Genomic DNA, 144,179 nt, shown 5'->3' with positions numbered 1-144,179 from the left:
GAGGAATTGCTCTTCTCGGTTCTTGAGTAGGCAGAGAGAGGATGGGGAGCCCGAGTGGAGGAACTGGCTTTCTACCATAGCAGGACAGTTCTCCCTACTAACAGGTGGGAAAGCAGAGTGTATGGTTACATTTATCCGCGGGTGGATACCTGGGGTGGTGGGAGACTGTGGGAGTATTGCACTTATTAAAAATGACAAGATCGGGGCCGGCCGGCCCCGTGGCTTAGCGGTTGGGTGCGTGCGCTCCGCTGCCGGCGGCCCGGGTTCGGATCCCGGGTGCGCGCCGAGGCACCACTCCTCCAGCCATGCTGAGGCCGCGTCCCACATACAGCAACTAGAAGGATGTGCAGCTATGACAGACAACTATGTACTGGGGCTTTGGGGGAAAAATAAATAAATAAAAAAAAAAAAAAAAAAAAAAAAGGGGCCGGCCCCATGGCTTAGCGGTTAAGTGCATGCGCTCCGCTGCTGGCGGCCCGGGTTCGGATCCCGGGCACACACCGACGCACCGCTTCTCCAGCCATGCTGAGGCCGTGTCCCACATACAGCAACTAGAAGGCTGTGCAACTACGACATACAACTATCTACTGGTGCTTTGGGGGAAAATAAATAAAAATTAAAAAAAAAAAAAAAAATGACAAGGTCTAGTCTATGATCCTGGAAGTTAACGCCTGAGAAGGGTAAAGCACGAGATCATTGCAGGAGGAGAGTTCAAACAACTGAATTTGCTGACTGGATGAAATAAGGTGCTGTCACCTTCAGTATGCATTGCTGATGCTCTCTTTGCTCTCATTGCACTCTCCCTCAGATGAAATCTGTTTTTGTTGCCTATAATTAGGAGAGAGAAAAGAAATGATCATTAAACTAGAATAGTCATCACTCTTGCTACTCCTACTCTACAATATATCTAAATTCAGAACAAAGTGGGCAAAAATGCTCCATTTCTGACACCATGCACAGAAATATGTATAAGAAAGGGAAATATATAAAGTCCCATTGTGGATTTATGGTGCCTTGCTTACATGAGGCTTCACTGACAGCGAAATTTTGAGCTTTTCCTATATTTGGCACTCTCAGAGATTTTTACACCCTGGCGCAATGTACATAGTAAAATTCGGGATGGCTAAACTGTTCACCTCACTTTTACACAGTAAAAGGGAAGGTGGGAGAGGAAAATTGACATAACTTCTTGAGGCAGATCAGCTTTAAGGAAAAGTACCTATGAAAGTTGAGAATGAGGAAATTGATTCCCTTAAAACTTTTCATGTTTACGTCCCCTGTGAAAAGTCTTTGTGTACTCTAGTTTGCAGACTACTGATATAGATAGTTGAAAATGTAAACCAATCTGATTCATTAACGTTTTGTCTGGAAAAAAACCTATCACTGCTCAACATATTCAAGATGAATGTTTAGTTCAATTAAAGCAGAGGGCAAATGAAACAAAACAATTTGGAACATCCCAGAGTGGAAGGGGCATTCCTTTTCTACAGGAAGAACTGTATTATCCTTTAGAGAGTATTTCCATGTGGTGTCCATTCTTGAACTTTTGTGACACTGTATGGCACTTGACTGGCTGGGACAGTAGATCTATGGATGGCAATAAACCCATCCACTAGAGCAGGGCAGACCCAAGGAAACCCACCCCAACTGTAGTTGTTGACAACACAAATTTAGTCTTGCAGGAAAGCCTGTATCCAGGGGTTTCAACAGTCTTCAAATACAGTTCATGCAAACACCAACAAAGGCATTAGTACAAACTGAAGCACCTGGATGTCCCAACAGGTTGATGGAGCCTATGACAGAGATTGAAGCAAGACTATGTATAATCTGAGTCATACAGATAACTCCCATCAGGGAAGCTTATCCATGGATAGCTGAGCCTCCAGTCAACAGAACTAACCAACTGTAACTTGACTGAGAACTTACCTCTGCAGCTATTACCAAGATACGTTGTTCTGTAGAAGGAAAGGATGACAACTCTAACTGATAAATGGGGAACATCCAGTGAAGACTGTTTGGTTCAATTAAATTAGAGATTTCTGGATCTCCCAGGACATCTCTGCTCTCAGCCAGGCCCTTTCTTTTCTGGTCGTGATCTGGTAATGGGCTTAATGCACATTTCTCTTGAAAGGTCCTGGCGGGGAACAGATAGTGGCAAGAGCCACCATGAGTTCAGCAACACTTTGACATTTTGCTACTTTTAACATCATCTACATAAATCTGAGAATTATTAATCCATATATTTGCAAGACATTTTATTTATTCTGAATACAGTCAGTGTTTATTTTTTTATTCTATTTTATTTTTTTTTGTGAGGAAGATCAGCCCTGAGCTAACACCGATGCCAATCCTCCTCTTTTTTTGCTGAGGAAGACAGGCTCTGAGCTAACATCTATTGCCAATCCTCCTCCTTTTTTTTCCCCAAAGCCCCAGTAGATAGTTGTAAGTCATAGTTGCACATCCTTCTAGTTGCTGTATGTGGGACGCGGCCTCAGCATGGCCGGAGAAGCGGTGTGTCGGTGCGCGCCCGGATCCGAACCGGGCCGCCAGCAGCTGAGCGCGCGCCCTTAACCGCTAAGCCACGGGGCCCGCCCAACAGTCAGTGTTTAATGTGCATATAGACTCCTTACTTAGTTTCAAAATCTCCTATGATCATGTGGGCTAGAGATGAAAAGTCATTGTTCTAATTCAATTCCTTTCCATCTTCTTGAATTATCTTGCTTCAAACAAGCCCCATTCCCCAATGGTCAATCTTGAAGTATGTCATCTATATTCATGATTGCAAAACTGGGGTTCCTAGGAGAACAAATTACAAGGAAATCATCTCTACCTATCCTGAAGTGTGGTAGTGAGCACACGAGCACCTTATAAACTGGATCAGAAGTTTTCATTGCAGAAACAGATGATATGAAATTTATGAAAACATAATTCTATGAAATGTTTAAGGATCTGTGTATTAAAGTGTTTTGTCAAGAGTTCCAAAGAAGATTATAAAGATTACTCTGATACTGAGAGCACTTTAAAAAATCAGAACATAAATTGGTTTAAATGGTGTGATATATAAAAATAGGTATTTCTTCAGTTAAAGCTGTAGTCTCATAAAAATGTTTTCCTTAATAGAAAAGAGTAAAAATTATAAGTAAAGTGCTGAGGAGAAAAATGGTTACCAGCATTTCTCATCTTAAATCAAAGCACCACCAGAGAGCTATAAAAGTTTCTTTTGAGATTGCCCAAGCATTGGTAAGAACGTTTGTGACTGGAAAAATTCATTTCCAAATACTTTTATGTGTTTGTTTTGCCACATGTTTGAAACTAGGCTTCTAACTCTCTCCCTGGATACACCAATGTGCTTACAACAGTGCTTATTTCCAAAGGAATCTTGGAGAAATGTAAGGAAAATAACAGCAAACGAAACAAATACACGTGTGGTTTTCAAACATAGATTTAACATAAATTGAAGTGCTTGGTTTATTCTCCCTTTCTTAAAACATTCAGAATAATTTTAATTGTAAAAATTAAATAAAGAACCTCTAATCATGTGTATTAGCATTAAGACATGTATGGCAGTCCACAAAGTACTTAAGCTTAATTTATAAATAGTGCTTACACAGGAAAACCTGCCACAGAGTGCTGAGGACAGAGCTTCTCATTTCCTTCCAGCTGCTGATCTTGAGACCTCTCTTCCTCCTCTCCCTCCATCCCCCCTCGTGCCTTTCCACTTGCCCACATTCTTTATATCTATCCTCTCAGAACTACTTTAGTGAAGGGTCTATGGCAAGAGATGGAGGAGGGCAAAACAAGATGGGAAGCCACCCTCCTACAGCTTCCTCTGTCCTCCTCCCTACTCTACTGCCGGGCCCATCTTCTCTGCAGGGTCTCCAGTACTAGTCCAAGATCTCCTGCCTCGCCCAGAGTCTCCTTCCCTACTGCATAACTTCCACTCCAGCTCCAATGGTGAAATGCTTAGGATGGCTTTCCTTTCTGGAAAAGGAAATGCTTGATGAAAACTTTTGAATTTTCTTTTGAAATATAGATGATCTTGCTTCAACCCATTATGAACAGTTCATGAAAGGCCAACATTATCATTAAAGTGGCCTTATGTTCCCTTACAGAGTATAAGTATGTAAAAGAAAATAAATAAAAGGCAAATAAGAGAGTCTTATTTACCAAATAAAATAGGGAGGGGTGGACATAACTTAAAATTAAGAGTTGTAGATGGGTTAGAATAATCGCTTCAGGTAAAATAAGAAATGGCTAAGTTAATTTGTAGATTATTTCCTTCCTCCCTTCCTTCCTTCCTTCCTCCCTTCCTTCCATCCTTCCTTTTATCCCTCCTTCCTTCACTGTCTTAACAAATGCACAGATCTACTACATACCAGGCACTGTGCTCTGTTCTAGGTTTACAAAGTTAAAAAGGAAAGAATCACGCTATATCAGTCAAGACAAAATTTTCAATAGCTTAACACAGTAATGATTTATTTCTTGCTATGTCTAAGTCTGACTAGGTGTTTTGCATGTGCTGATTCAGAGGTCCTGGTCTCCTTGGAATCCACCCCTGGATACTCTGTATTTAGCAGGCTCATAAGCAAAAAGCAAGAGAAAAGAAGACAGCACGGGATGTGTTGTGCCCACGCCTGGAGGTGGTCTACTCTTCCACTAGCCAGAATCCAGTTGTGCAGCCTACTGCAATCGCAAGGGAGGCTGAGAAAGATCATCCTCATATGAACTGGAAGAGGAAATGAGATCGCCAGAGACTAGCCAGTCTTTGCCACATATGCCCTCAGGGACTCTGTAATCATAAGACAATGCGAAGAATACTTCATGGCACCTAGTATTGCTTTCTGTAATTATTTGTTGTATGAAAACGTGAATTCAGAGGGGAAATAGAGGATAGGGTGTGATGAGGTGAGTGGAGAAAATAGTGGGGATAGTGTAAGCAGAAGTTGGATAGGTTTTCATTGTTCTTCAATGAGGGACTTTCTTAGAAATTTGGGTGACCAATTCTTCATTGTCTTAACTCCCTTTGCATTATAGAACATTGGCTCCAGACATTGGCTATATAATGACACTTCCATTGCACTTCCTATGTGCCAAGCATGATGTGAATGCTTTCCGTGTAGTTAACCCATGGAATCTTCACAAAATTCTTATGAGATAAATATTACCATTCCCATAACAACAAGAAAACTGAGGCACAGAAAAGTACGTAATTTGTCAGTCACACTTCAGTCATTGTTGCAATGAAAATACTCCCCTACATTTCAAATGCTGCACAAGGATAGAGAACTAACTTGGTTGAGAATAGCTAAACATAATTCCATTATCATCTGGCTTCCATTATTGCAGTTGAGCACTCAGTTGATCTGTATTTTAAGGTGATCTGGCTACTTAAGATCTTGCCTTTGGTATTTTGAAATTTCATTACAGTGTGATAAAGGAGTGCCTTTTTTTATATATATTCTTCATTGGATCCATTGGTCTTCTGAATCCTGAGGATTGATATCTTTTATCATTTCTGGAAAATTTTCAGCTGTTATCTCCTTAAATTTCCTCTCCTATTCTCTATGTTTTCTCTATGTGGGACTTCCATTAAATATGTATAGGAATTTCTCCCTCTATCCTCAATGTTCCTGATCTTTTTCTTTCATATCTTTATGTCTCTAATTTACATTTTTGTAATTTCTTTAGCTCTATTATCTTCCAGTTTACTAATTAGCTTTTCATCCATTTGCAATCTGCTATGCAGCCAAAGCATTGAGTTTCTAATGTCAATATTGTATTTCTCATTTTTTGAAATTCATTTCTGTACTTTTTATATATTTGCTTAATCAATTTTGATAATCATTTGTTCTTTCATCATACTTTCAATGAATTATTTTCTATCTTTAAACATACTTATTTCAAATTCTCCTTTGTTATCAATTCTAATATCTGTAGTTTTAAAGATGTGAATACAGTAGTTTGTCGTTTCTGGTGATTCTCACTCATGGTATCTTGTTTTCATGTATATTTACTAATTTTTTATTGTGAGCTGATTTTCCTTGGAATTTTATCTGTGAGATTTCTTTGACAACTAAGTTTAATTTACTTTCCTCCAGAGAGCACAATAACCTGGAATTGCTTTAAATTAAATTTTTGATCTGTTTTTTTGAGGGAAGGGGGTACAAGATAGTGTGAGTACAGGCTTGAGAGTAGGAATTATTAAAACTTTTATTTTTTTTCAATCTTCACAGAATGTGGTAGGTATCTCTCTCTATAAGGATGGTTAATTTTTTCCTATTTCACCTAATAAGGATATTGTCCTTTAAGTGTCCAGACTTTATGCCAAGGTCTCTAAACTTCCACCCTAGTCAAGGCCCAGCTTTGTCTCTTTACCACATGGGCAGTCCACTAAACCTGGTGATCACCTTCCACTTTCTTGTTTTTGGCCTCTGAAGATTCCTTAATTCCTCTGCCAGCATTAATCAGTAATTCTTTTCTTTCTTGACTTTCCTTCTTTTATTTTTTTATTGAAGTATAATTGACACGCAATATTATATTAGTTTCAGCTGTACAACATAGTGATTAAATATTTTTATACATTATGAAGTGATCACCATGATATGTCTAATAACCATCTGTCCCCATAGAAAGCCATTGCAATATTATTGACTATATTTCCTATGCTGTACGTTACATCCTTGTGACTTATTTATTTTATGACTGGAAATTTGTACCTCTTAATCTTCTTCATCTATTTCACCCATCCCCCTACCTTCTTCCCTCTGGCAACTACCAGTTTGTTCTCTGTATCTATGAGCCTATTTCTGTTCTGTTTGTTTTGTTTTTCAGATTCCACGATTAAGTGAAATCATACGGTATTTGTCTTTTTCCATCTGACATCTCACTTAGCATAGTAGCCTCTAGGTCCGTCCATGTTGTTGCAAATGGCAAAATTTCATTCTTTTTTATGACTAACACTCCCATATATACATATACATATACATGTGTGTATGTACACACGTGTACATACACACATACACATATGTGTACATACACACATACACATATGTGTATATACACACACATATATGTGTATATATATATACACACACACACATATATACCACTTCTTCTTTATCCATTCATCTCTTGATGGGCACTTAGGTTGCTTCCATATCTTGGCTATTGTAAATAATGCTGCAATGAATATAGGGGTCCATATATCTTTTCAAATTAGTGTTTTCTTTGCTTTGCATATATACCTATAAGTAGAATTACGGGATCATACGGTAGTTCTATTTTTAATTTTTTGAGGAACTGCCATACTATTTTCCATAGTGGCTGCACCAATTTACATTCCCACCAGCAGTGCACAAGGGTTCCCTTTTCTCCACGTCCTCACTGACACTTATTTGTTGTCTTTTGGATAATAGCCATTCTGACAGGTGTGAAATAATCCTTTTTGAAAAATATTTTATACAATATTGTTAGGTGTGTCCTACTAGGAAGGGTTTCTCTGAATGTCAGGCTTCCATATTTCCAGAAGTGAAAGTAGAGATTAGATATCGTATCAGGGACCAGACCTTAAAGTCTTTGCATGCTCTACATTGTATGCCTGCTTATGTGAATTGATGGATTATGTAATACATTTTAGACAATTATAGATGGAAAATCCATGAAAAGATCCCTGCAAAGAAACTGTAAATAGAAAATATTAAAATGCAGGCACAGGCAAACTAAAGGAAATTACAAAGCTGACTTTCTCTTGCCCCTCTTTGATGACTATGTTAGGAGATAAAAAGCAAATGATAATCTAATCAGATATGAGAGGAGGAAGTAGTCTAACAAAATTGGTCAAATGATCAAGAAGGCCATTTGAGACACAAATTTAAACTGCAATGGTTAGCAATAAGCTGCGTGCCAAGATATAATTATACTTTAAGATATTAGATAATTATAGTAATACACTTATATAATTTTATATGGAGGAAATACACATTTTTATGTTAATTTTTTTTTTTACTATTTATGCATAGCTAATTGTATAAAAAGCTTAGAGACCACTGCTGTAATCAACTGCCCTACCTTTTTATAGACAATAACAAGCTACTGAAGGTTTTGAGCCAAAGAGTAACATGATTATATTGCTATTTAGAAAGGTTAATCTAATTGTAAAATTCAGGATGAATCTGAAGGAGAAAGACCGGAGGCAGGAAGACTGGTTTCTAATGGTCCAACTTAATGTTCAGGACAGCTTCCTCATTCTGTGTCCTCAAATATAGCTTGACGGTAATTTCTATCAAACCTGAGAAGCCTAACCAGCAGTTATATTGAAATTATCATCTCTTATGGTATGCCAGTGAGGTGGCTTCCTTAACTGTGCTTTTTAAATCATGACCCAAAATAATTTATATTAAAAAAATGCTTCATAATCATGACCAAAAACAATTGATCAAACATTTTAAAGTTCAAACATAACTTAAAAAAAACATATTATCAGCAGGCCTGGAACACAGTATAGTTTAATTAACTGAATATTAATTTCACTTTAAGATTATAGTTGCTGTAGTCAGTTGCTTAGTCCAGACTAAGAGAATGAAACTTCTAGCAGAAAATTTAATAATTTTTTGTTTGTTTGTTTGTTCCTGTGTGGTGTGTTTCACGTTCGTTCAAAAAAATTTTTTTCTCCTTTCCCTTTCTTTTGAGGAGATTGAAGTCAGGAGATTAAGGACAGGTTTACCGTATTTGTCTTCACAACAGTGCAGTGAACACATGCTCAACATCCCACTGCTGGTCCTTCTACCACATCCTGATGCTCTTTTCCTCAGAGCAGCCAGGAGAGACGCAAGGTTACATTGTTTTTATCGCCACAGTGTTTAGAGACTGAGTACGGCGCTAAGGATCTCTGTCTTTTCTCTGGAACAAAAGCTATGATTAATAGAAGAGTTAGAGTTGGAAAGATAAGAGAAAATAAAGACACTGAAAGGAAATGCCTCTAGAATTGATCTTTTTTAAAAGAAAAGATAAATGCGCCAGTGAAAGAGGCCTCGGCTTGACAAAGTTTGTTTAATGTGGTAACAACAGGGGTGGTCACATTCTTGGTTAGTCATTAAGTATTTTGGAAGGCTAAAAATGAACAAAAGCAAACACGACCAAGGAAATCAAGAGGATAATTTACTTCCCTGCACACACAAAAATGTCAATGATTCTCAATCAATTAAAGACACCCAAACATGTAGATCCAGGGCATAAAGGCTAAGTGTTTGTTCTACAAAAGAGTGAAGCTATAAAGTAAAACTTTCGGGACCACCCTGAAAATCAATGATGAAAGTACAAGAAAACTTCCAAGGGTCTAATAATGGCCCTCACTTTGGAAACCAAACTAAGTGATTATTGTATCTTAATGTATTAGCTAAGTGCAGTAGAGTCATGCATTGATTAACAACAGGGATACATTCTGAGAAATGTGTTGTTAGGTGATTTCGTCGTTGTGCGAACATCATAGAGTGTACTTACACAAACCTAGATGGCACGGCCTACTACACACCTAGGCTATATGGTACTAATCTCATGGCACTACTGTCATATATATGGTCTGTTGTTGATGCAAACATCGTTATGCAGTGCATGACTGTAATGCAAGTATATGATTTTTTTTCAATTTCACCCACTAAGAGTTATGCCCTCTGTATGTTCTGTGGGTGGGTTCTCTCCACTGGGAACCAGAAATGAATGCTTTAATCATTACTTCTTTCTAACATGTTGGCAGAAACCGTGTCTTATTTATGTTTTTATCTCTAGAGCCTAACACAGTGTCTGACACACAGGAGTAAGTGTTCAGTGATTTTCCTTGAATGAATTTTAACTTTCTGCATTACAATATTTATTTCAGCCAAAATAATTATTCAATAAATGAATATTACTAACCAATTCTTTATAAAAAGTTAAGTATCTTTGTAAAGAGTCTTTCTTGTTAGAGAGATCCTTTAAGGTCTCCATGCAGACCTGAGGAGAATAAGGATCTTAGCAAATGCTGGCAGTTCACATGTGTGCGAGGAGGAGGTCTGAGGTGCTTATTCAGCCAAAACAGTAACAATCTTCTGAAAAAAATTAACTACATGATAATTTTTAAAAAGAGGAAAATAACAGAAGTCAACATTAATACACAACTGATGATGGAAAAGCATTTTATTATATTTTCTATTGCCATTTATTCTGGTCTTTTCTATAAGGAGATACAGGATCTGGAGTTAATCTGCATGCCTAAATTCTAGATCAGCTATTTTCTAACTGGTGACTTTGGGTAAGTTACTTATTCTTTCTGTGCTTTGATTCTCTCATGTGTAAAATAGAGATTATTATAGTACCAACTTCCTGGGGTGGTTGACATATTAAGAAGATTGTCTGACATGTAGTAGACAGTCAATAAATGTTAGCTACTATTGTTATTCTCGAAACAATGGTTTAGATAAACTCACCAATGAGCACGTTATTCATTAGGATCAAATGCTGAAGGAAACTTCTAAGTTAGCACTTTACCATTTATGCAAATTATTTTTCAAGGACACTGAAAATATATCTTCGGGGCACTGCATCAAATTAACTTTTCCTGGAGAGAACCAACTACCCCACTATGCTCTGGACACAAATGCATAGCAGAACCTATGATTCTTTCCCTCCCTCAACTTTTCACATGTCCCTTGCCTCCTGGGAGAAAAGGGCGGGCTCTGATTTGATTCGTCTCTGAATTCCAGAGTTTATCACAATACCTGGCACTCTGTAAATGCTTGCTAGATGTTTGTTGAATGGGTGATTGCCCATCACCACATTTCTCTCTCTCTTTGACTCTTCTCCTGAGCACCAGAGGCACAGAACCATATACCAACTGGATGTCTCCACTTGGGTGTCCTGCAGCCGCCTCAGGGTGAACGCCTTCGTGTGCTCTTTGTCTGCATTTTTGACTTGGTGTTGTGCAACAGACACCCACAGCAAGTGTTTTCGTAATACTGTTTCCTTACTGTCTCTGGAATTTGCTTTTTTCTCTCCATTGCATTCAGGGTTCCTCTTGTCTCTCTGTGCCCTGCCTTTAGTCTTTACTGACCTCTCTCCCAGCTCTCGAGTCTAATACATTCTCCGGCAGAGCACTCTTTCAAAATGCAAATCTAATCGCAACACTTCTGTGTGTAAAATCCTCCAATGTCATCTCAAAAAGTTTGTTAAAATTTTAATTCTTTAGGATGGCATAGTAGGCACTTATTTTTGTCTCCTATCTATATCCAGCCTCCTCTTTCCCACACTCCAGCTCACTCAGACATCTGGGTGAGTTGCAGTGTCTGAACAGGTCCTGGTCTCTCACAGATCTGGGATTTTTAAATATGCTGCTCTCACTGCTTGGAGCAGTCTTCTCTTCCCTTTACCTTGTCAATTCTAAAGTTTTGGATCATTTCCTTTGGGAAACTCTTTCTAGTCTCTCCATTTGAGTTCCATTTTCCATTCTGTGCTCACCTCTAACACATTCCCAGTTTTATAACTATCTTTTTACTTCCCTGTACCCACTATTGGATTATGAATTCTTGAGGGCAGAGTGGAAAGGGCACTAAATGAGGAGTCAGGACAGGGAACCTCTACTCTCAACCTTGCTGCTAACTCTCAGTCTCACCACAGACAAATTATGAATGATGCTGGACCTCAGATTTTATTGTCTTTATTACAGTGCTCACCTAGACTATCTTCACATGGAATCTTAATAATTCCATAGGGAATACTTTAAAAATATATTTGTGATATCTTTTATTCTATTGCATTTCTGCAAAAGCTGATTTCCTTATGACAAAGTCAATTTAACAATCTTCATTGACTGCTAGTCCCAACTGACAAGGAGACCAAGACCCAGCAACTCAGAGCAAAGTCACCGAATCAGGAACATTCTTCTGCCCTCTGTCATATAATTTTTACTAACTAAAATAAGTATTGTAAAGGCCAAAAGCAAAACAAAACAAAACAACCAAGAGTCTTCTAATATATGAGCACAGGCTACAAGGAGGCAAAGCCACGAGAGAAAGCTAGATACAGACAGGAAACTTATCAGGGTGCGCATGTACCATAGGTCAGGGATTAAGAGCAACGCTTTTAAATACAGACTGCCTGCGTTGAAATCCTGACTCTTTCAATTATTAGCTGCATGAATGTGGGCAAGTTCTGAGCCTCACTTTCCTTACTTATCAAATAGGGATAATAATAATAATACATACCCCATAGTGGTGTTATGAGGATTAAATAAGTTAGTTAATTTGAAGTGCTTATAAAATGCCTGGTGCTAATAGGTTATGTAAGCTATGAGTATTATTAAGAGGAAATAAAGGACAATAACTTAATCAAACCATGAAATACAGCCACTGTATTTCAAAACAAAAAACCAAACATGATGTTCTAAAGAATTAATCTATTTGACCAGAGATCATTAGTTAGTAACTGATTGAAATATTTTTTTGATTGAAATATTAACTAGAATCGTCATCAGTGGTGGTATTCTGCATAGCATGCCACTAATTATATATATGCCATAAAATACACTGGAGAAGAATATGGAATTTTTCTTTGGGAAAAAGAAATCCTTAATATAAGCATTACTGACCAGGAATTGAAACATTACTTTTCCAACAAGCCTTTTATATTTCTTTGGATAGTAATCACTTTATGAAGGATCAGAATTAAGCACACATTTAAACTAATAAAAATACCTATAACCAGCTGGAATTATATTAAATTGTTCATAACGAAAATAGTTCAAATAAAAACAAAATAAAACGGAAAATTTCAATAATGTATACCTAGACTTACTGCAGAATATCTTATCTCCTAGTATGAAAAAATCTTGGAAAACAACATCCAGAGTCTATGACAGACAGTTTTACATTAAAAACACACAACCACTTGGCTTAAGAAACCTATCTGAGATAGTTGACAGTAATCTCCTGGATCATAGGATCATCAGCTCTGTATTGTGCATTGATCCCAATGGACTAGAATTGAACATCATTTGAGCTGTCTACATACCTTGGCCTGAAGATGGACGTTGAATCATTAACCAGTTTTCCATACAAGCATTTTTCACAAGGTTTGGACTTAAGATAAAGCAGTCCAACGTGTTTCAATTAAAAACAGTCATATGGCATCTCTGGAGGAAGGATTGGCAAATACAAATACAAGTATTGAAGACATATGCTAGAAAGGCAAAAGGCATTTTCTTGGAGCTCGAGATATGACTTTTAATTAGAAATTGACCTCAATTTGGACAGTATATTTATTTATTTATTTTAATGAATCAGTAAGGACATGAGTTATAATTTTTGTATCCAATAAATGTTATCCTTCAAAACCAAGCCAAATACACTCAGACAGATTTTGGCAGGAACTTAAGAACCACTGGTCATGGTAGTCACTCAAGGCTCAAACCAAATAACATATGATGAAAAGTTCAAGTTTAATTTGGAGAATATTTTCAAATTTGGTTTTATTAAGGACGAACTATTTTTTTAAAAATATTTTTATTGTGGTACAATATATGTAAAATTTACCATTTTTGCCATTTTTAAGTGTACAGTTCAGTGGCATAAGTTCGTTCACATTGACGAACTTAGCATAGCAACCATCGCTACCACCCATCTCCAGAAAATTTTCATCATTCCAATGGATGATTAGTTTTAGCATATAAACAGGTTTGGCTTTTTTCAAATTGATTCCCTAAAAATGTCTTTTTGAAAAAGCTTTTGATTACTTCACAGTTCCTCAAAAGAATGTGTATCTGAGTTCACCATATGAGTTCAATTCATTCAAATGCATGCTTTTGCTATTTCTGTTTTTTAATTCTCTGCTTGGGAGCACTAGAAAACAGTTTTATTGGGAATAAGACACAAACAGTTCTGACGAGCAGAAAGTTACCTTGGATTATATTTTCATCCAATGTAAAACAGTGTAAGAATTCACAAATAGTGATAGCACTCGTGCACATGAACTATGAGTATTCCACTTTATCAAATAATTTTTGGATCCGCTATCATAATGATCCTGTTTTTTTTTTTTTTTTTTTTTTTTTTTTTTTTTTTTGTGAGGAGATCAGCCCTGTGTTAACATCTGCCAATCCTCCTCTTTTTTTTTGCAGAGGAAGACTGGCCCTGGGCTAACATCCATGCCCATCTTCCTCCACTTTATATGGGATGCTGCCACAGCATGGCTTGCCAAGCAGTGTGTCAGTGCGCACTGGGACCCGAACGGGCGAACCCCGGGCCGCGGCAGTGGAGCGCACGCACTTAACTGCTTGTGCCACCAGGCCGGCCCCAATGATCCTGGTTTTTTTTGTTGTTTTCTTGGTTTTTTTTTGTGAGGAAGACCGGCCCTGAGCTAACATCTGCCAATCCTTCTCTTTTTGCTGAGGAAGACTGGCCCTGGGCTAACATCCATGCCCATCTTCCTCCACTTTATATGGGACACCGCCACAGCATGGCTTGACAAGCAGTACGTCGGTGCGTGCCCGGGATCCGATCCTGCAAACCCCGGGCTGCCGCAGCAGAGTGCGCGTACTTAACCGCTTGCGCCACCAGGCTGGCCCCCAATGATCTTTTTTAAAGGTACATCTGAAAAAACTGAGAAAAAGAAAAACACTAATGGTCTGGTATCAAGAATTCAGTCTCCATCTCTCTAACCAAGCTAGATAACCACCTCTTTCATTTCAAGATGACAGCTGGCCTCCAAATATTATGTATAGAATAGAATTAATAGGGCCGGCCCCGTGGTTTAGCGGTTAAGTGTGTGCCCTCCGCTGCTGGCGGCCCGGGGTTCGGATCCCGGGTGCGCACCTACGCACTGCTTCTCTGGCCATGCTGAGGCCGCGTCCCACATACAGCAACTAGAAGGGTGTGCAGCTGTGACATACAACTATCTACTGGGGTTTTGGGGGAAAAATAAATAAATAAAATTATAAAAAAAAGAATAGAATTAATAGAGCTAATGTACAACTTCTTGACTTTGGAGGAACGCTTTGTGCTTTGAGTTTAACTTGGGAGATGGCATTACAATCTTACTGAATTGGCTGTAGACGTGGCACGATAACCCTGATTTAGGATCTCATTCATAAAGACTGAGGATTCTTAGATGACGTGAACTGTAATACCTACAGAGCTCAAGAATGTCAAGAAAATGAAGTTCTAGGTCATTGCTACTTCATAGGGACTCCTTAGGGGTGTAACCCTTGAGGGAAGGGATCTTGTCAATCTTGTTCACCTCTATATTGCTGGAATAGTGTCAGGCATATGGAAGGCACTGAAGAAATATTTCTAAAGATTTTATTTACTTATTTTTCCCCCCAAAGCCCCAGTAGATAGTTGTATGTCATAGTTGCACATCCTTCCAGTTGCTGTATGTGGGACATGGCCTCAGCATGGCCGGAGAAGCGGTTCGTCGGTGCGCGCCCGGGATCCGAACCCGGGCTGCCAGCAGCAGAGCGCTTGCACTTAACCGCCAAGCCACGGGGCCAGCCCAAGAAATATTTCTAGAATGAAAGAATAAACCCCTATCCACCCACACACATACACACACGTCCCTTGTTTCCACCAGCATGAGGGTATAAATGAGATCACATTAACGTTAATTACCCAAATTGAACAGGCTCAATGCCTCACCTGCCCGACTAATGGTTATTAGCCTTCCTCTCCCCAAATCTGCAGTTTTCGTAGAGGTCCCCCAAATGTGTCTCACTTGTGTAAGAACAAGTGTGTTCTGGTTCTCCTGATCTGGCTTCCTTGTTGCTCCTGCCTGTGGTCCACAAACGCCTTGAGAGAGTGTCCCCTCATTCTCATTGCTGTGGCTAGACACTGGGAGAATGTGAGCTTGGGGCTGCCCCTGACCACAGTGCTCGTTCTGATGCTCCTGGGGCTGAAAAATCTTGGGTGTGGCAAACGGCGTAGTGTGTAGTTCAGTTTTCTGGGCACTGGAGCCATGCTGTGTCCCACTAAGAAATAGGGGGAATCCTTCCTTTACCCCAGCTCACTTTGACACCAGGCATCCAGAGCAGTACTCGCAAAGCCCTCTAAGAAAAGAACTCCATTTTCTGCTCCTGCGGTCCTGGAGATCTAGTCCCGGGGCTAGGCAAGGAGAATAAGAAAACAAGTTGTAATTTCTATCTTTCTATCCTTCCACTGTCATTCACTGATGGACTGAAGCAAAAACATTCTCCTCCTGTGCTTATGAAATTATTCAAATCAGTATCTCAGATGAAGGCCTGCCTCAATGACCCAATGACCCTGAATCCTAACTTGGGTTCAGCTGAGATCTCCCATCACAGTTGTAGAGCCATTTGTTTTCGTTAAAGGAATAAGAATAATCATTTACAGAAAAGTTACAATTCAGATTGACTTTGTACAAGTCATATATCCACCTCTGCGTTGGGGAAGGTGGAACGATGTGACGGAAAGCCCCATTAGAATCCTATGGAATGGGAAAATGGGTGCTAGACAGATGAAAAATAACAAGGCACATTATCTTCTTTAATGAGAATTATTTTTATGATAAACTAAAAAGGCATTTCTTTCATATCTAACAGGCTTGAAATCAGATAATCACTGAAACTGTGCCAGGGAAATTTCTTTTCTCAAAGGCCTGACACTAAAAACTTGGATTTGCCAAGAGAACTAGGAAATAATCAATGCTTATAATGGGAATTGTCTCAGACGTTGCTTGGGGCTTTCAGAGTCAGTAGCAAAGAATTATACAAATTGTTGTGTCGTCAAAAAGCAAAATCCATTACCCCGCTGGTAGGCATCTGTTACTTGCTGCCCAACACCATCCTCCCCTTTCTGGAAACATTACCCTGAAACCATACCCAAGTATGGTTTTCCAGCCAAGTGGTTGAAGTAGAATAGATCTATAGCTCTAGAGGGAGCCTTTATTGGTTTTCCCTGATCATCATATCCCACCATTCTGGCCTCACAGTCAGCCAGGACCGCATTATGACTTTTTGGGGCACTTTTGCCTTTGTGGACTCCTTCCTCCATAAAAAATATTAAAAACTGTATGTTATGTCTGCATTGGTACAAAAGTGAATGTATTAATGTTATCTAAAAAACATTTTCTTTGAACTAGAAGTTTACTTTATTTTCATCTGATTCTAAGAGAAATTAAAACATTTTCGTGGGTGCCTAAAAGTGTTGTGGGCCGTAGGCACTGGGCCTTCTGTGCCTAATGGATGAGTTGGCCCTGCAGTCAGTCCGTGAGATTCTAGGCAGTGTCTGCTAGGCTTCTGGAAAACAGAGGCCCTCCATTCTGCTGGATTTGGTGGCAAAAGACTTTTGGTTTGCACCTGCTCAGATATTTTAAACCCAGAGGGGAAATCTGGGAGCAGCTGGGAGCCTGAGAGTGGAGCTAACCTAGAGGAAGCAGAGCGGGGGGGTGGATCGGATATCAGCACTGAATCAAGCAGTCCAGCTGCTCATGGACCCATACAATTCCTTTTTTCTCTAAGCCTGTGTAATTCGGGGTTTCTGTTAAAGAGGGTACTCCCTGAAACCAAACTGCCTAATTAAAAACTTAAAAAACAAATAAACAAATACTTTGCTTATGCTGTTAGTGTAGGCCGGGTAGATTCATATGGAGACGTGGTATTACAGAGGAGGCTCCATAATTCTGTTTAGCCTTTGCAATTTCACTGGTTTCGTCGAAATAGTTCTCTTATTTCTCCAACACATACTGGCCGGACTGACTGTTCACAAACAAAAATGTCCTCCTGTCACTTCCTTGTTTAGAATCCGTCAATGATTCCTCGCTGCCTTGGGGCATAAACTCCCTAACATTTCAGTCCTGTGGGTTAGGCCCTTTCAGACAGGTGGCCGCCTGCCGCTACTCCCCCCAGCCCACCAGGATCCTGCGTTCTGCATATCGAACGTCTTCTTCATCCTTCCTTCTGTGTCTTTACTCAAACTTTCCCTCTGCCTGGAATGCTTTTCCTCTTCACTGTATCGTCTCATCATGAAGTTTGGCTAGTTGTGCTCAGTAAAGTGTTGTCAACTGGGATTATGTCTAAACTAAAAGAGAGAATCTAAAGGAGTCTCTTAGCTGCTCCTGACGACCACTAATGCACTCAAGATGTGAATGTTCTTGTCCACACAGTGTGTTTAGATACAAAACCAAGGTTTAATTCTATATACATACACGGGAAACAGTGGTTGAGCATGGGATTAGCACCTGACAGAGTTCTCAAGGAGAAAGGGATACAAGCAGTGTTTACAGGCCTTTTAATTTTTTTCCCATGAAGCCATGTGAGACCTTTTATGGTCTGGACTCTGCCTCCTTGAAGCTTATCTACTGATGATCATCTCTAGGACTCTGACCCTGGTCAAGACTAACTTAATGCAAAGGTATCTTTCTTAGGGAGGACTTCCTTCCATCCTCAGCAGCCACTCACCTTTCTCTTTGTTATCCTTTAATTTTTAAGTAACTGCTACTCTTACAGACTCTACACCAGACTAGAGAAAAAACTAGCTAATTTGAGCCAGGGCAGGCCATATGATTCTCAAATCCAAAAAGTAGCTCAAAGACTCTAACCGAATTGCTTTCATGTCCATAGTACAAAGGTGTCCTACTTGTACAAAAAGTTCCCAGTTGCGGCTATTACTTCCTCTTCCTTGCCACAGCATGTGCAAGTATTGCATTTTAGTGAGACCAGTTTCTCTCCTGCTATTTTGTTTAGATTTTTTTTTCTCTTAGTTACATTCTTTATTTTCATTTTCCCCATCTTACTATTCTGAAAGAGAGATTTACTATCAATCTGTATTTTAAATATTAATAAAGTTTCCTTCCTTCCTTCTTCCTTCCTTCCTTCCTTCCTTCCTTTCATTTTTTAGATAAAAAATATAAATAGATTTCTTTCCATTTCCTAGCAGATGGTCTTGTGCACCCTCTGGGTACCTCACTTTGGAGATCATGGCTATAAGGGACTCTGTGCCTGTTATTAAGCTAACATCTCCCAGCTGCAAACCCAACCTTCTCTTCTCAGCTGGGACTGGGCTGGTGCTCTGTGAACCATCTTTCTCTCTGGCCAGCTAGCGGCCTATTAGGTTCTGTCAAGAGATGGCGCTAGAGGGAGACTTCATGCTGGAGGAGGAAGGAGGGATTTGCTCTTTCCTGTTTCTTCCTGTTTGTTGCTGTACCTGTGACTGTCACCTCGCAGCACTTCCTCACTCTGGAATGGGCAGTTCATTCCAGCAGTAGTCCTTGATTCCAGTGCTCAGTTTTTCCAACACTCACAGGACCAGCCTCACCACGCCCTATCAGGGACACTAACAACAGCTGACTGGAGTCCCCTTCAGAGGTCTGCATCCTGGCCCTATGGCCTCAGAGTCTGAGTTTCAGCTACGTGGGCATCTGTTTCAAGCTTCTAAGTTGTAATCACTTCAATCCCTTTCCCAGAGGTGGGAACTGCTTCCTGCATGAGCTAACCCCATGGGATTTTAAGGTAATCTTTTTGCCTTTTCAGCCCTTCAATACTGAATGAGTATTCCTTTTTCTTACGTTCTCTCTGTTAAAATAACTGGTGTGGGTGTAGTCTCCTGTTTGGACTCTGATTGACCCAGTCTCCCTCATGTTAATGACGTCAAGGCCCTTCTATCAGGCTTGTCTTGCTACACACACTGGTTACACTGGATTCATGTTGACCTCAAATACCAAGACTAGCCTTATCGTCAATATTAATCTCAAAATGACTGTGATGGTTAATTTTATGCGTCAACCTGACTGGGCCAAAGGGTGCCCAGATATTTGGTGACATATTATTCTGAGTGTTTCTGTGTGAGTGTTTTTGGATGAGACTAACATTTAAATCAGTGAACACTGAGTAAAGCAGATTGCCCTCCATAATGTGGTTGCATTCATCCAGTCAGTTGAAGGTTTGGATAGAACAAAAACCTAACTTTCTTGAATAAGAAAGAATTCTCTAGCAGATGGCCTTGGACTTCCTCTGCAACCTAGGCTCTTCCTGGTTCTCCAGCAGGTGGCCTTTGAACTGGAACTGCAACACTGGCTCTCCTGGGTCTCAGGCCTGCTAGCCCACCCTGAAGACTTTGGACTTGCCAGCCTCCCTAATCACATGAGCCAATTACTTCCGATAAACTAGACACACACACACACACACACACACGAGAACTTTGACTAATGTAATGCCTATTAGATAGTTCTTGAGGAAATATTGATTGTTCTGACTTAGCCTCTTAGTACACTCCGCCACATTAGCTGATTTGCTAGAAGTTACTACTTCTCTAGCCAACCTCAGAAACTATTTATGGGCAACGTGTTCTTAGGATACCTCTTTTCTTGAAAAAGAGCAGTATATTTTCTACATGTTATTTTAATTTAAAGTTTCCCTCCTTCTTTTAATGACCTGACAGGACCACACTGATATTTAGAGAAAGACCTCACAGCACTGTATTAGTCAGTGATTGCTGCCGTAATGCTGCATAACAAATTCTCAGTGGCTTATAAGAACAAACATTTAGTGTCCTCATTCACAAGTCCACAGAGCAGCTGGGGTTGCTCTGCTTCTGGCTTCCTGTGTTTTCATTCTGGGACCAGTGGTTCCCCAGGGCATGTTCTTCCTAATGCAGATCTCAGGGGTCCAGAAGGGAAATCCCAACTGTGCAAGCACATTTAAAGCCTCTGGTGGTATCACATCTCTAGTATTACATTGGGCACAGGAAGTCACACAACCAAGTCCTAAGTCAAATGGTGGGGAATTACACTCTGTCTACTGTGAATCCCCAACAAGGATGGGGAAGGATAATTCTAAGGCATATCTATAACACATATAAGATTCTTGAAATCAATAAGAAAAAAAGATGAAAACCTCAATAGAAAAAAAATGGAGGAAATTCATAAGGGAATAAATATAAATGACAGAGAGACATAGGATATTCAACATTATCTACAATCAAACACATGCTGATTTAAAACACTATGAGATATTTTTTACCCATGAGATTGGAAAACAATAAAATAATTAACATGAACTCATATTAGCTAGAGAACAAATTTGTGCCACCTTTCTGGATGTCAGTCTGGCAATGGGTATTAGCATTTAAAATGCACATAACCAATTACTCAACAATTTCCCTTCTAGAAATTTACTCTATAAAAAAAAAAAAGAGATTGAGCGAAGATTTATGTACAATATGTTTGTGATGGGGGAAAAGAAAAAGATGGCCAAATGGATTGAAGAAAGTTCTTTGTTCTCTTGCTTTTGCCTGAACACTATCACTGTATACATGGCACAGGTAAATTGGTCATTTAGTTTGTGGCATATAATCACAAATTTTGCACAGTGACATAGCAGATTAAATTTAACAATAAAGTAACAATTTACCACCATCAACATAATGAATTTCTTTTCTGCACTGAAAATGTGTTTTACTGTGAAACGTTAAAAAGTATCTCTACAGGAAGGAGAAACTAAGACAGAAAAAGAAAGAGCAGAAAAAAATCAAAAGAGAAATGTTATCAGGCAATTCATTTTAACATGCTTTCTGGGTTTCATCGTGGGCCTTTAAAAAGGTTGACTTTTACAGCACTTTACACATAGATTGTAATCCTTAGCACCTACCACACTTTGTCAGGAATTTGTTTAGCAGATATTATGAAACTGGAGTGGAAGGAAAAGATGTGCAGCATAACTGACGCAGAGCATTTCAAGCAGTTTCTGGTGAAGAGTGACCTGGGGTGGTCAGCCCAGGCTCCTCATTTTGAGAGTCTTCCCTAGGGGGCAAGCATGTGGTGGGGGTGGAGGAACAGCTTCCCAGTGGCTGCTAGCAGGCTGTGGAGGCTGGAAAATGTTCAAGGACTCTGCCCCTCTCCTTAGACATCAAGGGAGTTATACTGGGTGACACTGCCCCTCCCCCATTTGCATACTATCTTCACAAAACATTTTGCTATTGTTAAAAAACAAAATTCAACTGAGTAAATTTTAAAGATCTTATTGGTTTTATTTAACGATTCATGAATTGGGCAGCATCCAATGTAGTACAGAGAAACGAGCTCTGAGGAGCTATACAAAATGAAAGACTTTTATAGGCAGAAGGGAGCAGGAACAAGAAAGTTATACTGGCAAAAAAGCAGGTTGGTTATTGCAAAGTTACCTTCCTTTAGGAGATGGCAAAGTCCTATCAGGCAGATTACCTAACTACTGATGATCAGGCAATTCCTGATTGACTGATTTAAGATCCCATTTCTGGGAGAGCTGAAACTTAATTAAGTTTCAGTTTGGTGATGTGAGGCTAAGCAGAAGCGACTCCATTTGGGGGTCTGTTGTCTTGTTTTTAACACTGTGCAAAATTTTTTTTCCTTTTTAATATTGTTCTTGACATACTTTTCATTTTATTTAACTTGCCTAAAAATGCTGAGTGTGGTTGACAAGACATGATGTAAGCTTTTTCCTTCTGGATCTTCCCACAAATTTATGCCCCTACCCATCCTACCCAATTCTCCACCCCCGCCTCAGCCCAGCTCTCCTGAGGGATGGCTCTGCCCAACTGTTCATACAGAGAAAACAGGAACTTAGAATCAATATGTGAACATGCAAACTGCTACCTGACAAAGGTTGGTAAAGAATACAAAAAATATTAAGCTAATATTTAAATAAGTAGATATCGCATTAAGGACTTTGGTCCCAACTATCAGCCAGAGCAAAACTTTTTTTGTGTGTGTGTGTGAGGAAGATCAGCCCTGAGCTAACATCTGCCAATCTTCCTCTTTTTGCTGAGGAGGACTGGCCCTGGGCTAACATCCATGCCCATCTTCCTCCACTTTACATGGGACGCCGCTACAGCATGGCTTGACAAGCGGTGCGTCGGTGCGCTCCTGGGATCCCAGCCGGCGAACCCCGGGCCGCCGCGCTGCGTGCACTTAACCGCTTGCGCCACCAGGCTGGCCCCCAGAGCAAAACTTTTATCAGAGGACAGTGAGTCCAGAACACATTAGGCACAGAGAAAAACAGTCTCAGGAAATAACTAATGGAAAAAAGATAAGAAACACTTGGTAAGATTGACCTACATTGTTCAGTTTAATTTGTACTTCTAAATTTAATTTTGTGTATTTACAGCTTTGGGAAAAAAATAACATTTGAAAGTATTTATACCAGCCTTTAAATTTCAAGCTCATCAATCTAATTAAGCAATGAAGTAATTAGAAGTTTTAAACTTGTTCCACAACACTTCTTTCTTTATCCCGAAGAATCTTCCCTTAGTGAGGAGTGGTTGTAAACCGGTAGTTGTAAGAGCACAGCCTTGTAATCAACAGAACTGAGTGTGAGCACCAGAACCACTATCTAATAGCTGTATGACCTTGGGTAAGTTGCTTAATCACTCTAAGCCGTAATTTTCTCATCTGTATAATGAGTCTAATATCTGCATTCCAGATTTGCTATGTGCCTTAAACAGCTCCACAACTATCATTATTATGAAATAAGCATACCAAATATTTGAATTGACTGCAATTTTCTCATTTTACTTAAATTTTTATGGAAATTATTTTCCAAAACTACACATCTTTAAGAAAATTATTCAATAATTAGAATACATACTCTATTTTATATCCTATACCCTGCATGGTCTCTGCTTCCCCAAGATTCCCACCCCTCTCTTTTTCTTTTAAGACTGAGCAGCTGGTCGGTGGGCAGTGGGGGTTGAGAAAGGGCAGGGCAGCCAGGGGTCCAACGCATTCTCTGCTGACTTTTAACCAATCCCCTTGTGTTTGGTCCTGAATCTCAAGTCCATTTTTGTGGGTCTTGGGCCCTGGCGGCATGACCTCAGTATGCGTCCCCTTCCCCACATTTAGGTAGGCTTGGGTCATAGCTTTGACCACCCGGTTTGATCAAGGGCCACTCCTCCACCTGCTTCCTTTCTGCCCAAATGCTTTTTGAAGTGTTTCCTATGCTCTTGACTCCTCCCCTTTCTCCTGTCCTGCTGACTACCCCTTTTGTATACTTTTACCGTCTTTCTAGTGGGCTTGTGGATATTAACATGTGTTGTTAATATGTCATACTTAACCAGCTGCTTTAGGAAGAACAAGTTTGGAAATTTAAGCAATAGGATTTAAACTAGATACGAATAATAAAAAAGAGAAAGCAATTTTAAAAACTCCAAGTAAAGGATATATAAGAGTTGTGATTTTGGGGCCGGCCAGTGGCGCAAGCGGTTAAGTGCGCGTGCTCTGCTGCGGCAGCCTGGGGTTCGCCGGTTCAGACCCAGGCACGCACCGATGCACCGCTTGTCAAGCCATGCTGTGGCGGCATGCCATGTAAAGTGGAGGAAGATGGGCATGGATGTTAGCCCAGGGCAGGTCTTCCTCAGCAAAAAAGAGGAGGATTGGCAGATGTTAGCTCAGGGCCAATTTTCCTCACACACACAAAAAAAGAATTGTGATTTTTCAGTTTCTGGAGAGCAGTCCATACAGTCAGTTTGAGCACTTCCATCATAAAATTCTTAAGCTAATGCAGGAAAAAGCAGGAACACTTATTTTTTTAAAAAGCACGTTCTTCAGGAATTTTGCTATCTTTATTCTTTGAATTTATAAACAGGGCTTAATAAATAGGATCCAAAGAATAAGAACTAAAACTAAACGCTCCACTGATTTAAAATCAAACTCCACTTTTTGAAACTCAAAGGGTGTTAAAAGATGCCTTTGACTTTGATAAAGGATGCCTTTGATTTTTTTTAAAGAATGTAATACCTTGCATTTGCTAAAATTAAAAAAATGAACCATAAACAGCCACTTAATCTTGGTAGCTAATATGCATCAGAGCACCATTTTGCTTGAGCTGTGTAACTAAAGAGACTTTGCTGTGGTCCAGAACATACTTATCTTTAATCTGCTGTTTTAAAATAGGAAACAAGTAGAAATTTAAAATTGATGTAGGATTACCACTACATCCTAAGAAATAAAATAAAAGACAAAGATTTGATTCTGAACATTTACAAAACATCATAGCATATTAACATGAAGTTTAAGTAAATATAACATACTGTTTCATATGAACTTCTATTTATTTGCAGAAAAGAAAGCCTGTCTTTTCAAATTGGGCCTAATGAAATGTCTGCAATAAGCAAGTCTCCATTAATCTAAGATCTGCTCCTTAGTGTGGCCTTTTTGGAAATTGAATTAGGTCACTCAATATTTCACGAACCACTAAAACACCAAGATATAAATTTATTAGAATATACTGAGAAATACATTTGCCAAATAAATCACAAGTTCTCATCAGTTGTTCAGCAAATCCTCTTTCCAAGTGTTGCATCGAATTATGGAGAACTGGGTCATTTTAACAAAGAGCTTAATCAATAGAGGGATAAATCTGCAGGGAAAGGGAACACTTGCACCTGTCTATGAAAGCATATTTTATCTTAGATGGTGATGGAAAACTGAATGTTGTCTTACAAAGTTTTTTCTGTTCAAATATTCTTACCAGACACCAAAAAGCACGGGTCATAAGAACAAGTCTTTATAGGAGACATCCTACAGTGCTGGTACCAGTGTTCAATACATGTTAGTTGCATACATGTTAATTGAGTGATAGTCTCATGTTAGTTACTCATTTCTGTGTATGCTTTTCATTCCTTGATTAAACAGAAGTATTTGATGGAGGCAGGTTGTTCTTTTTGAAAGAATATAGAACTTTGAAAGGAAATCAAATGGATTTTGAGGAAGGAAGGGATAGCCAAATGGTCAAAACCACCCTAGCAAGCAATTAAACAAAGATGCTGTGACCATAGCCCTGCATGTCTGGCATCTGTTACATGGGCCGTGGGGACTGTATTAACATTTAGGAAGCATTCAATTCTTTTCAGAATCACATTTACATATCTTCTTTCAGTTGGTATCCACAGATGACAAATTTTAATCATTTATATAAATTTCTCCAAACCCCAGGCCTAGTGACAATGCTGGATCTTTTCCCCAGACTATGGAGGTTTATCCTACTCAAGGCCTGTGGCTTCCCAGGAGCTATTGAAACGGTTCCATCAACAAAGTGTACATATTGCCAGAAAACATAGCATTTCCAGCCTTCATGGATTAGGTCCCAGCGTTTTGGAAACAGCTGCTATTTTCTCTCCATATGGCTCAGGCTCATGAAGAACCAAAGCACTCGCAGAATTGTATCTTGGAGGCCAGAAAAATATTTTTTAGCATAACTTTGTTCATTGTTTTCTGATCTCTCTTTTTTTTTTTTACTTTGCTATAAATGAAAACTGTTTCTCCTTTCTTATACAAACTGTATATTTTTTTATATTCTTATCTAAGTCTGTGCTCTAGGTGTTGAAGCTTCATCTAATTTCTGTAGTCATCTCTTAGAATTCACTTTTCACTAGAGCTCTGTTTCCCTTATAGACACAGGGCAGCAGATGTTATTTGTGTCAGCAGAACCAAGATTTCCTGATTTCCTTTGTCGTAAACAATTTCCTCTCTCTGCATTACAGGCCAGTCTGAAACAACTCTGCCAGAAATCCTACGTGTTTGATATGAAGGCATGCAAAATCAATTTCTAGAATGAAACAGTGAAAAAACCTGATTAGGAGAAAGAATTTACATCAGAAATTTGCTTGACATGTATAGTCAGGCTAAGGAAGGTAGAATAATCCTGAGAAATAGTGTCAGCAGCTGATAGAAGCCTTATGGAGTGAGAATTATATGTATAAATATGTATCACTTGAGTGATACATTTATGGGGCAATCGAATGCAGTGATTAATAGCAAAGACTCTGAAGGCCCACTAGCTGGCTCAGATGTTGGATCTGCTGCTTGCTGGCTTTGAGACCTTGGCAAATTAAACCATTGAGTGTGTACCAAGTACATGATAAGCACAAACACCAGTGTTTGCTAGTATGAGTCCCCTGTAGTCCTGGACAGTTTCTGACACATTCTTATTCTCCAAAATCTCCTCTTTCTAGATTTCATGAGGAAAACACACCTTTTCAGATTAATATATTTTTAAAATATATAAAAAATCCAAATACACAAATTGTTTTAGTACATACATTTTTGTTGCTTGCTTCTTGATAACTTTCAGGAAAGTGCTTTAATCTCAAAAAAAAATTCTCTCTATACGTTTGTCTGCATTATTTTTTAGTACCTGTAAATAGTAAGTCCATCCTGTGACCTGGGATTATCAGAGAGGGTGAACTTCCTGTGACATATTTTGTCTTTGTTGCCAGATTTGGGACAAAGATAATTGTGTGCCCCTGTAACCCTTAGACTAGGAACTCTGTGTCCCTTTGGACTTAGTTTTCATTCAAGTTATCGTGTAAGACAGAGAAACGTCTTTGTGGGACAATTACATCATTGAATAATAGAGCAGAAAGTGACTTCAGAGGTCACTAGGCCGACTCTTTTATTTTCCAAGAACTGAGGTTCCGAGAGGAGATGAGAGTCTTGGGTAGCAGGACAGGGTAAAGGCAGAGGCGAGATTTAATGCATGGTCCTTTCAATGCATGTTGTAATGATACAGAGGGAACAGTAATTGATTCTGGAAAAATCTTGAAAAACAAGTTAACTTACTCTATTTCAGTGCTTATTTTCCCCATTCTTGACAGAAGAATAAACATGAAATCTCATGAATAAGATTCAAATGTTTGAGGAATTTTACATCTAGAGACACTTTTGTGACATTCCCTAGTCAGTTACATAACCATACTCAAGGCTAGCACAGCACATGTGAGGTTATTTTGTGGGCATTAAATGAGATCATATATGGCAAGCGCTTTGTTCAATGCCTGGCCCACAGAAAGCACTTAGCGGATATTATGTATTTATATTACTATTATTTGCTTACATCTGGGAATCCTCTTTCAGGCAAGAGGCTAGGCAGAAAACCATCTACTCACAACCTTGGAGATAATTACTGTATCAATCTTCACAGCATCTGAAGAGTCAGGTAAGAAAAATCACGTTATCACTGCTGAAACCTGGGGAAACACAGATACCAAGGATTTGCAAGCACATTTCAATTACCCAGATAGGTTAGAAGCAGAAAGAGAAACATATTCTTAATTTCCTGCCTTCTTCATCCGGGTTTAAATACTCTAGCTTTAGATGTTTTTAGTTTCTCAAGTGACTGTGCAAAGGAAATCGTGAAGCTGAGTAAGGGGAGCTCTGCGGGGTCTTCTGGAGACTTCCTCCTTCTCCACCAATGGAACAGATAGAAAAGCAGACACGGGTTTGTCTGAACACTTCCCCTTTACCAACATAAATACAGAAAGAAGAACTAATATATGGGCTATTTTTAAAATATCATATTTATTTTTCTGTTATTAAAGAAATATGTAATAACCACTAGTACTTGTCAAGCGGTAACTACTTGCCAAGCAATGCGTTGAGTAATTTAAATACATTAACTTGTTTAATCCTCTCAGCTCTGAGAAATCAGATGATTTTTGTTATTACCATTTGACAGATGAGGACACTGATGCTGACTGAGAGAGAGGGTAGGGATCTGCCTCACATTCCAGAGCTCCACAGCAGTGACGTCGAGATTCCACATCCAGGTGAGTGGTCAGGTGTCCAGGCTAGAAGTCTTCATCAGGACCTTGTACGACCACATTACTGCACAGGTCGGAAAATAAAGAAAACAAAAACAAAATTGGACTCGGAGTCAGTGTTGGATTTCGAACAGCAGTCAGGAACTTGCTAATTAAATACCACAGAAGTGAGAGTTTTGCAATCTGGGAGTCGCTGGAGGAAAGGAAGATATATTCAATTAAATTGTAATTGTCCTTCAAATGATTGTGTAGACATTATCATACAAATTGTCACATTTATTCAGTTATTTCTCAGACAGTCCAATCTGGTGCACAGGGTGTTCATGAAGGGTGTTGGCATGAAGAAATAGCTGCTCTGGCCAGGAGAGAGCTGTGAGAGAATCTGTAACCGAGCAAAAGGGGGCCCATTCTGCCCTCCACAATCCAGTGCCAATCAATTGCAAACCAGTCGGTGGTTGAGAAAGGAAAATTTATACGATTAGCTAGCACAATTGGAAGATGGTGGACTAGTGTCCTAAAGAACCATGTTAAAGTCATACAGAATCCTGAGGCAGTGATATAGGGGAAATGGACGGGGAAGGAGGGGGTTTTGGGATGTCCATCATCTGGTGTGACGAACTTCAAGGCACCTCATTATCTCTTTCTTCTGTCATTTGTGACAGGCACCAACACAGAGTTTTTCTCTCTGGAGGTCATCATGTTCCTGGGGAACTCGGAGAACAAAGTTATCCTTATCACAGCTGGGAGATATACGTAAGCAAGAGTCATAGAACTACCAGATCATGTGTTTTGAAGAGTGAGAGGTGCTTAATCATCTAGGCTACGTGCAGGCCAGAGTGCATTCTCAGAGACTAGTGAGTCAGGATCACAGTTGCAATATTGCCTCCTTTCCCTGAGATGGCTTCCCCCACGCTAACCTAAGATCTAGCTGTTACAAATCCACGAGGGGTTTTCACCTGCTTTTCCTTCTCCACATTCAGATCGTTGGCTCTGTGTTCATTTCCTTAGGAGAGGATGAAGCAGGGTGAAAAATGCAAGTGCCAGGCAACTGCTTCTCTTCCTAACTTTTAGTTGCAAAGCCTAACTGCAGAGAGGGCCCAAATTCATCAGCATGGTCTCTCGGAGGGAACGATCCTCCCTCCAGAATTGCTAACAATGTTAATAGTCGCTAACACTCAGGTCTCTAGCGATGCATTAGGCACATTTTTGTATTCATTTAATGCTCTCAAAACCCTATGAGGGAGTTATTAGTAATATCATTAGAATGCTCCATAAGGGTGAGGATTTTTGTCTGTTTTTGTTTACTGCTTTAGGTAAACAGAGAGGCACAGAGAGGTTAATGATGTGCCCAAAGTCCCACAGCTGGTAGTAGACTAAGGGATTTTGCAGTGTCCCCACTTGGGCTGGGGAGAGAAGAGAGAGGAAGGGGAATCTGTGGTTCTGGGGCACAGAGGGACACTAGGACCCTATTGTGCTGCCAGGGAGGTGGCAAGACCACATCTAAGAAATGGTGGTGTTGGGTGTGGGCAGATGGAACCCCAGGCGGCATTGTCAGTGACTGAACTGCCACGTCTGGGCAGGAGAGTGGAGAACGAGGGCGCTGCAGAAGCCGCAGAGAGCTGCCGCTACGAAGCCATGCACACAGGCAGGGGCAGCCTCCAGGACAGCCTGAGGAGATGGATGCCTGAGATCACACGGCCACTCCTCTGCTCATCAGTGATTTGTTGTTCTGTCTTCCTCCAACCAAGCAGAATGGGCTGTAAAGCAGAAAATTGTCAGAGAAAATAAGGCAAGTGCTCTTTCTTGCATATCTGACTTTTTTTTTTCTGAAGCATTATGTAGGGAAAGAATATTACATGTGTCACCAGAAGGCCTAGGCTTTAATCCTACCTTGTCCCATCCCAAATTCCTTGCTAATTTCCCTGTATCTCAGTTTCTCATCTATAAAATGGGGATTAAAAACGATTGAGCAGAGGAAAAAAGATTTTTTTAAAATGTATGTTAGAACTCAGTGAAAGATAATAAATACAATGTGTTAATTTTGTATGTCTCCCATTCCATTTGCACTTGATTTTGACTCACATATATCTTTTTGGTGGGTAAGGGGCTGTACGTGTGTCTTCTTAATTAATCTTTTTACAGACTAATATTTATATTTATCTTCCTTTCTTATGTTTACAGTAAGTGGAAGGAAACATATTTTTCAAAGTTTACAGCACTTAGAAATAGGAAATATCACATGATTGATAGGTTGCTGTTGCTGCCTATGAGTGTAATTTTCTGGAAGTTGAAGCCAGCTTGTCATTACCATGTTTCATGGATAGTCTGCAGGCCCAATAATGCACAGGCAGGTATTTTACTGGATCTTTTCACCGAGCCATCCTAATATTATAGCTGGAATTAATTCCTGCTCTAAGGAGTGAAAAAATAAATTTCTAAAACATTTAGGCATTTGTTACTAATCTGTATAAAGATTATCAACAAGATGTATCAGAACCTTCCACTCTGGTATACTTTAAACAATATGGCCCTTCTGAGAAAACAGTGTAGGTGAAGTACACAAGCAGGAATGAGTATTTAGAGAGTCCTTGTAAAAATGTGAATTGTGGAGAAATATAAATTGGGATCATCATTCATCAAATATATATTGGTGCCTATGACGTGCCCAGCACTCCTCTTGATACTGAGGACACAATAGTAAACTCAGCAATGAAGTACCTGCCCTTATGGAGCGTACATTTCACCGGGGGAGGCTGAGAACAAACAAGTAACATACACTCTGTTGTAGGACATTGTGGAGGAGAAACACACAGCAGGTAAGGGATGAGACTGTTGGAACAGGGTTCCGGCGGGAAGATGGTCAGCCAGGGACTCTCCAAGGAGGCCTAAAGGAGTGAGGAGGCAGGCCACGTGCACGTCTGTAAGGAGGGTTCCCTTGTGCTCACGTTTTCTCAGTCTCCAGGAGCCTGTGGTGTAAGACTTTTAAAAGTAAACGAACATGTAGCAGTAGGCTCACGTCAGCGCCTATAACTTTGACTTTACCAACTGTATGCAAATATCTTAGGTTATTAATACACAGAGATCCTATACCATGCCAAGAACAACCAGAAGTCTTTGTAGGCTTCACTGTTTGGCAGACATATTTCATTTAAGAAATGAAGGAACAGTCTTAGGTGGAAGTAAGTCCACTCTTCTCTCTCATTGGCTTGCGCCTGTCACTTATTCATCATATAAACCCAAGATGCAATCACACATGAGGGCATAGAAGATACCAGAGACTCCACAGAGACACAGCACAAGTAAGTGATGTGATTGAACTCTACAAAGATTAGAAATGAGAGAGTCTTCACTCTTCATTTTAGGGCTTAATTTTATTACCGTCATAGTCTGTGTGTGACTGAATGACTGTCTTGTGACCTATTTTCGCCATTTCACCCATCTGACTTTGTCTCATTTGGAGCCTCTCTATGGAAATAGAGAGAAATCCAATGTAATTTCTAAGAGAAATATAGGTACAGGAGATTTTATAAGATTTTAAGAGAATTTGAAAGATCCTTCAAGTAGATTTTAACATAGAAAATGCAGTCAATACCAGAGGAAAAATTCTGTCCTAATCAAGGCTTGTGACTACTTCCAGAATTTTCACAAGTGATGTTTTCAATGTGTGAAGCAGTAGAGAATTTCATTTCAAGGTTCTTCACTTTCCTTTTTTTTTTTTTAAATTCAGAAATGTTATTTGTAATATTTTGTATCACTTTAAGGCTCATTTTGTTGATGTTTTTACATGTTTTGCCAAGAACTGCATTCTATTATAATTTAGTTTCAAAGATAGTTTAAGGGATTTACCCCAGTGAAGGAATTTGAACTCACAGCTCCCAAAGGATATTTCAATTCTTATTCTCTCTTTAGCTTTAATGTGAGGCAAATGATATTTAGTTGGCCTTTGATAGGAAAATGGAGATCCTGGCTTGCCAATTCAAAATTAAACATCCAGTGTTTGATTGAAATCAATAACTTACCGAGTTAACAAACATTCTTATATTTCTCCCTTGTCCTACAATTTAACTCCAGATTTGAACTAGAAATGCTCAGGAACACTGTGAATGAGGGAAATCAGCATTCTTTACCACCAACTGTTAGCAGGTAACACAGTGCTGTTATTTAACGTCAATATGTACAAGAAGTTCCTGTGTAGATAATAGTATCTCACGTGATTGCTATCTGAATCCACTTTTTGCATTTCAAAACACTACAGTCTATACAAGGGGAGTACAAACATGATGCTCTGTGCCACTATGTGAATAGGTTTATTACTGGTCAAGTTAAGATGGAGCAAAGAACTGCTGGCAAATTCACAAGTAATCTTTATTCTTCTACTTCAAACTTATAGGTTATTGCACCATTACTGGGCATATAAAAAACTGTATCTGGAATTCCCAAGTATGTTTGAAGTTCCTTTCATTTCACAGTAAGAGCTCATGTAGACCAACACTTTCATGAATAAAATATATTAAGATAAATAGCATTTAGGTTTGGGATTGAATTGTAAAATGGTTAATACTTAATTCCTTATTTGTAAGTTTTCTATCCATCAAAATTACTCCCAATATTCTATCCCTTTTTTAAGTTATCTGCTGAAATCTTTAAGGTGCGTAACATAGTCATTGAATATTAGCCTCCTTTGCCAGAGAGTTGAATTTGGATTGTTGTCACCTTTCTGGTACAGACTAGAATTTTTGAGACTATGTTTTTCTGTGCTCTTACAGCAATATACAGAATAGAATGCTGGCTTAGTTTAAATTAAATGTGTATTTTATGAATGTTTGTATTTTATCAATGACTGCATGAAAATTGCCTCTGGGATTGAATTCTCCTGTATGTTGTTGTTGTTAATCGGCTGAAATGTATCAGTGTTATATAAAGTAAAAAGAGCTACAAACTTAGAAGAAAGAAAGGAAGTACCCAAGACAGAAATTTTCAAAAACACTATTATTTTCCATGGAAAAGATTTAATTTCTAAACAAGTTTAGCATACATTAAAAGCTAAATCTCCTTTTGCATTTAATGGCTACATTCATATGAGTTCGTATATGGAAGTTTCTATCCAGGGTATTTTTAGTCATCATTCATATATTCTTTGAGAAACTGTGTATCTTATTTTTCAAACAGGATTCTAAGTGAGCTTTATATTTATCTGCTGAATCAGGGACTTGACATGGAGTGGAAGGAAGCCAGTGGTTAGTTTTAGGTGTGAAGGAGAGCTTTAAGCATAATCAACCTTTTTACTTCTTGTTTCTGTTTCATTTCAGGAAATATATGCAGCTTTCCCTATTTGGGATTCTTAACACAGAGTAGCAGTGGAAAGGCTGAGAAATGAAGCTAACAGAAAATAAGAGATCAGCTTGACATTGGAATTTTCCTAGGCCAGCCAAATCACATTTAGGTCTATAATCCACCTGGGTGTTACTTCTATGCATTATGTGAAGTTGGGGTCTAATTATGTATACTTTTCCCCTTTTGTCTCAGAACTGTTTTTGTCTAGTCCCTTTATGTCCCCGCTGTAAGGTCATGTCTGTCTTACATCTGAGGGTCTGTTTCAAGACTCTATGCACCTCTGTATGTCTAGCCCTGAACAAATATCACATTACCTTAATTACAAGGTTTTTTATACAAGTCTTGCTATCTGGTAGGTCAAGTCCTCTCCTTCTGCCCTCTTAATTTGTCTTGGCGATTTTGGTCATTTCCATTTGAAATTTAGGATCAGATTTATCCATAGACTCTTGGATTTTAAACACAGACAATCATTTTGATTGCAAATAAGGACAGTTTTGTCTCTTCCTTTCCACCCCTCACGTGTGTTATTTACTGTTGTCTTACATTACTGAATTAGCTAGGCCTTCTAGGACTATGTTGAATAGTAGAGGTAATGGTGGGGTTCCTCTTATTCCTGATACGAAAGAAAATGCTTCCATTGGCTCCTGATTATGTATGATGTTTGCTCTAAATTTTTTGTAGGGATTTATCAGGTTAAGGAAATTTTCTTCTATTCTCAGTTTGGTAAAAGTTTTTTTTAAAAGAGTTTTGATCACATGTAAGTGATTAATTTCATAAATGCTTTTTTTAAAGCATTTATTTAGCATCTATTGAGAAGATAGTATGGTTTGTGATTTTTCCCTTTTAAATCTATTATTGTAGCATATTATACAGATGGATGTTTTGATGTTGAAACAGCTTGCATTGCTGGGACAAACACTATCTTGTCATTCCATTTATTTCCTTTTTATACACTATATGAATAGCTAATAAGTTATTTAGGATGTTTATATCTATGTTTATAGTGAGATTAGCCTATAATCTTCATCATTTAACATCTCTGACCTTTTTCCATTTTTCTATTGCCTGAAACTATTTGTAAAAGATAAGGATTACCTTTCCCTTGAAGGTTAAGTAAAATTTACCTGTAAATCACCTGGGCTTGGTGTCTTTTTGGGTATAACTAATTACCAATTCAGTTTCTTTACTGGTTATTGTTAAATGCAGGCTCTCAGTTTCTTTTTGATTTGATGGTGTCAGTTTATATATTTCTCAAAATTTTTCCATTTTAGTGTTTAGTGACATAAAGTTTAGTGACATAGATTTAGTGACATAAAGTCATTTGTAGTGTTAGCTTATGATTTTTAAATATCTATTTTATCTGCTATTTGGAGCCCTTTTTATCTGTAATATTAATGCTTTGTGACATCATAGTTTTTCCTCTTCATCAGTTCTACTAGAGGTTTGTAATTTGACCTCTTCTAAATTTTATAGGAAAACCTGCCGGGCCCTCGCTTCCAACAGTATATCGCTCCAGACTCCCATCCCGCGTGGAGGATTTTCTCCTCCTTCATTCTGAAGGCGCTCAGCTCCTGGCTGGCGGTGGGCTCCCTCAGAACCCGGGGTCCTGCTCCCTGCAGTGTGTGTCTGCTCGTTTTGGTCCAGGCAAAGTTTATCTTCCTTTGAATCCTAACTATATATTTTGTTTTCACATTTAATTTGCCTTCTTTATGTGACTGCAGCAGGAGGGTTTATCAAAGAACATGACCTTGAGGATTTGAGTCCCGGCAAATCACACAAAGCTGGACTCTCCCCCCACCCTCTCTGCCTTTTTATTCTCTCTCTCTTTTCTTTCTGAACATATACTATGTGCCAAGCACGGTGTTGGTTCTTTGCACATAATATTTTCAATATCCTTTTACAGGTGAGGAAACTAAAGCTAGGAACAGGTGACTTGCCCAAGGCCCTTCAGATTATGAGCGGCAGGGACACTCCAAAACTGCACGTGCCCTTCCGCTGTGGGCCTGCTCCAGCCTTGAGCGTGTTCCTCACTGCGACCCTTTGTGGGGTGGAGTATGTTTACCTTCATCCTTTGAGTCTATTACCCTTATGAAATAAAGGCTTTAACAAAGTGAGATTATTGTAGCAGAGATATACAGCTGAATGCAAAAGAGGAAAAAAAGTTCTAGACAGTATCCTCTTATAATTTATTTATTTATTTATTTTGTTTATTGCAGTAACATTGGTTTATAACGTATAAATTTCAGGTGTACATCATTATACTTCTATTTATGCATGGATTACATCATGTTCTCATGTTCACCACCCAAATACTGATTACAATCCATCACCACACACATGTGCCTAATCACCCCTTCACCCTCCTGCCTCCCCCCTTCCCCTCTGGTAACCACCAATCTAATCTCTAGACAGTATCCTCTTTACTTATATTTAGCATTTATAGTAAATTTCCTTATGTTGTTGGCCATAGAAGCATTTACGTGGAATTCCTTCTGTTAGTTTTTATGCAAAAGCTTTATAAAATATAGAGAGGATTTTCAATCGTTAAATGTTTCCAATTGCATTTACCTTTACTTACTTTTCGTGACATAAAAACGTTCATGTATATCCTAAAAATAAAAGTCTTCAAGTTTGGGATTTTGTAGCTGTAGAAATCAAGAAACTAGACTTTTTGTGGGGCTGCCCTGGTGGCGCAAGCGGTTAAGTGCGTGCGCTCCGCTGCGGCGCCCCGGGGTCCGCTGGTTCGGATCCCAGCCGCGCACCCACACACTGCTTGGCAAGCCATGCTGTGGTGGTGTCCCATATAAAGTGGAGGAAGATGGGCATGGAGGTTAGCCCAGGGCCAGTCTTCCTCAGCAAAAAAAGAGGAGGATTGGCAGATGTTAGCACAGGGATGATCTTCCTCACACACACAAAAAAGAAACTAGACTTTTGCTCAGTGGAAAATGTAATATGTAAGTAACTCCAGGAATGTGATGTGCAAGTATAGCTTTGTTAATGAGTTATGAGAGTTGAAAGGATGTTCTAGAAGGAATGATAAGCATTTGTCAGATGTTCATGGAGTGGTGCCAAATCTTAGATTTAAAGATCTATTTGCAGAGAAACATAGATAGCTACCAACCTATGCTAAGAATTTTCAAATATCTTCTTTACTTGAGTGAAATACAATATAAAATAGCATGATTTTGCACATTAACAACAACAGCAAACAACCCGTTTGTTTTCATGCAGAATTCAGGAGGTGCGACACTGATATTTACGTGATATTTGACCAAGTGGGAAAAGATTATGTTTTATTTTTAAAGTTGATCATTTGGACATATATGAATCTATATACACATATAATGTTTATAAGGAAAAGATATATAATTTCTTTGTTGCCATGGAAGCATTGACCTACAATGGCAAAAATCAATACAAGAAATTGTATAAAATACTTTTTAAATAAAAGAGGCAACTAAGAATGACACTTCCCACTCTGAAGGCTTTTTTGTTCTTTTGAGATTTAAAACGAATAGATTAAGGAATTGTAACAATATGTTTTTTATTTTCTAGGTAAGAATGTTCCCTTTATTATGGTTACATAAAACGTTTTCCTTTTTCAGAAGGAAACTTATTACTTTACATTTTTTATTTACTATTTCTGTGACCTCATGCCTTTCCTACTATTTATTTTTAAGCTCAACATTTCTTTTCCGCCGCCCCCCCCCAAGTCCCAGTAGATAGTTGTATGTCATAGTTGCACAGCCTTCTAGTTGCTGTATGTGGGACGTGGCCTCAGCATGGCTGGAGAAGCGGTGCATCGGTGCGCGCCCTGGATCCAAACCCGGGCCACCAGCAGCATAGCGTGCACGCTTAACCGCTAAGCCACAGGGCCAGCCCTTGCTCAACATTTCTAAGAAACTTGGAAAACAGCCTCATTGTTCTCATGGGCACTGCATTTAGTCACCCAAATTTTAACCCCCTATATGTATATTTCTCTTCTAAAGGAATTTGGGGCTGTAAATCTTGGAATTTTCATTAGTTTACTCTAGTGAATTTTTTTCTCTACAGAGAACATTCCCTCTTATATTGATATGTGTGGCATGTGCCACATTTCACTTGGGTAGGGACTGGACTGGATAGTGGGAGTGGGACAGGATGGGAAACGATTAGGGTGACTCTGTTTCTAACAAAGGAGCACCACCGCCGCTCCACAACATCTGGACATGGAAAACCTGGGCCCAGAGAAATGGATTTGCTAGGAATCGCCGTCCCCATCATTTCCCAGATCCTGAGAGGGTCTATAAAGGCATGCAGACGGTTATTTCCTGTCATCCTTTCCGCAGACACTGTGAGCACATAAACTTGAGATATGAACTTGGCAATCTAGATTTTTGTGTTTGACCGTTTATGTGATGTGATTTCAAACGGAACTTTATTTTGAGGTTTGAGCCCAACTTTTCTTTTTATCTCATATTTCGTTAATATCTTTGAAAGACTTCCTCAGTAGAGAATAAGCTATTTAACCTTGCCACTTTAAATATATAATTATTTATGATTTTTATTTATTTAATTACTCTAATTATTTTGGTGCGCTGTATTCACAGTGTTTATTCTTAACTATAGAACGAGTTCAAAGCTATTATTATTAATAGCTAATAATTATTAAGTGTTTAGCATTGTGCTAAATGGTTTATATGTATTACCTCATTAAATCCCCAAATCCATATTAGTGTCTCTATTTATAAAAAGAGAGATTTTGTTGACTAGCCCAACGATACACAGCAACTAAGTGGAAGAACTGAATTTCAAGGGAAAATGTTTCTTTCTCAGTTGCCTGATTATTATAAAATTACAATACATTCTAATATTAATGCCTAAAAGCATTAACTGTTTATAAATGATGGAATTGAAATGATACAAATCAAGGAAAACTCACAAAATTAGAATGACCTCCATCTAACCAATATAGCTAGTATTAACAAACTTTCTGAAATGTAAGAAAAGTTTGCTTTCTTTTTTCCTTGCTGCTCTATAGAGGGAATGGAGAAATATGCTCACCATTGTCCCATCCCAACAGAAGTCCTCAAGATGGGGTATGCTTGTATGGTGCAAGCAACCCAATAAAACCCAGCAGCAGTAAGAGAGAAAAGAGAGCAATGTTTCCCTAAGCCTTTGATTCTTAGAGGGAAATGCCACGAGTGAGGGAAGAGAGGGGATGACAGGTTGGCACGGCTGGCTTGCATTCCTCTTGCATGTACCCTGCCCTTGCAATCCTTACTCAGCTGTCCTCACAACCTCAGCTGTGTCACCAAAGCAAACAAACCAAATGTCAAACACCACCCACTGCACGTGACTAAGGCAGGACGAAAACATCTTAAAATGGAAAGTTTTTGACCTTATCCTCTGAACACTGGTGTGTAGATAGCCTTCCACTCTGAAGTCTTTTTATAAATAAAATTTGAATTTGGTTGTTGAAATAACCAAATGTTCCAGCTAGTTCTTACAGGCAGAGTCATGATTTTATTTCTATTAAGTCTTTCACATATGTTATTAGGATAGTGATTTATAATTCTGGTTTTGAAACATCCTCTAATATCTCCAGTTATCTCAAAAGATGACATAAAGTTTTCAAAAAGTCCCCAAAGAAAAATGTCGAAACATCTCTAGAAATCTGTTAAAATAATCCCTCCATTTTTCTCTTTGCAGAATCACACCATGCCAAACTACAAACTCATATATTTTAATATGAGGGGGAGAGCAGAAATTATTCGTTACATATTTGCATATTTAGACATAAACTATGAAGACCACAGAATAGAACAAGCTGATTGGCCTGAAATCAAGTCAAGTAAGTAGCACAAATAATAGTTCATGGAAATGTGGGGAAAATATGTTTCTAGAACCTTTTGTCTTTCCTCAGGGAAATGAAAAAATAAGTTTTTAAATCTCATGTAGCTTTACATTGAGAAGCAGCAGTTCAGGCAGTTAAAGAAATGCTATGTGACCCGGGAAATTTCCTATTCGAGGTGAAAACAAAAACCTCACAGAGAGAGAATATAAAGATAAACTAATATGAAGCTTTGTCAGAGGAGCTAAAATGAAGGAATACTGAAGTCAATATTCTTGGCAATTGGAATTGGTGGGCTTGCCAGAGATATCTGAAGCGTTTTCACAATGGATCAGATATGCTGCTGTAACAGAAAACAAAACTCAAAATGACTTAAATAATAAGGAAATGAATCACATCACCTAATTGAAAATTTTGAAGTAGGACAGCTTTCAAAGGATGGCTTTATCTATTTTCCTCCTCCGTGTTTGCTGCATTGTGAGGCCAGTAGCAATATGTTTGCTGCAATTCCAGCCTCACAGCCTTGAACAGCAACATCAAGAGGATAGAAAGAGAAAGAGAGAGTGCACTGCTTCCTTAAGTGTTCCCAGGAGAATGAAGGAAAACGTTCCCAGAAGACCTCAACAAACTTCTTGTGTCTCTTTGGCTCACATTGGGTCACATGGCCATTTCTGAACCAGTCATTGGCAAAGGGGATGAGAAGAGCCTTAGAACTATCTAATCCACCTCTGAAGTTGGGGATGCAATCAGTTTTCATGAGGCACGTGGCTTCATGAGAGAGGAGGGGATATGTGAACAAAACTGGGATCTGTTTGATCAGAGGAAAGAACAAATTGACAAATTGGGCAGATAATGCAATGAAAACGTGCTACTTACCACTCAGGACAATGGGGAAGAATCAGAAATATCATCACATTAAATAAACAACAGTATGTGGTTCTCAGTAAGTTGTAAGTCATCCTCGAGATGCTTGCCATGTTACCTAGAAATACGAACTAAATATTAATTATATGTCTAAAATTTCACATGTTTATGCCTGGATTATTACAAATTCACATGACACTGAAGTTGAAGAAAACAACTATCAAGTACTTGAAGACTATCTGGCCCCTAGTAGATACTCTACAGACTCTATTTCGTTTCATTCCTCTAGCATGCCTACATGGGACATGTTGTGGTTTCTATTCTATAGTTGGGATAACCTTGCACACAGAGTTTAGGTAATTTTTCCGGGTTCACAGCCCTAGAAAGGTAGAGCTGATTTTCAAACATAGGTCAATTTAATGATATGGCCCAAGTTATTTGCAAGTTATTATCTAGATAATGCCAACAACTGTAATACCACGATAATTGGTATATTGACAATAAATATTGCCACACGCCTTTTGGAAGCATGAGTTTCTTAAAAGTCATTGTCCCCATAACCACTCTTTTTCTTATCAGACAATCCTTCTCTGGTGGGATAGAATATCTTATTTCCTGTTCTCATAAAACTTTACTGTTAATATCCAAACGTTTCTTCTAATATCAAAATTTGTACATGGGATTTTTAATTCTGTGGACATAAAACAGGTAAAAATTAATTTTATCCACTAATTAAGTCAAGATGGATAGCAAGTTGTGGCGATGTTACATATTACAAATTCTGCCTTTCAATTTTTAGATACAAGTTCTTTGAGTGCCTCATACCCTATTCTACCTTGACTTTTCATTATGTTTTTGAAAATGGAATTGCTGCATTTTCTTAATATTTTCATGAATTCTTAGAGTTGAAAGGAATCTTAAAGTTCATGTTGGTTAGGATATAGTTTCAAATACTTTAATAGACAGCCAACACAAAAATAACTTCAAGAGGATAGAAATTTACTTCTTTTGCATAAAAGCCCACGCTGCTGTAATGGTTCTGCTCCATGAAGGTGTCAAAAATTAGGCTCCTTTTCTGTTGATCTGCCACCCCTGGTGGGTTGTCTTACTCACCCAGTCTAAGATAATTCATTCTCCTTCCACATTCCAGCTCACAGGAAGTGTGAAAGGGAAAGGGGCACACCCCTTCCTTTCAACAGCATGACCGAAGAGTTTCACACATGGCTTCTGCTTCCAACCCTTTGGTGAGAACTTAGTCACATTACTGCAAGGGAAGTAGGAAAATGCTGACTTTATTGTGGATAATCATTTGCCCAGCTAAAAATCCAGGATTTTATTACTTTGAGAAAAAAAGGAAAGAATAGATGTTGAAAAACAGTTTCTATTACAAATTTTATGTGGTCTCATCTCCTATTCAATTTAGGAATGCTCTCTAGTGTTTGAAACCCCCTATGACATCACCTCTGCTGTAGCCTAGAATATCATTGGATATTTCTACTAAAAAGTTCTTCTTGGCCAAACTTGGTAGATTGTGCACGGGTGTTTACATTTTTTTCTCTCCTTTAATAACATTAAAAGACCTTTTTTAAAAAAAGACAAGGCCCCACAAGGACAAAGAAATCAAGCTTGAATATGATAGCACAAAATTATTGAAGCTAGAGAGTGGGTCAAAGAATGGTAAGGTGACTTAGTAGGCTAGTGATGCTCAAATATAAGCCTGGGGGAGGAGGAAACAAGCTGAATGACTCCAGAGATCTCCCCAAAGGCCCAGGAATTGGTAGCAACAGATAACTCGAAAAGCTGAGCTGATATAGGATGGACCAAAAGAATGTGAAGAAGCGATGTGACTACAAGATCCCTTCCCCTCCCTGGAAGAAGCATGGAGATTACTATCAAGAGAGGATGAACCAGAGGATTCTAGAACCCCAGGCATGTCTGAGGACACAGGCTATAGTAAAGATGGGATCCAATGGAAGCCTAGAAACTAAAGAGTGAGACCCACAGCCCCTTTCCCCTGCTCTACAATTGGAATGCTGCAACCAGGCTAATATCCTTCAGGCAGGAAATGGAAAGATCTCTCTCTGGGGAAGCTGACCAGTTCAAGAGAAATGTCTAGCAGATACTGGACAGATGGGGGTCCCTCAATGCAATGGCCCAGCCTAATCAGTTTGCAAGACACTCCCATGCACACTGAGATTCCAGTTAGCTTTTATTTCTTTGCCCTTTAAAACAGGAATGGCAAGTCAAAAATTAATAAATATTTGCAAAAAGTTTTTAATATGAAAGGAACCTAAACAAAGAAGCCGGGGGGAAAAAAACCTTTGAGGAAGTCAAGATGATGTAGCAAGAAAAAAACTTCAAAAATACAAAATCCTCAGAGAGAAAAGAGAAGATGATCTGTACATTCTAAACAAGAACAAGATGCTCTAAAGAGGAATGTTCAGAGACAAAAAATTCTTGAAAATTAAAATTTGATACAAACAAAACAAGTCAATAAAATGATGAAAAACAGGGAAATCCCCCAGAAAGTACAACAACAGGAAAAAGATATGAAAAATAAGAGAAAAAAGATAAGGAAAATTGAGAATCAATCAGTTTAGGTGGTTGAACATCTCAGTGAAATTCTAGGAAGAGAGAACAGACAATAGATGGGAGGAAAACTTTTAAAAGAATCTTCCTTACACAAAATTGGAATCTATCTCCTTATGGCTTTCATACGTTGGTATTGGACTTATCATTTTAATCCATGGAGAACAGATTATTCTTTCTTTCACATCCAATTATTTGAAGAAATTTAGTACCTTTAAGACATCATATAGAAAAAGCCAGTGCTGTGTAGCCAGTTCAATGAAAATGCTCAGAGTGAAGATAAAGGTCTCTAGATAACTCATGCGTCTATTTAAATATCAATTTTGGAATTTCCTTGATTGTTTCCCTGATCAACGTTGTGAATTTCAGTCCAACCTTCTCACCCCTGACTCCTTGGTTTAGATGCTGTTTCCCATGAGCTATCTGAGATCTACAATCACATCTAGGTCTGAGAGAAGATTCTCTTCACTTCCTTGAGTGTTCCATTTATATCTCCTGGTTTGGGTTTCCTCACCACCCAAGTAGGACAAGCTCCTGTTAGACTATGTCTGCCATTTAATGTGTGGTGCCTGTAGGGAAACACAATGTTCCAGGCATAAGAACAGCACAGAACAGAATGAGATCATTACTCCTAACACAGGTCTAGATTATTATTCAGAGACATTTTACCAAGATCACAGTAGTTATTTTGGTAGCCATGTCACTCTGAGGTGTTATATCCAAGCATCACTAAATTCCTTATAAACTTTTTGACGGGTGCTCCTGTTAAGTTACACCTTCAACAACGCTGAAATTATTGTTATTTTTGCCTAAAACCAAATGAAGGACTTAGCACTTGTTTTAAATTTCTTCTTTTTAGATGCAGCCCAATATTCCGCTGTTGGCAATTATCCCGAGCTTGACTCAAATACTTCCGGTAGCTGAAAGCTTACCATCTCACAAGAAAACACATTCCGTTGTCAATAGTTCCAATGCTAACAAAATTCTCTCTCATCTTGAGTTAAAATCTGCCCTTTTGTTCTGTTACTTTTAGTTCTAGTTCTGCATTTTAGAGATAGTCAGAATAAGTCAAATTTTTCTTCCACTTGATAGCTGTGCCATATTTGGAGATGGCTATCATGTTCCACTTGGTTTGTTTTGTCTCCTCCTGTGAAGAGTGCCAGGTTCTTCAGCCAACCGTCATGAAATGTGATGTTAGGCCTGTCTCTAACTTGGATACTATCCTCTGGGTTTGCTCTGATTTTTATTGTCTTTCTTAAAACGTGGCTCTTAGAACTAGCAAAACAGCTGAGCAAAGATTCCAACTGACCTCAGTTTGAATCTCGCCTCTACCAGTGTGTGACCTGGACTATTTACATAAGCTCTCCTCACCTCATTTCCTCGCTTATAAAATGTGATAATAATTAATGCCTACTTCATAAGGTTGTTGTAAGTACCAGAAGACCTAGTGGGCGTGATAAATATTTAGTACAATGCCTAGCACAAAGGAAGCACCCCCCCCCCCCCCGAATGTTAGGCATGTGAAGTCCCTCTCCATAACATACCTTGCTTCAAATGAGGCATCACAATTTGTGTCAGCTTCTTTGGGACTTGGTTTTGCTCGCTGTGGTCTCTCAGGCACTAGAACAGTACCTGGCACCCTCATCAGGTGAGTGCTCAGAGATGTTTTATTCCTGGTGTGAACTGCGGTCCGTCTTGTGCTTATTCAGTGTGTGCACAAAAGACACATGAAGGTTGATGCTAGAAGTTGTGTTAGCGTCATGGGATTCTGAGTGGAGCTTTATCCTTTTCCTTCTTTCCTAAATAATTCTATGTCCAAAACTAAGGCAGTGGTTGGGAAAATTGTGATCAATTCATATGGCAGAGTGTAGATAAGAGCCATTAAAAAGATGGTGTCTCGTTGATTTAGAAAGATTTTAAAACAATATATCCAAATGACAAAGTGGTTTATAAACATTATGTACATTATGATTTTGTCTTTAAATATATATATGAGAAAGTAATTAAAATATTAAGTGGTTATAATTATGTGGTAGAATTATTTTTATTTATCTTCAACTTAAAATTTTTATATAAAAATGTGTATTACTTTCTGACTAAAATATAATAGGTTTAGATAAGAAAACAAAGTACAATTTACAGATAAAATATTAATACATCCGCTATGAGTCTGTCTTATGTTTGTACAAATATGCTTGCTGCCTCACTATATACTTCAAATTGTCACTCATCAAAATAAGAATTTGGCTAAATTCCTTACCATAACTCAATATGTAAATCAGACTCCCCATATTCCTCAGACTATGGTCTTAAACAATAATTAATGTGATCTCTGATTGAGGCCACAAAGATTAATGAAGCTTTAAAAGAAAGATTTTTAAAAAGTTAAGTAGGAAGTATCTGAGATAACGCACAGCATCACTGTAAACCTGGGTTCGAGACCCGGTTCTGTTGTTAACTCTATAGCAGATCTTCTAATGACTCTTTTTTTTTAAAACTTATAAAATGTAAAGTTTCCACTAGAGGGTACCTAATGTCCCTTTTAGAATAAGTATTCAAGAATTCCATTAACTTTAAAATTATGCTTTGTTTCCACAATTATCAGCAAACATGGAAGTATTATAACTTGATTTTGTTGTGGACGTTGATTCTTTGCTCATTTTATCTTAAGCTCTTCCGTTCGGCAAAATCCCCATTTTGGAAGTTGATGGACTTAGCCTCCACCAGAGCCTCGCAATAGCAAGATACTTGACCAAAAACACAGGTAGTATGTTTATTGTGTTTAAGATCTTTGACTACTGAAAAAAAAATACATGATATATATCCAACATTCATTAAATAACTTTATTTATTTATTTTTTTGTGAGCAAGACTAGCCCTGAGCTAACATCTGTTGCCAATCCTCCTCTTTTTGCTGAGGAAGATTGGCCCTGAGCTAACATCCGTGCTCATCTTCCTCTACTTTATACAGGACGCCGCCACAGCATGGCCTGATAAGTGGTGTGTCAGTGCACGCCCGGGATCCAAACCCTGGGCCACCGCAGCGGAGCGCACGCACTTAACCGCTATGCCACCGGGCCAGCCCCTACATAACTATTTTTTCTTTTTTTTTTTTAATTTTTTGTTTATTGCAGTAACATTGGTTTATAACATTGTAATAAATAACTATTTTTGAACACTATAGTGCAAAGAAGGATGAGATTAAATGCTAGAGAAATAAAATGTGCCATCTGTATCAGTTTAATTTTCAATGAGTTCCCTGTACAATTAATTTTATTTTATATTGCCTGCTGTCCCTCCTGCCCCATGTCTCCTTGCCCCAATCCCTAACTGAAAAAATTGGACAGATATGTCTGAACACAAACTTTGGCTAGCATGCATATCATAAGTTATCAGAGATTAACAGGAAATACACGTGGCATATGGAGGTTGAAATGAATCAGGCTATTAAAATCATGTACTTGATGTCCTTCCTCCTAATCATGCTGAAAAAATAGAAGGGGAATCTTCTTTGCCTCCACCAAGGGCCATCTGAGGCTTCCTGTGGGTAGTTGGCTTCTGGGTTGCTTTGTTGGCACCTGCACGAACACGGTGAGATGAGGAGAAAGAAACTGTTGGTTCTTGTCTTGGCCTGATGCCCTTTCTCCCATCCTACGCTCCACTGTCTTCTCTCTCCCCTTATACCTCCCTAACACTCTTCTGAGTAAAAAGCTACGATTTGCTTCTTTTAAAGTCTCTTTCTTTCTAATCAATCTGCAGAACCACTGTGCCCCTCTCCCAATCCCGTCATCCTCCCTCTTCCCCGACAACCACTATGATCCAAGCCATAGATACATGGTTAGCTCACAAATAAAATGGGCCACAATTACTAGACCTTCATTTTGGGACCAAAGTAACATGTGTATGTTAAAAATACAAAAATTTCTGTTGCACTAATACACATTGCAACAAGCAAAATTCTTTGGAAGTTTAGAAGAGACGGCAATTCTGAGGATGGGAATTTAACTTTGAAGTGAAAACAACATTTGAGTTGAGCCTTAAAGGATACCTAGAATTTCAAGAGGAATACCTGGACTTGGGTAGTGTTTCTCAAACTTTATGTGCATCAGGATGGCTTGGAGGCTCATTAAAACACACATTGCTCAGCCTGGACTCCAGAGATTGTGACTCAGTAGGCCCGGGGGGGGGCAATAATTTGCATTCTTAACGACTTCCCGATGATGCTGATGCAGCTGGTCCATGGACCTCACTTTGAGAATCTCTGGGCTAGAACATTCTAGGCAGAGAGAAAATGGCATGAGAAAAAGAAAAGAACTTCAAATTTGCAGGGTGGAGAAGTAGAAAGAGAAATGGATAGAAAAATAGATCAAGATCCGATTAAAAAGATCAGAGTATGGATGTCATTCCTTAAGCAATTGTAGGGTGTTTTTTTTAGCTGAGATATAATCGACATAAAACATTATATTAGTTTAAGGTGTACAATGTAATGACTTGATATATGTATATATTGCTAAATGATGACCATAATCAGTCTAGTTAATATCCATCACCACACATAGTTACAAATTTTTTTTTCTTGTGATAAGAATTTTTAAGATTTACTCTCTTAGCAACTTTCAAATATACACTACAGTGTTATTCACTATAGTCCCCATGCTGGACATTACATACTGAGGACTTATTTATCTTGTAACTGGAAATTTGTATCTTTTAACCATTTTCACCTATTTTTAGCCATCTCCCACTCCCCACCTCTGGCAACCACCAATCTGTTCTCTGTATCTATGAGTTTCATTCTTTTTAGATTCCACATATAAGTGAGATCATACAGTGTTTGTCTTTGTCTTACTTCAGTTGTAGGTTTTCATCTAGAAAAGCCACATAACTACAGCTATGAGCTTGGGCAGATTGTTCGGGCCATACTGAGTACTTGATTGGCATGACTGCAGTGATGCACATTTTGATGTCACTGAAATAGTTCAGACAGCAACGGAAAAGAAGGCGTGAGGAAAAAATGGGGGAGTTTGTGATGATAGAATCATCCTGGGGCTAGAAGACAGATATTGGCATGTGGAGAGCAGTCTGTTTGACCAGGAGAGTAAGGGCCAGGCAGGTGACAGCTTGGACATAGTTTGTCCTTTTTCTAGCTCCTACTCATTTTCCTCTCCTTCTTCAAAAAAAAAAAAAAATGTTTCTTAACTTGCAATTCCCTTTTCAGTGTCTTCTCCAGTCAGCCATAAGTGCCGTGCAGGTAAGGAATTTCTCTCTTTTGTTCACGGCTGTACAGTTGGGGCCGACCCACAGTTGGAGCCCAGTAATTATTTGTTGAATGAATGGAGAGGGAAGAGCTGGTTTGAGGTAGGATGTGATGACTCCATTTTGGGATTTGTTGAAGAAAGTTCAGGGGCCAAAAGGATACACAGAGAAATGTCCAAGAGGAGGCTGAGAATATGCGCCTGGAATTTAGGACTAAAAGTGTTGAATAAGGAGTCATCTGCATCAAACTGATAGCTGAAGCCTTGAGCGTGGAAGTCAAAGTAGGGATGACAATGAGTCAAGAGAACCTATGATACAATTTGGAGGAGTTTTCAAGGTCAGAAAGAAGAATCAACCTTTGAACATCACACACAAAAAATGTAGATAATTTACAGAAGAACTCTAAATCACTAAAGCATTTTCTTTCATTTTTAACAGCTTTATTAGAGGTGATTTACATACAATTCACCCATTGTCAGTATACAGTTCCTTGATTTTTAGTAAATTTATACAATTGTACAAAAGCAATCTATTTTAGAATGCTTCCACGTTGAAGCATTTTAAATTGACACTGAAGAGAAAATATTTAGGAAGACCAATGATTTCTTTGCAGAATGATGATCAACGAATGGCAGGAGAGAAAAAAAACCAAACTCTATTATTTTAAACTTACAGTTTCCGGGAAGAAAACAAATGCTCCTGACAAAAATTATCTCCAAAAATAATAATAATCATAATTCTTTTTATAAAATGAGTGATAATGTATGTGGTACAGGTTATTTATTGTAATATTGCTTGTATTAGCAAAAGATCGGAAACAAACCTAATCAGTTGAGGCTAGTTAAGTAAATCATGGCAATTCTACTTAAATGAATCCCTTGTAGCTGAAAAAGAGCTAGGACACCCTTGAGGGCCTTGTAAGGAAAGATCTCTAGGATATATGGGGGAGGAGCGCATTGAATGGGATATATATTCTTATTTTCATAAAGAAACAATGGAAGAATACAAAAGAACCAATAAAAGTGGTTATCAATATGGTGGGTAGGTAAGGGTGGACAGGGGCAGGGGTGGAAGTTCGTCTTCATTGGATACTGTTTAATTGTTTTGAATTTTTGAACCATATGAATATATTGCCTACTAAAAAAAATAAGCATTTTAACATAGTAAATTAAATCAAGCATATTCTTGGGCATAAAGTGGTCTCTCTCTGTTCCATAGATTTGGCTGGAAAAACAGAATTGGAACAATGTCAAGTTGATGCAATTGTGGACACATTGGATGATTTCATGTCACGTTTTCCTTGGGCAGAGAAAAGACAAGATGTGAAAGTAATGTGATCAGTTTGCTATTACTGCTATTAATCATATCCACTTGCCAGATGTTAGTTAGGTGCTTCAAAAAGTTCCTTTCTATCAAAGTTTTAAAATATCAAATTGTGTTAAAAAGTTTAAAACAAAGTACAGTGATTCCTTGCCCTACCTCTTCACGTTAACCTCTCCTCAGATGCAACCCTCTTTTTAACCCTTTTAGCTGTTTCTTTAGGATTTACACATCTCCATACTTCTATAGGATATGTAAATATGGCTTTCTTTGATTCACTAATTTTAGTTTCTATGGACTTCGTTTATAGGAATAAGAATTTATCTTTTACATAGTCGTCTTCTCTGCTTCCCTTTTCCCAAACTCCCAAAATAATGCTATTAAAGTTTTTTGGTTAAATCAATATTCAGTTGTCTCATTAGCACACCTATGCACATGTATACGGAATTGTGCATTGTAGTACACTTTGACTATATTTCCTTTCTCACTTTTCCTCCTCAAAATTAATAATTGCCTTTTTTCATTTGCTGAATTCTTTTTACTTTTATTGTGGAACCTTCCCAGACTATCCAATAGCCTGCCGATACGATATTCCACAAAGTCAATGACATCAGATAATTTATTGTTTTCCTGGAGATTTCCACTCTTCTTTGTAGAGTTGTCTGGGTTTTCTGCACAGCTGTCATCATCAGACTTCCCTTCACTGCCGTCCCAGGAATGTCTTTCTCTTGATTTAGTGTCTTGCTTCCTGGATGCCATCTTTTGTCTTTATTTACCCCTTTGTTTATTTGGCGCACATCCTCCAGTATTCCAGAAGTTAAGATGAAGGCCTGATGACGAGAGGTATGACATTGACAGACGGTAAGGATCTGTCTGTGTGTGTGTCACCGCTTCAATCTGGTTTGGCTGACCTAGATCCCTGGAGCACAGTTGTCACCCTGGAATCTTTATTATCATCTTGGATGTTTCTTTTGATCCATTCTTGGGTTAATTCTCCGCTTTTCTGTCCTTGTTTTTGTGGAGCAATCCTCCAACAGCTTACTGAGCATAGGGCAAAGTTTGGGGCCGTATTTGTCTAAAAATGTCTTCATTTCATCTTTATAGTTGTTTCATAATTTGGCTGGGTATAGATTTCTATGTTGATAGTAATTATTCTTTAGTATTTGGAAAGCATTTATCTTTGGTCTTCTAGCTGTTGAGAAGTCTGAATCCAATCTAATTTCTGACCTTTCGGACATGACCTATTTCTGTCTCTCTGAAAGCCGGTAATACACTTGGCCCTCGATTTCTAAACTTTTACAGTGATTAGTCTCGGTATGACCCGCTTTTCATCCATTGTGCTGTCTTCTTTTTGGGCCCTTTCAAATCTGGGACTTGTGTCCTTTAATTATAGGAAATTTCCTTTAATTATTTCACTGATAATTTCCTCCCCCTTTCTTTATTTGATCCATTATGTTAGAATTCCTGTTATTCAGATGTTGGATCTTTTCTCTATTTCCCATCTCTTTGTTTCTTTGCATACTTTCAGAAGAATTCTTCAACTTTATCAACGCTTCTCTTGAGTTCTAAATTTCTGATACTATGTTTTTAAATTTATAAGGACTCTTTTCCTATGATGTTCTCTGTTTTTTAAAAAGCATTATTTTATATTTATTTAATGGATACAATATCATCTCCCTGACTGTTTTATGTTTGTTAAAAGTTGCTATTTTCCCTCTTTGTTTTGGTCTCTGTCTTTCTCTAGGATTCAGACCATCCTTTATAATCCATGATAAAGGGTAGGGAAGGTAAAAAGTTCACTCAAAGCTCTCAGCATGTGGATGGGGTTTGTTGATTTTGAGCATCACTAGGCCATTTTGGGGGGTATTTCTCAATATCACTATCATCAGGTATCTCCGTAGAAAAGACAATCTGCTGCCCAGAGATAAGGGCCTGGCTGCCAGTGTTCTGGGAGGCAAGTAGCAAAGAGAAAGCTAAGAGTCCAGAATTTAGCATCACTTAACCCCTTACTTTGGACACATTGTGTATGACAACTCCTGCCTCAGAAACCGTCTGTTTCTCCCTCTCCAGACTTCTGGGAAGGCGGGAAGGGGCAGGTGTCTAGCAGCGTATGAGGAAGAAGGGGATCCTATGATCCTTTCACAGCTTTCCACCAGTCCTTGTTTGATCTCCCCTTACCTCCTGACCCCACTCTAGCTCCACCCTGCCATTTCCTGAGGCACATGAGGGTTTAGGGGGTAGATAGTGTTGGTTTTCAGCTTTCCCTTTGCGGGTACCATTCATCCATCTGCTTTACAGCTTCAAATTGTGTCTGCTCTTGTCTCCTCTCGTGTTTTCTACCTCCTTGAGGGTTCTACCTTTTCAAAAATACGCACTTACTGTGGTTTGGGGATGAAAAAAATTACGTAGGTATGTTAAATCCATCGTCTTTATTCAGAATTCTAAATAGACCTCCTTGGATCTTCTCCATTACAGGCCACTAGTGGTTTCCTTTAGGGCACTCATCACAATCTAAGTACATTTAAAATAAATGTACTTATGGTCTCCTCCAGTAGAATGTGTCACGAGGGCAGGAATCATGTCTGTTTTATTCACTGGTGTACTGCCTAGACCTACCACAGTGCCTTTGCTTAGCAGGCACTAAATACCTGTTGAATGAGTGATAGGGAGAACTAAATTCATCAAACACTCACCTGTGCGGGTGTTGCTCAAACCCCTTTCCATGTTTTATCTCAGTCCCTCCTCCCTATCCTTCCATGAGATAAGTGTTCTTTATTGTCATGCTCACTTTGCAGATGGAGAAACTGAGAAATAGAGTGGTTAGGGAGTTGCCTAAGTCACCTAACCATAGGGCCTGGCTGCAGAGACCAGAGCCCCATCACCCAGGCATACTTTCTCTTAAATGGGCGACTAATTCCCAAAGCAGCCCTTTAGGGAGGAACTGTTGTTACTCTCATTTTCCAGATGAAGAACTTGAGGTTCATGTAGTGTAAGTAACTTGCCTAAGATTAGCTAGGAAGTGGTACACAAAGAATTCAAATCCCAGTCACTCTGACTCAGACTCCATGTTCTGAAGGGCTAGGTGTAACGCCACAGTGCCAGCAGCTGTTCCAAACGGCTGTGCACAAATAGTTATGTACGCGTTATAGTGAAGGCCTATATCCAAAAGCTGCAGCACAGAAGAAATGCAGTCTTATCAATTTGCTTAAGCATACTTGTTCTAATACTGTTTAATTAGGACCTTCAGATTTGAACAGAGATATTTGGAACATAAAAATATTCACATTTACTGATTCCTTGACATAAATGTAAAGTGTGTGAGCAGACACGCACACACACACACACAAGCACACACATATATGTGACTAGCGGGGACAAAGTCTTAAATAAAAGCTCAGCTTTGGGGCCGGCCCCATGGCTTAGTGGTTAAGTGCACGCGCTCCGCTACTGGCGGCCCGGGTTCGGATCCCGGGCGCGCACTGACGCACCGCTTCTCCGGCCCTGCTGAGGCCACGTCCCACGTACAGCAACTAGAAGGATGTGCAACTATGACATATAACTATCTACTGGGGCCTTGGGGAGAAAAACGGGGAAAAAAGGAGGAGGATTGGCAATAGATGTTAGCTCAGAGCCGGTCTTCCTCAGCAAAAAGAGGAGCATTAGCATGGATGTTAGCTCAGGGCTGATCTTCCTCACACACACAAAAGAAAATCTCAGCTTTGATGATAGAAATACATGTGGGCTCTAGAGTCAGACTGCCAGCCCTGAACCCTGATTCTCTTCTTACTAGTTGTCACTTAACTCTCTGTCAGTAGTTCAAATTCTTTGTAAAGTAGAACTATCATAGAATGTACTTTGAAGTACGTTGGCAGGACTGAATGGTAGCATAAGCACATTTGGCTAGGTAGAAAGTGCTCAATAAATATTAGCCACTGTAATTAATACAATGTTGTTATATAGTTCAGTGCTCATTGTTTTTCCTTTCATTTGTCAGACATGGCATCTACACTTTATATATCCTTATAAATGCAGAGACAAGTAGATATATATCCCCAATTTAGAAACAGGTATCTAAAGCTTTTTGTTCCACATGCCAAAGACCCCACCGATTGGCAGTCTGTCAACTTTGCTCTTTCTCTATTTTGTATCCTTCTGTGGTTGAGGCTCCATAACAGAGGCTGCCTCCCAGAGGAAAATATTCTTAGAACATTCGTGATAAAAGTAACACTACCTTTGTATTAGAGTAACAACGCTCTTACATACCACTTACTCAAAAAAAAAAAAATCCACAGGACATAATCCAAGTTCATAAATAAATCATATGAAGGGAGAACATGTTGCAGAAATACTGCAGATAGCTACAGACTATCTGATTAATAAGCAGGACCTGGCTAGTCTACAGTGAAAAATGCATAATTCCTTTCTATTTCGTTACCTAGTCTCCCTGTAGTGGGTTGCATTGCTGCCACCTTGTGGTCACGTAAAATTTTCAAAAGCAGAATATTGATGCAGTAAAGATGGATGGATAGTGAAAATAGTTCTCTTAATATATGTGCTTTAACAATCCATCAAATACACATAATTATAAATTTTTCCATACTGATTGCTAAAAACTTCCATTTCTGATTTTTTTAAAATTCGATTTAAATTTAAAAGACAAAATACATCTCTGAACATTGGTCATCCTGATAATCCCTGAACTTACCATTAGTGTTCCTTTGGTTATTCGGTGTATCTGTTTCCGTTTCCTCCTCTGAAGAACATGGGGCAGGGGTAGAGGATGAGCAGGACGGGAGGAATGCAAGGGGCCCGTTTCCAGTACTAAATGGTTTTATAGTGTGGACTTAAAAATACTGCTTTGGAGAAATATACAATCCTCCCTAAGGCCTCTAGAAGCCAGCTGACAGAATATGACAGCAATGACCTCTCAGGGTGAAAAAACCTCCTGCCTTATAACTCTCTAGGGCAAGAGGTAGGAAATTTCTGAGTCCACCAGGTATAAGGGTGGCTGTCCAAGATTTATCAGGAAACGCATTTTGAAAAGTACACATCTGGAAAAAAGGATATATAATAAATTTCATCTTCTTTATGTTATTTTGGTGAGTATTCTTTAAAATGACTCTTAAATACTAATGATTATGCTGGTTAGTACTTTACATTTCATGAGACTGAGATGAATCACCAAACACGTAGAGACCCTGGGCTAAAGGAGAAGTCAGTAGCACAGAGATCAGATTTTTATTTGGCATTGCATATACACAAGCGTTGGTGCAACTTCAGTTGTGGAAATACACGTGAAAAAAGTAACAAAATCACCCAGGTGAGCATATAGGAGTTTTTGGAAAGCTGTCCAGCAGTTACATCCTGTTCTGTTCAATTCCCTCCTATTTCTAGCTATTCGTGGACAGTCATGTTGGCCACGACCTTTCCAACTGATGCTGAGCAGAACTGAGCTGTGGGAAGTGCCACATGTCTCTGGGCTTACTGCCTCTCAGCTCACAAATTCTGTGTAAGGGGCAGAGGACTCACACTGTTTTATTTAAAACTATGAACATATTAACCACAGAGAGAAAACCTGATGTAGAAAGGTGGTTTAGAACAGCGGAAAGAATATAAAGTCAAAATAATGCCAAGCTTTCCAAGCTTCAGTTTGTAAAATCTGGCAAATGTATGTAATTAAGTAATGATGCTTTTGTAAACTATACTCTACAAATGTAAGGCACTATATTACAGTAATCTATATTACCTAGCTAAGTCATAATAATAACAGGAAGTTATTATTATATTATTATATTATTAATATTATTTTAATTAATTTTAATATTTAATATTTAATAAATTTGATAAAATTAATAATTTAATATTTAATATTATTAATTAATTTAATTAATTAATAATATATTAATATATTATTATATTATTAAATGACCTAAATTGGTTAGGTCATTATCCATTATCTGACTTACCTTAGTAAAGGCTGGATTTTATTATAGGTCATTTATGAATATTAATAAATGATATATAGAGATAGTTTACAATATTTTTGAGTTTGGCTTACATATCATATCCAAGATACAAAACAGCCAAAATTTTTATATATAAACAAATACTTCTTACCGAGAAAGAGAACATGAATAAATTATTTGGTCTTCAGAGATTCAAAGAATAACACAAAGACAATTTTTAAAAAATGGATATATCTGCTAATTTTTCTTCTCTAAAGATACTATTTGGTTTGTGATATTACTTCAAATATATCAAAAGGGGGCACCTAGATGATGGGGTTTGTAGATGATATTCAAGGCAGACAAATCTCATACTAAGGCACAATGTTAAACCAAAGAGAGAAAATTCATAATGGCCTGAGAGCATGATGATTCATTATGGATTACTTCTGTTAAGTGCAAGTGTGAAATGAAAGACTGCCAAACTGGAGGAATCTAGCCTTACAAAATAAAATTAATTTCTTTACTTTCAGTGATATTATTAAACTTTAAAGGGAGTAGGGCTAAGAAAAAAAGGGGAATTTTAGAAATGTAAAAACATAATGGAATCATTTTTATTAACAAAAATTAAGATAAAAATCACGAAAAGATTTTATGGGTGAAATATTTAGTCATTAAATACAAAAAAAGTATAAGAACTGGCGACAAAAGTATGTACTTTTTAACCCATGAGTAATAAAGGGATGACTAAAATCTATAGAGAATCAGACCTGAATATCTATAATGTCATACACTGAAACAAAAAACAACCAACAACACCTAGATACTTCTCTTCCTTTCTGAACTCAAGTGGGAGAATAAAGATGGAAAAATCTACTTCCTTTTCAAATCATATTATTTATTTTTCTTCCTATTAACCTTAAAGTGATCTTTTTCTCCTTCTAGGAGAAGATGTTTAATGAGCTACTTACATACGATGCACCTCATCTTATGCAAGATTTGGACACATATTTAGGGGAAAAAGAGTGGTTTATTGGTAACTCTGTGAGTATGTTTTACATCTTAAAAAATACAAGCAAATATATATATTTGTAAGTATATATAATAATAGTTATAAAATAAATAGTACATATGTTTTATATATATATATATGTATATATATGGATAAACCAAAAAATTATTGAGAAAAAAATGTTACCATAGGGAGGCAGTAGGTTAGGGAACAGAGATAAAAGCTAAACTTCTTTGAATAAACTTTCTTTGATGGACTTAACTTTGGAACCATGAACTAAAATATTTTATATAATTATATAACAAGAACAACAAACAGGTTTTAAAAGCTATCACTGCAAGGCAAAAGTAAAGTGAAATAAATGAGGCTGTGTCAAATGGACGCACAGAGTACCTAGAGAAAGGACCCATGTTCTCTATTAGTGAAGGACTGTTGTAAGAAATATCATTCGTGGGCCGGCCCCATGGCTTAGCGGTTAAGTGCATGCGCTCCGCTACCGGCGGCTCGGGTTGGGATCCCGGGCACGCACTGATGCACCGCTTCTCTGGCCATGCTGAGGCCACGTCCCACATACAGCAACTAGAAGGATGTGCAACTATGACATACAACTATCTACTGGGGCTTTGAGGTGGGGGGAAGGGAGTAGGATTGGCAATAGATGTTAGCTCAGGGCCGCTCTTCCTCAGCAAAAAGAAGAGGATTAGCACGGATGTTAGCTCAGGGCTGATCTTCCTCACACACACACACACAAAAAAGAAATATCATTCGTAAAACACAGTAACTTGACCGTATGTCTCATTATAGATATTCTCTTGGGACAAAAAATAAAAATCATACACCATCTTGAGTAACTATATTGTTGGTGGTACTGGGTACAGTGGTATTGTTTCTTCTGATACTATTGTCTATATTGTGGGGTCAAACAGTAAGAAATTATGTGGATGTCATTGAGAACCAGAAACTTCAGCGTGGGAGAAAGAAGATGGAGACGTAAGATCAATGAGATTAAGTAAACATCCTGTTCCTTAATGTGAACCAGAAGTAACAGTCGAAACTCAGGATGTTCTTTATCTTAGGATAAAGAAGAAAGCATTTTCTATCTCTTTTTCTTGAAACAATGACCAACCCAGTTGTCCTGGACACTCCTAGGACCCAGATTCTGGTCTCTGAATACCAAGATGAACCAGGGCTTCTTGGAGAAATGGCTCATTCTCCATTTGGAATGGGAAATGTAAATGAGCTGGGAATATGGTGTTGTATCAGATGCAAATAAATTATCAAAGACAACTGGGGTTGTGCCGAAAGCACTCCCAAGTCAATGTGAAGAAGCTGCCACTGGCCAAAAATGGGACAACTCAAGCTTCAATAAGAATATTAACTGCAAGGGGTTGAAACAAATCAAAACGAATGAATCCACGAGTTTACAACAATCACCACCACCACAACCAAACACACACACATACACAAACCCCAAAACCAAACAAAACTTCATTGGTTAGTTTTAGAAGATGCTGTGGAGCCAAACTATTATTCAGAAAACTGTTAAAAACAAACAAAATCGTTAGGGGATTTGAATAAAGCATTTATCTTGCCTTTCCTATGCCAACTGTACCTCAAGATAAAAATTGATGGACAAAGTTTGTCTTCATGAGTATTCCAGTTAATAAGTAAGAGAGAGATTAAAATAAACTATCATCATTTTCCAACCCTTGATGAATTAACGGACCTAGGGATTGACTATTAGTAATTGTTAACATCACAAAAAGTGAGACGACCAGATTTTACAGACCTACTGATAGAGGAGCACACCACCATCTACCTATGAAGTAGTCTTGCCAAAAAAAAATCACATCTAAATCTGATTTAGATGCTGTGGTAGGTTGGAGTCCCTGCCTTCTAGGAAACAAGACACAGATTGTTTTTTGTGAGGCTCTTGTGACTGATTCTATTGCTGTCTGACGAGTCCTCCTGGGGTGATACAGAAACAAACTTGCCACATCTTTATTCTCATCTTTCAACTTCACCACTCACCCCTTCATTTCTTCCCTTTGACTCCTCAATACCTTTCCCAAAACGTTCCTCTCCCTGCCCTATTGATTGAATAGTTTCTAAGGACTTAAAATGTTGTTGTTTCTTCTGTTTTCTATTAAAATTCCTGTGTAAACTATCTCCTGACCCCATGTCTTAGCTCTTTCTCCTTCCTCACAGTGTCCCACACATCCTGGTGTTTGGTTTGTTCCTCAGACACAAGTCACACTCCCACCAAGAGCCTTTACACTTGCTGTTTCCTCTGCCTGGAATGCTTAATCCCCAGATCGATGCACAGCTGGATCCTTTTCATCACTCAAGCCGTGGCCTAAATGTCACCTCTTAAAGGTCTTCCCTCCCTGACCTCCTGAGAGTCTCTCTCATCACTTCACTCTTTCTTCATCATCACTCCTATCAGTTTACATGTTTGTCTTCCTGCTTCTAAAATCAAAGCTGCATCAGAGAAGGGGCTTGCGTCACAGCTTGCTCTCCAGTCAACCCCAGCACCCAGACCCGTACGCAGACACAATAGGGAGGAACTGTTGACTGAAATCTGAGCCCTCTGACAAATAGACTCTCCTGGTTGACAGGTGTGTAGTAAGCAAGTTCATAAAACACTAGCAATCAGCATCATTAAATTCCATACAAAAAGAAAACTAAGAATAGTCCACATTTAAACTTCACTCTGATATTCATATGGAGCCAAAGTAACATCATCCAGATTAGTTTCTAGTCACGAAGGAAAAAAAAAAGTGTACAGCAAAGAAACAAACAAGTGTACAAGGGTAGGACCAAGCTGTCATTACCTTAATACGGTGGTCAGTCTTAGGGCCCCACAATGGCCAGGCACCCATGTCTTCTGATGTGATGCAATATAGTGTGTCAGCCAAAAATATTAACTCGAAACTATGAACTCTCTAGAGATAACTTGCACTCTATTCTTTTATATTCTATAGTATAAATGAACAAGTAAACAATGAAATAATTGCATAAATCCTGAAGACAGGACATTCTGCAGGACTAGTGTGGAATCTTCAATAATTCAGTGACATGAAAAAAAAGGGTACTGCTCTGAATTAAGAGAGTTAAATGACATAACCAGATGCAATGTATGGTCCTGGAATGGATTCTGCTTTGTCCTGTAGAGAACGTTTTTGGAACAGATGGAAAAATATTGATTATTAGATAAGATAATGTATTGTCACGGCGAGGTAGAGGTTGAATCAAGTTACAAGAGTATCTATTGTCAGATCTCATTTTAGCAAAAATACACACACACGCATAGAAAAATACCTTATACACAGAGGTGTTATTATAACCTCTGGGTGTTGGGAGTACGGTTATGTATAATTTTCTTTCATATACACATTCTGCTTTTGTAGTAACAGATTATTTTGAATTAAAAAGAAACTAATTTTAGATTAAGAAGTTATACCTTTTATGCTCAAGTGGAAACTTTTGTTTCTTTTAAACTAGGTGAGTTGGGCAGATTTCTACTGGGAAATTTGCAGTACCACACTTTTGGTCTTTAAACCTGACTTGTTGGACACCCATCCCAGGCTGGTGATGTTACGGAAGAAAGTCCAAGCCATTCCTGCCATTGCTGACTGGATACAACGAAGACCCCAAACCAGACTCTAGGTGAGGCCTGCTGCCTCCAAACTTGGTTGTTCTTCACAGCATCGCTCCCATCAGATAAGAAGCTACATTGGCCTGCCACATAATCCACACACTCCCCTCCCCAGCTCCAAGACTTTCACTTTTGCCATATTCTGTTAAAAAGAATAAAAAAGGAAACAAAAAGAGCCGTATCCTTTTTTTCCAGAATAGCTTCAAAACATTTACAAGTGAGGAAAAAGCTTACAATGCAGGCAGGCCTTGCTTTGCACCGGTTCCAACATGCATGAATTTCAGTTACAATGGTTTAAATAATACATTTCTCCCCCCAAATGGTTGGGACTTCAGTTACCAGGCTATGTTAACTGTGACTAATTGCGTAAAGTATAAACTTTGTTGCTAGCTCTTCAGTCCACAAATCACTATGTAAATAACAGATGCACATCATGACTGATGACCAATGACATCACTTCTTTCAAAGTCTGCAATGGGTCACCGCACGTCTGTTACTCATGCACAGACAGCAAAGTGTGTAGTTGCATTGCCTGCTTGTTTCTCGTGATAAACCCATTTGACATTTTACAAAAATGGATTATTGAAAAAGGGAACTCTGTAAACAAAGATGAAAATGCAAAAAAGAAATGAAAGATGATGCTGGAGTAACACAAATGGAAAGAGCTGACTGTGAGGATGCTGACTGCTGCAGTTCAAGAAGCTCTAGGTGTGCTGCCAGAGGAACTTGGTGAAAGCAAACATCTACATAAATGAGGAAAGTGGTTGGAAGAAGAAGATGAGGATTCCCAGAGGAAGTGAGACTGGCAAAAAAAACTTCACATTAAAAGAACAGAGATCAAAAGAATGCGAAGACAAGCCACAGACGGGAGGGAAATATTTGCAAAAGACCTATCTGATAAAAGACTATTATCTAAAATATACAAAGAACTCTTAAAACTCAATAATAAAATGAATAACCTGATTACAAAATGGACAAAAGACCTGACCAGACACTTCATCAAAGACATACAGATGGCCAATAAGCCTATGAAAAGATGCTCAACATCATGTCACTAGGGAATTGCAAATAAAAACAATGAGATACCATTACACACCTATTAGAATGGCAAACATTCAAAGCACTGACAACACCAAGTGCTTGTAAGGATGTGGAGCAAGAGAAACTTGTATTCATTGCTAGTAGGAATGCAAAACGGTACAGACACCTCGGAAGAGAGTTTGGCAGTTTCTTCCAAAACTAAACACACTCTTACCATAATATCTGGCAATCACCCTCTTTGGTATTTACCCAAAGGAGTTGAAAACTTATGTCCACACTGTGGCAGCTTCATTGATAATTGCCAAAACTTGGAAGCAACTAAGATGCCCTTCAGTAGGTGAGTGGGTAAGTAAACAGCGGTACATCCATACAAGGGAATATTATTCAGCACTAAAAAGAAATGAGCTGTCAAGCCATGAAAAGACACGGAGGAACCTTAAATGCATATTACTAAGTGAAAGAAGCCCATCTGAAAAGGCTACATACTGTGTGATTCCAGCTACATAACATTCTGGAAAAGGCAAAACTATAGACAGTAAAAAGATCAGTGGTTGCCAGGGGCTGAGGGGAAGGGAGGGATGAATAGGTGGAGTACAGATGAGTTTTAGGGCAGTAAAACTATTCTGTATACTGTAATTCATTTGTCAAACCCATAGAATATATAACACCAAGAGTGAACCCTAATGTGAACTATGAACTTTGGGTAATTATGATGTGTCAATGTACGTTTACTGATTGTAACAGATGTATCTCCATGCCAGATGTTGATAGTGAGGGAGGTTGTACGTGTGGGGGCAGGGGTATATGGGAACACTTTGTACTTTCTGCTCAAATTTGCCATGAATCTAAAACTCTAAAAAATAAAATCTGTTAAAAAAGAAAAAAAGATGGGGCCGGCCCTGTGGCTTAGAGGTTAAGTGCACGTGCTCCGCTACTGGTGGCCCGGCTTCGGATCCCGGGTGTGCACCAACGCACTGCTTCTCCGGCCATGCTGAGGCCCCGTCCCACATACAGCAACTAGAAGGATGTTAAACTATGACAAACAACTATCTACTGGGGCTTTGGGAAAAAAAAAAAAGGAGGAGGATTGGCAATAGATGTTAGCTCAGAGCTGGTCTTCCTCAGCAAAAAGAGGAGGATTAGCATGGATGTTAGCTCAGGGCTGATCTTCCTCACACACAAAAAATAAATAAATAAAATAAAACTCTAAAAAATAAAATCTGTTAAAAAAGAAAAAAAGATGGAGCTGGCCCCGTGGCTTAGCAGTTAGGTGCACATGCTCTGCTGCTGGCGGCCTGGGTTCGGATCTGGGTGCACACCAATGCACCGCTTGTCCAGCCATGCTGAGGTGGCGTCCCCCTACAGCAACTATAAGGATGTGCAACTATGACATACAACTATCTACTGGGGCTTCGGGGAGAAAAAGGGAAAAAAAAAAAAAAAAGGAGGAGGATTGGCAATAGATGTTAGCTTAGGGCCAGTCTTCCTCAGCAAAAAGAGGAGGATTAGCATGGATGTTAGCTCAGGGCTGATCTTCCTCACACACACAAAAAAAGAACATGACATTGAAAAAGCAATAAAACGTTGGAAGCTTAGTCAAACTTAGGATTATGATGATTTGCCATGGTATTAAAAAATGCTCACCTGCAAGTTATACAAGAAGGTACTGTTCAAACTACTTTTGATAAATTTTTTACAAAAATAAAACTTTCTTAATACTTTTTTCCATTTACTTATACATTTATAACCAACGTTAATGTGTTGACAAAATTTTTAAAGGTCATGTAACAATCATTTTCCACAATGATTGTGATTATTTTGCACAACTTCAACTTGCAGTCAATTTTACGGTCCCACACTACCGTGAAAGCAAGCACTGCCTGTATAAACAAGCTATTTAAATAGAAATCTCCTGACTAACTATATACTTTGGTTACCCCCCAACCCATTTAAAATCATAATTACATTGGGGCCAGCCTGGTGGCGCAAGTGGTTAAGTGTGCACACTCTGCTGCAGCGTCCCTGGGCACGGATGTTAGCCCAGGGCCAGTCTTCCTCAGCAAAAAAAAAAAAAGGGGGAGGGGGATTGGCAGATGTTAGCACAGGGCTGATCTCCTCACACACACACACAAAAAATCATAATTATATTATTGAAGCATCAAATTTTAGTTCAATTTACATGTTAATATTATTAATATTGGATCATCTAGTCTTAGTATGTGGTGTTATAAATGGAAAGAGACTAATGAAATAGATGGCCTTAAACTTGAAATTCTGGGCAGAGGAAGGACACAAAATGGGCAGCAAGTATGAGAGAGGAAGAAAGAAAAGGAAAAAGCAAAGCCCAGCTAAGGATGATCTTGTTTAAGAGGCTTTTTTCCTCCCAACAATGTTCTATTAAACGGGGAAAAAACGTTAAATACGTCACACATTATTAAGGATTGCACACAAAAACAAAGTGATTTCCCGAGCACCTTGCTTCTTTGGATTCCACTTGATCGTTAGTGACTGTCAATAAATGATAACAGGTTATACGTGAAATCACACTGCAAACTGCTCTGCCACATCATCAAGGCAGTCTAAAGAAAAAAATCATCTTTCACAAAAGAAATTCAAATAATACTCTAGATATTGAAGGTAGTAACTTTTCTTCCCTCTTATGCATGTTCATTTTCCTCCATATAATTACATTTTGACAAGCTTTCCTGAAAATAGAATTTAGTAAGTGACAAATACAATGCTTATCTAAAATTATGAATTGGTTCCACTTGTTTACAAATCATAATTCAAATATAAAATGCAACCACAGCAGGTTTCACAAGAAAATATTTTGCTTCAATCATATCATCATAATCTTTAGGTCACCTTTTTTCACTGAAGGACAACACATTCTATTATCCCATCATGTACCCAAGTGAAATGTCTCCTTGCTGAGCAAGTGAGCAAATGCATGAGAGAAGAGTGAATATGGATGAATCAGAGCAGAAATGGAATTGCATATTATATTCATAATCAGGAAAAAAAACCCATACATTTTGGGAAGAGTTAAAAGATGTTACTCCAGTAACTGTGGCTTCGTATGTTCTCTTTACTGATAATGGATTATGATGTTTACTGTCAACAGTCCAATGAAGGGACTAACGAGAATACATCCTAAGTAATAAATTCCAGTTTATTGAGAAACAGACAATATTAAGCACATAATATGAACTCATTTGTGCTCAATATTATATTATAAGGGTAAAGGGAGAGAGGATTAGAAACTATTAAAAAGGGTGTGAAAATACAACTTAAAGATCACGAATATTTTTATTAAGCCCAAGACATAATAGAGGATTACAGGGAGAACCCAACTACAGTTCATTAAAGATAAAACTATGGATTTAACAACAAAAGAAATAACCTATCACTGAAGATACATTAATACAGAAAAGTTACGAGAAATCCATTATGAGATCTTAAAGGTAATATTCCCAACAATTTGACTGATTTGGGTACTGTGAAGCAGGAGGAGGCAGTAATAATATTTGAAGACTCCTTTTAGCCTCATTATCCTAAAATATACTGCATATGTTCCGTATACCTTCAAGATTGGGTAAATCCACCGAGTCATGAGTTTTCAGAGTCTAAAATATCTGAAGAATCACTTTAAGAGCTTCATTAGCCTTCTAACTCCAAAGGATTATATTACTTCAGCATCTCAGTGAGTCAGGATGCCCTGAAAGTATAATCTCCAATAATTAATAAATCCTTGGTTTATAAATAAGTTTATTTATAATGATATTTACATAAAAAAACAAAACACATGAAACTCACAAGTTATACAAAGAAACCGATGTATAATAAAAACAGCAATATAGACTGACAGGCAAAAATTTAAAGAAAGATTTAATAAAGAGTTAAATATCAAGTAGACAACGTTACTTCTTCTAAGTTTCACTTTGTCACCCACACTGAATTGGAGTTGAACAATGGCTCTCTCTTCAGGAGGTCCTGTACTGGAAATTCTGGAAACTGGTAAACTATATTTTGGTAAGAGTTAAAGTTAATGACCTATTTCCATGCAGTACCTAATGCTGCCTTAATATGAAGTCACTTTCAGTCTGCTCTGAAGTGAAACAGCCTGTTACTATGTTCTGCCAGGCTAGAAAAATGTCACCAACATTTTGCTGACCTGTGGAGATGTGGCAGGAATCAACTACTATTCAGAGAGTTCAGAGAACTGCAGCAGAAGTGACTGGGCAACGGTTTCAAGAGAAGCAAAAGCCAGGAGAGGGAAATCAATGAAAACATGCACAAGAATAGGCAGAGTAATAAGCACAATTAGTGCAGCTGGGAAATGAACAGAAGGAATTAATCCATGGAGCAAGGTAAGGGCTTCTTTAGTTACTATTCACTGGAAAACAACTTAGTGCCTAGCCAAACAAATTTGTTTTAACAGAAGTACTTCAGAGGACCTGGGGGTGTTAGTATATGGAATGCCACCTTTAAATTCAGGTTGAGTTCTTGTTGACAGTGGTGAACATCTGCTTCAAATAGCAATAAAATGAACGCTATATCATCTATACAGCTGCATTGTTTAAACTAACATAATAAAAAAGAACTTCAAATAAGACCAGCAAAAACAAGACATAAGCATTGTCAAATAAGGCACATGTAAAAATCTACACACATTATCCAGTGAAAGACAATATATATATATATTTGGAGGTAGAAATAATTACAAAAATACTGACATTTCTAAAGCATTAGCATATTTGTTACAAACAATCACCAACTAATCCCCATTCAGAAAACTGTTTTGTAAAATGATTATTCAACATCTTCAGGACTACACATTTGTGGCTTTTTTTGAAATTTTACATGTGAGCATCTGGAGAATTCAGTTAGTGGCAAAAAAGTTGTCCATACTATGAGAAATGTAATATGGAAATTATAAAAAGTTATAAATGTTCATAAACCCCATGGTCATCATAATGTAAATGTCCTTGAGTGCACCAAGTTGATACTTTGTCAATCAGGAATTCACAATTCTTACTTCACAGGCCCATCGACGTCTTTAGTAACGTGGCTATATCTGCCGGCACACTCCCTTCATCACCTGCAGGTCAGAAAGTGGAGTTAAAAGTTTAATAAAATTATCTTATGAAATATATTCTTTCTGTCCAATTTTCTCTACCTTTGGTGACTTCCTAATTATCTTTCAAGGCTCAGTTTTCTTCAGTGCCACTCCCTGTTAAAATCCTTCCCAAACCCCTCCATATATCAGGGGTACTTCCTCTGTGTTCGTGGTCATATTACCAGCACCACAATCGATAGGTTATGTTTCTGATTTGATACAGATAGTTTGGATCATATCCTATTCATACAGCACACAGTATTTACTCCTCAGGTTTGCTAAATACAAACATTTACGTAACAAACTGAACAGTGAAATCAAGGACAATAAAGCTCTCAAATCCCAACCAAACAGAAACCATTTCATCTACACCCTTATCTTCAGTCCAAAGACAAACTCACTGACTCAGACTTAACCACACATCTGAACAAAATTCTGAGTACAGGCTACCAGTTGAGGACTAAATGCCCACTGTAAATTACCCGTTCCTAATGTCTGCTCCATATTTCAATTAAAAGGGGCCTCAGTATCCAGACATTTATCCAGAAATTGTTCAGGAATTTCTAAGATGTGAAAACACCCTGTGTCAAGGTGGCATAGAACCTAGTCATCCTTGATTGATTCAGTTAATCACTCAGATTGTTTTTAGATGAACTGATTTATTAGTTTATAGTAACAATGGTATAGCTGGCAATTCATAAATATTTGTACATTCATAGCCATGAATAATTTTATAAATTAGATGTGGCTAAAAAGCAGCAAAACTAATTACTTTTCTCTCTCTCTGTCACACACACCCCCAGTTATAATCTAAAATTATGAGAGTACTTTTATCCACTCTTCTCCTATCAGTAAGAAAATATGTGTACAGGAACACAAACTGCTGCATGAACTCTCAGGGTACTCACTGACGCCCATGCCTCCAAGCTCGTCCACAGACTTGAATATAGCCCATGAAACCTAAAGTGACACTTGCCCTCAATTAACTGACACCACAAGTAAATAATCAGACAAATCCAGAACACAATAAGACAACAAGAATACAAATCTACAAGACAACAAGACTCTCTAAAATCCAATATTACTAGGAATGCAGGGAGAGGAGAAAAGAAGGGAAAGGGTAAGAAGACTCTTCTAAATTTAAAGATACTAAAGATAAAATACAGTAAAATGCAATGTGTGAACTTAGATTGCATCTTGTTTTTTTTTAAAAAGAGCTATAAAAAATATTAAGGGGATAATTGGGAAAAATCCTAATATGGACAATATATGATAATATTTGGAAATTAGTGTTAATTTTCTTGGATGTAATAATGGTATTGTGGCAACTTAGAGGAATACGCTGAAATATTCAGAATGAAGTGTCATGTCTACAACTGACTTCGAAATGTTTCCTTGGGGAAAAAAGGTGATGAAGCAAACCGTGAAATGTTCCAACTGTTAAATCATTATACTTTCATCCATAATATGCTTTCAACATTTCTGCATAAAAATTTCCACAATAAAAAAGTTTTAAAAGGTAGAACATTTATTAATATAATCACATTAAGGGAAATTAAAGAAAAACACACACACACATACACCCCCAAACCCACACTCTTTATTCCAAAGCAGTGGTTTTCTGACTTAAGCATGTATCAGAAACACCGACCAGATGACTGAGTTTCTGACTGAGTAGGGATGGAGTTGGGCTTGGGAATTTGCATACCAAACTGGCAACATCCCAGGTGATGCTATTGCTGCTGGTCCAGGGACTGCACTTTGAGAACCACTAAGGCAAGTTCTAGAAACAAAAATCTGACAAGCATATCTGGGAGGAACTGTGGTCTTTAATCTTTCATAGGTCCATGGAAAGGGGGTCATACAGATTGTTAACATAAGGCGTATACAAGCTCAATGGCAAATACATCTTTTGTTTACAGGGGAGAGGCACCTCACTGTGAGAGATGAAAGGAAGGGTATACATGACTCGCATCAGGTCAGTGTCAAATTATCTGAATGAAACCAGGGGCAAAGTTGAAGACAAAATCACTCTAGTTAAGAGATTAAATAAAAGACATTATTGTATCCTTAGTCTACCAAATAAAACACTTATTGGGAAAAACTGATATATAAATAGCCTTAACAAGACAAAGGAGGAAAACTTCCTGCAGAAGGAAGAGTAGTAACTGGGGGAAAACTCTTGATAACTACACGTTTTAAAGCAATAGCTGAAATAAGTTGCTATTTTAACAGATACTTGATGTGAAAATAACAGGTGAACTTTTTGAGACTAAACAAATTTATATAAATACTAATAATTTGCATGAATTATGATCGGAAATGATTGAACATACACATCACCTCCGCTCTCCTCTGAAATAATAAAATACCATGGGAAAAAAAGTGGGGGGCATTAAAAAAAGAGAAAGAATAGAAGAAAAAGACAACAGTGGAGAGAGAGAGTTGTCAAGAAATTTTGGAAGATGAAAAGCAGATGGAACAATGGAAACTGACTTTAATAGAATAGACAAAGCAAAAACTTAAGTGCCGGCAGCTGAGAAATGCAAGAAGGCTACTTTAGACTCAGAATCCCCTGCCCACTAAAGCTCAGGACATGGAGGTCATGGGTGCTGCTGAAAGGTGGGGGACACATGGAGTTAAACACAGATTAAAGAGGTAGCACTCCTGAAGCCCGCCCAACAGAGCCAGCCACTGACCCCAGACGTACAAAGCTTTACTTTTTGGAAAATCTGAATCAGAGGAATGCTGGACATGGGGATAGCAGAGGACAGTGAAGCTGTTACGGGACAGGAAAATCACCTATTTGAATATGACAACTACCTCCTCTCCCTCGCTTCCCCTCAGCTCTGAAAGTGCCGCCAGTAGGCTTATACCACCTCTCCCACGAAACTCACTTCACAAGAGATGGCAGAATATCTTTCTGGGGAAAAACTAGCCCATGAGAAACGACCTACAGTTAAAGATAAAGACAGTTTGGAGTCTGATGATCAAACAGCTGAGTCGCCAAATTAACTAACTATGATGGTTCTATTTAAAGACACTGTTAGGATAAAATCTATGTATCTGGATATTTGCTAGCACTGCTAAAAGAGAATTTTAACCTATGTATTTAATTGCTTTACTAAATTCGAAAAGGTGCCCTAAACAAAGTAATCAGGAAAAAATGTTGCCTATTGGAATCTGCCTTGTGAGTTCACTCTATTGCTTTTGCAGAATAACCTGAAATTAGCAAGTTGCCATCTCCACACAAAGCCTAGTAATTACTGCTGTTTAAGTTATGATCAACCTACTCGTCCTCACCCTTAAAGCTCTAACTCAGTTGCTTCTTAGTTAAATTTTCTGTAATGCCCACTTCCCCAACCTGGGACAGCACCCCAAAATAAACACCATACGGAAGGACATGTACTAATTTTATCATCTCTCTCTCTCTCTCTGAAGAGAGATTAAAATGTATTGACCTCTTTATAGTACAGAGTGCCTAACACTGGCACACAGTAAATATTCAATGGAAGTTTACTGAATTGAAATGAACCATTAACAATATTAGGACTATCTTCATTTATCAGAATAATGATATAATTGCTTGTTTCCAATTAAATTTAACATTAAATAAGAAAAGCAAGATGCAGAAGATTGCATGCTGACTTGTATAAAAGGGAGAAAGAATATATATACTTATTTACTTCTATCTGCATAAAATAACTGGTCATGCACTAAAAAAAAACCTAATATATCACCTTTACGGGGAAGCTGGGTGACAGGATGGGAAGGAGGCTTTTGTCTGCCCTTTCGTATCATTTGAATTTTGAACTATGTGAATGAATTACTTTTTCAAATATATATATATAAATAAAAATTTTAAATATTAAACTTCAAAAATTATTCTTTTCAAAAGGTGGAGTGGAGAGTTTTCTTATTTGAGGGTTCTTTCTAGTACCCAGCCACTTCAATCTGAGATTATTAAATTTTTGAAAAAATGCATTTTATTGTACTCTATTGTAATAAACATTTGTTAGTCAAAATGAAATTAATATAAATATTACATAAGTTAATATTATGCCATGTATTTTAAATCTTTGGATTCATAAATATTACATATGTAGTAAGTAAATTATAAAATTGTGGATAAAATTACAAATCCAATTTTAATTTATTTCTAGGATGTTTTGGTGTCAGAGATAAGAAATGGAAGAGACAGAATTTTCCAAAATCAATGCACTTATATCAATTCTGGCAAAATGATCTTCGTTACTGTAGGACTTCTGAAATAAGCAAGCTTATCTTCTGCCATGCCATTCCTAAACTGTACGCCAGTTAAGGATGCAGACCGTCTTTGTTATCCCCTTGCTACTGCTCACTTGACAGCTTTATTTTATTTTATTTATTTATTTATTTATTTTTTTGTGAGGGAGATCAGCCCTGAGCTAACATCCGTGCTAATCCTCCTCTTTTTGCTGAGGAAGGCCGGCTCTGAGCTAACATCTATTGCCAATCCTCCTCCTTTTTTTTTTCTTCCCCAAAGCTCCAGTAGATAGTTCTATGTCATAGTTGCACATCCTTCTAGTTGCTGTATGTGGGTCGCGGCCTCAGCATGGCCAGAGAAGCGATGCCTCGGTGCGTGCCCTGGATCCGAACCCAAGCCGCCAGTAGCGGAGCGTGCGCACTTAACCACTAAGCCACTGGCCCGACAGCTTTTCATATAAATAAATACTGAAGTTTCTGCTTACAACTTACCTTCATCTACTGTGGTCATATCTTGTTCTAGTTTCAATTTCTGCTGGTTAATTTTTAGCATGGATTCTTCGATCGTCCCTTGGCTTATTAATTTTATAACTAGTACCTCTCTAAAGAAAATACAAGATATGTCCATTGGTTACTTAATATAAAATTATTTGGATACATATAAACTATATAAATTTAATAAGAATAATTTGAAAATTGTTAACAAATACATCCATAAATTCTCCTTTTACTCAAACTACTTGGGATGGACATTTTCTGAGCACCCCACTTTTAAACATCCTTTCCTACTGATCTAAGAGAAGAGAGATATCTGTACTTTAAAAATTACTGGTAAAACTATATTACAACAAACAATTCTGGGTTCAAATAGGTATCCCATTTTAGAAAGGAACATGCTTTGCTTATCAGGTTCCAAGAAATGATCAGTACAAAAAGTAAGGAAGTATAGAAAAGTACAAAGATTACATGGGAGGTTTTAGTCCCACAATAGGTGCTGACAAATATTTGGTTCATAAATGAATAAATCAATGTCTTTTGGAAATACAATAAAACACTCCACAAAGAAAACAATGACTGTCTGCAGTTTACATGTGAAAGTAGAGTTGAATTATAATAATTTTTACCTCTTTATGGTCCTGTTACCAATGTTAAAATTAACCTTTACCTAAAATATCTACAGTTCAAATAATCTGTTTTCTAAAGGGTAACAGGGTAGCAACAGCGTGTATATTACCAAGTCTATCTGGCTCTTAAATGGTCTAATAAGCAAGTCTTTTCAATTACTAATCTTTTTGAAAGGGGCTGGACCATTGATAATACTTCATTTTCATTAGCTGCAGAACTATTTCGGGTGGGGGTAGGAGGTTATTTTGTTTTAATTCCTAGAAAATGAATAGGTTCATGGTGGAGCTCACATTCAACACTGCTGGTATAAAATACATCAGCAGCTATGTTTTGCTGAAAATATAAAAGGGCATCCAACAGACTATATTCTAATATTGTATACAAATTAAACTGGCATTTAATTAAAAATAAAGTAAGTGAAAACACTTACTTAGTCTGGCCTACTCTATGGCATCTATCTTCTGCTTGCTTGTCATTGTAAGGATTACAGTCAATATCGTGAAGTATAACAACATTGGCTGAAGTCAAGTTTATTCCTAGGCCACCAGCTTTCGTTGACAGCAGAAACACAAAGATATCCATATCGGTATTAAACTCATCAATTAGATGGATCCTATAAAATAAATATATTAGGTTAAATCTCACTAAAAGGTATATGATTAAAACTGAAAACAATGACATCACATAAAAAACAAACTTGAAGATATATATACATGCTCTTGGCATTATAATGACTTTTCCTGAGGCTATTTTATTGAAAGATTTTCCCAATTCACCAACTTCTTTTCTAATACCATTTATCTCCCTACTAATTCTTACTTTAATTCAACTATTCAAATTTGATTAATTCTTAAAGGACTATTTTGAGCTTTGTTTAATGACTTCTGGCTTATCTAAATTCTTCATATTGCTTTTCAATCTTTAACTGTCTCAGAAGTCTGTCAGCTGCTACTCGTAGACATTATACTGATGAGCTACGGATCTCGAGATCAAACCACATCAGTTAGCATGACTTTTATCCTTACTCTAATGCAGGAAGAAAAATAATAACCCAAAAGATATAATGCAGTTTAAACACATTAGAAAAAGCATTCCTTTTTCTTTTTTTAAGATAACCTTCTTAAACCTTTGGGAATTAAAAAAACAAATAACCAAACTTAGTCAATTATCCTTAAAACATGAAAAGCCCAAGATTTTAAAACAATGTTGGTTTAAAGATAAGGTGCTTTAGACTTTGAATGATTTTTAAAGTGGAAAACACTAATAAGTACACAATTCTAATAGCTGTTTCAAAATATATTTGTATGCAACTCAGACCAAAAAAATTAAAAGAAAATTTTCCTCATCTTAAGGTAATGATTTGAAGTAACCCAGCATAAGACTCAAAGCAATAGAATTCTATCAAATGCTCTAGACATTTAAAATTCTAACATTTATTCTTATTTGAGGGTAAGGTAGACAGATTTAAGTGAAGTATACCAACCTTTCAGAAATCTGAGTCTTTCCATCTAATCTGAGGTACCTATGCTGATGATGTTTTAAGAGGACCTCTAAAATATCCAGCATCATGGTAAATTGGCTAAATAATACAACTCTATCACCCTGTGAAAATACACACATGGATTAGACACATGTAAAAATAAAATTAGATATAAATATCTAATGACTAATTCTTTAATAAAAATCAAGTAATCATAGCTATGGTAAATTTGTTTTAGATTATGTATAAATAAATTACCTTAACTTCTAAACTTCAGACCTAAAGTTTAACTCTCAGTTTTGACTTTTAAGGATAGTAAAGAGAATAGCTACAAAAGTACTATTTGGATTGTGATCTTACAGATTTAAGCTATTTCATATATAAACTGTAGGACTACTTAAATAACTATTTAACATAGTATCTTCAAAATACTAATTTTGAAGCAATCATACGGATTGTCACCTATGAAATAATGACAAGATTTCTTTTAAAAAGATGTATTCTACTAAATTTTTCTTTCTGAGGTTCAATGGACAAAAAAGTAATTAGGAAAACATATGCCCAAATACATCCAAAAAATGCTCAAAACACTAGTTTCTAGAAGAATGTAGAAAAGACACAGGCTAAAGCTTCAGGAAAGTCAAATCATGCCAGAATTGTTTTAAAGCAGTTTAACTAGTTGGGAAAATACAAAAGGAGTAGCATTCTTCTTTAATACCTTCTGCTTCAACTCAGACAAGATGCGTCCTAAAACTCGGAATTTTCCAGAATCTAAAATCAAGTCCATGTCTAACTGGAAGTTATTAATGTGTCGATACTGTTTACAAAGTACATGTAATTCAAAGTCTGTCATAACTTCCATATCTTCAAAGATCAGGTCAGGGTTAGCCTCACAATGTGTAGGTTCCTCAAAACAAAACAATATACATTTCAAAATAAAGATAATTTATAATATGATCAGAACAATCTAATAAAATTGTTCACATTTGATAAAATACATAATCCTAGAACATTTTAGAGCAACAGATTTAGCAAAGAAAACTAACATTCATTTTTCAGGTATAATAAAGGGGGGAAAGTTCTTATTGTTTTAGAGATAACATACTGAAATATTTACAGATGAAATAATGACTAGAATTTGGTTCAAAATCATCCCCGGGAGGGTTGTAGATGAATCAAGAGCAGTGTCATTGCAGATGAGAACTGCAGAAAATGAGTGAAGGTTATATGGCAGATGATTTCATTATACAACTCTCTCCCCTTTTACATGTTTGAAATTTTCCATAAGTTTAAAATAATATAAAAAAAATTTAAAAAGCAAATGGTTGGGGCCGACCCTGTGGCTTGGTGGTTAAGTGCGTGCGCTGCAATGCTGGTGGCCTGGGTTCGGATCCCGGGTGCGCATCGAGGCACCACTTCTCCCTCCATTCTGAGGCCGAGTCCCACATACAGCAACTAGAAGGATGTGCAGCTATGACATACAACTATCTACTGGGGCTTTGGGGGGAAAAAATAAAATAAATAAAATCTTTAAAAAAAAAAAAAAAAAAAAAAGCAAATGGTTGCTTTCAACACAATGTATCTATAAGAAGAAATGAGGGTAGGTGCCACAGGAAAATGAGGCAAAAATAAAGGGTAATGGCTAAAACTGTAGACAAAATACAATAAAGAAGAAACCAAATGAAGAAAATAAGTAGAGAAAAATGACTCACTACCCAGGACATAAAATCTGAGAGATCTTTTTGGTAAAAAATAAATAAAATAAAGAAGTGTGTTATAGAAGTCTAGATGAAGAGCTGGCAAACTTATCCTGAAAAGGGCCAGACAGTAAATATTTTAGGCTCTGTAGGCAAAACGATCTGTTTCAAAACTATTCAACAGTGTCCTTGTATTGAGAAAGCAGTCAGACAACACAGAAACAAAAGGGTGTGGCTGGGTTAGAATAAAACTTTATAAAAACAGCCAGTGCTGTATTTGGCTCTAAGGGCAGTCTGCTGACTCTTGATGTAGACTGTTAGGCTGTCTTGGTTCTTACGTCCCCCAAAGTATCTTGAACTTTGTGTTAAAATTATTTTCCTTAAATATGTGGTTCAAGGGTTAATATGCTCACTAGGTTTGATGATCTGATTTTTAGTTCAACAATTTAACCTCATGTATAATAGTGTTAATAAAGCTCAATGTTAGCACAATATGAAATCCTTACCTTTAGCATAAGCTGAGACATTTCCTTGAGTTTTTCAGCTGTGTAATATTGGCGATGTAATAAAGGATGATTGGCCATTTTTCTCAATTGCATCATGACATTGCACATTTCTGTGTTTTTTTCTGTGATCCAAAGAGTACACATTAAAAAAATAAAACAAAAACCAAGCTGATAGCTGTTTGTTGAAATATATCTCAATGCAAACAAAAGTTTTAAAATCATTTCTTCAAATTCCAACTAATTTAAAAACATGAGCAAATCCTACTATCACATGACTAAACAAAATGCAGCCCCAGTACAGGACTATTTTTCACATAAAATTGTGAAAATCAGATTATACCCATGTTATTGATAGATTTTTTCAATCTGTTGAAGAGACCCAAATAGAGTTGCTCCTGCTTCTCTGACATTGCACACAACTCAATTTGATCTTTCTTGGGAGGTAGCTGCTTGAGAACCTGAGAAAGAAAAACAGTTTAAGCAGATCACTCAAATAAAGAGGACAACAGATTTTTAAAAAACAATCATAATAAAATATATGTAGATAAGAGTTACCTCTTCTTTTACTCTTCTGAGAATAAATGGTTTTATAATTTGTTTTGCATGTGCTATTCTCTCCTTTTCATATATACTTTGCTCATCTGCTGATTTCTAAGTAAAATAAGAACATATCCTTTTAAAAATTATTCATTTCAATGATCACAAGAACAAAGTTACACAACACGAAAATCTCCCTCACTACAATCTGAGTTATTTTCCCCAGAAACTCAATTCATCCTAGATGGAACTTCCTATTTGAATTCTGGACTATAATCTACTTCTTAAAGCTCCATGCGTATTGTGAGGTTTTGTGGTATGTAATCGTGAACCCTGCTGAGGTAATGCAATTGAACTGTACTAGGCTGGTGTTCAGAAATCATTAACTGAGGTGTCATTACTGATTACCTAGATAACTTGCATGAAAACAAGAGTGTGTGTGTGTGGAAGGTGGAAGGAGGTGGGGGGAAAAAGTGGGGGTGGGGAGAGAGAGAGGTAGAAAACTTGTCTTTATTTGTGGAAAATGGCCCCAAAAGAAAGCTAGAGCAGGTGATGCAAATCATGTGGTCTCAAAAATGAGGATAATTTCCTAGTCAAAACCTGTTAATTTTGGAGAATTAAAGAAATGGACTTCTAAGACGTGAAGGAGTTCTTCAATATCCTATGATCTGCTAGGCCATCCAGTGGGAGGAAATATGTTAGTGAAAGCTAAAAAGGCAGTTAATTTGCAGTGAAAGAGTATCACAGAAAATTCTTGCACAATATATGTGCCTTGGGAGAGAGTCTAGAATCTACATAAACATTGCTGTATTGGAAAATCTGGGAGTTTTTGAAGACTATACTATACTTTTTTAATCAATGGGGAGAAAATTAACCAGATTTTTATTCTAAATAGGATTTCTTTACTATAACTTTTAAAAATTGTTACTTTCCTATTTATGGACTTCTATTTCAAAACATATTTCCCATTATAGGAATTTTCTGGATATTCTACCTTTGCTCAGTTCTACAGTTTACCTATTAAAAAAACGCTACTAATTTACTCGACTAATTTTAATAAAAAAAGAAGACAATGCTCAAACCTTCCCCACATATTATATATCTGAGCTCTCTACTAATTTAAAATTGTCACTCTTCAGAAAATTAGGATATTAAAAACCCAAGCTTTTAGATGTTAATTATTGAAGTCACCAATTTATTTTCCATTTTATTTTGGCTGACTTTCCAACTCATCCAAATAAAGGGATATCAACTACTTAAACTTATTTCACAGTGCACATGCATTATGAAAACAAGAAAACAGAGACAAAATAGAAAAATGGCCCAGGTGAAACACAAAATGTCCTATTTTGGAGAAAACATGAATTTATGCTTACTGTCTTAGAAGAAAACATTCTTCGTATTTCACTGGTGCTGCTACTAAACATGTGTGGCATAACAAAATTCAACAGTGACATAAGTTCTAAGAGATTATTCTGTACAGGTGTGCCTGTGAGCAGCAAACGATTATTTGCCTGTGAATGAAGGTAAAATTTAGATTAGTTTTTTTTAATAGCCACATTCTTTTTGTCTGCCCTCTTCAGTGGGGAAGAAAAAATTAAAACCATTATTAACAATGTAACATTCTGTGATGAAAGATTAGTAATTTAGAAAAATTATCTATTGTAGTTTAAGGCAGAATGTAAAACTAATGGTTTCATTTTATAAGGAGGTAACTTGTGTCCTCACATCTCTTTTATGAGGTAATGAAAGAAGAGAGATTACAGTTGATATTCATAAAGTTTATCATATAGAACAGGGGTTGGTAAATTGAGGGTCATGAGCCAAGAATGGTTTTTACATTTTTAAAGTGTTTAAAGAAAAAAGCAAAGAACAAGTAACAGAGGTTGAATGGCCCACAAAGCATGAAATATTTACTATCTGGTCCTTTACAAAAAAACTTTGCTGACCCCTGATATAAAATACAATATACATTAAAATACACAATCTAAAATTTTATCATAATTGGAAAAATTCACAGAACACTCTCTTACATTAATTGTCATAAGGTGCTGGTAGCGGATGGAGCCCATATTCTTCAGCATATGGCCCTCATCAAAAATTGCATAATTAAGTTTCAGCCGTCGAAACAGACTACGGTCATCAGAACTGCTGATTGCACAATTATACCTGTCACCAAAGAAAAAGAAATCTCTAAAGTTATACTGCTAAGAGCCTGGACTCTAGTGAGATTTAATGTTTTGTAAAATTATTTTTATTTATACATTTCTAATAGCCAGTATCTAAAAGATACCACCAGACACAGTTGTTGCTCAAATAAATACTGATGTACTTGTATCCAATTATCATTGTTGTACAAGTAACCAAGGTATATAAGTTGCAATATGTAGTTGAAAGAAAATGTAAATGTTATACACACCTAAGAGGAGGTCAATTTGGGGATAATTTATATGTAATCTGCCATTGTTATACACTTTGCTCGTGAACTGTTTTATTTTACACAAAGCCTAAACATTTCTGTTAAGAACATAACACTATTGTGTTAAAGTAGTAGAGTACATCCAAGAAGTAACAGTTAATAGCAGCTAGCAGTACAAGACTATATTTGAACATAGAGTCCATTTTATTAAGACAAATTTGGGACAAATTCTTTTAATCATGGCCTCGTAAAGAAGTCAGTAGAGAGAAATAATAACCAAATACTGACAGTTAATATGAAGCCTGAACTAACTTATATAATAGGTGCAACATGAAAGCATTAAGTTTTCTGCTAGATATTTATGACCAATAGTTACCACCAAGTAATGATTAACTTATTCAAAGTTATATTTTCCATCCTTACTTCTATTCTAACTCAAATTTTTCATTCAGAGAGATTTCATTGTATTTAGTAGTAACATTTGTTTACAAGTTAGTAATATTATCAATCATTTTGGTAGGATATCTTAAATTTTACTTCAAGTTTAACTGAGAGTCTTATTATAAGACTAGGCTTTTCAACCAAGCTATAAGAACCCTTTTATAACCACTGTCAGTCATCTAATGTATTAGCAAAATCTGCTATCTCGGTGTTACACACCACACTGAAAAATGCCTGAATCCTCAACATAAGTCATTCCATTACATTTCTTGCATTGTTCTTAGCATAAATTTTCTTTCGTATTACTACTAATGGTTTTAAAAGATTTTTTTAAAATTGGGGGGGCTGCACAAAATTTTTTTTCTCAATACTTACGTGGTCACAATTACATTGTATTCTTCATATTTACTATGAATGTTATACCTAATCTGTTTACGCTCTTCTTGAGAACCTAGAATTTAAAAACAATAGACATATACTGATTGTATTTTACTGTATATGGATTTAAAGAAATTTCCAAAGTTAAAAGCAAAATGACATATTCTTACCATAGTAACAGAGCACCTTTAAAGTGGGGCACCATAAATTAACTTCCCTTAACCAGTTATCTGTGAAACAAAAGAGATATTACTTGCATCTGCCACAATAGGGTATGTGTGTGTAGTGAAATGAACACTGAAGTTTGACAAGTTATACCCAGAAATTATTCTTTTATAAAATAATACAAGATGACTTTTTAAAATCACAGACCCTTCACAATTTTACTCCTGATGATTAAAATGATTCTGAGGTGGCATCAAAATGAATGGGAGAGGACCAACCATTATATTTACAGATGATTATTAATTTCCAATTTAAAGAGTTTTTTTGTTACGTCATGCATATAAACATTCTCTTATTCTAGTCTACATCCAATCAATTGAGAAAGAATAGAACAGTAATTTGAGTGACAATGAACTGCATACTTTCTGACTCAATAAATGTTTAATTACATATTTAAAAGCACTTAGAAAAACTCTCTTAAATTAGTTACTCATTAAAGCAATTTAAAAGTATTATGAAAACAAAATAAAGATCTTATCAAATGGTCCTTGATCTACATTTGATTTATTTTCTTTTAAAAGACTTTCAGTACAATCAAACACACATACATACATGAAGGGGAAAGTGTATGGAGACCATAGAAGTTAATATTCACCTCCACAAACTAAGAAATCACACATACATGCATGGTTTTTCTTCTCCCTATATAAAACACTATACAGTCAAGTATGGTTGTCCACAGTATTACAAACCTATGGTTGATGCTGGAACAACAATCAAATGAGGACCTTTGTTACCCTCCTGATAGAGGTATGCCAGGAATGCAATGGCTTGAATAGTTTTTCCTAGGCCCTAAAATTAAAAGTTTAAAAGACAATATATGAAATTTAAACATAAACAAAAAACCAAATAAATACTGGAAAATACAAAAGACAAGACAGAATTTCTGGTTTTATTTGATTCCCCATAATGCAACTCTATGAGAATTTCTACTATGTTCTTAGTTCTCAATGACAGATAAAACAGATTGTAATCTCCAAGTGATATCACAACTTAGTTAATAAGCACGATGTATCTTAACTGCTAGTTAATACATGACATACACTGGGGCTGGCCCCACGGCCTAGTGGTTAAGTTCAGCACGCTCCGCTTTGGTGGCCCGGGTTTGGTTCCCAGGTGTGGACCTACACCACTTGTCAGCAGCCATGCTGTGGCGGCAACTCACATACAAAATAGAGGAAGAGTGGCACAGATGTTAGCTCAGGGACAATCTTCCTCAGCCAAAAAAAAAAGTGACACATTAATATGGAAGACCTTTGCATTGTATATAAAGGATATGATCTTGGTAATTGTTTATATAAAGCAAACGTTTAATAAACACTGGACAGACTGAGCACAATGTTCCAATGACTAACTAGAATTGAATATATGCCTATCCTATTACCCAGCAAGTCCACTCCTAATATATTTCAAGAGATATGAGATCATATGTCCACAAAAAGAGGTGGGTAAGAATGTTCATAATAGTTTTATTATAATAGCTAAACACTGGAAATAACCTATATTTTCATCAACAGGAGAATGAATAAATAAGTTGTAGCAGATTTATACTATAGACTACCACACGCTAATAAAAAACACCAACTACTGATACATGTAAGAACACAGATGAATCTCAGTAACTTTATGATGCACCAAATGAACCAGAAACAGAGTATATATGGTATGGTTCTATTTATATAAAGTTCAAAATCAGAAAACATTAATCTGTGGTGACAGGCATTAGCGGCGGTATAACTACTGAACAGGAGGTTGTGGGAACTTTTTGGGAGGATGGAAATGTTGATCTGGCAGGTAGTCAGTCACATGGGTGTACATATATGGAAAAAGTCACTAAGCTGAACATCTGTGCATTTTACTGCAAGTAAATTATATATTATAAGTATTGCTTTTTTTTTTTCTTTTTAAAAAAGGCTATTGGGGTTAACTCCTCAGGGGAGCTATGTATTACCAACTGTTATGAACTAAATTGCCCCCACCACCCCTAAATTCATGAGTTGAAGCCCTAACCCACAAAGTGACTATATTTGGAGATAGGGCCTTTAAGAAGGTAATTAAGGTTCAATGAGGTCACAAGCATGGGGACCCAATTCTCCATCTTAAAAGAAGAGAAAGAGACACCAGGGATGTGTATGCACAGAGAAAAAGCCAGGTGAGGACACAGCAAGAAGGCAGCCATCTGCAAACCAAGGAGCTCTCTCAGCCTCAGGAGAAACCAAACCTGCCAACACCTTGATTTCAGACTTCCAGACTCTAGAACTGTGAGAAAGAAATTTCTGTTGTCTAAGCCACCTAGTCTTTAGTATTTTGGTTTAGCAGCCCTAACAGACTAAGATAATAACTTATCATAAATATTGCGCTTTACAGGTTACAAATATAGTTTCACATAATATACCTCATTTGATACTAAATATAACCTTTGATGTAGAAATTAGCTATTTTTATTAATATTAGCTGGAGATTAGGTCATTTGGTAAGGATCAGACAGCCCATGAAAGGCAAAGTTGGGACCCAAAACTCAGATTTAATTCCCAAGTCAAGTTTTTCACAACTGTAATGTTCTATATTCTACATCTAATTTCAGTAACTATTTTGAAATCCTACATATATTATTCACTTTTCTATCAGATAAACAGCATCCTGTTTTTTGTTTTTTTTTAAAGATTTTATTTATTTATTTCCCCCCCAAAGCCCTAGTAGATAGTTGTATGTCATAGCTGCACATCCTCCTAGTTGCTGTATGTGGGACGTGGCCTCAGCATGGCTGGAGAAGCGGTGCATCAGTGCGCGCCCGGGATCCAAACCCGGGCCACCAGCAGCGGAGTGCGCGCACCTAACCGCCAAGCCACAGAGCCGGCCCAACAGCATCTTGTTTTAATGATAGTATGATGTATGTGTGGGAATAGTGTTAAAGTACTAAAGATTACTAGAAGCTAACCAGGGAACACAGGTCATTTTTTTTGTTAATTTTTATTTTAGAAATCTAATACACAATGCAATACATATATAGTCAATAAACATTTTCTCCACTGAACATGCCTCATTTTTAATAAACACTTTAAAAATAAAAGTTTAGCTGGAAGAAGGAAGTTAAGGTTAGATTGAAGATCAAGTTTCTAAGTGACAATATCTGGACTACCGGCTGTAATCAGCTTCCTAAGATTAGCTTCAAGCAAATGTGATTTGGGAAAGAAAAGAAACTCACAGACGTTCAATAAAAGTAAAATGGCAGACATGATGATGATGATGTTGCTGATAAATGTGTGGGTTTATTTACTGTCAAGGACAGGTATCTATGATAAATTTTAAAGGCAGCTATAGAAAAGCCCATATAATACAATATCATTTAGTTTTACATATATATGTATATGTATGTATGCACACACACACCTGCAGAAGAAAATAACTAGAAAGATACACACCAAAATAGTACTTATCTTAAGGTGGTAGGATTACAGGTGATTCTGACTTTTTAATGTATTTTTACATAATGTTTAATGTTTTAAACACGTATATTTATTAATTTGATAATCTGAAAGACAACAAACCCATTTTCATTTTGGGGAGAGGAGTGAGGGGGCTAGAGCTAAAGCAAGCAATATAAAACTGGGAGGGGTGAGAGGCATTATAAGAGACTGAGGTGAGAGCAGTAAACTACAGGGTCAAAGAAAATTTTAATTTTTTTTTTATGTCTGTTTGGTTTTTTTTTTGTAAGGAAGATCAGCCCTGAGGTAACATCTGATGCCAATCCTCCTCTTTTTTCCTGAGGAAGATTGGCCCTGGGCTAACATCCGTGCCCATCTTCCTCTACTTTACATGGGACACCTCCACAGCATGGCTTGACAAGCAGTGCGTCAGTGCACACCCGGGATCTGAACCTGGAACCCCGGGCTGCTGAAGCGGAGCGCGCACACTTAACTGTTGCACCACTGGGCTGGCCCTGAAAATTTTAACTTTTTAATGACAGCAAGGATGTCTCTCTCTCTCTTTTTTTTTTTTTTGGTGAGGAAGATTAGCCCTGACCTAACATCCGTTGCCAATCTTTGTCTTTTCTTTTGCTGAGGAAGATTGGCCCTGGCCTAACATCTGTGCCTATCTTCTTCTACTTTATATGTGGGACGCCTGACACAGCATGGCTTGATAAGCGGTGCATACGTCCACGCCTGGGATCTGAAGCTGTGAACCCTGGGCTGCCAAAGCAGAGCACATGAACTTAACCACTATGCCACCGGACCAGTCCCAAGGTTGTCTTTTAATGACAAATCCTAGAAATAGAGTACTACTTACCATTTCATCTGCCAAAATGCCATTAAGTCCATGTTTATGTACCAACGCCAGCCAATTCAAACCAACCTTCTGATAGGGCTTGAGTGACAAGCTGGTAAAGAGAGAGTTACCAAATATTACAGATTTATACTTCAGTAGTTTTATCCACTAGTTTTCTTACATAAGGTTTAGGCTTACAATGCACACAAAAACTGAAATACCTAGGTCTAGTCTTACCTTTTGACTTACTGTTATAAGCTGTTTACACTTACTTTAAAAAATGAGCCCAAAACATAATACATATATCTTATCTTCTCAAATTTTATTCTTTGTTGATTTATTTCTTCTGGCAATAAGAATTACAAAAAATATTTCCATATTCAGTCATAATGTAATATCACCAAATTAACTAATTCTGTAAATGATCAGAATACTAACTATGATAACATATTACTAATATTACTAAATTGTACTGTACTAATTTGAATTTTAGCACATTAAGAAACTTAAAGTATTAGGATACAAACACAAGTATAATTCGCTACTTTGTCAGGCTGACTTAAACACTTTCTGAATGAATGCCAATCACCTCTAACGTCAGTGGTATGTACGTTTCTGGAACGTATGTATTTTTCTGGTATGTATGTGTGTATTTATGTTTGAACTATGTATAAATGTAAATTTGCCAGACATCAATGAACATCAGCGAGCAGAAAATACCGGGCAAGTGTCAAAAATGTTATTTAATTTGGAAACACATACACAGACTAATCCCTGGGAATAACTTGTTTGCAAAGTATTATGGGAGGGTGATAATGGACACAAGCAATAGTTTTTTCCAAATGCTCAAGTGGTTAAAAACAGTTATTTACTAAACATCTATTAATTACAGATACACAAAGATATCATTTTCAAGCATCACCTCATTTAATCTTTTAACATATGATAAAGGTAGCTATTGTCAGTTTAACAGATGAAAAAACCTGAGGCTCAGTAACTTGCCTGAGGCTGCATGGCTACAAAGTGTTCCAGCTAAGATTTTAACTCAGGAAGTCTATCTCACTAGGAAGCCTTTTCTCATATTCACTGGGACAGCACACACCCTATATTAACATGAAAACCCAGGACAAGGTCACACCTCTCATTCTCCAGCTTTTATCCTGTCTCCTTAATTTCCTGTTACACATACTATGTGCACATAGGGAAGGGGTCTGGACATAGCTATGGCATAATAAATGGTTAGGGAGTCAAATTCTGAAATCAAGTCACCTTATTTAGAACAGGGGTAAAAGAGAGGGGACAGAAAGATATCCATCTTAAATTAGAATCTATGTTCCAACTATGGGGTGTGCAATCTATAAAACATTTATCATTTGAAAAAATTACAAGTATAGGTAGGGAAAAATCAGTATTGCTGAATCAGTAGTACTATCTGTAGTACTACTGAATACATTTCACTTCTTAAAATGGCTTTGCCTTCTTGGACTACAAAAGTAATAATAAATAGAACATATTATCATAGATATTTTAATTTTCAGATCCAAATGAATTCTTTCTACTACAGTAGTGATGAGAGTAAATGCTAATATTGGAAGGCTTACCATATTTCAGACACTGTACTATTGGCTTTACATGCATTATTACTTCATTTAATCTACATTATAAAGTAGATACTATTATTATCCCCATTTTACAGATGAGAAGTTCTCTGGCCTTCAGAGAAGTTAAGTAACTTGCCCAAGGTCACACATCTATCCAAATCCATGCCTGCAGTGGCAGACGGTGGTATCTAATCCAGGTCTGATCCAGAGCTCAGCCCTTAACCACTAAACAGCAAACATGAAAAAGTTCTCTTTCTCTGACCCACGCACTCTATGATCAAAACTGAGTTCTCTGACTTTTCTGAGTCCTTTGCAATGTCTTAGTCATCCCACATACATAAGGTTCACATTTCATGAAAATGATGAAACTGGATAAGGTAGAAATATTAACATCACTTATTTATAAATGCATTGAATGGCCAACATGCTACTCCAATGTAAATCTATCACAAATAGCCAAGAAATATTCTTAACAAAAATTACTCAATTTCTTCATCACCAACACATGTTGAGAAACGAGCCTGTTAAAATATTCTTCACTATACATAAAACTTTAAAAAGTGATGAGAAAATTTTGAGAAGCAACTACTACATAGAATTCTTCATTCAAATAAAATTGTTTCATCCATGATCACAAAGCAGTTCTGTAGCTGTTTTGGTTAGGACATTAAACAGCTTTGTTATACTGAAATATTTGTTTTAAAAATATATTTGTGTGTGTATATATATGCTCCTCTGCTAAACTCACCTAAATTACAAGTAACTTTCTGTTGCTTAGTATCACCACAGTACTGCTCATCACAGATCCTTTCTTCAAAATGCACAAAGATCAATGAAAATGCAGTTTTGACAAAGACCTTTTAAATCCAATTCACTTGTTATGACCATTTTTTTTTTTTAAAAAAAAACTATATTCTTTCTCTAGCAGGCTCTAAATTTAGATGTAATCATACTTCCCATTTACTTTGATATTCTACAGTTTCCTAAGCATTTTCATGACTGCATATGAACCCCAACCACCAGTTTACAGATTAGCACGTGGGTTATCGAAATGGTAGGAACTACACCCTAGGCCTTCTGCAGTAGTTAAAAGTGCTCTCTTCTCAACAGGTGACTATAAATATCTTTAAACTGAAGGTTTTCTTACCTCCCACCAAGGAAAAAAAAGATTTTAAGATTTTCTGAGATCAGGAAAGAAAATGAGGCAGCATGTTATTTTGAAGTTACTTCTTTTGTTAGGGAAAAAAAAAATCCTTACAGACAGTTACTATTTCTTTTCAGAGTGAAAATTAATTGGGTTTAAATTTCCTGTCAGAGAAACGCATATCAAAATTATTTTGAAAGGTGAGAAAGGCCTGAAATAGAAACAACAAGAGTACATACGATGTGCTAAATTTGAGTTTAAAATGCAGAAATACAGGGCTAGACTGGCTTGAAGTAGTTCATATGAAACAGATTAGAGATGCTAGTTGACCAAAAGTTTCTGTCCCTTAAGTGTGACATGGCTGCTGAAAATACTACCACAACATTAGTTTGTACTAACAGTAGTAGTCAGAGTACTAAAGTATTTCCATCCTAGCACTGAGTCAGTCAAACCACACCTGCAGTACTGATCTGTATTCACATCAATACCAATGGTTTCACAGTGACTGTTTAGGAACACGATAGGGACCATCTTGTCGGGTTGAGGACGGACAAGATCAGAAGAATCTTGGCAGATTTAGCCCAGAAAAGACAGGACACACATGATTAAATACAGTTTATACTGAACATGTGAGAAATCTTTTCAGTTAAAACAGTTTAAAGCTGGTAAATTTTAGACAAATTGCTTAAGTGTGAGGGATGGCTATACCTATGGTGGGAATAAAATGAGAAATACTGAGGTTTTCTTTTTCTTTTCTCTCACTGTATTATATTTTAACTTTAGGCAATTTTAGTTTTGACATTTTAAAATAAAGATTATGAATGTAATGGTTTTGAGATACATATGAGAATTTTTATTCTTCTCTGCAAAGACTTTATTTTTAACAAGGATTTATGGTATGTCTGCATTTCCTTTATCTCTAAAAGGTAATTTTCTTCTGTTATAATTCATATAAATTTGTAACAGGAAAATAAACAGTCAACATAATTTTACTTCAAATTAAACTTTGCTACAAAGAATTTATTCTGTTAAGAAAAAGCATGACCAGGCTGGCCCGGTGGCACAGTAGTTAAGTTCGCGCCTTCCACTTTGGTGGCCCAGGGTCGCCAGTTTGGATCTTAGGCGCGGACCTACTCACCGCTCATCAAGCTGTGCTGAGGCGGCATCCCACATAGAAGAGCTACAACTCTACAACTATAATACACAACTATGCACTGGGGCTTTGGGGAGTAAAAAGAAAAAGAGGAAGATTGGCAACAGATGTTAGTGCAGGGCCAATCTTCCTTAAAAGAAAGAAAGAAAGAAAGAAAAAGCATGATAGCTTATTCATCAGGATAGTCTAACGTTTTCCTCTGTGCTAATGAAGACTTTCCCAAGGCAAGTAAACTATCTTAAATGTCTCCATACTAGGCAGCCATGGTGCCTGGCCAGTGTACCAAGTAAAACTGCCTATGCAACGCTTACCTTGGCTAAAAACGAAAACCAAGACAACAAATTTCACCCCCTAAAAGTGAATTTATATAAGCTCTAAAGAGATCATACAGGTTTTTAGAAATTGTACTTTGGACTAGATCCAAGAAGCACTTAAAAAAAAAACTTCTTCTCATCTAAATATTTCATTTAAAAAAATCCTCAGTCTAATGGAAAGGATAGCTTATTACCTGATCATACTATTTACAAATAACAGGACTTTGTGGATGTAGGTTTAAGAGAGAAATTTTTTAAGTGATGCAATAAAGCACTTGATTTTTTAAAATCCAAATTATGATAAAGTAGACTCAACTGGGTAAGTCTTGTAGAGTGAAGAACTCCCCATATCCAATGCTGTAGAACAAGAAGGAGCAGCTCCAACTACACTTTTAGGAGATGAATTTGCTGACATGGCCATAGTTCTTTCTATGCAACAGAGAAAGAGCTTCTTTGTGGGAACTGCATCACGTTTCCCTACACCATCCCATAGCACCCTAGAAGGGCACAGAAAAGATTGTAGCTTACTATTAAAGGCCAGTAACCATACCTTGATTTTTTTTCATTATCTTGATTTTAATTAACCAATGATCAGCAAATATGCTTTGATCATTAACTTAGAAAAATACCAGAAGTAGTAAATAAAATCACCAACTAAGGTAATTGATTTTCATGAGACCCTACTGCTAATCTTACTAAATACCTATTAGAAATATTTTTAATAGATGTAACCCATTTTTAAAGTTCTATAACACTGCATAATACGGATAAACCACAATTCATTCTAACTGTTCTCTGATTTTAGGAACTTGGATTATTTCCATGTTTTTGCCACTATAAATATTATCACAGTAAACAATTTTATACATTTTTTAAAAAGGAAGTATTCTGAACAGTTTTGAGTCCCCAAACCACTTAAAAATGAACTCTTAAAGAAAGTTCAAAACAATCTCCCCCATCCCAACATCCCAAAACCATGCAAAATGTAGGTGTTCTAAAGTACAAAATGCCATTTTAATATGTACTGGCTGCTGGATAAATTTCTTAGTGAAAATAATTTAGTGTGTATCTTTTGCAAGAATTCTGACATTTTACTGAAAGCAGCAGTTTTGAAGAATATACTTTTTATAAACATACTTTTTATAATCTTTCCTTATATAATGTATTTGATAAAGTGTCCTCTTTGTTTCTGATGTATTTCTACCCCTAAAAGAGATTTAAAAATCCGGGCTTTTGAAAGCATTTAAAACGTTTAATCAGATATAGGATATTTCATTTCATTTATGATTTAAAAAAATTGAGCTAAAACAAATTTTTACATTGATGTAATTAAGTAGCCGACTTTTTGAAGCACCAAATTACGTAAAGGGGTAGCTAAAACCACCTTTTCAGTTGTCGTGATTATATATGAAACTATCTGTCAACAGAAAAGGAAAACATAGGTTATATAAGACCATAAAATTTCCTCCCTCTGATTTGTAATGATATAATGGAGTAAAATACCCTGATTGGGAAGTGGGAGAAGGAATCAACGAAAAATAATTCATATACCACTTTTGTGCCATTTTAGGAAACCTTGGGTTTCCCTTTTAACATTAGTTTTCACATCACTTCCATATTTAAGTCCCCTAGGCACAAAACAGAAATAAATTCAGAATTTTTATACAACTGGGATAAAATAAATACATGTGTACAACAAGTATTACCTTTGGTTTAGAATGGAGGGTTGTTCTATGTTCCATCCACCTCCATTTCCAGTGAGCATGGTAACTTGTTTTGTCAACTTATTTGAAATGTCTTCACATTTGTTCATAAGCCTTATAACTACATCCCTTTCTTGGATCAGTGTTTTACAGTGCCATATCAAATCTTCTGATAAGCCATTGGTTTTGGACATCTTTGTGAACTACAATATGAAAAGAAAAATAATTTAACCGTTTAGATCTAGTAAACAGAAGACCAATCTCAATCTCTTTCTTTATGAGGGAAAGAAGTTTGTTAATTTAAACTTTTACTGATGACCTTAATCGAGGACTAAGGGAACCTGATTCTTCACGTCTACATTTGAAATTCACATGTTGCACTTTAACAAATTCTACTGTCACCTGAAACACATCGTGTTGAAATAAAATATATCTTTCTTCCCAAAATGCACAATCCCAAGCTTGTTACTTTGACCCTGGTAGCTGTTCTCTTACAGGAGAAACTCTAAAGTAATTGTTAATGTCTCCTATCAAGTTTTGTCTTCAAAATCTCAGGTTCACCTTTATTACCAAAAGTAACAGTATCAAATGTAATAACTGCACCCCTGACCTCTTGCCTCCATTCTTCCCACTTCCTATGACATGTGACTGTGAGATTCATCCTCCTAAAACAGTTTTCCGTACCTATCATCAAAGTGTAACCCCTCAAGCTTTCAAAACTCCAATTAATATTTGTCACTTGATATTTTACTCCTAAACTGAGACCTAAACTGAGACTATTATTTGGAAAGATATTGCGTGAATCAAAAGTTAACTACGACCAATTCAATAATTGCATAAAACTTAAGAAAAAAATCAATTTCAATACAACACTTGTATAAACAGTTTTATGTGAAAACTCAAAGAATTTCTTTCAAAATGTATTTGTATTTATTTTTCTAAAGGAGACACTGAATACTTCATAATATAAAAGCTGTAACAGATTTTTTCCATATGGATAGCTGAAGAACATTACAAAAAATATTTTTGGTGAAAAGGATTAGAAAGCCCAATAGCTGTTGGAAGCTAACCATCCTGTTGGGCAAAAAGAAAAATCCCATAATCCAGAACTGAATAAAAGAAACTAAAGTAAAATCATCTGTTAGGATAAAACCACACATGATTTTGATTCATGTCATCTTATTTAGCATATTCTTTCAAGTTACAACAAGAATCACATTAACTCGAAATAATCTCTGTGATCACAGTATTTCTAAGATCACAGAGAAGCTCAAGCAATAGAAATTCAACACGGGATATACTAAGATAATTTCATAAAAAATGCAGTTTATAATAATATACATTGTTAATATCTAACCTAGAATAAGTTGGTAAGAAATAAAATTTTCAATCTATTCCAAAGCCATGTTATTAATGTACCACAGGATTAAAATACAAAACAAAAACTAAGTACTTCATAAAATGACACTGTGAAATATGAAGTTATTTGCACATTACTTGCCATTTACACAAGGATAACACTCATAATCACAATGTGGCCTCCCATTTTGTGCTTTCCAGGGAAAAGATTCATACAGAAACAGCAGGATATATAAGAATCAGTGACTTGAAGATTTTAAGGAGGTTCTATTAGAACTTTTAATTAAAATATTTTAGTTTTCAAATGAAATCCCAAAATTATAGGCCAAAAACCCCAATCTCATGCCTATTACAGCGTGTGTGTGTGTATGTGACAGTGATACGTATGTGTGTGAGAGAACCAATGAGGAATAACCAGGAAATAAAGAAGCAATATATATTGTGTGCCTTGTATGTGCTAGAAACTACTAGATGTCTTTTATTCACTAACTCATTAAATCCTCACAACAATTTCAAGATTGGTCCGCTAATTCTGGATGAATAAACTAATGTTCAATTTCCAATGACATAACCGGGAAAAGAGATTCCAAAGTATATGCTCTTTTCTTTTCATTATAATTAGTACCTCCCTAAATAAAAAAAATTTAAGACCTTAAAATTTAAAAACACAAAAAACTGTTTTTTCTGTAACCAATCACCACTTATTATGTTCTTATATTTTTTTAGCAAGTATTACCCTGCTGGTGAAGGTACATGGTATACAGATAGACACAGTCCCTGTACTCATGTGGTTTACAGTCATCGGGAAAGACATGCAACGAACAATTTTAAGTGTAGCAACTGTATCACAAGGGAAAGAACAAAATTCCAAGGGCACATTTCGCAAGGAGACTAATAATCTAGGATCTAAGAAATCCTTTCAGAGTAATAAGGTCAGAGAGACCTTATTAATAAAAAAACTGTTTTGATCCAAAGAAGATCAATTCAATATGTCAGAACCTAGAGAAGTAAGAGATAAGCTAACCCTACAAAAAAGAAACAACCAGACGTTACTGTCTCCTGATGAAAGAACACATCCCCAACCACAACAGTAAGGGTGGGAGCAGTCAACCTTCTAGTTATAATTTTACAGAAGATAGTGGACCAGTGGAATGTGTTCAACTATACTAGAGAAGTCCAGACTGGGAAGCCACAGAACAAATGAGCCAGTTTCTTCAACAAAGGTATTACAAGAAAAGAAAGTGAGAGAGAGAGAGGGATGGAGAACCCATGAGTTAAAAAGACCTATCAAGCAATCTCAGTATGGGGACCTTATGTGCATCCTAATTCAAACTAACTATAAAAAACCAAACAAAATGGGTGGCATAGCGGTTAAGTTTGTGCGCTCTGCTTCCAAGGCCCAGGGTTTGTGGGTTCGGAGCGGCATGGACCTAGATACCACTCACAAAGCCTTCCTCTGGAGGCATCCCACATACAAAACAGAGGAAGATGGGCACAGATGTTAGTTCAGGGACAATCGTCCTCAAGCAAAAAGAGGAAGACTGGCAACAGATGTTAGCTCAGTGCCAATCTTCCTCACCAAAAAACAAACAAAAAAACCAAACAAACAAATATTTATGGCATTTAAAAGAAACTGGAAATTTGAACACTGAATGGATACTTTCTAATATTAAGGAATTATTGATGATTTTTATTAGGTATGACAATTTTATTGTGGTTTTGTTTAGGGGGGAAAAAGTCTTTTTTGAGATATATACTTAAATTTTTATAGATAAAATGAGGTCTGAGATTTGTCTCAAAATAATATAAAATGGAAGGAAGTGGATGAGGGTATAGATGAAACAAGATCAGACATAAGCTGGAAATTGAAGCTAGTGATGAGTACATGGGGTTCATTATAGTATTCTAATTTTTATGTTTGAAACTCTTGTAGGGACAATGAAGGGGAGTGCAAAAGGCAACTCATTTCACATGTTGCAACAGTCTGAGATGGCTACTGAGACTTTCAATGGAACTTAACATTTTGGATATTTTTGAAGTCAAAATTGCAAAACTTAATTCCCTGGAGCTTCCCATTCTCCCTACCTCTCCCCCCACACAAGCCAACCAACATTGGAGATGATCTAAATTATTGTTTCGAGTTGAGAATTTAGATCTATCTAGTAGTGATACACTGTCCACAAATGTAAAACATCAGTAGACAGATTTCTGAGAAAGAGGTTTCATTGAATGATGAATCTGTTAGGATTAGATTCAGTTATGACTGACAGTAAATCCAGAACATCAGGGATTTAAATGAAACATAAGTTTATTTCTCTCTCACATAAATGAAGACAGGAAGAAGCATTTCAGATCTGGTATGGTGGCATCCACACCATAGCATGGCATCCAGAAATCAAGGATTCTTCTACTTTACTGCTTCATAATCCTCAGTAGGTGGTTCCTAAGATCACACTGACATCTCAACCAACAGGAAGAAAGGATCCTTTGAAGACACTTTCCACAAGTCATAATATACTCTTCCCGCTTACATCTCACTGGACAGAGCTTTGTCAAATTACCACAAGGGAGGCCGAAAAATGCAGTCTTAATATATTGCAGGTAATGTAATCTGCCATATATCTGTTTAAAAGCCCAGAGGGGGTTAAAAAAAGAGAGAAAAATGGTTTGATCTAAAACAGTTCAATTCAATACGGCTAAAATTGATATTGCAGCATAAGCACAAAACAACAAATGGTTTTTTAGCATTTCACTAATAATATATACAACACTTCCAATGCAAAATATTGTGAATATCTGCAGCTAACGTTTTCTAGGAGCCAGGCAGTTGAATGGGCATTTATTTTATTCAATCCTTAGACTTCCCCATAGGTCAGTACTATAATGACATCCCACTTAACAGATGAAGAAATAGACAAACAAGAGAGAATTTGCTTAAGGTCATGTAAATTGCTAGAAAATGTCAGAATTGGGATTCAAAACCAGGCCATCTAGTTCTACTACATTACTATTCACCTATCTCCTAGTATGTACTTACAAAACCAACAAATAAATAAAGAGGCATACATGGAATTCAAAAACAACCAATCCAACACAAGAGAGAAAACCAGATTCCTCAGGATGTCAAGGAAATGAGATCCTAAGGCTCAGGTGGCCTACAACACAACCAGTCCACACCGGAGCAAGTCATAAGATTCCAGAAGAGACTTCTTCAAGAAGATGAAACTGAAAGAATACCTGAAGTGTCTAAAAACTGGGGAAATTTAGACAACTGGGGAAGAGTTCAGAGTAGAAGTAATAAGTATATAGAAAACTAACCAAACAGAAAAATCAAGACAACTAATAACCAGAGGAAAAAAATGCTGAGCAAGGAAAAAAAGCAATCGTGTAGCATACTACATGGCTCAGCTATGAAAGGCATTTACGTAGTCATAACAATGTAGATACTAAAAAATGGTCTTCAAAATTACCATATTATTAACTTACACTGCCGGACTGGGCAATAGGAAATGGGCATTGAGGTGAGAAAGACAGTGAGAAGACAGCTTATCCTACTGTAACGTTATTATGTCCATAATGTTATGTCAATAGATAAGGACTGCAACTGAAAAATAAAAAATAGCATTATGTTTATATTACCTAGTGATATGCAAGTGATAAGAATCAAACAAAAGAAACGAAAGCAGTTATCTGCAGTATGGGAAATAGGCTGGGGAATGGGATAGATATGGACTTTTGGGGAGAACAAGCCTGTAGAATTATTTAAATTGTTAATTTAAATACATGTATAAATAATAAAAACCAAACAATTTTAAAAAAATCCAATCTTTAACTCCACAATATCTTCACCAGGGGTGTGGGTGGGTGGGGGGGGGAACTGGGGTTGGCTCTTAGTGAAAGGTGTAGGAACACTCTACTGTCATGTTACTGTTTCCTGAAGACAAAAAGCATTTAATAATTCTCTAAGTTATTTAGCTTTACCAAAAAAGGATTTAAAAAATATGAAGTACTCTGTAAATGCAGGATCTACTAGTAAATCTAAAGTTACTGATGAGTATAGTAAATATGATCCTGTTTACATAATATGAAATATACAAATGCATGCATAAATATATAGATGCTCAATAATGTCTAAGTGGCGGGTATCTTTGGTAGAATTTTTACATTCTTCTTTTTCTTGCATGTACTGCTTCAATTTTAGACACACACAAAAAAAAATCATTTACCCAAAAAATGATAAGGCTGTTTTTTTCAGAGGGAAAAGAAAAAAAAAGGAATTGCTACTTGCTGGATAATTATATGAAAAAAAGAACATCAATATGGCCCTGATTACTACCTCTTCGATTAAAAATTCAAGTATCACTCTAAGGACTTTCTTCTTTAAAAAAAGAGTCACACACTGAAGTACTTCTCTCTTGCCACAGTGTGTCACTCTTACAGTACAAATATCTTTGAATTTCTATAGAAAGGGGAAAATTGTTTAAAAGCAGATTTAATTCTCCACATAACAAGTAACATTCTTGAAGACAGAGTCCTAACCTCACTCACTGGTATAAATACCTGGAGGCAGCCTACAAAGTACTCAGAGTGCATTTATAATCTTCTTATATTTATCAAACAAAAAAATCAAAACAAAGCTTGAATATGTAATCTTATACACAAATTTACTGGAGCCATCCTATTAGGAAGGAAGTAGGAGGCATTATAATGCTTTAAGTGACAAATTTCAGACATTTTACAACAACCACTGGGAAAACAAAGCACAAAAGAAACCCTGTGGTCTAAGTCACTATTAGATGGGAGTAGCACAACGAGGAGCACAAAGTGTTTGACACGAACTAAACCTGGGTTGCTTGGTTAACAATCAAGGAAAACTCCATTTGCACTGATCTAAATGTTAAGGAAGTAGATGCATATGTGAAAAGTTTTTAGGATGAGCTATTCATGAATCTTGATTTGGTCAGTATACATCATTATTCTGGTTTAAAGCATACAGATGCGACGCAATGAGATTATCATGGACATAACAGCATCTGCGTCCTACTTTGCACGAGACTAGACAAAAATTCAGTAAGTAGCTGATGAACTGATGCCATCAAATGTGTGAAATTTGGCAATAAAAATCCTAATTTTACCACATTAACAGCACATGTTTTTAAACTAATGACATTTTTGGCTTGCTGTATTTCCAAAGTCTACACGATTTAGTGATGTGGTTTCTTACAATAAGCATATACTTTACTGCTGTTAAGCAGATAATAAGTGAAACGGAAAAATTATGAAGAAAACTTGACAAACAATATTTAAATTTTGATTCAATGAAAAAAACCAATGAGTATAAAGCTGCAAGCGTAAACACCCTCTTACATAACGCACTTATTTTGTTAAATAACCAAATTTTCCTCATGTTAAATGAGAGCGACTAGAATATCTCAGAGCATTTTAATTTTTAAAAAGTATAATTCTCTGACAAGAAAGTCATAACAATGATGTACAACTTTTCAAATTTTGCTTTAAAAGGCACTGCTAACATCATTTTCACATTCAAATTACTTTTATAATAAAATAAGACAATGAAACACCAATGATTACATTTAACCTACCAATGTTATATAGACTTCAGTTTTAACAAAAATCATAATTAAAATGTATGGGTGTACTTGATTTGTTGGCTCAGTATGCATTTTTTAATAAAATATCAATGAATTTTCAAGTTCTACCAAATTCCCCAATCCTTAAGACTAAACAAGCCTCAATAATAACGTTAAGAGTTAGTAAACATTTGCATGCTGTTTTGTTCTTAATTAATATATAATGTCTTGTAATTTTCATTAAATTATGACTGAGTGACATAATTAAAACTTCAACTAATGCTCACGGGAATTTCTAAAAACAGTAGCTATGAAAACAAAAGTAAATGTTTTTTCATTTGTTTCTTTTTGAAGTTGTTTACAGGTACATTATCAAAACTTTCTGATTAATAAGGAAGGAGTCAATTATATAGCTTTTTACCAAAATGTAGATATACTGACTTTTGATGATTTTAAGTTATTAAATTGCTCTATAAATCAGTCATATTCAAAATTCTATAGTAAGTGAAAGTAGAAGCTTAAAGTTCTAAGCAAATTAAAACTCAAAGCTTCCATACATCAACTTGCTAGTTTTAACTGTTCATTTTGAAACTCTTCATTTACCTACTTTTTTCAGGACAGCAAAGCCCTGTATTCACTGGACTCAAGCAGCAAGTTTACTTTTTAACTGTTACATAAAATAATCAACATCTAGATGAATGGCTAGCAAAAAACGTAGTCTTTGTGTTCAACTTTTAGAAAGAGGGCAAGATGCAATAGGAGGTTTAAGCAGGTAACACATAATCTACAAATTCATGTCAAGACTAATTTAAACCATGCCAATTAATTAGTAGAGGAAAAATGCTTTCTACATGTTAAGTTACTAAATATTTTTAAAAGCATCTGGCACATGTAACTCTGCTATAATTTACTTTTACTGTAAGATATTTGGGCAAGTAGTTACAGTGACCAAACACACTGTGCAGATAACTGCATTCCTTATTAAATAAATTAGAATCCCAACAAGCCTGAGCAACCTAACTCTGCAATAACACAGGAGACCATTAAAGATTAAAAGAAAGAAGAAAAGAAAGAAAAGAAGAACAAGAAAGCCCTTCAGCAAATACTTTAACAAATAAATCACTCAGGCAAAGCCGAACAAGTTTTGAAAGGGCCTGCTTTGACAGATGTTCTCTGGAAAAGCAAAGGCTTCAGGCAAAACGAATGGCTTTATTTATTTATTTTTAGCTACGAAATACTAGTAATGTTGTTTCTATATTTTTCAAACATTTTAATTTTTTAAAAAATGCTTTTTACAACCATTGTTCAGGGATCTTCCCATACTGCCACTTGAAGACACTTATCAAGGGAACTTCTGCTCATATGGATTTTTCGTAAGTATAAAATTAATCACAAAAGCAACTTTATTCCCATAAGTTAGAGAATAAAACTTCCTAAAAATTTATGAAGCATCAAGAGTCACTTCATCTTCTAAAGTTGTAAAAAATCATCATACTGCTTTCACAGTGGGGCCTATATATAATTCATGCTATAAACACCCACATTCTCACAAAAGTCAAAGCAAAACTTAAAAGACAGAGTTTTTCTACTTCTCTGTATGAATAAGATCTGCTGACTGTTGACACTTACAAAACTCAAAATACAGGCATTTTTTGATAAAACTTGTTTATAGGAAATCAAATTCCAGAAAACGATCATGCAAAGTGTACTTACCAGTGCTTATGCCTTCCCTTCACCTAACGCTTGAATTCTAGGCTTCCACACACTTTTCTATCTTTCCAATTAAAAACGCTGCAGCCTGCTACACTCCATAAAATGGCCGTGTTGTTTACCCAAGAAAAACATGTTAGAGATTGAGCTGTCACTTTTAAAAGAAAAAGAAAATAAACAATTGCTTCTTCTGTGGTGAAGCATGAAACACTCAAGCTGGCATTTTGAATCATGGAGCTCCCCTGGACGTTGCTATTGCTCTTCAAGCAGTTGTAGTAAAATTTCTGCCACATTCTCGCTTTCTGCATGGTGTCTCAGCAATAACAGATCAGAACAGGCTAGCAAACAACTCCTTCCTAAATGTAAGCTCTAATTTCTTCTTCTGCAGTGAAATGAACCAAGTTTCTATGCAAAAGAATGACTGACAGTATGCCCAGCCAATCAGCTTGGTTTTTTTCAGGAAAATCACCCCTTAATTCATTCAAAATAAGGTCATATGACACTATTTGAAATACTATTGGCTTACAATGAAAGTAATGTTTGACTCTACACAGGATAAGGCCACCCATCTATGCTTCCCTGGGCTAAAGACACCTTGACTATAAGCGGTACTGTGAATTACACACACACACAGACATAGGGAAAAAAAAGCATGTAGCCTTACCAGAGCTTCCCAACTATTAAAGGGCCGGAGCTCTGTTATCTTCTGAGCCTTTTTCTGAGAACACTGAGGAATCAAAGTAAGTTCACCAATCGAAGCATCTTGAAGGAAGTGAAGTATTTTACCTTTATAGCCATCCTCCATCACTTCTTCACCACTACTATAGTCCTCATCTAATGAACTACCGACATCAGAACCTGAATCATATTCAGAGTCTTCAATAACTCTCTTAGGATTAAATACATTTTTTTTACGTTTCTTGTTGAAACCATTTTGTGGTTTCATGGAACATTTCTGTTTCAGTTTTGTTTTAGCTGCATTTTTAGGATAATTTTGACTTCTTGAAGAAACTTCTTTTCCATTTGGAAACTCACTTTGTGAAGCATATTGCATATCTGTGTACAAAGAAAGACAAAAATAACTAAATTACAAAGATATAAACTAAATATAAAGATATAAGACTTCAAATAAGAAAAATATTTAAACGTTTATATTTTCCTTTTGAATATAGAATTCAACTTTAATTTATTGTTAAATCTTGATATACTTTAAAGAGAAATACTGAAGTAGAATTTGAAGTTATACAAAGAATTCAAAGAACTGGTTTCAAAAACAGGTGATAATTTCTTTTTAAAAATGAATTAAATATAAATCCCTATTTTCCGATAAAGGTCCTGAGAGTATAAATGGCAGCTGTATATACATAAGAGGTCACAGACGTTACTGAGCAGCCCCATCCTTGTGCCAACACTGATGGGTACAGCAAAAACAAACATCATCCATTTTATAACTAATTTCCCCATCACCATCTCTGCTATTCTAAGTTCATCATTACTTAAAAAATTAAATATATTATTATTAAAAGGCAGCCCTACTTTATCACTGATTAATCTATCATATTCCATAGATTTCTAGGATGCCTGTGATTGAAGGTACACTGTTATTTTATGTACCAGTAAGAAAATACGTACCAATTAAGCCATAACACAGTACTGTATTATTTAGAATGTTTATCTTTTACTTACTCAAAGAGCTTTTAGACTTATACATTATCATACATTCATTCCTGTGCATATATAAAAAATATAAGCAAAATAAATTGGGTAAGGTATTCCTCAAAGTTCTTCAATTCACAATCTATCTCTTCTGAATCATTTTTCAGACTCAAAATTGGTGATATTGCTGGCTTGCTTTTCTACACACAATATCGTTCTCTGTGCCCTCAAGAGCATTTATAGCATAGCATGTCTTAAAAGAATTCATTAAAACAACAACAAAAAACCTAAAGCCATTGTGCTGGGCTTTTAAGCTGGCTTTGCAATTATGAAGAGCTAGTCTACTTGATTCTTGCTTAAGGATGTAACTAAACATGTGATATTCAACCCTTCCTCACTATTTCTCCTCTACTATTTGGTTCCTAAAGTTAAAAAAGTGTTCCACTGTGGAATCGGGGACTTTCTTCCACGTCAGTGATACGCATCTTGTAAGTTTCTGATACTGGAACTTTCGATATTGACGCAAGTGCTGGCTAGGACGTCTACATTACAGTGATTATAAAACACCAGCAATTGTACGATCCACCCTGAGAGCTGTTAAAAATGTAAGAAATGTGTCTTTTGCATTTAATAAAACATGGTGATTTAAAAGCGGCCTTAAATATAAAAAAAAGTTAGCCAAAGAAAAAAAAAATACTTGTTGTTTCATTTTACACTGCCATAAAGGGGCTAAAACATTTGGGAACTGGTTATTTAAAAATTTTTACATCATTATTTCCAACATCCCTTGCAATCCCATTCTCTGATTATTAGCTAACAGGTTTACTATTTTCTTATATACTAAAATATAGAATATAATGGACGTATGTATTTTCTATAATAACATAGAATAGGTAATTACCTTGGTCTTCTGCAAACACTTTTAAAGATTCTAAAGCTTCTGTGTACATCCATTCATGTTCCTTGAGTACTTCCCTTAGTTCCTAGAAATAAGTCATTGATCCTTTGTTAAGAATCTAAAATTAGCGACTTGTAGAAAACTTTTATGCTCTTTTATTTATTTATTTTTTTGTGAGGAAGATTAGCCTTGAGCTAACATCTTATTGCCAATCCTCCTCTTTTTGCTGAGGAACACTGGACGGACCTGGGCTAACATCTGTGCCCATCTTCCTCTACTTTATATGTGGGATGCCTGCCACAGCGGGGCTTGATAAGTGGTGCATAGGTCCGAGCCAGGGATCTGAACCCGCGAACCCCGGGCCAATGAAGTAGAGCATGGGAACTTAACCACTACACCACCAGGCTGGCCCATATGCTGTTTTAAAAATAAGCAAATCACCTGAACACTTAACAGAATTCATAACTGATTATTTCACACTTGTTTTTATGTTGCTTTACAAATGCTTTCTCTATATATAATTTCATCTCCACAAATATACAACAGTCTTCAAAGGGAAGGAAGCTTGACTTTTTTTGCATTTCTACCCTTCCTATGAAGTGCTCTGAACACTTAGAGGATCAAAAATGTTTGCTCGGTTAAACTTCAATATGCAGCTAGGCTTTTACAAACGGCCAACTTCAAGATGTGTAGTTTCCACACATGTAAAGAACCAGTGTAGCAACAAGACATTCAGCTCATCAGAATTCAGCAGATGTACTACCTCTGCATATACCTGAATAAATCAACACAAGTATAAATGTACTCCAAATGTTAAACAAATAATGTGCTCTATATAGGATCATGTGATTAAACAGAGGCCCTTTTAACACTGGCATGCCTGGCATAGGTCTTTACTGACTCTGAAAGTATTCTTACTATCTGGCAAATAGCACAAAGTTTATGGAATATTAAGACACTGAAGTGCAGTATTACATTTTAAAATTCTTTATGAGAAATTTAAAAGATGAGAATATGAAAAAAGCTAAAACAGTTGACTTGGGGTTATAGCTGGCTTCTGGATGATTTACGTCTCATACATGAGTTCATAATTGTTACTACAGTTATGTTTGTTATGATTATGGTTATAATGCTGATATTACAGCTTACAAATAAAGAAATAAACAATGTAAAGAATTAACAAGCAGTATAAAAATACTTTATAATATTGATAAAGGAGAATATTTAATTACAAAAATGCAAAACTCATCCTATGTTTTTACACAGTTGATCTCAAAACTATTTGGTAATACAAACATTTAGTACTTGCTGATTAAATTTCTGTGCATGACCACTCACCTGCTTATCAAAATTGGGAAATTCCTTTTGCAATTTTAATACAATACTTTCCTGCTTTTCCCAATTACTGCTAGATTCTGCAGACTCATTTGATTCCTCTCCCTAACGGGGAGAAAAAAAAAAGAGAACCAATTTCAAAAGAGATCATCAATAACAATAGTCTTAAGACAACTACATTTGTATTTAGACTTGATTTGGAAGTTATCACATTCGATTAGAAGAATGTTTTTTTTTGTTTATGTGAAAATTGACATATTTATATCTTTAAGGATAAAAAAATATTGCTGGTTTGCAATCACTAAAAGACCTTGATTACATATCTAATAACTCACACTTCATTTATACGGTACTCAAAATGAGATAAATCTGTTAAAAAACTAAAATGTTCCTCAAATTAACTCAAAATACTTCACATAGATTGAAGTCTCTCCAAGCTAATGGTAAATTAAAAAAAAAAGATTCAATTATTATCCCCATGCTCACAATTTCATACCCTGCTACAAATTTCGAATACTGAGAAGTTTGCTTTTACTTTAGTCTAGATTCACAGAATGGCTTAATTATTAATTGCTTAATCACAAACATAAAAGTGACACAGTGATAAAGAAACTTACGTGAAACTAAGTGATATATAAATTAAACATGAATCTGGGAATAATTATGGCTATTCATACACACAATATCTTTCCTCTCTGCCACTGAACTTCACTTGAAGAAACTGGTTCAAATTCTACATTTAAGCAAAAACAGATTCCTTGGGTTCATGCATAAGAAAAATTTTGTATTTTAGTCAATCAAAAAGCATTTACCTACTCTGCTTAGAACTGTACCATATGCTATACAAACAAGATAGAGAAAAATACAGTGTCATACTTCCTCTTCTACCTCCTTTCTTATCCAGCAACTGAATGCTATTTTTTTCTTTCACTACCTGAGATAGAAATAACTAAACTGTGAGTCACATACTTCTCAAGCACACAGAAGATGTGAAGTTCCTTCCACAAGACAGAGAAATAAAATGCTATGGAAGTTGGGAGCAGGAAGAACACTGCATGTATTTTTGTAATAGTAAGTGGCCCATTTGTGGAGCAGAGAGACCATGGACAGGCTACGAGGCTGAAAAATTAAACCAGGGCTAATATTGCATTAGGCCTGAAGTGCCAAACTGAGGTCAGCCTTTATTCAGAAAGCAACAGGATTTTGAGCAGGGGAATAATAAAACACTAATATTTAGACAGCATTTCAAAGCCCTCAAAAATTCACACTGCCGTCCTCACTTTATAGCTGAGGACACTGAAACTCCCAGAACAAGCCTTTTAAAAGGTCACACACGGACAATAACCAACTGACATACGAATAGAAACTTAGGTGTCTAAACTCTAGCTCAGTGCTTTTCTGCTACATAAGCGTTTCCTAAACTTTTAGTCATTCACATAGCACATTCTCGATTTTAAATATATCAAATGTCAGATGAATGGACAAACAAACTGTAGTGTGCACTAAAATGGTTATTATTCAGCCTTAAAAAAAATGAAGTACTGACACATGCTACAGTGTGGATGAACCTCAAAAACAATATGCTAGTTAAAGAAGCTAGACACAAAATGTCACATATTGTATGATTCCATTTATATGAAATATCCAGAACAGGTAAATCCATGGAGACAGAAAACCAATTGGTGGCTACCATGGGTTGGGAAGAGAGAATGGGGAGAAACTGCTTAAAAGGTACAGCATGCTATTATGAGTGATAAAAATGTTTTGGAACTAGATAGGAGTGGTAGTTGCAGAACAGTGTGAATGTACTAAATGCCACTGAATTGTTCATTCTAAAATGGTTAATTTTATGCTATGTGAATTTCACCTCAATAAAAAAAAGCTAAAATACTTGGAAAACAGTAAATTCCCTTTGGGAATGAAATATATGATAGCAGAAACTAAACATTCAGTAGGTGATGTGCCCATCATTTACTCTTGGCTCTCAGTTCCCATGCTTCTGCCAGCTTTGCTAATGCCCGGTGAGTGAAAATACGTATGTGGCCCAGTGGTTACACCAGAGCTTTACAGCACCTGGGTGACACATGGAGTTTGGGCCCAAATCTATCTCAGCAGGCCCAGGGGTTTGAATCTTTCCTGTGGTTATTTTTCTGGTTCTAGAATGCAGAGTTGAAAGAGACATATTTGGCACTGGCAGAAATCCCATAATAGCTTCCTGAGCCATGGAGTCAGGGCCATTGTTTTAGGAAATACCAAATCCAAGACCCTAGAATTGCCCAGCAAGCAGCAGCAGCAATACCACATTCCCAAAGTGACTGCAGAGACTGACACCACTATCCCATCCCAATGTAATGTGCCTCCTTGGCTTAAACAGAAGCTGGATGGGTCTTGGAGAATTATTTTAGGTCATAATCAACAGGTGATGACCCCATTGGAGTTGCTATACCAGATGTGGTATTTTTACTGCAGCAAATGAATACAACAATGCAGTTGTCAATCTGGCAGATGCTTTTTCTTCCCTATCCCAATTAGAAAGGACAAGCAGAAGCAATTTGTTTCCATCTGGGCAGAATCAGTGATAGATGCACCTTTACTGCTTCAGGGCTCTGGCGTCTCTCCTACTCTCTGTCATGACACAGTACTCAAGGACTTCGATAGTTCTGTACAGTCCACAGAACATCACTTCCATCCTCTACACTGAAGACCTTGCACTGACTGGACTTAATGAGCAGGAAGTAGTGGCTATTTTAGATAGACACATGCACGCCAAAGCATGGGAAATAACCACCCTCAAATTCTGGGGCCCAGCACTTTCAGGAATTTCACGGGGGTCCCATCCGGAGCATGTTGCAAATTCCACTCTGAAAAAAAAAAAGCCAAATGGCTGCACATTGCCTGCCTCTAAGAAAGAGGCATAACACTTGGTCATTTGGTGGGCCTCTCTGAATACTGGAAGCAAGGTATACCTCATTACAGTATGTGCTGCTCTGATGTGTTTACAAAGTAGTCCTTTAAACCGTCAGTTATGAATGAGGCCCAGATTAAGAGAAGGCTCTGCAGCAGGTCCACGGCACAGGACAAGGTGTTCTGCCACCTGGGTTTTGTGACCAGCAAGCAGATGCAATGATTCTCAAAGAATCTGTGGCTAACAAAGATGCTGTATGAAGTCTCTGGCAAGCCCCAGCAGGAAAAATCAGAGAGAGACTCATGTGGTTTCGAAGAAAGGTCATGTCCTCTTCTGCTCACAACTACAGTCTGTTCCGCTATTACATGACAAATGCATGTCCAAAATTTACTGTGCTGTGCAAAATCATAAAAATGAAAACTACGGTGTTTGGGAAAAATCATGTTACAGGCACAATGTTCAAAAACTTCATCAGTGACACATTAAAAAAGGAGAAAGGAACCTGAAAAAAGGGTAGAATAATTTTACACACATTAAATGCTTAAGAAAATACATAAATACTACAATAAATATGAACTAAAGTTTGCTTGGGGATGTTAGCACAGGAAGGGCTGCAACCTGTGAGTTACTGTGAAGTGGCAGGAGGGTATCTGAAAATGAACAGAAAGTTGTAACACCAGCTATGGAAGGTCATGGCTCATCGTCCTTGTGTTATCTCTGCTATACTGGCTGAAAATATAAATAATAATAAATTAAAAAATAAACAAATAAATAAAATAAATAAATTTCTGTAGCTTTGCTGGCCTCCTCCCTTCATACTAAAGCTGCCTGGATGGTTCCAAAGTCATCTGGATGCCACACACGACTCTCCTACTGCGTTCACCATTAAAGCCATTATTTTCAAACCAGTACAACTGTTTTCAATGACACTTAAAAACCTGATAACTTGATGTGTTAATCTACCACAGCGTAGCCTTTTGATTATCATCACTGTCACCATCATCATGTGCATCCTGACGGCCATGAGCAGCAAATTGTTCCAAGTCTTCTGTGGTTAGATCATCAGGGTGGGACCCTAGAGGCTCTCCAACATCTTCCTTTTCTACTACCTCAAATCCAACCTGTTTTCCTAAATCAAAACCTCTTGTTTTGAATTTCACAAATTTCTCTGAAGGACCACATCCTTCAAAATCACACATCAAGAAGAATTTTCCATGATACATAATGCAAACACTCTTTTGTCATATCACTCCAGGCTTCTACAGTGGTAGCAAAGGTATCCTAATGTGAAATCTCTTCCAAAATTCTATAACCATATCTGCATTCTCACTTTCAATAACAGCAATTAGCATCTTAAATGTTCACTTTAAATAGTAAGGCATAAATGCTACTATCACACTTTTATCAAGGAGCTGTATCAGAAAGGTGGTTTCTGGAGGCAAAAAAAAAAGGAAAAAGAAAAAGAAAAAAAAAGAATTTGGGTTGAGTTCAGCTTTCGCAATTGCAAAACTCTTATGAGAGGATTGCAATAATCCTCTCTAACAGAGAATAATTAAGACTATCAATTCAGATGTGGGCAGCCCATCCATTTTTGCTATACCTGTAGTGAACTCCAAGGCTGACTTGAACAATTTTTCTTTTAAAAGGCTCAGTTTGGTAAGTGATGAACTACTACTGGCTTCAGCTCCAAGTCTCTACCTGGCATTAGTGCTGAACATAACAATATTGCTGCCTTATATCCTCGAGTATGTTTTCTGTCTTTCAGATTTGAGTTCTTTGATGCATGCATTCATAACAGATACCTGTTTCATCAAAATTGAGAATTTAATTCAGTGTATAGTCGCCTTCTTCAGTTTACTTCTGTACCACTGCTGGGAAATTCTTTTGCAGCTTTCCCATCTGCACTCATAGCTTTGTGTGACAGTTGATGGCTTAGGAATTTGTAGCATTGTTTGAAACCACTAAAACAACCACTACTGCCACTAAAAGAAGCTAAGTTTTCCAGGATACAGTGATTTCTGTTTAAGGTCTTTGTATATAGATACAAAGATCCACACAAAAAAGGTTTCTGATTTTTTTCACTCTTTGGTTTTTAATTCAAATGCTCAACAGTCTTTCCTTTTCTTCTGCTCAACAGTCTTTCCTTTTCTCCTATTTCTTTATGACTATTCTTGTTGACTTCACAGCATTTGAAGATGGTCCAGCCACACACTTTTATTTTTGCTGCATTGTCTCTGATGGCCCACAATCTGGATTCCTTTATGCCTGTTGCTTAGGATATATCTATCACATCTTCTCATTTATTTCCAAACGTTTGTTCCAAGCTTCTCCTCAATACCTAAAACTTTCCTTTTGTACAGACTGTGTGATATTTTTGAATGAGAATGCTTAGATGTGTTTGGGATGTTGAATGAGTGCTTTTTTCAAATAGAAAAGTTCAAAAATGTGAAAGAACAGCAAAACACAATCTTGTGGGATAACACGGGGAATCAACACGGCCAGGAGACGTTTCAGCTGTGCGCGTTTTACTCGCATGTGTCCCAGTTCAGCTGGGTGCAGTTTTCTGTGTTCACCTAGTACTTCTCATGGACAAACTTGCACCTAGACAATGCAAAATGCAGGATATACTCTGTTTTCTAACAATGTTTACTGCACTGGAACAAATTCACATGTCTAAAACAGAACAGACTGATCTCTTTTTGTGAAACAATTGTTAGCCTGCTAGGGGGTGCTGACAGGATGAGAACGATTGGCCAAGGGACATTTAGTGACCATGAGACGTGAGCTATTATGTGCTCTGGGTATCTGATCCACCAAGGCTATAACAGCATGAGCAGCAGCAACCCACCAACAAGTGGAAATGGTACATCTGAGACTGGACTTGAGCAGGTTCAGGAAGCACAAATAAGTTGCACGTGCAGGTATCTCAGACTCCCATGGGACTGACTTCTGCTTTACTGATGCCCCTCCTTCAACCAATACTAAGGCACTATGAGGACTTTATGATCAGATAAAGTGAGAGAAAAATCTTGAACTTGTTTACAAAGGGTTTACATAATTGTTAGAACCAGCTGAAAACGAACAACTGCTATAATATAATCCCATTTAAGAGAGCAGCCCTGTGCACAACTTTGGGCAGAACACCTTGCCTATTTTGTATAAAAGAGACGGCCAGAGGTACAGATCAATGATATACCAGGGACAGTTGCTAAGGAGAACAAGAGTAGAAGATCAGTGACCACAAGTCTGGGGAAGAGATGCACTGTTGAACTTCTCATAAGTTTTTCTGAGAACAGAATGCAAGGATAACAGTGTTCCATGTGACTGTTCAGCAAAGGGCAGTTATTGCAGAGGGAGTTTTTAAGAATCACATGGACAAGATGATCCATTCTGTGAACACCAATAAGATCATAGCCACTTGGATGCTTGCTCAAAGGCTCTACAGACAAATGGCCATGGCAACAGAGACTGAGGTTCTGCATGCAGATCAACAAGCTATCACTGTCCCATACCAAGATTTATCTGGCTATTGCTACTGGCGAGTACCTGACCTGTCAAGAGCAGGGCCCAACAATGAGTTCCCACGGCAGCACCATTCCTTGGGAGATCCAGTCAACTGTCTGGTGGCAAGTTGATTACATTAGACCCCTTTCATCATGGAAGAGACAATAATAGAAACCTACTCTGAGTATGAATTAGCCTTCTCTATCCACCTGCTTTTGGCAACACCAGTTATGGGCTGAATTGTGTCCTTCCAAAATTCATATGATGAGTAATGCCTAGTACCTCAGAATGTGACCTTATTTGGACACAGGGTCTTTACCGAGGTAATCAAGTTAAAGTGAGGTCACTAGGGTGGGCCCTAATCTAATGACTAGCATCCTTATAAAAAGAAGAAATTTAGAGACAGACAAGCACACAGGAAGTACACAAGGTGAAAATGAAGGCAGAGATCTACAAGCCAAGGAACACCAAAGATTGCCAGCAAACCACTGGAAGCTAGGACAACAGGATGGAACAGCCCTCAGAAAGAACTAACCATCTGACTAGCACCTTGATCTTGGACTTCAATCCTCCAGAACTGTGAGACAATATATTTCTGTTGTTTAAGCCATCCAGTTTGTGGTACTTTGTTATGGTAGCCTTAGGAAACTAATGCATCATATGCAGATATATGGAAAGCCTAATTCACAGTCACAGTACAGTGTGACAAACAATGTTTCTGACCAGGGAGCTAATTTCACTGGAAGAAAAGTTATGGATCCATGTTCATGGAATTCACTGATCTCACCATGTGCCTCAACAGCTAGAAGCAGATGGCTTACAGAACAGTGATATTACTTTGTAAAAATTCAGAATATGAACTTGTTCATAGCATCCTACAAGGCTAATGTCTGTTCAACAGGATATACAAGCAAAGTAAATGCTTTCAATCGGCAATCAATATGATGCTATTTCTCCCACGGCCATTATACATATGTCTGTAAACTAACACATGGGCTTAGTCTGTTACATTACAGCTATTCCTCATAACTAAAAACCCACTCATAGAATTTTTACTTCCCATCAGTATCAGCTTCCAAGCCAACAGTACTTTCACGCAGGGACACAATAAGTGTCCCATTAAATTAGGGTAGAGATTGCTGCCTGGCTATTTAGGCCTTCCTATAGCACTAAATCACAGGCAAAGAAAGAGGTCACTGTGCTGGTGGGGGTGACTGATGTTGATCTTGATCACCAAGAAGAAACTGTGTTGTCATGAATGCAGACAGGGAGGACTATGTCTAGATTCACTGGGAGGCCTCTTAGTAGTTCTATTCCTAAAGTAAAAGTTAATGGAAAACTAGAGTAACCCAATAAAAGCAAAACCACTATTATTTGTAGATAAGCAGTTAAATATCAAACGAGTCATTTAGAAGAGGTATAAGTAGTCACCACCTGGAAAGAGGAAATGGCGCTGGTGGTGGTAACAGTTGTTTTTCATAAGTATTGTACAATCATATGTAGGTATAACTTTTATGAAATAAAATTTAAAAGTATATTTTCCCAAGTTGTTTTACCACACCACTAGAATACTTTTTAAAATTAATTTTATAACTCAGAGATAAGCAATTAATACTGGATAAGTTAAAAAGAACGCAAAAACAATCACAAATGAAATGCAAACAAATTTTCTGGCTTAGTTGTGAGAGAGAAGTATGATTCATTCAGGTGTATTTTCAGGTCTGATATCCACAGACTCAACATGTTCTGTGCTTAAGCAGCTACTTTCCATACTGCAATTCAACTGTAACTTACATGATCCAGTCTTTTCTTTTTAATAGATTGATCATCATTAAATTCATCTTCTTCATATGGCTCTGAAGAAGAAGATAATTTTCTTTTCCTGGGTCCACCACCTTCTAAAACAGAGGACACTAAAAGTTTGCAAGGATATAAGAAGAATCATTAATGCAAAACAAAGGCAAAATGTTATACTGAATACATCTGTAGTCAGTTCTCTTGACATCAGGCTCAATGTCACTTCCTCTACATATCATGTATACTTGATAAATGTCAAGTGAATTGAAGAAAAAGTGAACAGAGACTCTTTTCAGTCTTTCAAAAGTAGAAATCACTGTAAAAACGTATTCGTAAACCATCACACTATTTAATGCTAAAAATATACATCTCTAAATTGATGAGTAATTCTACAGAGCAATATTGGGAGGAAGGGGTTCTTTCCAGCAACCGAATGTTCCACAGTGGAAAAAAAGTTGAGCCCCATCAGTGGGGCTTATCTGAATAGCAACACTGACACCAATAATTGTGTCTACTATGTACCAGGCTTCGCAGAGGGCTTTTATAACTGTCATTTCATTTACTTTCCACAACAAACCTACAAAGTAATATTCTCATTTTATAAATGAGGAAGAACTGAGATATAGAGAGCTCAAGCAATTCATGCTTTTAACCTAAAAATAAGAGAGTATAACGGTAACAGGAAATTTGCGTATTCTGTCATGGCTGAAAGAAAAACTCAATTTACATGATCTTAAGCAGTTATGTTACATATTTATACTTTGTACACATTTATCTATTTCTTAAATACTTTCACTTTCAGAGAGCAAATTCCAGAGACATATTGCTGTGCTAGTATGAAAGCACCTGCTAAAGCTCATAAAGGTTTCAGATTTCAGTATTAATTATACCAGCCCTCTATGCAGTTAGAAATAAAACTTACAGAAATACAATACTCAAAATAAATAGAAACATGACACGTTTTACATTGTAAGCCTGAAAATTTCATAATACAGCTACAACAAAATTGAATGCCATTAACATTTTAAAGTATAGTAATTACATATCAGTATGAATGCTTAAATTCTTTTTCTCCCAATTTTTTTCATAAAGTAAATGTGCATTCTACATATGCCAACTAATTTCCAGCATCTGCCGTGAAAGGGGGAAATGTGAGCACCACCCCATCATCGCCTATACTTGCTGAGGTTAAGTGAGTGCTGTTAGTGATATGTTAAGTCTGAAAAAAACTCCAAACTAGACGGTTTCTGTCATGTCACCAAGCCATGTTTAATTCTTTCCTAAAAAGAACAAGAGCTTTCTTTTGTCAATAAAGAATTCTTCAGCCTTAATTATCTGCTTATACTTGTTGCTTATGTTAATATTATGTCACCAAATCTTGACATGTATATAAAATGGCTACAAGGCAAAAATCTGGAAATACATGTGGGAGAACATGTACAACTAAAATTTTAGTACAAAAGGTTACATAACAGCACACGATACTTAGTTACCTACATCTAAATCTATTCTATTTATAATTATTAATTAAAAATTTCACATATATCTAAAGAAAACAAGTTAATATTCTACACTAAATATCATTTCTAAATTATGTGTTTCATAATTCTCATCTTTTATTGGGAGCACCCATCATCAATTTCAGGAAAAAAAAAGCAAGTTAGAGATGTACCTCACACACAAAAATAAATTTCATCTAAATGCAATATTTAAAACAAAAAATAAAACATGAAACTAAAGAAAATATGGACAAAGAACACAACAGGCAGTTCAACAGAAAAAAAAATTGACAAGATGCTCATGCTCAGCCTTATTAATCATTAAAGACAGGTAAAATAAACACCATTTGTTTTCATCCTAAGATTAAAGTGCAGTAAATGGACAGTCCTAGCAGACTGTGAGCAAACAGGCATTATTATTTTTTTTTTTTGTGAGGAAGACCAGCCCTGAACTAACATCCATGCCAACCCTCCTCTTTTTTGCTGAGGAAGACTGGCCCTGGGCTAACATCCGTGCCCATCTTCCTCCACTTTATATGGGACGCCGCCACAGCACGGCTTGCCAAGCGGTGTGTCGGTGCGTGCCCGGGATCCAAACCGGTAAAGCCTGGGCCGCCGCAGCGGAGCACACGCACTTAACCACTTGTGCCACCGGGCCGGCCCCTAAACAGGCAGTTTTAACCATTACAAATTGTTATAGCCTTTCTGAAAGGCAATCTAAATAATGCATCTCAGAATTTTAGATGCGTATATTTTTTAGTCCAACAATTCCTTTTCTAGAAATTTATTCCACAAAACTGACAGAAAAACATACAAAAATTTTACCGAAGTGTCTAAATGCCCATCAATAAGATATCAGATAAATTAGGATACACACATAAATGTCACTGTTATAAAGAATTAGGTAGACTTTTAAAAATAAAATAACATGGAAAGATATTTCTAATAAATGAAAAGGTTACAAAACAGTAGATATAATAAGATTACAGTCACATAAAAATGTTTTGACTACTCTTATACATATATAGAGAAGCAGAAGAAATTGCTAGAGAAACTCCTGACAACATCAATAAATTGATATTTTTGCCTTCTAAACTAGGGTAAAAACTTGGGATATATATATTTTTTGTTTTTGTAACTTAGTATTCATAAATGAAAACTTTCAGAAGATACTGCATAAAAGATACCCTTATTGTTTAATATGCAGGATGATATTGTCTATAAAAGATTATAATTTGTGGTAAAACCAATGTCCAACATCATGATTTGTGGAACTAAGATGTCTTACAGGTATTTAAAAGGGCTTTTGTTGAAAATTGTCCTAATATACCAAAAATACCTTCCTGTCTTAATAATACAGTATATTGAAGGTTATCTTATTCTGGTGAGACAAAGCTGTCATCCTATGTATTACCTCACAAGTGTACTGCAGGAAAGATGAAAATGACTGATAGGACTGTCCTGTCCATTCCAAGAGGAAGCGTGGAAGTTGACTTGAAAAACAAGGAAACACTGATTTCTTCTTTCCTTGTAATTTGCCACTTAACATTTTTTTAAAAAGAAATAACATCAAAGTACAGTATAAGAATGAGAAGAAAAAAACCCAGCTGAAGTTCAAATTTAATGAGGATTGTAAACTCGAGGAGGGCGGGGTTTTGTCCATTTTGTTTCCTTATGCATCCTCAGTGCCTAAAATAGCATCTGGCACCAACCATGGGTGCACAATAATTAGCCGTTAAATTAATGAATAAGTTGAATGATATAAATGGCTCAAGAGAAAAAAAGATTAGACACTACTGTGGAATGAAGTTATTCTTCAAATTTTTCAATGGAAAGATTATAGAATACTGAGATATGAGGACAAGAAAGAATACGTAAAATTTCCCTAACCATTTTGTAACTCGACAAATGTTAACTGAGCCTACCATTTTTTAGGAACTTTTACGGTAAATGCTAGGGATACAGTAATGAGGAAGATACAGTCAACGTTCTCCTGTACCATTTTCTATCATCAGATGGCCCTTAAGCACAAATACCTGCCAACACATACTATGTACTTACTATATGCCATGCACTACAATAAGAAATTTACATAAACTTTATCACTTTGTCACAACAACCCATGAGTTTGGTACTGTTATCATACTATTTTACTTCTAAGGAAACATAGACATAGAAGAGTTAGGCAACACTGCCTAAGGTCACACAGCTAGTACATGAAAAGAAAAGGAAGAATCTTAATATTCTGTGTAGAGAGTGCCCACACACCACGATACTGTTCCCTTACTCAGACTGGAAAAAATTAAAGATTTAAAACACTTCATGTGAATGAAATAATATCCTTGGAATCACTCTAATATAATCCACTTAGTGGGGGTAAAAATGAGGTAGATAATTGTTAAAGGGGGATGATGGGCTGATGGGAACAAATTATACTATTTTGTATATATTTTTAAGTTTCAAAAAAATTTTTAAAAACTGAAAAAAAATCTACTTAGGGAAGCGGGTATTTATTCACACACTGTTGATGTAAGCATAATTTGGCACAACCTTTAAAAAGTAACATGCAGGCCGGCCCGGTGGCTTAGCGGTTGGGTGCGCGCGCTCTGCTGCTGGCGGCCCGGGTTCGGATCCTGGGCGCGCACCGACGCACCGCTTCTCTGGACACGCTGAGGCCGTGTCCCACATACAGCAACTGGAAGGATGGGCAACTACGACATACAACTATCTACTGGGGCTTTGGGGAAGAAAAAAACAGGAGGAGGATTGGCAAGAGATGTTAGCTCAAAGCCGGTCTTCCTCAGCAAAAAGAGGAGGATTAGCATGGATGTTAGCTCAGGGATGATCTCCCTCACAAAAAAAAAAAAAGTAACATGGAAGTACATAATAAAATTTTAAATGTGCATACTCTTTGATTTAGCATTCTAGTTTGAAATTTAGCCTACAGAAATAATAACATAAAGATTTATTCATAAGGCTATTTACTTTAATACTATAATAATGAACTAATGTAAACATAAATGTTAATTAATACAGAAACAGAGTAATGTTAATCTAATCCTATGGGTAGTCACAGAGGAATGTTACGGAGCCATATTTTTTAATTAGATAAATCTGATTGTACTGATGAGGTATCCATGACAAATCATCAAATGATGGTTTTTTTAAATGCAAATTAACATTATAATTACATTAAGTTGTATAATGGTGTGTATAAGCATAGGAAAAGTTGGAGAATGATGCAAAGCAAACTTAAAAGTAGTTAATTGATGTGGCTTTGCTTTCATTCCTTAATTTAAATACTTTTCTCTCTTGTTTTTGGTGAGGAAGACTGGCCCTGAGCTAACATCAGAGCCAGCCTTCCTCTATTTTGTAGGATGTCGCCACAGCATGGCTTGATGAGCAGTGTGTAGGTCTGTGCCCAGGATCTGAACCCTCAAACCCCAGGCCGCCGAAGCAGAGTGTATGAACTTAACCACTATGCCACCAGGCCAGCCTCAATTTAAATACTTTTTTTATAGTGGGATTACAGGTTACCTTTTACTTGTTTGGTATGTACAAGTTAGAAAAAAGAAAATCTAGGGCCGGCCCCGTGGCTTAGCGGTTAAGCGCGCACGCTCCGCTGCTGGCAGCCCCGGGGTTCGGATCCCAGGCGCGCACCCAAGTACCACTTCTCCGGCCACGATGAGGCCGCGTCCCACGTATAGCAACTAGAAGGCTGTGCAACTATGACATACAACTATCTACTGGGGCTTTGGGGGGGAAAAAATAAAATAAATTAAAAAAAATTTAAAAAGAAAAAAAAACAAAGAAAGAAAAAAGAAAATCTAGATGGCATTTACTAAAAAAACTGGAAGTGCTTTTATATTGCAAGCTCCTTCAAATGCATTTATTTTTGTATCCTCAACCTGGAACATAGCATAAATATTTACTAAATGAAGTAATGCTGATTACCAGCTATGACTTTCCACAAGACATTATGTTTCTACTGACTCAGATTTGTAGACCTGTAAATAAAACCACAATGCAATTAGAAAGGACACTTTAAGAAAGAAAATATACCTTCCAAAACTTCTGATATGAGATTTGATTTGCAGAAAACAAGCAAAATTACAATGAAAAACCACCTCTCCCCTTTTGTTGGGGGGGAAATCAACCTAGAAAATGCAGTTTCCAAAGAGCTGTATGACCTTTGGTAAATCACTTAATCTTCTTAAGGTGAACCTTAAGAACCTTATGATCTCAGGTAAGTCACTTAACCTTCTTAACGTTAACCTTAACCTTCTTAAAAAACTGAAGCTATTAATACCTCATAAGGTTCCTGTAAGAATTCACGAGAGAGCTTGGTAAATTGTAGAGCAATATCAAAAATAAGAAGATATTTATTATTATATAATAATGAACCAACTTGGCTTGAAACTAAGTCAGACATACCTGCATCACCAAACATCAGCAAGGCAGCAGCAATTGCTCCATCCATAGTGCTTGTTGATTCAATCAACTAACAGAATGAGAAAAGATTAATGTTTTAAAAATAACACTTTAACAATTATTTCATAAAGTTATCAAAAAACAGTTATGTGTCACTTAACAACGGGGATACGTGCTGAGAAATGTGTCGTTAGGCAATCTCGTCGTTGTGTGAACATCACAGAGGGCACTTACACAAACCTAGACAGTAGAGCCTTCTACGCACCTAGGCTGCCTGGTACTAATCTTATGGGACCACCACTGTGTATGCGTTGTATCAGTCATTGACCAAAAAAGTCGTTATGCGGCACATGACTGTATTTAAGAACAAATATATTAAATATACACAAGGTGGGGAAACAGGTATGTCACAGTTTAAGTCCATTAAGTCCTATGATAAATCTTCAGAAAACCTGGCTTATCTAAAAAGTCTGAACTTACCTAAGCATCTTAAAATGTATCAGATTTACTTATCACTATAAAGGAAAAATTAAAATATAGTCAAATATGTACAGTATATTCAAGGTTTTGGTAATTACAAGGTTGTGCACCGAAGTCTTAAAAACTTCCTACTTACGTGTCTAATCACTGGGTGTGTGTGCACATGTGAGAGAGACTGACAGACATTTATAGTATTTCTTATTTCTGAAAAAATAAGCCACAATTCTGCAGTTTTTAAAAGCTAATGCTTCTTAAGATGAGTGGGATAAAGGGTTTTGATTTTCACTCTATTTTTGAATTGCTTGAATTCGTTCAAGAACATATTTGTATATTACTTACATAATTAAGTTTCAATATGCTATTTTTTACGCTGTTCTATAACATTTTGGATTTCAGAAGAAACTGAACATCCCATATTTTTCTCTTGCTATAGTTTCCCATATTTTCAATGAGTTACTTGTTTTAAAAAGATCTTACTTTTATCAATAAGCTATTTTTGTATTAAATGAAAGGGGCTTAAATCAAATGAAAGTACTCTCTTCTATACTAGTTTTCCTAATCTTGGATCATCAGACACCCTGTCAACCCCTCCTCATTTTCAAAATAGCCAAAGCACATTCTTATCAAGCTCATGACTAAATTTATATTTTATAACTTATGAATTCTTTTATATGGGTCTAAAAGCCTTTGTAGAGTAATTTATAAATGTCATCTTTAAATCTCTTGAAATGATGGGGATCACCTGAAATCCAGATTACTTCAAGAGAGTGCTCTGCTTTGGAGCAAGTGATATGCTCAATTCCCAAAATTTCAGATACTAATTAATGAAACATACATACAAAGTCTGTATATCAATTCTATTTTCCCATTGTAATTATAAAATTAGAGATAAATATTTCTACAGGAAATAATTCCCCTTGAACTACACAAAAAAATCGGCAATCAAGCTAAAGTATTTTTCAACTGAGACTTGTTCCTTTATGTTGAATATTTTAATACTCCATCATGTTTATTCTGTTGAAAGCTCTTTCCAACACTGTAAGGGTTGCTACTAGTGGCTACTAATGGCTACATTTCCTTCCTTCTTTTTCTAGAAAAAAAATCACATCAGGAGGCAGGTAACACTGCTAGCAGGGAAAAATGGAGACCTAAGATACCACTAAAGTTTCATTTAGCTAACACTAAAAAGGTATCAAAATGATTTGGGAAAAAAAGATTCATGTTAAAAATATCAGAGAACAATATGAATAATGCAATCTACACTTAGAGTTCAAACTAGCAGGTCCAGGACCACCTTTGGTTCCAACACGTTTTTTTGGGCTAAACAGTATTTTTGCTTTTTTCTTTCTTTAAATTAGTTTCCATAAAAAGTAACGAAGTACTGATACAACATGGATGAACCTCAAAACCACATGTTAAGTGAAAGAAGCCAGTCACAAAAGATCACATGTTATATGATCCAATTTATACAAAATGTCCAGAACAGGCCAATCTCTAAAGACAGAGATTAACAGTTGCCTAGGGCTGGGGGAGGGAAATGTGGAGTGACTTCTCATGGGTTACAAGACTTCTTTTCGGAATGATTAAAATGTTCTAAATTAAGATTATGGTGATGGTTGCACAACTTTGTAAATATACTAAAAACCACTAAATTATACACTTTAAATAGTTGATCTTTATGGCATTTAAATTATATCTAATAAAGCTATTAAATGGATGATCAACACTAAATAAAAACCCAGCCTTTCCACTTTACTTGAAAAATCTGAATATCTGATTAAAATGGGCTAACATCAATACTGTATGGCCATATCCTGCTGAAGCTAAGAAGCAGCTACCCCTTTTAGAAAAAGCATGTACTATATGGTATGCCAGTGTCCACCACTGCAGCCACCTGCCTAGCCCATAAAGATATGGTACCTCCTCAGCTGCAGATTAGGGGAGGGGAATTGGGGAGGTGATGGTGACGATTAATACAAAGTGACAAAACTATCAACCTGCAATTAAATGATTCCCCTAAGATCATTCAAATCATTCAACTAATAAGTGATAGAGCTAGGGATAAACTATTACTAACCTTCACAGATTTATTCTCTATCTAAAACTTAATTGAATGGTCAATTTTTATTTCTCTTATAAGAAGAGATACCTATTACAGTCAAACCACAGCCACCTAATTTTGTTTCTACAGTTCAATCAATGTTTCTCAGCAAGGGTGCTACTGGCAGGAAAATTCTATCGTTATGCAGGACTATCCTCAGTATTGTAGGGTGTTTACGTCCCTGGCCCCATGGCACTAAATGTCAATAGCAACCCCTTGTCATTATGAAAAAAAACAAAAACAAAAACCTCCTGACACTTCTGAGAGTTTCTAGTGGGAGACAGGGGAAGGGTCATCCCCATTTTAGAACCATTCAAACACAAAAAAATTCACAATCTATGTGAGCTATTGAGGGAAGCTCAAATTATTATATTATTTATAGGTGAATGAACCTCATGTATTAATAAGTTGACTCTCAACAAGTAAATCTCTGGCATTCACCTTTATAATTACATAAAATAAAAGTTACTAATTGTCTTCAAACATAAGGTATCTTTTGAAAAATGACTATGCACTAAATACAGTACTACATATAGGAGAGATTTTAATCTTCATTACAGCTATAACAACCAATTGCCATAAAAGGGTATAACCTTAAGCAAATCATTGTCACTTCTTTGTGGAAAAAGTTCCTTCAAGGTCTGAAGTTTAGCATCTTTAAGGTCTTCCAGTTCCGAAAGGTCTTCCAATTCTGAAATATCATTATTATTTCTACCTGCCATGGTAGGAAGGCCTTGGGACTCTTCATCTTCAGATGGTTCGGAACTAAAAATATTTTTAGAAAAAAACACACAATATTTTAATGTATTACTAATGCAATCCATATCTATTAAAGATTAAAACAACTTTTTCATTTCAGTATTGTTAGGTATATAAATCTACAGTCCCAAAGTCAGCATACTTTGAAAATATCTCAAATTATCTGGGCTGGGATGGAAAAGAACAACAAATACCTGGCATTTTTTCTGTTACAATCCACACATATTTACTGCAAGCCCACCTTCTCTTTCCTACTCTTTTTTTTACCTGTACTCTGCATAAAAGATGAGTATTGTCATGTTGCTCCTGAGAAACTACGAAGCCTACACTAATACAAAGATAAAAGAATTTCCATGGGCTACCTACATGATCAGAATCTAAGTGTCAAAATTGGAATGGTCTCATTCAATATCAGAACCTCTGCCAGGAACAAAACATTTCTGCAGTAGGTAAGGAGCATTTACTCCACATAAGGCTTTATTCTATAACAACTAACTTCAATCTCATTCCATTTCAAGCTATGTGTTTACCCTATACAAAAGACATTTTGAGCCAAATTTTACTCCTCTATCTCCCAAACAGAAAAATCTCATTTTAAAATTTTGGTTTTCTATCATGGTAGGCATTATGGAGATGAGAAAGTAGAAGTATAACAAATGGGTAGAAGTTATAAAGATCAGAGAAAGAAAGCAAGATGAGAATATAGTTAAGTATATTCCTAGTATCAGATAATGCAGACTTTGCTATGCAGCTAATTCTATTTTTAGACAGCTCTCTTAGACACATATCCAATACCTGTATTTTAGTAACTTCTCTATATCCATTCATGTTAGTTCAGTCGTGCCTGTTAGGGGACTGGTTATGCCTAAGAATCCCCTGAAAACATTTAAAAGCAGATTCTCAAGGACCAGGAATACATATTTGAACAAGCTTGAACTTGGAACTTTCTTCCTTTATCAATATGCCTGTCCTTCAGTATTTGAAGACAATTACATGTGCTCCCTTTCTATTACACCCAGACTTCTCATTCCTGATGTACTACTCAACTCTGAATTTTAACTCTGCCTCACCACGTTCATGCTCCCTACCTGATTTTGCCTCTTAGTTCACCGAGAAAATGAAAAACATTCAGTTTGGAATCCTTTTACAATTCCTGCCCCCGATAACCACTTTAAAGATCCTTACTTTTCTGGCCATGGCAACCTTAACCTAGTGATCAGACTCATGATCAAACTCATATGCCTCTTGACGTAGTATTAATGTTGACCATGAATCTTATCATGCCTTGGGATTTAATGTCCAATTCACAGGAAATATAAGCGATAGAGGAATAAATTCAATACCACCATGAGGAAACAATCAGAAAAATCTATTTTCTCTAAGACTTAATCTCTTCAATAAGTTAAAATCCTTAAAAAAGAGGAGGAGGGGAGTGGAGCCCTTAAGATCAAAAGTGAGTTAAGAGTCATAACATCCAAATGCAGTGGATGTTCCTTGTTTTGGATCCTGGTTTGAAAAACCAGCTACAAAACACATGAAATCTGAATATAAACTGGGAATCAGATGACCTAGAGAATTGTTCACTGACAACAGTATTTTTTGGGGGGAGGAAGGGGGATGTATAACCTAGTATTAAAGGGAGAAATGTTGGGATGTCTATAATTGACTTTAAAATACTTCAGCTAATAATAATAATTGTTTCAATGAAACAATGAAACAAACAAGGAAAAATATTAACCATTGTTAAATCTAGGTGATAGGTATATAGGTGTTCACTGTATATTCTTCCATTTTCTTGTATGTCTGAAGCTTTAAAAATAAAAGAAAAAATCTAGAAGAACAAGAGTTGCCCACTTCATGTTCTTTTCTCAGGTCTCAGATAAAGTCGTTCCCTTCTGTTGAAGGTGAAGTCCCCTCTCAGTGCTCAGGGATTCTAGCCCTTTCTGCTTCCTACGGATTCTGCTTTAACTGTCTACTATCTTCTCTCCCAAATTGTTTCTCTCTGTTCAAGCTTCTCCTCCAAGCCTCCAATGTGTGCACGATTGCATCAATTCAATGTGCCAGGGGATCTAGGCGTTGTGGACACAGCAGTGAGATGAGCAAACTCTCCTCTCCTTCACAAAGTTTCTGAGACTGATTTTCTACTTCCTCATTTCCTATATAGTTCTCAACTCACTGTTTTATATCTTCTGCCCTACCATTTTGGTGAAACTGTTCTCTCCAAAGGCAATAATATCCTCTAAAATGTTGACTGTGATAAAAATCTTTCATTGGTTATCTATTCCTCTGTGGTCGCATACACTGCTGCTCTTCAAAAATCTGGTCCTATCCCCATCCTCACCCCATGGTTCTGCAGCATTATTACTTCTGATTTTCCCTTTAACTCTCAGCCTAACCCTAATCTCTGTAGAAGGCTGCTCTTCCTTTGCTCACCTTCTAGAATTGCCAGTGTTACCCAGGATTCTATCTTCAGCTCCTTCCTGTCTGTTAATGCTTCCTGGGAGATTGCATTACCTGCCAGAGTTTCTGACTATTACCTCTACCAGTGGTTCTCAAAAGGGGGGTGGTTTTGCCTCCAGAGGATATTTGGCAATGTCTGGAGACATTCTTGATTGTCTTGACTAGGGAAGTGCTGCTGGCATCTAGCTGGTAGAGGTCAGGGCTTCTGCTAAACATCCTATAATGTACAGGACAGCTCCTCAAACAAAGAATTATCTTGCCTAAAATGTTAATAGTGTCAAGGTTAAGAAACCCTGATAACCAAAATGGCCCATGCATGGGTACTGATTATAGCTATGGAGCATTCTGACAATGCAGTACTACGGAGTCGTGGAAAAGAATAAGGATTTCTATGAGCTGATATGATTTCCAGGATATATATACCACTAAGTGAATAAAACAAAGAACAAAAGTATGTACACATATATGAATGTAGTGTGCTATCTTTTGTATAAGAAACAAGAAGAAAAAAGACATAGGAAAGGGAAACAAAGTATGACTAGAAACTACACAAACTGGTTAGTTCTGAGGTGGGAGGAGGGTGGGGGTTGGAAGGAGAAGGGACAGGAAGTAATACTTCTCTGAGCACATGTGTGAGTTCACCCTCTATGCAGAGTTATGATTTTTGGCATCTTTTTTACTCAAAAATAAAATTTTAAAAAAAGGGACAATGGAAAACCCCTAAAAGGAATACAAACAGAAATTAATGAACCAAACTATACTTCAAGTGAATAACATAGAGTAAAATTTAAATAAATAATCCAAGTACTTTGACCCTTTATGTTCAATATAAAGACAAAATAAAACTTATAAACAAATCTTGAACTCTTAGTGGGCTTAATGGTCAAGTGGTATGATTATAGCAATTCTGAAACTATTTTATATATACTCGATAACTGAGCAAATTAGTAAATGTACTGATATTGGTAGAAGCAGTTCTCACTGTCAGAGAAGGAAACACAGGAGGGGCAAGGAAGAACCTTGTAGTGGTAGATCAGAATTAATGGTATCGTTATAAACTCAGGACTTAAAAAAACAAAAACACAACACTCACACATTTTCCCTCCCTCTCTCTTACTTCCTAGCCCATTCTGTTTAAAGGGCAATGACATAACTGCCACCTCACCCAATAGCAAAGAAAAGAACACCTCCTTTTCCCCAGATTTTCAAATATCATTCCCTACTAAAAGGAACCATTGCTACTTGGAGAAATGGCTAATTCTAATTTCAGGCTGGGATAGGCAAAGTACTAGTCTGGAACATCTTGTGCCATAAGTGAGAGGCTGAAAAAGTGATAAGACCTTCTCAAAACCAGAGACCGCTTGAAGGGGCCCTTGCCTGCCAAAGCTGAGCAATTTGAACATCACAATGAATAATGATAGTAATGGATTATAATCCACTGAACAAATAAGCATCTATGACTCCATTTTTATATTTACTGTACTATATAAATATATGAATAAATAGGAAAGAAAGGGAAAATTCTATAGAATACCAAATAATTAAAGTATAAGTTCTAGAATGCTAGTCAGAATACCACCATTTTGCAACTATCATTATAATAACTGATTCAGGCAAGAATCATCAATAGATACTAAAATTAACTGAGTGCAAGTCCACTAGGGAAAAGGATCATTATCCAGTCTCAAAGTATCTCCCTACAGAGTAATCATTACAAAGGGGAAAATGGTAACCTTATAGGAGAAACCTAGCAGGTTTCTGAGTGGTTAAAGTTCACTTCACCAATAACGGGACAAACTGATAACGGTGTGTCTCCTAACATGATACACTGAGAAGGACACAAAATCATTACGTAGTATTCCTGCCACTCATCTAAATTTAATTATGAAAAAACATCAGGTATACATAAATTGAGACATGGTAAAAAAACTGGCCTGTGACCTTCAAAGGTCAATATCATGACAAAAAAACGCTGAGAAACTGTTTCAGATTAAATGAGTCTAAAGAGACATGACAAACTAAATCCAACATTATGATGCTGGGGAAAAAAATTACTATGAAGTACTACTCAAAGTACGGTCCATGGACTGACTGCTAGTCCTCGAACTCAAACTGTTTGTTATCTGTCCGTGACAAGATAAGGAACTTACACCAGAATGTAAAACAACTACATTACTAAGCACATTGCTTAGTTCAGCAGATTTTTTTTTTTTTCATTACAAGACTTTCTTGGTGAAAGAATCAGTGTGTTGATTTACATTCTAGGGCACATATCTTATTTATAAACCAGAAGTTTGAGTAGTACCATTATAAAGAACATTATTGGGATAACTGGTAAAATTTAAATATGGACTGTATTATAGATAATAGTATTGTACCCATGTTGATTTTGTATTTCTGAATCTGAAATGCTACTTTTGTTATGTAAGAGAATGACCTTGTTCTTAGGAGATAAATGTGAAATTATTAGAGGCAAAAGATTCAGTAGCAACGTTAATTATTATTTATGAAGAAGGTGACAAGCAAATGTGGGGAAATGTTAACTATGACTGAATCTTTTTTGAAAGGATTGTGGGAGGTGATTATATTATTTTTGCAACTTTCTTATAAGTTTAAAATTTTTTCAAAATAAAAAGTAAAAAGTGGGGTCCTAATATATCAATTTTCCTTAGGATTACCCACACAGATCTTTACTTTTTTTTATTTCAGAGTGAATTTCAGGATAAAGGCATGTTTGTCATGGCTAATGATAAAAAGAAGTTCCTTTGAAGAGCAAGTCCTCCCCTTAGCAGCGGACAGTCTTGATCTCTCACTACTTCTTGCAGCACTTGCTTCACCTAGCTTCTGATCACACAACCTTTTAACTTTTCTCTTACTTCAATGACTACTCCTTCTCAGAACCTTCTACAGGTTTCTTCTCATCTCCCCTTTCCTAAAATCCAGAGTTTCCATGGCCTAAGTCCTTCAACAAAGAGATCTTCCCTTTTCCAGCTACACTAGGGTCACTTAGTGATTTCATCTAATCATATGACTTCACATTTTTTTTTGACTTTAAATGTCAAATCTATATTCTCACAACTCTGAAATTTAGATATGTAAGCTAGACCTCTCCCCAGAACTCAAATGTCCTAAATCCAACTGCCTACCTGATATCTCTGCTTAGATGTCTAAGAGTCTTCTCAATCACAGCATGCTCAAGACTGAACTTCAGATCTTTCCTTCAAAAGGTGCTTCCCAACCACACTCAAAACAGTATTCCTTATCTCAGTTAATGGTGACTCCATCCTTCCAGTTCCTCAAACGAAAAATCTCAGGGTCATCCTTGACTCCTTTCTCTCCCACCCCATATGAAATGCATCAAAAAATCCTCTCTGTTCTACTTTCAAAGTGTATCCAGAATCTAACCACTTCTGGGTCTGGCCCAGTGGCATAGCAGTTAAGTTCAGGTGCTCCGCTTCAGTGGCCCAGGGTTCACCAGTTCGGATCCTGGGCGTGGACCTACTCAATGCTCATCAAGCCATGCTGAGGCGGCATCCCACATACAGCAGCTAGAAGGATGTGCAACTATGACATACAACTATCTACTGGGGCTTTGGGGAGAACAAGGGAGAAAAGGAGGAAGATTGCCAACAGATGGTAGCTCAGGGCCAATCTTCCTCAAAAAAAAAAAAAGTTTAAAAGAAAAAAAAAAAAAAGAATCTAACCACTTCTTATCACTTCCATAAGCATTAGCCTGGTCTAAGCAGCCATCATTTCTTACCTGGGTTATTACAACAGTATTCATGCTTCCACTACTGCTCCCCTACAGCCTCAAAGACCTTTTAAACATATAAGTCAGATTATGTTACTCCTCTGCTCAATATGCTCTATTAGCTTCCCATCTCATCAGGAATAAAATATCCTCCACTAGGTTCCCATCTCATTTAGAATAAAAGCCAAACAGCCTATGGACTTAACATGATTAAGCCCCTCCTCTACCCTACTCCTTACCTGTAACCTCAGGTCCTTCACTCTGCATCTTTTGTCCCCTACTTTCCTCAAAAACACCAGGCGTAATACTACTTCAGGGTCATTGCACAGGCTATTCCCAATGCACAGGATACCACCCCCTGCCCCCACCATATCCATATGGGTCACCTTCTTACCCTCTTCAGGTCTTTGCTCAAGCATCATCTTCTCAATGAAGCCTTTTCCAACAGCGCTCTTTAGAAACCATGCCCCTACCACAGCCTTGAACTCCAAATTTCCCTTCCCTTTTGCCCAAATATTTATTATTTGACATATTGCATTTTTTACTTATTTATTGTCTTTCTACCTGACTATAATACAAGCTCCATGCTAGCTCATAGAATGTGCCCAAAAAATGTTAAAAGGATTTGACACTGGGACTCAAGACCAAATCACAAAGCAGTTATAGATGAGCAAATGTACTTGTTAAAATAACTCCCCTATCTATGGAGGGCTAAAAAAATTAAATATCTGCTCTCACTAAACCTTTTACTGAAAATCCCTGTTAGCCAGAAACACACACACACACACACACACACACACACACACACGGTACCTCTCTACAGCTCTAAGTTAGGGAAAAATAACCAAGATGCAGTCGGGAAAAGGCCAAAAAACAGGGAGCGGGGGCGTCACTACAATATTTCATATTAAGTAACTGTTTCTGAAAAAATGTCACATGCAAATATAATGAATCTATTAGGTTGCTTACACTATAATCACTGTGTCTTTGTTGAATTTTTTCTCTTCAACTGTACTAGAGCAATTTGGGGAAATAATGTCTTCACTATCAGAAGACAAATCAATATACTGGATTCCTCTTTGATTCTTTAAATATGATATACTTGCTTTTCTTTCATTTTCTGGAGTTTCTGGAACACTAGAATCTTCTGCAAAAGAAGAAAAGTAGAAAGGCATTTTGAGCAATTTGAAAATAAAACAATTTGTTTTTGATAATTACAATCATGCGCTAAAAATCTTTAACTTTATTCACTGTTTCCACTCTAAAACCAAAAATTCCTACTACTTTTTAAAGAAAAAATTAACAGTCAACAACGGCTGGTGTTAAACGATTTTCCATTTCACAGATTACTTACTAGCAAGAGGTGAGTGGAAATGGCAAAACAGAGGTTTGCGTTTTATATTCTAATCCTTTTCTCTCTGTGCTTGTATTTCCTAGTACCCAGTTCTTGCCTGAGAACATGAACACTAGAGCCCAAAAGAGCTGAATTTCAGTTGTGTCTCTTAGCCAAGTTATTTACTCTCTCTAAGTCTCAGTGTCCTCACCCGTAAAACAGAGATGCTAATAATCACAGAGCTAATGTGCACATAAAATCAGATGATATATCTTAAGCATTTAGTTCAGTAATTAGCACATGGCCAGTATCCGATAAGCATTAGCTCTCAAGCAAACGCTGAATTACATCCCCTCTAAAATTCATATGATGAAGTTCCAACCCCCAGTACCTCAAAATGTAATGTATGTGGAGACAGGGCCTTCAAAAGGTGATTAAGTTAAAATGAGGCTATTAGGGTGGGGCCCTAATCCAATATGACTGATGTCCTTATAAGAAGAGAGAGACACTAAGGATGTGCATACACAGAGGAAAGGCCATGTGAGGACACAGTGAGGTGGCCATCTGCAAGCTAAGTAGAGGAATCAGAAGAAACCAAACCTGTCAACACCTTGATCTTGGAATGCTAGCCTCCAGACCTATGAGAAAAAAAATGCCTGTTGTTTAAGCCACCCATGCTGTAGTATTTAGTTACGGCAGCCCTCACAAACTAATAAAGTTGGCATCATCTGTCTGTCTAAAACGGGTGAGGTAAAGTATTCGACCAACATCTCCTATCTCCAAGGCCTGAGTTCAAAAATTACTCTCCCTTGTATATTCGAGGAAGAAGAGATCAGATTTAAGGAATTCATACTAAAGTGAAAGTAGTCAGTGCCTTGGTCTAGTGAGTGTATTTTAAAAAACAATGACCACATGAATCTTCAGTTCAAAGGTGTCAATTTAAAAAACAATAGCTACCATTAACTACTTTTTAGGTCACTATCAAGTCCTCAAGGGAAACACAAACATTTTTAATCCTCACAATAACCCCAAGGGCACACATTATATTACCATTTTACAGATAAACTAAGGTTTAGAGAAAGCAACTTACTCAAAGTTATACAGGAGAAAGTAGCAGATCTGAAATCCAAGCTCCAAAGTCTAAATTGTTACACTCTAAAACTCTTGGCCTCCCCCCATTAACTGTCACAAAACAGTAGCAAAAATTACTATGAGGCTCATGAGCTATATTTGTAAATAACATTAACCAAGACCTACATAACTACTATTTGCCTCAAGGATACAACAACACTTCTTTACTTCCTACAATGAAGTCCTAGCAACACCACCAAAAAGCAAATGACGTTTTTTCCAAAAGAACGATTTTATAAATGTAGACTGTGCCCTGGGTGAAAAACTTGGCATTGGAACAAATCACAGCTATGTTAACTGACATAAATATGAAGACAATTACAAACTCTGATAATTATGGAAAGTAATAAAATTATAGTCCAACTCCTGTAAAATAAGTACAAAGGTACTACAAACTATGCTTTTACGAAATGTTCCTGATATATCACAAATCACACATAAAACTAAAAATTTAGATCTTTACTATATCAAAAAAATTTTTTTTTTTGGTGAGGAAGACTGGCCCTGAGCTAACATCCCTTGCCAATCTTCCTCTTTTTGCTGAGGAAGATGGGCCCTGAGCTAACAGCGGGGCCCATCTTCCTCTATTTTGTATATGGGATGCCGCCATAGCATTGGTTGACGAGTGGTGCCTAAGTCCGTACCTGGGATTCACACCTGTGAACCCCAGGCCGCTGAAGCAGAGTACACGAACTTAACCACTATGTCACTGGGCTGGCCCCTCAAAAATCTGACCTAAAACTAATGCACATCATTTGAACAGTTCAACAATGGTGTCCTGCTTTCTTATGTTTTAAAAGGGCTATGGCAAAATGATTTGGATTGGCCACTTTTCTTATAAAATCTCTTTATTCAAAATGAAGAATAACCTTTTCAAAACTAGCCATTTAAATACCTAACTGCTTGGGGGTCTAAAAATTCTATTAGAGTATTAGGAAAACTAGCATTTCTTGAACTTGATTACATATTCATCTTTTCTTTAACTTTCTCACCTTATTTTATACAGATTATAGTACAAAAATATATGGTGAAGACACACCAATTTTTAAAACTAATGTTTAATATACTTAGTTAATGAGACAGGAAAAAAAAAAGGTAGTGTGGCTTATTCTCCATGTACTCAATTACTTAGAGCTTTTACTGGATATATAATATATACCACCAAAATATATACATTAAACGTGAAAACTGCACTGAAACCAAGTGGCATCCCCATAGCCTGACTGGCCGGTGACTAACAGAGTAAGTGGTATGGTAATACAAGGGATGAGGGAAGGTTATAAAACAACAGCATTTCTCAAAATCAGGACCCCTTTGCACTCTTAAACATTGAGGGCCCCACACAGCTTTTGTATATGTTGGCTATATCTATGAAATTTACCATATTAGAAAATAGAAACTTAGAAAATGTTTAAATATTTATTTATTAAACACATAAATAATATATTTTTATGAAAACTATACCTCCTCTCCTCACTCCACAAATTTAGTGAGAAGAGTGGCAATGTTTTACATTTGTATTTGAAAATCTCTGGTTTAACAGAAGATAGCCAGATTCTCATATCTGCTTCTGCAATTAATCTGTTGTAGTATTGCTTTTGTTAGGTTTATGAAGATAATCATGCCTCCCACAGTTATATAGTTAGGGAAGGGAGGAATATTTTCATAGCCTTTTTACATTACTCTTCTTTGACACTAAACCCAAATTTTTAAAGGTTAGCTGCAATGTGGAATCTGAAACCATATGAATAAACTTTTGCATTGTTTTATTAAAATCCACTGTCTGTCTTGCACTTTAATGGACCTTTATTAACCCATGCATTATTTTGTAACATCGTGTGTGGGGAGCCAGCCCGGTGGTGCAGTGGTTAAGTTCACGAGATCTGCTTGGGCGGACCGGGGTTCACAGGTTCGAATCCAGGGGCTGCACCAATGCACTGCTCACCAAGCCATGCTGTGGTGGCGTCCCACATACAAAACAGAGGAAGATGGGCATGGATGTTAACTTAGGGTCAATCTTCCTTAGCAAAAAAAAGAGAAGACTGGCAGTAGATGTTAGCTCAGGGTCAAGCTTCCTCACCCAAAAAATTAAAAAAAATTATATTCATCAATGTCACCACTGATTTCTAAATATCTGGAGACTGTCAAACCTACAGTAGTAAATAATAGTTTTCCACAATCCAAATTTTCCTTTGAAAATTGGAATTTTAGCTATTGCAATAAATACTATCATTTGTTTTCCTTGATATCACTGTTTATTTTTGAGAAAATGTCTGCTAAATACCTAAGTCTGCATAACTATAGTTTGTCATTCTTTCAAGTAAAAATGGTGTTCTGTGAAAAAAACGACAAGCTCAGCTCACAACTCAAAGCAATTATTCAAATGCTTTCCCTTGAGATAACCATTGTACTCTGGTGTGCAGCAAAGGGCAGTTCACATTTTGTTTCACAAAATATTAAAAAGATGCCTACTGCTAAGTTGAGATTTAACAAAAGTAACAGTTTTTACCGTCTTATCAAAAACATTCTTAAGTGAAAGTGGCGTTTAAAAAATTTTAAGAACACAATGATTAGTAGGACAGATTGGAGTCTTAGCCTTGTTTGGTGATACGGCATCAGCAATTTTACCTACCATTGCTTTTGCACCATTAGTGCAAATATCGTCATAGCAAAAAAGGCAAGTAACATCTTAATATTATTATAAAAATAGTTTTGATCTTGTCAACCCCCTTTCGGGTTTTAGGTTCACAGACTACACTTTGAGAACTGATGAGATACAGTAAAAGCTTGTTTGTATAAAATATCAACTTTCCAACACAGTCAATAATCTAGAATTAGAATAGGGCTGAATGCTCAGATTTGTTTGTTTGGACTATTTTTGAAAGTAAGCAACAGCAAAAACAGCTAAGAGCCAATGGTCAAAAAGATATTCCTGATGCAATGATGCTTTCTGACCCAAAGCAAACAAGCACTTTTAAGCAGCAGCACAAAGGAGACAGGAAACAAAAAAGAAAAATACAAAAATCAAGGAAGGAATGGCGAAAAGCAGAACAATTATGAAGACAATTGGCTACTATTCAATTCTGACATTTGCTGAATGCCTTCTGTGTTTAAGACACTGTACCAGGAGGTAGGGGATAGTAAAGAAAAAAAAGTTACAGTTCAACTTCCCCTAAAGAAACTAATAATAGGAGCTAAGTAGCCATGTACACAAATAACTATGTTATGAGACATAATTTGTGCCATGAGAGAGGAATAAACAAAATGCTAAAGTAACATGAGGAAAAACAGCCTGTCCTTTCATATAAAAACAAAAAAGCCTATCATGTTTTAGAGACAGAAAATGATGATATTTTCTCATTACCAAAGGTAATGGGAACCTGCATCATTAGCATATGGAAGAAGATTCCAAGGTTCCAGGGAGTAGTTCCAAATGAAATTCCTCACGAGTGGAATGCACAACAGAAGACAATCGTCTATCTCAAGTTTTTCCAGTATGCTTGCACCCATTCTCATATCTCAGTCCACTTTCCATGAAACAAAAGAAGCATTTAAGCCTGCCACTGATTTCACCTTTCCAAGTGTTGTCTAAGACTAAGGACCACTCAAAAACAAAAACAAAAAAATCACTACTGGGAGACTATGAGTTCACACGGAAATAGTCTAAATCAATTTGATAATCCACAAATAAAGGTGATCTCCCAAAGTAAAATGAAAACACATAAATCTTTACACCTGTCCTGCAGATTTACACTAGTGTGCCACTTTTGATATTCTAATCATGTATTGCTCTACATGGCTCACTTCTCTAACACGGCAACTGATTTTCAAAGCACTTGCTTTGAATACCAAGTAAAACACATCATATATTTGCTCTTTTAAAAGAGTTATTACCAAAACAATAGATTATAAAATCTGGACAGTCTTAATTTGAATGTCATAGTAGATAGGGAAATACGTGTAGCATCTTATACAAATTAAACTATCTCTCTGAGGAAAGCTCTAGAAAAAAAACAAAGAATACACTGAATACAAGACTGATGAGTAGTTTCTAATACACCACTCTTAAGCTGAAATGAGAACTGAGAATGAAGAAACATTTCAGGTTTAAGCCAAAAGAAAAGATAGAGATAAATAGAAAAAATGTAAAGGAAAAAAGAAAGTCATGCTTTTAACAGTGGACAAGGCAAAAATGTTAAACCTGAGAGAGGTACTTTTTAATAACAGAATTTATACCCACAATAAAAATATAAGTGACATACGTCACAACTGCATACGAGTAATGAAATGCATAAAGACTGCAGGATATATAAGACAAAAAGTCAACAGAGACAAACATGAGGCTTTGACTCTCCTCCCTAAGCTCTTAAGAGAGAAGAAAGCACAAAAATAATTAAGATATAGAACAGTGTTTTTCAAACATGTTTGACTGGGACTCAATGTAAGAGACACATCATAGATTATCACCCTAAACACACAGACTGTTAGATAGACAGACATATATAACCAAAACAAAAGTTTCAGAAGCTTTACTATAAATGATACTTTGTTAATTTTCTACTTATTCTACTCCATTAAAAAATAGTTAGGGCCGGCTCCGTGGCTTAGCGGTTAAGTGCGCACTCCGCTGCTGGCAGCCCGGGTTCGGATCACGGGCGTGCACCGACGCACCGCTTTTCCGGCCATGCTGAGGCTGCGTCCCACATACAGCAACTAGAAAGATGTGCAGCTATGACATACAACTATCTACTGAGGCTTTGGGGGGGACAAACATAAATAAAATAAAATCTTTAAAAAAAAATAGTTAAATGTATTTAGTCAGGATCCAAGAAATTGACTTTATGACACAATGTTTGTGATTCACAGTTTGAAAAAAATGATATGAATAATAAAACTCATCTATTATTTGGCATACAATTAAATCTATACTTAGATTATGTCTTTTTTTTCAAGTACTCTGAGAATGGTCACAGAAATTGATTGTGTATTAAGGCACAAAGAAAATCTCAGTAAATGTGCCAAGAAAGAAACACCACAGACCATATTCTCTGGTCACAAAACAGTGTAAGTAGAAGTAAATGTTGACAAAAACACTGAAGCAAAATTTCAGCTACCTAGTAATTTAAAAAAGAAAGAAAAACTTTAGAAACCACTTGGAACTTTCAGGTCAAAGAGCAAGAAAAAACATATAAAAACCTACAATACATCATATATGTCGTAACACTACAAGATTTAAAATAATGTGGTAAACTAATGTAAGATTAGAGAAACAGATTAATGGCCCATAAATGAAAATATACATGGAAATTTAGACTATAATGATGATGTTTCAAATATAAGAAAAAGGATTTGTCAATAAATGGTTTTGGGACAACTGACTAGTAAATTTCAATGAGCAAAGGAGAAAATTATCATCCTTTCTTTAGTCCTTATAACAAAATAAATTCCAGATGAGATATAAAGTTAAAAAAAATCAACACAAAAACCAACTCATGAGCCAGCCCTGATGGCCTAGGAGTGGTTCAAGTTCCAGTGCTTACTGCATCCGCGGCCCGGGGTTCACATCCCGGCCACGGAACCACACCACCTGTCTGCCAGTCGCCATGCTATGGTGGCAGCTCACATAGAAGAACTAGAACGACCTACAACTAGGAATATACAACTATGTAGTGAGGCTTTAGAGAGGGGGAAAAAAAACAGGAAGATTGGTGACAGATGTTAGCTCAGGGAGAATCTTTCCCTGGAAAAAAAAAAAAACAAGCCAAAAACCAACCCAACTTGTATCCATTCGTTTGGCTATCAAAAAAAAAAAAAAAAAAAACCCAACAGAAAATAAGTGTTGGCACGGATGCAGAGAAACTGGAACCCTTGTGAACTGTTGGTAGGAATGCAAAATGGCGCAGCTGCTATGAAAAACATATGGTGATTTCTTAACGATCCAACAATTCCACTTCTGGGTATATACCTGAAAGAACTGAAATAAGGGTCTCGAAGAAATATTTGTAAACTCGTGTTCACAGCAGCATTATTCACAATAGCCAAAAGGTGGAAGCAACCCAGTGCCCATCCATAGATGAATGGATCAACAAAATGTAGATATATATACACAACGGAATATTTTTCAGCCTGAAAAGTAAGGAAATTCTGATACATCTTACAACATGGATGAACCTTGAAGACATTACGTAAAGTGAAATAAGCCAGTCACAAAAGACAAATCCTGTATGATTCCACTTTTATGACATAACTAAAGTAGTCAAATTCATAGAGAAAGAAAGTATAAGGGTAGCTGCCAGGGGCTAGGGGTAGGAGGGAATTGTTTAATGGGTAGGGTTTCAGTTTTTGCAAGATGAAAAGAGTTCTGAAGACTGGCTGTACAACAATGTGAACGTACTTAACACTCCCTGACGTGTACACATAAAGTTAAGATGGTAAATTTTATGTTACGTATATTTCACTACAATGAAAAATATAATTAACACAGATGTGCTAGAAGAAAATATGGATGAATTTATTTATAATGTGGTAGTAGGGAACACCTGCCTGATCAGGACCTAAAACCCAGAAGCCTTAAAGAAAAGGATGAACAAACTGACCACATAGAAGTGTAAAATTCTCCATCGCAAACAGGGAATTAAAAGAATAAAAATACAAATCACTTAACAGAAAAAGAAAAAAAGAAAGGAACACAGAAAAAATCCAAACGGCTAATAGATTTATGAAGACATACTTAACCTTAAAAATAAAAAAGTAAAGCAATTATATTGCCTAATAGCCTGACAAGATTTAAAAAGTTCTCAATATTTTGGCCTGTTATGAAAAAGCAGACATCTGAAAACCAAGCTGTAGTCTGGTGCAAACTGGTAAAACTTTTGTGTAGGGTGATTTGGCAATTACTGAAATATTACTTATATTCCCTCTAATCTGATAATTCCATTTCCAGGAATTTTTCCACAGATTGCACATATGCAAAAATATCTGTGTACAAGGATGGTCACCATGGCATTCTTTTGAAAGCAAAAACACAAAGAAAAAAACCAAAACAACCAATGTCTGTCAATAGGAAACTATATAAATTATAATACATCTATATAATAAGACACTCTGTAGTCATTTAAAAAAATTGAGGTATAGCATATTTTATATGGACTGACATGGAAAGTATAAAAAATTCTATTCTTTAATTAACAGCAAGTTGCATTACAATACCTATATTAATATAATGCTATTTTAGTTTAAAAACCTGAAATATAAACAGGTAGAAAAAAAAAGTGAAAGAATAGACACCAAAACTAAACAAGGATTACAGAAGATTCTCTCTTCATTATACAATATTGTATCATTTAGTTTTTTATATAACATTTTATTTTGAAGAAAACAATAGCTAAGCATGGAAAGTAAAAAGGTAGAGAAGGAAAACACATACAAAAGAGGTACATTTAAAATGTACTTAAGATTTTTACTTAAGTATGAGTACTCATTGTACTTTCTATTAAAACAACTCAACAGTAACCCTTTTACCAGGTACTGCTTTTCAACTAACACTAACAGGTATTGAGAAACTAGAATGACTATCTAAAGATACAGTGACGATTCACATTTTGGGCACACACCTAAAAAGGACTGAGTATCACCCGATGGTTACAGAATCATGACACCAAAATGATACCCTCAGCTTTATCATTCAAAGGATCATATCCATTTTACTGTTTGTAGGGACTTCAGAGGAACATCTAGACAAAGGCAGTGATGTCCAAAAACGCTGATGTCTTACTCAAGATCACACAATCTGTACGTGGCAGAGCAGTGCTCTCTGGAAATCTTTTTGATAACTGGTATAACTTTAAACTCTTTCTCTCACTAACAACGGTTACTTTCAACACGACAACCACATTAAAATGGCAATCACTTTAGAAGACAATCTATTTCACCAAGAAAAGAAATTCATCAAGCATAAACTAAAACTTTCCTCCATTTCAACCTCAAAATAACCTATGAACCCATCGATTTTTATCTTTCACTGTTTCTCCCCCAGTAAACTGTGTCTCTATTCCTTTGCAAAGTTAAACAGTCCAGCTGTGCTCCCATTCCCATTCTCTTGATGCCTCTCTTCAGATACCTCCCCTCCCTTGATCCTTTTCCTCTTCACTAGCTTCTTGTCCTTGGTCAACAAATATGCTCAATTTTCAACAGTCCTGAAACATCTTTTCTTGACATTGCTTCCCTGTCAAGCTGCTTCTCTCTTCCCTTCTTGAAAGAATAGTCTTCACCTCCTTACCTTTCTACTGAAACTGTCTGTTAAAGATCAACAGTAACTTTTAATTTCCAAGGAAAGTGGGGTCTCAGCAGTCCCCATCCAACTTGACTTCTCTATAGCATTTGATATTGTTCATAATACACCAAACTGGAAACTCTCTTTCTTTAGCTCCCAGGGCCTTATCATTTTCTATGACTATTCTAATCATCCTTTATATCATATCTTTCATTGGTTTCCCTTCCTCTGTCCACCACTAAATGTTGATGCTTCTTAATATACACCTTGCTTAAGACATTTTTTGGTTTCGACCACTCTCTGAGCTCCAACTCTAATGTTCAACTCTTTCCTAGACCTTGCTACTGAAATATGAGAGGTGACTCAAACTCAATATGTTTTAGTATCTTCCTCCTAATCCTAGTTGCCTAATTCAGTTGATAGTGCCACTCAGCCATCCAACCAAGTTGGATTCAAGTTATCTTTAAATCCTCCACATTTAACTGATCATCAAATACCATCTAACACACGTCACTTAAAACTTTCCTAAACTGCCTCCTCTGTCATCTCTACCGTCATTTCCCTACATTTACGCTTCAATGAATACAACAGCTTCATTAATGGCTTTCCCATACTGAAATGCTCTAAAGCGTGTACCAAATAAAGTCCATCCTCCCTGACCCCTCACAACCCAACAGTTTACATTTCTATCTTTTCAGCTTCATCTATATTGCCCTAAACCTCCTCTTCCATAGATAACCTCTCCGTTCCCATACACATACCACAGACTCTTCAAGGCAACATATATTTTCATCCCTTGTTCACTGAATAAGCAATGTTCATTGTTTAGGGTCCACTCAAAATCATCTATGACTTTTCTTGATCCTCCCCAGGAAGAATGGATAATTTAATCATTTGTGAATTGGATTATGGTCCTACACTGCTTAATATCCTCCCCTATTACATGAGTTATGTACCATTTTAACTATATAAATCTACATGTCCTTTCCTCTCAGTGCTCCTTGAGGATCATGCTTTGTTCATAATTTTATCCTTTGTGCATAAAACACTGTAGGCTCACTCATCTGCCATTGCTTTATTCCCTCCAAACCCACTATGCTCCCAAAAAAGTCAAAGAAAAAAGAGAAATAAAGTATAAGCAATAACCATTGATAACTTTGGCCATTGTGAGAGTAAAATAAACCTGGGGAGGGGAGGAGGGAAGGTACCCACAGGTTAAGTGTATGCCCTCACATCCAAAGACTGGATTAAAGGAGACTGTCCCACATAAAGTAGAGGAAGATGGGCACGGATGTTAGCCCAGGGCTGATCTTCCTCAAGGAAAAAAGGGGAGGATTGGCATCAGATGTTAGCTCAGGGCTAGTCCTCTTCACAAACAAAAAAAAAAAAAAAGAAAGGAGCCTGTCCTGTACCAAAAGTAAAGTATCCATGGCTGAAGAATGCCTGATGGCTAAGGGACTGTTTCAAGATCATAGAGAGCAGGAGAGATATTTTAAAAATATCTACAAAGTACTAATATCACCCACTTACCAACCAATACTCCTTCCTTCAATACGCCAGTCACTGTTCTGAGCAATGGGGATGAATAGGTGAACAAGACAGACAAGATCTCTGCTCTCATGGATCTTATACAGTCATGTGTCACATAACGTTTTAGTCAATGACAGATTGCATATACGACGGTGGTCCCATAAGATTAGTACTATATAGCCTAGCTGTGTACTAGGCTATACCATCTAGGTTTGTGTAAGAACACTTTATGATGTTCACACAATGACGAGGTCGCCTAAAACACATTTCTCAGAATGTATCCCGTCATAAGCAATGCGTGACTGTATTCTAATAAGGGGGAGACAAATACATAATGTAATGTTAGGTAGTAATAAATATTATACAGAAAAATACAGTGAGTAAAACTGGGGGGGAGGGGAGTTGCTACTTCAGAGAAAGTGATCAAGTGAAGGCCTTCTAAAAAAGGTAACATTTCACTAAGCCCTAAGGAAAGAAGGAGCTGACTCATATGCAAATATCGGCACAAAGGGTCTTGGAGGCAAAGAGCAAATGTGAAGAAGGAAAGACTGGACTGTGCTTGGCATATTCAAGGAAGAGTGTATCTGCTGCATAGTAACTGAAGGAGAATGGTAATGAATAAAATCTTAACTCATATTAGATAAAAGAGGAATAGCTGAAAAAGAGTGATTACAGGTCATCTCAACTATATACAATTTCCATCCTATAAGCTGACTTAGATCCTAACCTACTGTAAATAAATACAGCACTATCCTGCAATGGCAGAGTAAGTTACCATATGATGATAAAGAAAGTAAGGTCAGTATTTGTACCCCAGTGATGATTCCCCAATCTCCATATCCAGTCCTGATCTTAAATCTAACTTCAGTATCTTGTCCTCTCCACAGGCCCAAGCCATAACACTCAATTCAGCAGGCCCCCCCACCCCACACTGTTAAGTTGACTTTGGTCTACTCCAACACACTAAATTGCAGGCAGCACCTTTGATTCTTAGCTCAATTTTCAAATGCATGCCCAATAGCTTATGATGGGTACTTCATACTTATTCTGATGTACAGAACTATCTTTTTATTTATTCAATTTATCCAAGCGAAAACTCTTAACATTCATTTTATCTCATTCCTACCATGGATCTTGTTGTAAAACCTTGCCCTTCTCTTACTTGGAAATTTCTCACATCTTGTTCTCCATTTCTACTGCCATCAAGTTTACATTATAAGAGCTTCTTAAACGATTTCTCTCCCTTCAAACCGTACTCTCTATAATGTATAGTACTCACAATTGCTAGACTGATTTTTCCACAAAATAACTTTCTTTCATCATCTTACTCTTCTATCTGCAGTCTTTAATGGATCCCTAGTACCTATAAGGTAAAGCCTAAACTTAGCTTTAGTTTTCAAGATTCTCTAAAACTCAGTATCATTTACAATAATCTTTTCTTAAAGCAAAGCTCTCTATTTCTAATAGGATGAATTCTCAACAATCCCAGAACAAACTTTCCCAGTGTCATCAAGACTCACTATGTGATTCCTAAAGGCAATCTTAGTTTCTAAGAGGAATTTATGTATGAAAAGAAAAAGTCCCAATAAAGAGAAAATGAGTGAAGTCTCTTCAAACAGAAAGAAAAAGGCAGAAAAACATCTTTTGATTAGAAAAGGCAAATAAGAATTTCATATTACTCATGTTGATAAATAACTAAAACATTCCACTCAACTCCAGTTTACAAAATGCTTTTATTTTAGAGATGAAAAAATTGTGGATCTCAGATTTTAAGTGACTTGTCCAATATCCCCTTTAACTAACATGAAACAGAGACTTCTAAGGACTCAAAATCCCATGCCTACACTCTGACTTTCCCTGCCCTAACTACATAAGAAATAGATTAATATATTTACTGTTAAAATACTAAAGTACCTGGATGTTTAGACATTAAATACAGCATGTTACGCAAATCAAATATCTGTTGAAAGAACAAATGGATGTCACTCCTGTGCTTAAAATCCTTCAGAGGTTCCCCACAGAATTCAGACAAGTTCAAAACTCTTTAGACAAACAAAGCCTTTCAAAATTGGACTGCTAACTTTCACTTAATACAACCTACCAAATCATTCCACCATGTTCCAATTACACCAGAGAAGTTTAAAATGTTATTCTCATGTTAACTTGTAGGGACTCTACCATCACCGTTGCATTTAGGTAGAAGATAGCAAACAAAATAGGGATACCAAGGGTGAAGACATACATATTACCAATCTTGTCAGGGCCACATTAATTTAAAGCTGCTTGTGAAATATTTAGTTTTGCATTAAAAAAAAGGTATTATTGAAATAAACATTAAAGCTTTTAATATCCCTCTCACCCCTCATAAGAAACTGTATAATGTAAACAATTAAAAGTTTATGCTCAGGAATTAGATTGCTTGGATTTGAATTCCATTTCTACCAGCTTCCTAACAACTTAACCTCCCTGGGTCTCATTTCTGCAAAATATGGATAACAATATCTTGCGTGATTGTTGCGCAAATTAGAGAATGTGAAACACTCAGCACTATGCCTAAAACATAGTAAGAGTTCAAGTATAATCTAATTGTTAACTGTCCAGACAACACGGATTAAAACAGAGATGCTAATTTTTGGCTTCTCAAATCCTACTGTCCATGACAATCTGCTGAAGAGGTTAAAAATGGTTCATTTACCATGAAGAACACTAATTATTCATTTGTACTTTGGAATCTCCAGGAAGTCAAGTGGTGGCAAAATATGAATGTGATCCGATTTTCATTTATTCACAGTGGTTGTCTTCAAGCACCTTGAATAAAGTCTAGCTCACAGCAGGTGATCAATATTTTTTGGAGGAATACTGGAATGAATGTAAACATCTGGCAATAACAGCCTCAAAGTCTATCGTAGGGCTGAATCACCTAGTTTCTCTTCCAGTAGCAACCATTCTGACCTAATGATGACCTAAATTCTGATTTCAACTTCCATCATTGGGCCATATTCTAAGAACGCATGTAAAAGTGAAGCAACTACGGACGGATACTCAGTTGGAGGCACATGGTGCCTATGGCAGTGAAAAGCTGTATCTAAAAGGGCATGGTGAAGGACAACACATCAGTATGCATGATCTCAAGAATAAAAATTAGGATGTCTTGCAGCTTTCATCTTTTAAAAAATATCTCTTGACGCTACATCAATTTGCAACGTTGTAACTCACCTGTTTTTTCAGTTAAATCTGAATCAGGGGTGCCTGCCCTGCTAACTTCCCCTTCAGCATTCTCCTCTTCAGCACTAAGAGAAATTGGTGAAGAAGGGCCGGGCTGGGAGAGCTGAGGGGTTGCTTCAGGCGCTTCCTCAATCTTACTCCTTTTCTCAAAGCGAAAACGGTCCAGGTTGAAAAGATTCATACTGGTAGAAACCACCACCCTGGGGGATTGGGAGCTTTAAATGAACTATCTGCCGGGAAAAAATAAAGAGAAAAACAGGCCATGAAAACAATATAAAATACAAAGCCATAGCAGTTCATTCCCAAGGCAGCTAAGAGATCGCAAACATGCTAGTGGCTCAGGATGATTATTATGGCTGCGCCTCATTGTTAGGCCACAACAATCAGAAGGTGCTCAGGGGTACCTTTTTAAAATTTTCCATTGCTCTCTTCACTCGCCTTCGTCCGCCCCCTCCCCCCTCCCGCCCCTCCTTCCTGGGACCACGAGCTGACCCTCGTGCAACCTCCTCTTACCCCAGCACGCGCAGGCACGTTCCCACTCCAACCCCCCTGCGGGCCGCGCGCCCGCCCACAGTAAGAGGCTCCCTGCACTACGGTGCCCCTGCCTCCAGAAAGGACGTGCGAGGGCCCGAGCCTCGACACGGCGGGACACAAAGAGGCCAAAGAAGGGGAGCGGCAGAGGCCGTGCTGGCGGGCACCCGCCCGGAAGTTGACGCGGCGCGATCCCAGCTGAGAGGAAGCCGATAGGATCAAGAAATCACAAGGAAGGTTCAGAGGTGGAGAGTGTGCTGCGGCATCTCTTTTCATGCTCACTCCCTTGCTCTCTTTCATTTCTCCCCGAGATACTTACACTCTTGCAGCCTCGATGCGATGTAACAAAGGTTGAAAAGAAAAAAAATAATTCCCAGCGTGGGGGGGACGGTAGCCGGGCCGGGACCTTCCTAAAAAGCACGGAGAGTCCCAACGAGCGCGTAGTGATGACGCAACACGCAGCCTAGGCTTTTTTCTTCCCCAGCGACGCGAGAGCGGAAAGTGTCCAGGCGCGCGCTGTTGTCATGGTAACTGGTACCCGCCTCTTTGCCTGGGAAGCGCGCTTCTGCCTGTTTCTCCAGGTTGGCTAGGGGGTTGTTAAATAGAATAGTAACAAATAGCACAATAACTATAAATAGCATAATAAGACTATATAGTGTAATATTTGATATATTATAATCTATAATATTTTATATAATATATAGACAGTATGATAATATTGTGCTAGGTTGTTTTATGTGTATAATCTCAACCCTTACAAGAAGGCTGTCTTTACAAAGTAAGGAAACAGGCCTGCAGATGTTAAGTAATTATTAGTAAGGGGTAAAACCCGGTATGTTGAGCTTCAAAGCATAGGAACTGCCTCCCCACTAGTTAGCTGCATTGTTCTTAGAGTGGAATATGACAATTCCCCTATCTTGATGGAAATATTATCTTAAGAATATTTACTCTCTTTGTTCTAACGTTAGACTAAACAAGCAATTTTCTGAATTGTAATTTGATCCTCTGGTTGACATTTCCCTGAAAGAGGAAATGCTACAAATCATTATTCTGCCAAATATATCAGTCATTGTAAACTTAAATTGGCATTCTGTTTTATAAATCAGTGTTTTGAATTGTATAATTATAACATGAACCCACAATTTTATCAAATATGGCATGCTTGTAAAATCAAGTGTCTGGACCCATAAAATTCAGAATCAAAGGCTGAACAATTGGGATTTCCGTTATACCTATCTTTGATATCCCATGAAATGCACCAGCTTTATGCATGCATGTTAAATGATATGATTAAAGGATATATCAACTGATAAATAGTAAATTGTTTTTGATGATGAAGAATATTTGCTTTAAGATCTGCTCTCTTAGCAACTTTCAAATATGCAATATGGTATTATTAAGTATAGTCACCATGCTATACACATAATACAAAAAAGAATATTTGCTTTATATTTAGACAGATCTAACATTGAAAATGGATTCCACTAGCTGAATGCTTTGGGCAAATAATGTATAATTTCTCTAAACCTTAGTTTCCTCATCTTTTAAATGTGGTTGATGATACTATTGACCATTTAGGGGAATTTTCTGCAACAGTCCTAACCCCTTGACATTTGTACAGCTGGGGCAAGAGTGAAAATGGAGACCTACATATCATATGTCTAAATATTTAAACATTATAAGTACAACTAACAAAATGTAAAAATAAAATATGTTGTATTGCCCTATTTTAAAAATGACCTGGAAAGCCAGGTTGAATTTAGACTTCTTATGTGTTGGAAAGAATGTGGGTGATTCAAGGAGAACTGATTGGCCGATGTATCTTGCCTTCCCTGTGTCACTCAATGTGGTACTACTTCTGTTGTGACACGTGTTCACTCAGTGTGGTGCCTTCCCTGTTCACTCAGTGTGATACCATTAGGAACCTTGTGTTCATGCATATGGACACCCAGCTCAAATCTCAAATATCCAACTCTGACCCCACCTAGGGTTTCCATATTTGTGGGGGGGGAAAAAAAAGGATGCTCTGTTAAATTTGAATTTTAGATAAACAACGAATACTTTTTTAGTGTAAGTATGTCCCATGCACTATTTGGAACTTACTCATACTAAAAAATTATTTGTTATCTATCTGAAATTCAAATTTAACAAGATATCCTGTATTTTATT

The 144,179-nt window shown here is 36.9% G+C and overlaps 2 protein-coding genes across 5 annotated transcripts; one reads left to right on the top strand and one right to left on the bottom strand.

Annotated features, from left to right (window-relative positions):
- Window positions 1-39,581: 39,581 nt before the first annotated feature.
- On the top strand, window positions 39,582-60,647 carry HPGDS (hematopoietic prostaglandin D synthase). Its single transcript, XM_004430964.3, has 5 exons — window positions 39,582-39,714; window positions 45,839-45,931; window positions 49,642-49,751; window positions 56,634-56,732; window positions 60,205-60,647. The coding sequence occupies exons 1-5, from the start codon at window positions 39,582-39,584 to the stop codon at window positions 60,367-60,369; spliced, it is 600 nt and encodes a 199-aa protein (XP_004431021.1). The 3' UTR covers window positions 60,370-60,647.
- Window positions 60,648-65,147: 4,500 nt separating this feature from the next.
- Window positions 65,148-142,489, bottom strand: SMARCAD1 (SNF2 related chromatin remodeling ATPase with DExD box 1). 4 transcript variants are annotated; one of them, XM_087434600.1, is made up of 24 exons: window positions 142,330-142,489; window positions 141,471-141,709; window positions 126,958-127,135; window positions 119,612-119,783; window positions 116,441-116,507; window positions 110,505-110,623; window positions 102,305-102,406; window positions 100,970-101,051; window positions 99,077-99,468; window positions 89,756-89,955; window positions 83,859-83,949; window positions 80,264-80,363; window positions 79,517-79,576; window positions 79,344-79,419; window positions 78,142-78,277; window positions 77,485-77,622; window positions 76,127-76,222; window positions 75,912-76,029; window positions 75,572-75,693; window positions 74,087-74,275; window positions 73,372-73,490; window positions 72,319-72,501; window positions 71,256-71,365; window positions 65,148-66,500 (listed from the first exon to the last, which is right to left on the bottom strand). In XM_087434600.1, the coding sequence occupies exons 2-24, from the start codon at window positions 141,658-141,660 to the stop codon at window positions 66,439-66,441; spliced, it is 3,102 nt and encodes a 1,033-aa protein (XP_087290726.1). In that variant the 5' UTR covers window positions 141,661-141,709; window positions 142,330-142,489; the 3' UTR covers window positions 65,148-66,438. The 4 variants fall into 4 exon arrangements, with proteins under 4 accessions (XP_087290726.1, XP_014643381.1, XP_014643383.1 ...); XM_014787895.2 differs by having other exon boundaries at window positions 110,505-110,608; XM_014787897.2 differs by having other exon boundaries at window positions 110,505-110,605.
- Between the last annotated feature and the right edge of the window lie 1,690 nt (window positions 142,490-144,179).

The sequence above is a fragment of the Ceratotherium simum genome, chromosome 8, assembly GCF_057802395.1.
Source record: "Ceratotherium simum simum isolate JZ-2026a chromosome 8, ASM5780239v1, whole genome shotgun sequence".
Lineage (NCBI taxonomy): Eukaryota > Metazoa > Chordata > Mammalia > Perissodactyla > Rhinocerotidae > Ceratotherium > Ceratotherium simum.
Note: the sequence above shows the minus strand (reverse complement) of the source record. Positions and strands in the feature narration are given on the sequence as shown.

What these genes read in the sequence shown, in the direction of transcription:
- HPGDS (XM_004430964.3), top strand. Translation starts at nt 39,582, where the DNA reads ATGCCAAACTACAAACTCATATATTTTAATATGAGGGGGAGAGCAGAA. An exon ending in TTGGCCTGAAATCAAGTCAA is followed by an intron (nt 39,715 to 45,838) that starts GTAAGTAGCACA and finishes TTTTATCTTAAG; the next exon opens with CTCTTCCGTTCGGCAAAATC. An exon ending in AGTGGTTTATTGGTAACTCT is followed by an intron (nt 56,733 to 60,204) that starts GTGAGTATGTTT and finishes CTTTTAAACTAG; the next exon opens with GTGAGTTGGGCAGATTTCTA.
- SMARCAD1 (XM_087434600.1), bottom strand. Translation starts at nt 141,660, where the DNA reads ATGAATCTTTTCAACCTGGACCGTTTTCGCTTTGAGAAAAGGAGTAAG. An exon ending in CCCTCCATTCTAAACCAAAG is followed by an intron (nt 83,950 to 89,755) that starts GTAATACTTGTT and finishes TCTCTTTACCAG; the next exon opens with CTTGTCACTCAAGCCCTATC. An exon ending in AAGACTCAGATTTCTGAAAG is followed by an intron (nt 72,502 to 73,371) that starts GTTGGTATACTT and finishes TTTATTTTATAG; the next exon opens with GATCCATCTAATTGATGAGT.